Genomic DNA, 118198 nt, shown 5'->3' on the forward strand with positions numbered 1-118198 from the left:
GACACTGAGGAGCGTCAGCACGTGGCGGAGCGGGGACTGAGCGTGAGCTGGGAGTCCTGGGGGAACAGCTGCGCCTTTCTCCCTCCTTGGAAACTTTGTGGCAGCACAGGGGCAAGAAGAAACTTAGGCAGATAGTAGCATCGGCTAGAATCTCACATGAAAGCAGAAACAAGAGACGCAAGTAGAACTTCCGTGCGCGGGGTGCCTCTGTTCATGGAGAGGCTCTGCACTCTGGTTTGGTCCTTCCGACTGCTGTTACCACCACCTCCTGGGCAGCATCTTCATGGCTCCTGAGGCACCCAGCGTGAAAGGCACCTGAGTCAAGGACGTGACCTCTCTAGGCAATGGGGAGGCCATCTGCAGACACTACTGCCGAGCTCCCTTCTTTGGTGCAGTGCCGGGTTTGGCCAAATGTTCCTACTGTCCCTGCCATTCCCATCAGTGATCTAGAAACGTCGCCATAGTGACTCAGTAAGATCTAGAGCAGGGGTGGGGAGCGTCCAGCCCCTGGGCTATATAAGGCCCACGAAATCATTGGGTCTGGCTGTGCCCAGCCATTAGAAGTGAATTAATTAAATGTTTTACTACATATAGCAGGCTAATTCGTTATTGTTAATCCTCACCCAAGTATATTTTTCCATTGATTTTTAGAGTGTGGAAGGGATGGGGAGAGACAGAGAGAAACATCGATGTGAGAGAGACATGGATTGGTTGACTCTTCCACGCACCCCGAGCAGGGCCAGGGATCGAGCCTGCAACCAAGATACTTGCCCTTGAGAGGGATCGAACCCAGGACCCTTCAGTCTGAGGGCCGATGCTCTATCTACTGAGCTAAACCAGCTGGGGCTAGCAGACTAATTTTTAAGTTGATAATTTTGTATGACCCATGAATGATATAAATACCCAAGTGGCCCTTGGCAGAACAAAGGTTCCCCGCCCCTGCTCTAGAGGGTAAGGTAAATGAGAGGAATCAAAAAGAGCTTCCGATCCGAGGCGTCAGCAGTGGTAAGCTGGAGCATTCCTCGCTGGGTGTTAAATTGGCATAGAGACTTCATCCAGAGGTTGCCATCATGGCTCCCAGCTTCCCTGCCATCGCGTCACAAATCATGTAATCTCTTGAGTTCCTGGTGAGAAGCTCAGAACGGGAAGCTGCTGCGAATGGTGGCTTGTCTTTAGCCAGCTATTTATCCCCAAGAGAGATGATCTTAGTATCTCAAGGAGTCAGCCTTTCAATGGTGAAACTCCCTTTAATTCTCCCCCAGTTTCTGTTGGATGCCATTAGGCATGTCTCGGTTGCCTGGGTTGGGAATGGTCTTCTATGATGAGGTTGGAAATATTAACTGCTTATTTTGTGATGCCCCAGGATTCAGAAAATGATCATGGATCAGGAGAAGCAGGAAGGCGTGTCCACCAAGTGCTGTAAGAAGTCCATTGTCCGCCTGGTGCGGAACCTGTCTGAGGAAGGGCTCTTGAGACTGTATCGGACTACGGTTATCCAAGATGGCATCAAAAAGAAGGTAACCACGGGCTCTCCTGATGCCTGCAGAGCCAACTGCTGCAAGTTTCCTTGTCCAGCCTCTCATATCCTTGTTAGATCTCTGTCATTCCTCTGTTGTCAGTCACTCGGAATTTCCTGTTTGCCTCCTAATTTGGGGAACAGGGTTCATCCCATCTTTCTGTGGAAGCTGGAAACAGAAGAGAAAAATAATGTAATTGGATCGTAGAGCAGCATGTGCCGCCCACGGCAGGTGTCCAGCCGTGGAAGAGAGGAGGGAAACTGAGGCATATGGACGTTCAGCAGCATAGCATGGGGAGTAATTAAGCAACACTTAGGAGGTGGAAAATTTAGACTAAGCAGCAAGAACACTTTCCACAGAGATCGGAGGAAACATCTCCCAGAGGAGATGATGGCTGTGGCTCAGTTAGCTTGCACTGCTGTGCTTATCCGATGGGAACAACATCTCTCTTCTGTCTCAATTTATCTGTTTCTGTAAAATTTAAAGTTTGGGGGCATTCCCATAGCAACTGTAGCTCAGTGACTTTGCACATATTCTAAGGCATAAATTTTTCAGGGTCAGAATAATTTGAGAGCCCAGCTGGGCACTGGGACCAAAGGGAATGGTGCTGCGAGGACAGTCACTTGTAATTTCCTGACCTTTTTTTCTGACTGCACCTTAAATCTCTGCCTTAAGAGAGCTCTGCTTTGATGTTTTGTTTTCTTAATAAGCTGGCAAGGTCATTTCAGTTTTTTTACTTTAACTTATTTATTGAGACATTGAAGTTTGAAAAAGAGCAGTACAAAAAATGACTTCAGAAACACATTTTCTGCCATTCTGTGTTGACAGCACTCATCGATCTTTATGTCTGCTGTGAGTCCCCTTGACCGTGTTCCTCTCCCATCCCCAGCAGCCTGCCACTCAGCCCCTGAAGCAGTGGCAGGAGGCCTTCTGCTGCTGTCTCCCGTGGAAGGACAAAAGCCCATCAGTTGCGACACCTCTGATTTCTGTTGGCCTTCACAGAGCAGAGGTTTCAGAGGGGAAAGACCTGTCTGGGCAGAAATTGAGGGCAAGAAAGCCTTACCCCATCTAGTAATGGAGAGGGGCAGTCTGACAATGGTATCCCCTGTGTTTCCAATTCCTATTTGGCCCCATAACTACCAGGCAAAACTGGGGTGAGTGGGACAGGAGTTGGGGGTGGAAGCAAGTGCAATGAGGACTCAAAGATGAAGGTGCCCAGACCGGGGACCTCTTGCCACAAGTACACTCAGTTCTCGAACTCAGTTCGTTCCGGAAGGCTATTCAAAAGCATTTTGTTCGAAAACTGAATCATTTTTCCCTATTAGAAATAACGTAAATTGAATTAAATCATTCGACTCCCAAATGATTTCCTATTTTAACTTCTCTTACATACAGTAGGTCTAATGTCTATTTAATCTCTAACAAACATTACTTAAATTTATCGAACCACCCCCTACTGGCCTTCTACCCCTACTGGCCTTAACCGAACCCCTTTCAGCACTGGTGACAGGGGTGGATTTTAGGAGGTTACTGTGCAGCATCTTCACTTTTTCACTTATCGTTGCCTCACAGGGTAACTGCTTTTTGTTTATCCAAATCAACTGCCTCTTCAATTGCCTGTAATCATTGTTTTGTTAGCACTTTCACACTCAACGTCAGCACTCTTGATGGCCTCTTTGTTTTAAAACTGTGCAAATAAACACAAAAATATTCACAGCACAATTTCCTGAGATGTTAACAAGCGGAGGTGTAGTGGTAAACTGACTCGAATTCTCCTTTGTGGCCTGAGAAATGCTTTTTGTCATGCTAATGTACCAACAAGAAGGGGTTGTCAGGTTGAGAACAGAAGTTTTGTTCAACAACCGAAACATCCCCCACCCTCACCACACTCCCAACAACTTGGTAGAGAACCAAATTGTTTAAGACGGGAGACTTTCAGGAACCAAGGTTTGACTGTACCACGGTAGTGGTGCCACTACATGGTACCCCACTTTTCCCGCTGGAAAGGGTTGCGGTATTGTACATCTGCCTCCAGAATACGCTGGCACCCAGAGCCTGGGCTGCCACAGGCTGCCCCCTGGTCTCCTGGAGCATGCGGACCAGAGTTGCTCTGCCCCAGCACCAGCCTTGGCCCTGGCTTCCGCATCTGGCCACCTGCCCATTGGGCCTGTGGAAAGTTGGCTAGGCCATTTGGCTGTGGAAAGTGGGGAAATAGGAATGCTTTGGATTTGTGCCATGCTTTTAAATTCCCTGGGTGCTACCTAGCTGTCTCTCATTTGAGCCTCACAAAACCACAAAAAAGTTGGCAGGGCCTGAGGGAGGGGTTCCCATTTCACAAATGAGGAGCAGAGGAGACTGAGCCAAGGCAGCTTTTGGTGTTTTGTTTTCTAAAACATGAGGCGTTGCTGCCTATTCCCTGTGACCCTCTTTCCAGTCATTTTTGGCTCGCAGCCTGCTGATCAGAGTTAGCCATTTAGAAAACCTCACTTTGCTCTCCCCTGCCAGTGACAGAGACAGAAAGGAAGCCTGGCTGTCCAGGTGCCTGGCCATTGTGCCTGCCGTCTCCTGCACAACTGTCACCCCGCACCCTCTGCTCAGTTCCAGGTCACTTGCATTCATCCTCCAGTTATCCCTCCGGAGGTGGTAACCACCCTCACTGCTCAGCTGCAGCACCTCGGAAAAGCTAAAACAACAAAAGCAGCTCTAAATCCTCTGCCAGTTTGTTTAGAAGCGCACCTGGCAGGAGTCCCACAGCGGCACTCAGCGAGGGGAGATTAATGAAGGCGTTTACCTTTTCCAGATGGAAGCCCTCAGGATTCACAGGCACTTCTGGAACATTCTCAGATAGCAGGAGTGGGGCATAGGGAACAGCCCACCAGGTAGATGTGAGACCAGAGGGCCGTGACACCCAGCGAGGGCACTGCAGGGAAGACGGCTCTTTCTAGGCCAGAATTCCTCCCCTGAGCAGAGCAGCGCACTGCTGATGGCAGCACTTGATCGCTTGATGAGCGGAGGGATTGTGACAATGGGAAACGGTTCACGGCGCACTTTGCTTCAGTCTCATAGCTGTCTGTAGGAAAGGTTAATGAGCGGGTAACCGGCGCTCCACCAGGGAGCCAAGTTGTGGAGCTCAGTCTCCCTGAGCTCTCCCCCCCCCCCCCCCCCGGGGACACTGCCCTCTCTCTGCAGGTGGATCTGGTAGTGCACCCGTCCATGGACCAGAACGACCCTCTGGTGAGAAGTGCCATTGAGCAGGTTCGGTTCCGGATCTCCAATTCAAGCACAGCAAACAGGCGAGTAGCAGCACCCACAGGAGTGCATGGGAAGCCTCCCGGGGCTGTCTTCATTCTGCAGCCATTTTCACAAAAGCTTTGTTTAGTCTCGTGTGCTCTCAGTGAATTCACTGGGTTGGGCTTTGTGGTCATGACCCCCTAGTATGACAAGGATCAATATCTGGGTTCTTTAAGAAAAAGGAAAATCTTCGCATTTTTTATTCCATTCTAATTGTGGGCAGAGCACTCCAAGTCACAGGCCCTGTGATGTGTGAAACTTGCTCCACCTCATAATGGCTCAGAACGATTCTAGTTGCCTTCCTGACGTCCTCTCTAGCTCTGCCCATAAATCCTCTAATGGACTGAAAGAAACTTAGGGATGGGAGAGACTTCATAGCTGGGTCTAAACCACAGGTGATCTGTGCATGAGCAGTGGCCTGGCTTGTGCATCTTGCCATACATTGGCCACATGTACTTTGAATCAGGTGCCAATTAATTTCATATTAAATTCCTGATTCCTGGCATTTATGCAGTATCAGAGGACCTGGTCTGTCAGGCTCCCTTTCTCACAGCTGCCCCGTAGGTGGGGGTGCACTCTCCAGGTCACCACAGTCCTCATCGTTCCCAAGTGTAGTGACCTGGCACATCTTATCATTTAAAACACCTGCCAGGCCTGTAGGGCAGTTGAGTTTGAGGCCTCAGGACCAAATGGCCGCATCTGATTCCTGAGGACAAACTGCCCTTTCTCTCAGCCCTTGGTTTTCTCACCATAACATTGGCTCGCTCTCGGTCTGCAGGCTTAAAGTGCCCCAGTCTGCAGTGCCCAAAGGGGAGGCCAAAGAAGGTCAAGGAAAAGAGGACCCGAGTGGATCAGGAGACTCTCCGCCGAATGATTGCTCTAAACCAGAGAGTGGACGGGTGAAAAAAACTGATGAGAAAATGGGCATAACCCAGCTTAAAAATTACAACCCTGTAGTAGGTAAAAAGCAACTTCTTGTCAATGTCTAACTGTGTTTCCTTGGTGGTTTGCATGATGCCCTTTGAGTCACTTGGTGTACATGTAAGCACTGGACTGCAGTCAGGGAATAAGGTCTGAATTACTGGCTGGGTCATGTGGGCTGGCCACATGACTTCCCCCCGGCATCAGTTTCCCTATCTGCAAGATGGAAATGATTCTTGCCCAATATACCTCACAAGGCTGTTACAAGACTCAGATGAAACTATGCCAGATCCCGCCCCGGCTGGTGTGGCTCACTCGGATAGAGCATCATCGCATATACAGAAAGGTTGCAGGTTTGATTCCCAGTGAGGGCACATACTCAGGTTGCAGATTTGATACCCTGTGGGGGTGCATACAGGAGGCAGCCGATCGATGTTTCTTTCTCACATCAATCTCTCTCTCTCTCCTTCTCCCTTTCTCTCTAAAAAAAGAAACTATTCTAGATCCCAACATGAGGAATTATTTACAAAGATTAATTTCTTTTGCTAACTACCCTTGGGCTGGAATATTCTATTTCAGAAAATCTCTACCTCTGCTGACCCCACGAGCCTTCTGGTAGTTACAGCCATTGGCGAGTTTGAGCATTCAGATACTTTTCTCAGAGTCGGGTCTCTAACAGAGCTGGCTCCTCCCTCATCCCCCATAAGCGCTCTAACGTAAATGTGTGGGGTCAAGTGCAGTGGCAGGACTTTATAATCGAGTGCTTCGTTGTTCCTCTCCCAGTCACAAACGCGTGCTGGTGGTGAGGGCACAGGCTGTCAGACAGAAAGTGTCCTGATATGGGATGTGGCAGACTCGGGACTCCAGACAGGAGAGTCACCCGCGTGACTTCGCTTTCTGAAGGCTGCAGTCACACAGCGTGGCCTTCACTCCCCAGGTTTCATAGTCAGAGAGTGCAGGCGGAGAGGAAACACGGCACGGGTGTGCGCCGCTGCACAGCGCGCGCAGCTGAGTAGATGGGCTGGGCTTGCCGGGAGGAGGGGCCTCTGCTCACTGTCCTTACCGCCCTCTTGCTGGGGAAAGCTAAGGAACACTTTATTTGTACCAACAAAGAAATAAGATACTTTAAAAGAGCCTAGATTTGGGAATATTTTGCACAACCCCCATCAAGACAGTTCTAAATGGAGGTATGTCAGGCCCTTCATGGTGGCTCCCTCCTCCATTACACTCTGGCTCACCTCCTGTGCGCTCCTTCCTTGCTCCACCCTGTCATTCCAGCCTGTGGCCCTTCCTCGAATGTGTCAGGCACCTGCATTACCCTGGGTTGACAGCCCAGGTTCTCTGTATGGCCTGCCCAGTGAGGACTTGTGGCCGTCACTCAGGCCTCTCCCCATGAGGCCTCTCCTGGCCTCTATGTAGAACTACAGTCCCCCTCCCCGTCCCTTCCTCGCTTTATTTTCTGCGCCAGCTATTTCCATCTGATGTATTATTTTCTTTTAGGATTTTGGTATTGTCTGCCCATTCCCACTAGAAAGTAACTTCCACGAGAGTAAGAACATTTCTGTCTGCCTGGCACCTGAGACATAGTGGCACACAACAGTTTTCTAGGGAATTTAACTGATTTGAGTCTGGGGCTTTTCAAGCACTGCCTTCCCCCTTTCTTGCCTCAGTTCCTGGACTTGGGCGATCTATAGGATTTCTGCCCAAAATGGCTCGCCTGCGGGTGGTCCACAGGTTTCTGTGGTACCTGATCTACGGGCACCCTGCCAGCGACACAGAAGAGAAGCAGGGCCTCAGCAGTGAAAGAACAGGAAAGCAGGAGCCGGCCAGGACCGGGGCCCCGCCCTCCTCCGGAGGAGACTTGGAGGCCTCCTTTGATGCCCCATCGAAGGACAGCCAAGATGAAGAAGTCCGGGAGGCGGAAGTGGAGCTCCCCTCGGAGAAAGGTGAGATCACCCAGGGCAGGCCAGCAGCAGCGGACCCAAAGGGGGGGTCACGATGGTTTCTTGTTCTTGTGGGCTGAACTGGCAGAATATCTGCACTGCCCTGATCACAAACTTTCTGAACCTCTGGGCTTCCTGCCTGACAGGTAGGATTTTATCAAAGTTTGTGGTAAGAGAGAACCAAGACCTACTAGGAGGTGATACCACCATCATGACTTGGACCCTGTCTCTGGTTTTCTCATAGTGTATGTGGATGAAGCCTCATGGACACGCTACGTCCCTCCCATCCCAATCTACAGGGACTTCGGCTTCGGCTGGGCTCTTGTCAGCGACATTCTCCTCTGCCTGCCCCTCTCCATCTTTATCCAGGTTGTGCAAGTCAGCTACAAGGTACTGGCAACTCCCAAGCTATACAGGGGCTGGTCCCTCGGCTCCAGGCCAGAGGGCCCATACTCACCTGGTCAAGCAAAAATGCCTCAAGACTGCAGTTGCCTGGATGGATGGATGGATGGATGGATGGATGGATGGATGGATGGATGGATGGATGGGTGGGTGGATGGATGGATGGATGGATGGATGGATGGATGGATGGATGGGTGGTTGGTTGATTGGGTAGATGGATAGAGAGGAGATTGGATGGATGGTTGGTTGATAAGTCAAAGACTTGTTCTTTTAGATAGATCAACTGTAAGACAGACAAATAATCATGGTGTAACAATGCAATATTTATTTAGAAATTTGGTTTATACAGAAAAAGGAGGAAATAGAGATTACCCATAACTTTATCACTCAGACAGCTAGTGATTTTGGTACATTTTCTCCTAGTCTTTTTATCCTATGCCATGTTTGTGTGTACATGCATGTATATCTGTATATTAGATCTCCCATTTGTTTTTGTTTTTTTAACTGAATTGAGACTATACTATATTTACTCTTATGTGCTTTTTTTCCACTGAACAATATATTGTGTTTTCCACATCATTGAGTTTTGACTTGATATTAGGTAAATTCATAGTATTCCTTCTTATGCACATACCCTAATTTATTTAATGAGTTCTCTATTCTTAGACATTTAAGTTCTAGTTTCTTGTTATAATAAATGACAGGTGATAATACCTCTTGGTAGACATATTCTTGGGAAGTTCCGATGTTTTTTCTTTATGATAAGGACAGAAATGGAATCACTGACTTCCAGGGAAATCATCATTCTTCTTCTCTTTTTAATACAACTTATTAAGTGATCACCCCAATAAATCTAGTACCCACCCATCACCGTACATAGTTATTACAGTAGTATCGACTACATCGGCTATGCTGTACTTTACATCCCCTGACTTTTCTGTAACTGTCAATTTTCACTTCTTGATCCCTTCACCTTCTTTACCCAGCTCCCCAGCCTCCTCCCATCTGACAACTGTCAGAATGTTCTGTTCCTGTTCTGCTTGTTTGTTTATTTTATTTTTTAGATTCCACACATAAGTGAAATCATAAAGTATTTGTCTTCCACTGTTTGACTTAGTTCACTCAGCACAATACCCTCTGTGTCCATCCATGTTGTCATAGATGGCAAGATTTCATGCTTTTTTATGGCGGGGTATTACATTATATATGTGTACTTCTGTACCCATTCATCTATTTTTTTTTCTTTTTTTAAAATATATTTTATTGATTTTTTACAGAGAGGAAGGGAGAGAGATAGAGAGTCAAAAACATCAATGAGAGAGAAACATCAATTAGCTGCCTCCTGCACATCTCCTACTGGGGATGTGCCCGCAACCCAGGTACATGCCCTTGACCGGAATCGAACCTGGGACCCTTCAGTCCGCAGGCTGACGCTCTATCCACTGAGCCAAACCGGCTTCGGCCCCATTCATCTATTGATGGACACTTAGGTTGCTTTCATATTGGGCTAAATAATGCTGCAGTGACCATCTGGGTGCATATGTCTTTTTTATTTAGTGTTTTGGGTTCATTCAGATAAATATCCAGACGTGGAATTGCTGGGTCCTTCTTTTTCTCTTGTTATATAGCCTGTGTTTTGTTTTTTTACAAGTCAGTGGTTTATTAATTGAATTTATTGGAGTAATGAAATTCATTGGTTAATAAAATTATATGGATTTCAGGTATATAATTCTAGAATACATCATCTGTATTTTGTATTGCGTGTTTACCACCCCAAATCTAGTCTCATTCCATCACCATTTATCCCCTCTTTACCGTCTTGTACCTCCTCCCAACCCCTTTCCCTCTGGCAATCACCATACTATTGTCTGTGATAAAGTCTGTTTTGTCTGGTGTATTTATTGTTACCCCAGCTTTTTGTTTGTTTGTTTCTATTTTCATGAAATGCCTTTTTTCCATCCCTTTACTTTCTATCTGAATTGAGTCTCTAGTAGACAGCATATGTGAGGGTCTTGTGTTGTTACTTACCCATTCAGCCTCCATATGTCTTTTTATTGGAGCATTTAAAGTAATTATTGACTGCCCTTGTAAGTAACTGTTTTTCTCTTGCTGCTTTTAAGATTCTCTTTCTGTCTTTAACCTTTGGCATTTTAATAATGATGTCTTGGTGTGGCTGCTTTGGATTCATCTTGTATGGGACCCTCTTGTTCTTCCTGGACTTTCATGTCTGTTTCCTTCACCAGGTTAGGGAAGTTTTCCATCAGTTTCTTTAAAATATATTTTTATTGATTTTAGAGAGGAAGGGAGAGGGAGAGATAGAAACATCTATATATATAAAAGGCTAATATGCAAAGCATCCCCTTGGGAGTTTGACTGGGAGAACAGGAGTTCGATCACTCGCTATGACATGCATTGACTACCAGGGGTCGTCATGCAACATGGTGGGCAACCAGTGGCGGTGGCGGCAGGGCGCTGAGGGAGCAAGGGAAGGAGGAGGCGGGGAGGCAGGGGGAACCGCGTAGTGGCAGCGTGTGGGCAGCACGGGAAGGAGGAGGTGGGGAACCTGATTGGCCCTGATTGCTGGCCAGGCCTAGGGACCTTACCCATGCATGAATTTCATGCACTGGGCCTCTAGTCAGTGATAAGACAGAATCATTGATTAGCTGCCTCCTGCATGCCCCCTACTGGGGATTGAGCCCACAACCCAGGCATGTGCCCCTGACCAAAATAAAACTTGGGACCCTTCAGTCCGCAGGCCAACACTCTATCCACTGAGCCAAACTGGCTAGGGCTCCATCATTTTTTTACATAGGTTTTCAATTCCTTGCTCTCTCTCACTCTTCTCCTCCCGGCACTCCCATGATGCAAATGTTGATACGCTTGAAATTGCCCCAGAGGCTCCTTAAACTAGCCTCATTTTTGTGGATTCTCTTTTTCCTTTTTTTCTTTTTTTAATCTTTACCAGAGGATATTTTTCTATTGATTTTTAGAGAGAGGGAAAGACAGAGAGAAATATCGATGTGCTAGAAACTCATGGATCGGTTGCCTCCTGTACACGCCCCAACCAGGGCCAAGACCAGGGAGGAGCCTGCAACCGAGGTATGTGCCCTTGACCTGAATCTAACCCAGGACTGTCTGGTCCGCAGTCGGATGCTCTAACCACTGAGAAAAACCAGCTAGGGCTATGGATTCTTTTTCATTTTGCTGTTCTGATTGGGTGTTTTCTGCTTCCTTATCTTCAATATCTGTTTCATCTATTCCACTGTTGATTCTCTGTAATTATATTCTTGCTTTTAGTTAAAGTAGTCTTCATTTCTGGCTGGTTCCTTTTTATGTTTTCTGTCTTTGTTTTTATGTTTCCTGTCTTTTTGTTGATGTTCTCACTAAGTTCCTTATGCATCCTTATAACCAGTGTTTTGAACTCTGCGTCTAGTAGATTGCCTATCTCCATTAGTTTAGTTTTTTTTCTGGAGTTTAGTTCTCTTCTTTCATTTGGGATATGTTTTTTTGTTTCCTTATTTGGCTGCCTCCCTGTGTTTGTTTATCTGTATTAGGTAGAGCTGCTACGTCTCCCAGGCTTGGTAAAGTGGCCTTGTGTAGTAGGTATCCTGTAGAATCCAGTGGCACAGCCTCCCCCCAACCCCAATCACCCGAGCTGGGCACTTCACATGCCCCCCCCATGTGGGCTGTGTGCACCTTCCTGTGGAAGCTATGATTGCTGTTGGCACCCCAATAGGAGGGAATTGCCCCCAGGCCAATGGCTGTGAGGATGAGCTGTGACCACCCTGGAGGATCAGCTGTGCAGGAGCAAATCCCACAAAGCAGGACTTACTTCAGCAGGGCTCTGGTGCCTGCCAAGTCCGTCCCTTGAGTGTGTCTCTTGGGAAGGTAGTTGGGTGGTGTTTGGACATGGTCTGAAGCTGTCCATGGGATGCATTGGCTCTGGGTCCTCCTGGAAGATTCAGGCCAAGGTCAGCTGCTACCTGTGCCCTGCCCAGGATATACTGTCACCCCCCACCCCATGAGTTACAAAGCAATCTTCAGATGGCTGCTACTTGTGCTGGGCTTGGAGATGCCCAGGAGAGGCCAAGCTGCACACCAAGGCTGGCTGCCACTAGTGACAGGCCTGGGGCCACTTAGTGAGAGGTACAGGCATGCAGCATGCTGAGGCCAAATGCTACTTGTTTAGAGATTTTAAGAAAGTGTAGTGTGAGCCAAGATGGGCCATTCATATGGAAAAGCCACTGGAAACAGCTTGGGTGGGCCCACAAGTGGGATGAGGCTGGGTCTCAGGGAATCACCAGAGCAGGATGAACAGTGTTAGCCAGGTTGATGGAAACTCAAATATGGAGCCCAGCCTGCTGGCTCTGTGGGACAGAGAGCTCAGTGAAGGAACAATGGCCTCTGCCAGCGCTTCTGGCTGGCAGAAAGGTGCCCTCACAGTTCTCACCTTGATGCCAGTCAATTCAGTTCCTCCCTGTATATCCCTGGTGCCTTTCCACCTATTGCTCCAGTGCTGGAGCTTAGAGCACATGAGTCCAAGTAAGTCTGTGTGGGCCCTTTAAGAGGAACTGCCTGGGACTCCAGCAGCCCTCCGTCTTACTTAGCCACAGTCCCCGCTGGTTTTTACAGCCAGAAGTATGGGGACTTCTTTCCTGATACTGGAACCCTAGGCTGGGGGGGCATGAGTTGGGGCTGGGACCCTCGCTCCTCAAACCTCCACAGCTGAGATATCCCTCCCTGCCACACATGGGTGTGAGACCAGCTGTTCTACATCTCCGCCCTTCCTATCGGTCTCAGTGTGGCTTCTTCTGTATATCTTTAGTTATTGGGCTTCTTTTCAGCTAGATTTCAGGTGGTTCTGAATGGTGGTTATTTTTTTTTTGTAGTTTAGTTGTAATTTTGATGTGCTTGTGAGAGTTTCCAAGTACTGCATTTACCTGTGCTGCCATCTTCATATGTTTTTAAAATATAAATGAGTATATTCCCATGTCATCCCCTGGAAATATTTTAGCTATTTGAGTGCCCATTAGCAGTATATGAGGGCAGTGTGGCAGATGGGCTGGAAAGGAGGGGTAACATGATTGAAAGCAGACATGTGGGAGGTTTGGGGGAGGCAGGAAGGAGAAGGCACAATCACCATAGGGCTGATAGGCAGGTTGAGAGAGGCTGCAGACCAGAAAATAGCGGTGTGTTTTGCCCAGCTGGTGTTGCACAGTGTTTGAACATCGAGCCAAGCACCAAGAGATTGCTGGTTCGATTCCCAGTCAGGACACATGCCCGGGTTGCGGCTCAATCCCCAGTGAGGGGCATGCAGGAGGCAGCCAATCAATATTTTCTCTCATCCATGTTTCTGTCTTTCTCTCCCTTCCCCTTCCTTTCTCTCTAAAATTAATTTTTAAAAGATTAAAGAAAATAGTGGTAAATGTTTTTTCACAATTCTAGCAATTCACTCTGGTCTTGAGGTTGAACTGAACCCTAAATCACCTTGTAGGTGGACAACCTGGATGAATTTCTGAATGACCCTCTGAAACAGCACACGCTGATCCGCTTTCTCCCCAGGCCCATCCGGCAGCAGCTCCTGTACAAGAGGTGAGTCCCCAGAACTGACGTAGAGTGGCCGAGGGTCCCTTCACGCCCCTTGAAGCTACAGTCTGACTCCTCATTAACCAGGAAGAGGAAAGGTGTCTGCCTCGCTGGTTGTAAAGATTCGAGGTTTTCATTAATTCAGCCACCTGTGAGCCTTCTAAAGCCCGGGCAAATGAAATGTGGGTTGGTAAATTTCATACTTGATTTCAAGGTTCTTTTAAAGCAGCGGTTCTCAACCTGTGGGTCGCGACCCCTTTAGAGGTTGAACGACCCTTTCACAGGGTCACCTAAGACCATCAGAAAACACATATATAATTACATATTGTTTTTGTGATTAATCACTATGCTTTAATTATGTTCAGTTTGTAACAAAGAAAATACATCCTGCATATCAGATATTTACATTACGATTCATAACAGTAGCAAAATTACAGTTATGAAGTAGCAATGAAAATAATTTTATGGTTTGGGGTCACCACAACATGAGGAACTGTATGAAAGGGTCACGGCGTTAGGAAGGTTGAGAACCACTGTTTTAAAGTAAATTCTGATAAAGTCGGCAAGCCTTAATGTGGTTTTGTCCTTTTGTTACTTTTACTTTCTAACCCAAACCCCAGTTAGAATTGATGCTCCATTGCCCTTGTTGGGTGTCGGAAGGGCAGTTCTGGGCTCCAGTGCTGTGCAGGCCCAAGGCCAGTCCTCCAGGTCCCACCAGGTAGAAGAGGAGAGCAAGTGAGGTGCACTCCTCGCCCCAGAAGCAGACCCCCTGACCACAGTCAGCGTGTAGTGTGACTGGATCCTGCTCCTCCCCTCTGTTTTCCAGGCGATACATTTTTTCAGTGTTGGAGAACCTGCAGAGGCTGTGCTACATGGGGCTGCTGCAGTTCGGTCCCACAGAGAAGTTTCAGGATAAGGATCAGGTAATATCTGTCAAGCCCAAACTGAAGTGGTCCTGACCGTTAAGCACAGTTTCCAGGCGGCTAACCTGAGGCTGATTCTGAGGTCTCTCCCGCCCCATCCCTGCCTGCCTTGCAGATCTTCATTTTCCTGAAGAAGAAAGCGGCTATCGTTGACACCACCATCTGCGACCCACATTACCACCTCGCCCACAGCAGCCGGCCCTTTGAGAGGCGTCTTTATGTCCTGAATTCAATGCAGGATGTGGAGAACTACTGGTTTGACCTGCAGTGCGTCTGCCTCAACACCCCTCTAGGTACCATCTGTCTTTGCTGGTCCTCACTGTTTCCCCCCCTTTCTGTGGATCAACTGGAATTAGAGCTGGAGAGGACGAGATGATGCCTCGTGGTTTTCAGGCTCCCGGAGGCCTATCGTGTCCTTGGGGCTCCCTGAGAAAGAAAGCCCCAGCAGCTCCACTTGGTCTTCATTTATGTGTTCATTCAGCAGGTGTTTGTGAGCACCTCAGCGTGCATTTCCTGTGCCTGACCACAAGCAGTGAAAACACACCTCGTCCCTGCCTTCCTGCGAATTCATTCTTGGGGAGAAGGCACACACACACACACACACACACACACACACACACACACCCCGAGGAAATAAACAGGGCGATGAGCTGAGGGCATTTGAATGAAAGGTCAGAGGCAGCCTTTCTGAGGAGGAGACATTTGAGGCTGAGCCAGCCGTGTCCAGAACTGGGGAAGAACATTCCAGGCACGGGAGCAGCAAGTGCAAAGGCCCCAAGTGTGGTTGGAGAAACAGAAAAGGCCGGCATGGTGGGAAGGAGAGTGGCAGCTGAGATTGGGAAGTGGGCAGGAGGCAGACGCTGGGCGCCATGCGGGACACAGTGGTTTGGATGTGTTCTAAAAGCCCAGGAAGATGGTGGTGGCTGTAATCAAGGAGTAACAAGGTCACTGTGCCTTTCAGTGCTTGCCCTGGAGAACAGACGGGGACAGGAGTAGGAGAAAGGCCAGTTGGGGCTGACTCGTGCCCCAGAGAGATGCACACTGTGACGGTGACGGAGGGGCAAATGGGGAAGGCTGGGAGGAAGAACTGTCAGACTTGCCGGTTGGTGAGTCGGGCTTTGGGTGGGGCCTTTGCTCGCATTGTTTTCCTCTCCAGAATGTCCCCAAGCCCCTGCTCACCTTGCAGGAGGCCACTCCTATTTCACGTGTCTCCTCTTCGAGAAAGCCTTCCCAGCACCTTTACTGTCATCGTCTTATTTCATTCTGTGGCTGCTGTGAGCACAGGACATTGGCTTGCATCCCCATGGTGTCTCAAAGTGCCTGGCACACAGTGACTCCCGTAAATGTTTGTCGAGTGACTGAGGGTTTGTGGGAGCTATAGAGCCCCCCTCCAGCCCAGCGTGCTTTCCTCGAAGCCAGTTTTCAGCTGGTCTTCTCTTGCCAGTTCTGCCAGGAGGAAAAGGATGGGCATCGGATTTGCACCCGGGAGAGACGTCTGATCCTCCTCCTCCTGCCACAGAGCTGCAGATCAGTGTTACACGCTGGTTTTTGCACAGCAAGGATTACATACTTGTTCCGTGGGATTGTTCTGGGCCCATAGCGTAATGAGCACTTGTATTTAGAGCCTTTAATGGGTCCAGACAAATTTTAGGACAGTGTGTGTCACAGACTCCTCTGGCCTTCACTAGTGAGCTCGGCTTTTACCATTTCAGAATTGAGGTTATCTAATTCCCCTGCATTTTATCCCTGGATGAGAACTTGTGGGCCAGTGTGTTATTTGCACCAAAGATGTTCAGGCTTAATGGTTGGTGAATTTCCATCCCTCCCTTTTAGTGTTTGGGAGCAGACAGGTGGGGGGCTTATTGAATCTACTAATCAGACCTTGATTGTCCCGTCATTTAGCGAACATGTGAGGGGTTCCCCAAGGATGAGGGGAAAGCACCATCTAAAAGACGTGAGCATCCTTTAGAGCAGGGGCTCCGGACACAAGTGTGCGCACAGCACCTGGGAGCCTGAAGTGCAGCTTCCCGGGCCCCGTGCAGAGGTTTGGACTCGGCAGACCGGGGCTGGCCTACACCTGCATTCCTACCAGCAGCTGTGCTGCACAGAAGCATCACCTTAAGTCCCCTTAGGTTCAACTGTTCATTCAGATGCATGATCTTGGACAAGCTCTTTGTAACCTCCTGACTTTAGGGGACTGTTTCACAGTGTCTCCATTACTAAACTGGGAATACCACCACCACCTTATGGGCGGGGGCGAAGCTTCACCCAGAGGTCTCTGTAAACTTGGCTGAGGGGGGGGCGGGGGGGGGGGCGGACATGGCCTCTCCCCACAGCCCCTCCCCCACCCCATCAAGTCTCCAGATGAGCATGTTATGAGAGGGTCTTCGATAGTCTGCGAATTATCATCACCTTCCCTTGCCCTATTCAAGCAGCAGTTTTAGTAATAATTTATGTTTTCTTAGGAGAAATGCGATCTTTATTGTGGAATAACTGAACGTAATCGCTCCACTGAATGGGTGCCCCTCTTGGGCACTCGGGAAACAAGTGGCTGCTCCTGGCTGCTCTCGGGGAAACTGATGCCGCATCAGCTATCTGTCCCATCCCTGCAGCCACGGCCCCGTGCGGTCATTTCCATTTACTGCCTCCTCTGCCGGCACACAGCATGCCCACGGGCCCCCAGGAGGGAAGGCAATGGTTCCTCTGCTCATAACTCCCCGAGCCTACTGTGTTCTTTGGTTGCCTACTTGCCCACCCACCTTAATGGCGTTCAGTCAGAGTACAGGCCCTTTTCGCAGTCCCCCGTCATTATCTAACTCTTCCTCCAGCTCCCTCCGGCACCTGTTCCAAGGCATTTTGTGCAAAGAGGTTCTACCAGACTCATACCTTCTCCTCCGTTTGGGGGGCCCTGGTCACAGAAAGGGAATCCATTCTTCTCCAGCAGGCACGGTGGCCCCCCAACACCACAGCAGGAGGGCGCTCAGTAGGCTTGTTTGGTTTTCCAGGTGTGGTGCGCCACCCGCGTAACAGGAAGGACAGCACCCCAGAGGACAGCACCCCAGATCAGGGTGGTGATGACAAGGACAGTCTGCAGAAGGAGCAGAAGGAGCAGGAGAGCGCCATCCACAAGCACAACCTGGAGCGCAAGTGCGCCATGATGGAGTACTCCACGTAAGTCCCCGTCCCTGACACGCTGTCCCCATGTGCAGGGTCATGGCGATGCTCATCCCACAGGCTCTGGCTCCCTGTGGGCTTCAGCTGTCAGACCAGGAGTGCCTGAGTCGTCCGTGCGGCAGCTGCAGATTGGTGGCCACCAGCCATATCTGGTCCCGGCCATACTCTCATTAGCCCAGACATTGTTTAAAAAAACAAACAAAAATGAGTCAATAGCCAAAAATTCAAAATTTGGGAATTTTACCTAAAATTTGGGGGTTTTGACAAGTTCTTCAATTCTGTCAGGTGTTTTTCTGTCGGGGGAGGTGAAAACTAGTTGTGGGAAATGCCCTCACCTGCTCCTCGGACTCTCCAGTTCTGAGGAGCACTCTCTCTCTCTGTCTCCCGCCTCAGGGGCAGCCGTGAGGTGGTGGATGAAGGTTTGATCCCCGGGGATGGGCTGGGAGCCGCTGGCCTCGATTCCAGTTTCTATGGACACCTAAAGCGCAACTGGATCTGGACCAGCTATATCATCAACAAGGCCAAGAAGGTGGGCTTTTGAGGTGTGGGTGCGCACATCCCGGCCGCCCCCTCCCACCCCGGGGCTGCCAGCACCACACAGCCTCTTGTCCCTTTCCAAGCTCACAGTTCCTGAACTGGTAAAACCAAAAGCGACCAGAGACACAAATATTTACTTCCATGTGTATCGATAGCCTGGACTGTTTTCCTTCTCAGCTGATTCTAACTTATTCTGTGATGTGGACAGTGTTCCTTTTTAAAGGAGGAACAGAAAGTCTGTGAGACAAAACTCATACAAGAAGGGCGCGTGTGCAGTTAGAAAGTAGCTGGACAAGAGATCCGTGTCCTGCAGTAACCCTGCCAGCCTCCCGGCAGGCACTGTACAGCCGTCCTCAGCTTCTCTGTCACACTCACACTCCTTGTCTTTGTGGCTCTGGGCTCCTGGGGTTCATGAAACCGCATGCTTCATTCCGGTGCCGCACTTGCCTTGTAGGAGAACGCCGCTGCAGAGAATGGGCTCACGGTGAGGCTCCAGTCTTTTCTGACCAAGCGCACGTTGCCCCTTGGTGCTGGAGGTACGTGTGCGCCAGTTCCGCCCAGAACAGACATGGTACCAGCTCAGGGCCAGCATGGCCGCTGCACGTTTCATTTGGCTTCGGCTTTGCCGAGCTCATCTTGAAGTGCTCATCTCCTGTGATTACTTCTAGGCAATGGCAGGTTGGATATCTGGGGAGAAGCCAGAGCAGGGTCCGAGCTCTGTGTTGACCAGGACGAGCAGTTTGAGATTGACCAAGAGCCCACGCTGGACAGGAATCAGAGAGTGAGGGGTGGCAAGAACCAGAAGCGGAAACGGCTGAAGAAGGACCCTGGAAAGAAGATGAAGAGAAAGAAGAAAGGTTATACGATGATCATTTATGTTTGCCAGGCCTTGTCTTTGCACATTCAGGCTCAGAGACGTGCAGCGGGCTGGCGCCGCTGGGCCCGAGCTCTGCTCTCAGACTTGGGTTTCCGTTTGCCCTCCATTTACAGTGCTCACTCTGTGGTTGCCCTGTTTTCCAAATCCAGCTGCCAGACAGAGATCCTGGAGTTTCCTTCATGCTGCCCCTGCTTTCTCTGTGTTGTATGAGCCTTTTCACTAGTGACTGCCTCAGTAAAACTTCTGACTTCATCTCAACCGAAAAAACCTTAGCAAAAGTCCGTAGCAAAATCTTCATCATAACCAGCTAAAATCCTATTAATCTTTTGGTTTACTTTTAACATCTGCATTTCTGCTAATCAGGCCAAAGTTTAAGGCTTGTATATTTAAATTAGAGGAAAGATGGGTCCTGGAAGCCTGCAGTCTCTTCGGAGCTCCTGAAGCTCTGTGGTAACCCTGACTGCACGTTGGCTTCTTCATCTGGGCAGTGTTTACAGGGAAGGAGGGCAGTGAGGAGAAGGGTCTGTCGTTATGTCACCCAAGTGGCTGTGTGTTCTGGCGATGGTCTGATAGCTAGCAATTTCAGATGAAAACAGTGTTGAAACAGGAGCCTGCTTTCGGTGGCTTATTTGGCCGGTGTTTATAACAAACAGCCTGTATCAGTTGAAGTGGCTGCTCAGCATAGCCCATCCAGATATGTGTCAGATCAGCTTGACTCACAACGACCTGAATTCATTACAAGGCAAAATACAGTGCGGTATTGCTTTGAACCCAAATTTTCCCACCCTGCTTTTCTTCTGCCTTCATTTGGAAGATCACTAAACAGTCCTTTGGAATTGGCAGTAGCACATGGCAGATACTGTCATTAGTGTCTCCCCCAAGAGGAGGAGACCTTGGAAAACCCAGTGGGTACGAGTTCAAGTTCAAATCCTCGGTCTGCTACTTAGTTGTGTGACTTGGGGCAAGTCGCTATGTCAGATTCCTCCACTACAGACCCAGGATAATAACTATATCTTTCCATAGGGTTGTTGCAAAGTATTATAAGTTCATATATGTAAAAAGCTTAAATCAGTGTTTGGCACATAGTAAATAATCCATCCTGTTAGCACTGTTATCCTTTATTAGCTCCATTGTGCCAGGTGCAATGCTAGATGTTTCCGTCTTGTTCGGTCCTCAAGGCAGCCCTGTAGGGTGGGCCTTGTCCCCACGGTGCACCAGAGTTCGCACATCTCTGAGGTCACAGAGCAGCGGAATGGTGGGGTTCCACTCATTTGCCAGGCGTGCCCTGAGCGTGCTCCACAGGCTTCTGTGGAGGTGTCTTAAAGGGCTTAGCGCCACAGTAAGGCAGCTTGGAGATGGGCAGACAGCTTACAGGAGGCTGCATTCAGGCTGCCCAGCCCGTCCGTGAAATTCCACCAAAGAGAAATGGTGGAAAATCTGTCGGGAGGGGCTGCGTCTTTTGTGGTTAGTTATACAGCTTCCGGGCCCAGTGAGACTCTGATAACTGAAACCCTTGGTCAAGTCTTGCTAGCTGGGCAGAGACCGTCCCCTCTGCAGAGTGACAGCTCCCCACCAGTTGTTCTAGGCTCACTCCCTTCTCCGCTTGTGTTCTTAGAAGAAGTCCAGGAAGAAAAAAGCAAAAGCCTGCGTTACCATGACGAGGCTGACCAGAGCGCCCTGAGGAGGATGACCCGGCTGCGTGTCGTGTGGTCCATGCAGGAAGACGGGCTGCTCATGCTCTGCCGAATTGCCAGCAACATCCTCAACACCAAGGTGCTCGGCCACTGTCCCCACCGTCCCCCGCTCCTCCCAGCCTCCCGCCGGCTGATCTCTTGTCCCTTTCAGGGAGCTCTTTCCTGTCCGGCCCATGAGGCCGCTCATCTCATCTATCCCAACTGGTCTCTGGGAAAAGCATTTCCCAGAAGCCTACCAATTAAAACCACTCCCATTTTTGCACATTTCTTTCCAGCCTTAGGCTAATACATACGAATCTTTGCCTGGCTGCAGGCAAAGCAGACCAGAGCTGTTCTCTCTTCATCAGGAATCTAACTAACCCTTTCCTGTTCCCCTCCTCCCACCCTCATATGCCTGAGGAATCGTGGTTCCTCTTTCAGTAGCTGCTCCTCCTGTATGGAAAGGCTTCCCTGACCCCTCTGTGTTCTCCCTCCGTCCCTTGGACATACACTTTTTTTTAAAAGTTTTTTATTTATTGATTGATTTTCGAGAGGAAAGGAGAGAGAAACACCGATTTGTTGTTCCACCCACTTATGCATTTATTGGTTAGTTTTTTTTGTGTCTCCTGACTAGAGATTGAACCCGTAATCTTGGTGTATCGGGATGATGCTCTAACCAACCGAGCCACTAGCCAGGACATATATTGTGGACATATACTGCCTCTGTTGCCTCTGGCACTTCTTGGCCCACTAGAATGGCTGTTCCTTAAGGCAAAGAAACTTCTTATTTGTGTTCATCACTGTAACCCCCAGCGTGGTGCCTGCCTCACACTGCCCATTCAGTCGGTATTTGCTGAGTGGCGGCCTCGCCCGACTCCAACTTTCACATGGTTCACTCTGCCTTCTGCACCACAGTCCCCACACTCGTGTGTCCTCCCTGCCTGTGTCCCTGAATTCCCGATGGGTGTGGAGGGACTTGCTTCCTGTCTAGCAAACTCTCCCTCTTTCCTCTGATGTCACTGCCTCCAAGAAGGTTCCACAACCCAAACCAGAGTCCATCTCCTCGCCGTGTTCCCCAGAGCAGTCTCACCACTCGTGCTGTCTGGTCCCACTTTGCAGCAAGGCCCGGGAGAGCGACCCAGGTGGGCGAGTCCCATCGGCTGGGTCACAGAGCCACCAGGAGAGTGAGCTCTGCCATCGTCCAACCCAGGGCTTTGGCAGGTGGTAGCACTTCCAGGGAGATGGTGAGGCAGCGTTGTAAGAGCCCCATTGGCGCTTCCTGCTCTCAGCCGTGACAGCCAAGCGAGGTCTACTTCGAGGTCCGGTGCCACGATGCTCTGTCCGCAGGCTCGTCAGATCCCTTGACCACCTTCCCTGACTCTCACCCTCAGCCCCTCCTAAATTCCAACCAGTCCCTTCTCTCACAAAACACCTGCAGGGGCTGTTTCTGTTCTCTGCCTCTATACTGGCTTTTTCCATCACAACATAGGTGAGCGGTGTCTCCCTCCACCCACCCTGGATGCCACGGGAGGAGCCAGGAGAGGCTTGCGCCTGAGGGGAGGCGGACCTCCACTCACTCACTTGCACTTACACCATATTCGTAGGCTATTCAATCTGGGGCCGTGAGAAAATGCCTCGTCTTCAAGCTCCTTCCTCTTCTCAGCTCTGCCTTCCTGCTGAGGTCCTGAGTCTGCTGACCTAGTGCATTCTGGGTCTGCTAGTGTAACAGACAGAATGTTTGGAGCACGCAAACTCTGTAGCTAAGCCTGTGAAACCCTCTAACGAAGCACCTTTCACATATTCATAACCTCCCCTCGCGTATCGCCCTTCTCGTCAGTCCTACACCCAGCACCCTCTGAGCACCAGTCTTGTCCAAAGCACCTTCCCCACAGGACTCTGGGGCCTTATTTATTCCTCCCTGCCCAGCACCTCACTCTGCCAGGCGCGTTGTTAGTGCCAAGTTATGTGACGCGTAAACACAGGTGGCCGTGCGGAGGGCCCACTGACGAGGGAGGCTCCACAGAACACCTTCGTCCACTTGTGTGTGTCGGTGACCCAGGTGTGGGCTCCGAGGATCCTGATCTCCCGTCTGGCTCTGTGTCTGATCCAGGTGAAGGGCCCGTTTGTCCCCTGGCAGGTCGTGCGGGACATTCTGCACGCTACCTTTGAAGAGTCTCTGGATAAGACCTCTCATTCGGTTGGCCGAAGAGCTCGCTACATAGTCAGGAACCCACAAGCCTACATGAACTACAAGTAAGCCTTACTGAATGTCTTCCCTCCAGGACAGTGCTCCGAATGCTTCTGGCTCACTCTGCTCCTCCCTCGTCCGTTTGCGTCAGGGTCTGAGAGCACGCGGAGCTGCTCAATACCCGCCAGCGTCTGCCCGTGCTGCTGCTCATTAGGGAGATCGGCCTTGATTTGTTGAGGGCTGGGCCCAATTCTAGGCACTTTCTCACGCAAAGTATTGTTTAGATGTTAGGAAAGCCTAGGGAAGGAGGTTACAGATGGAGAAACGGGCCAAGCAGGCTGGTGGCTTACTTAGCACGTGGAGAAGGCGGGGCATCTGCCAGTGTCACCAATGTTTCAAGCACTCCGGGCAGCTCCTGATCTCCCTGTCGGTCACAGACCTCACTGCGGGAGCTAGCTAGGCAGGACTGGGGTCCTCAGATCACACGGACTCAGCCGGATAGCAGCAGAGCTGGGTGTTCCCTAAGGGTTTCCCAGCCAGGGCCTGGCTGTGTGGTGGTGTGAGCTGGCTGGCTGGGTCACATAGCACCCCCTTGTGGTTTGTCTTTTGCCAGTGAGGGGGCCCCCTCCCCACATCTCCTCACAGGGCCCAGGCAAAGAGCCAGTGCCAGCCTCCTCAGACTCCTCCACGGGCATGGGCTTGAGTGGGGGCACCAGAGAGCGTCCAGGTGTTGGAGGAGGTGCCCAGGCATAGCAGCCAGTGTGAGAGCGGGGCCAGGATGGGAAACCTGGAGGGGTGGGAAGTGCCGCCTCCACCCACTGGTAGAAGAGTTTGGCTCTGGGTTGATTCTGAGCCATGGGCTGTCTGCAGTCAGTTGGGCCCAGCCCTGAATTGTGGAGGAAACTCGACTCAGCCCAAGTTTCTCAGCCTTGGCACTGGGCCATCGGGGCCGGATCACTCTTTGCCAGTGGGCTGTCCTGTGCAGTGTTGGAGGCTGAGCAGCATCCCTGCCTCTGCCCACTAGATGTCAGCACCTCCTCCTGTGTCTCCAGGTGTCCCTGGGGGGCGTAGGGGGGCGTGGTGGTGGGAGTAAATCAGCCCAGTTTGGAGCCGCTGGGTTCCACATACAAGGGGCTTTCCCATGTGAAGCCACTGTTCCCTGTGCACAGAATCTTAAACTTTTCTATCTGAAAGTGTTCTGATCACCTGGTTCAAACTCTCGTTTTTCCAGAGTAGAAACAGGCCCAGAGAGAGTAGGTGAGTTGTCCATGGCCCAGGGAGTTGGCAGTGAAGTGAGACCTGGGCCCGGCAGGCTGCAGGGTGGCAGGCCTGGGTCTCCGTCTTCACTGCAGTCAGAACGGTGCGATCCAGGACGGGGTTCTCCACTCGGGCCGTTTCCTCACCCGGGAACAGGATCATAATTCCAATAGCAGCCACACCTGCCCGGGCTTGGCACATGTGTGACCCGGCGTCCCTCCGCGCTTACAGTGGAATGACAGCCTGTCTGCCAGCTCTTTATGCAGGTTGAAGTGCTTGGCTCATAAGAGGCCAGCAAACTCTTGTTGTCTCTTCCTCCATTTCCTCTGGGCAAGTCAGGCTCCCTACATCCTGGTGTCTGAAGGTTTGTGGAGTGGACAGACAGTGCTTGGGAGGAAGTTGGAGCTCTTGACAATAATGAGCACCAGTTCCTGTGTGAATATTTTTAAATTTACAGAACACTTTCACACAAGTCGTCTCACTTGGTCTTGGCCAAGTTCCTGGGAGGGCAGTTGGAGTCGCTGGTCTCAGCTTACACATGGAGGACGGAAGCTCAGAGAAGCCAAGGTGTAAAGACTGAGCAGTAATCAAGGTGTAACCTGATTCAGGCCTGGCTTGAATCAGGTTTGGCTAAGCCCAGATCCTTCGTTTTTACAAGCTATAACCACACAAGAGGTATATAAGAAAGTCACGCTTTATGGTTAGGCCAGTAGTCGGCAAACTCATTAGTCAACAGAGCCAAATATCAACAGTACAACGATTGAAATTTCTTTTGAGAGCTAGATTTTTTAAACTTAAAACTATATAGGTAGGTACATTGTTATTAACTTAATTAGGGTACTCCTAAGGCTTAGGAAGAGCCACACTCAAGGGGCCAAAGAGCCGCAGGTGGCTCTCGAGCCGCAGTTTGCCGACCACTGGGTTAGGCGAAGCCAGAAACGTTAGACCAGAGGTCTGAGCGTGGAAACTGCAGCACCAGCCTCATTGATCTTCCCTCTGCAGGGTGTGCCTGGCCGAGGTGTACCAAGATAAGGCCCTTGTTGGAGAGTTCATGAATCGAAAATGTGACTACGAAGACCCAAAGGTAGGCCCGGGCGGTGGCTGGCTCAGCCTGCTCTCGGGCAGGCTTCCTAGGTCCTGGTCTGTCCCCTGGGGCGCACGGCGCCTTGCCAGCCTCACCAACATGGGGGTTTCCTGCTCTTTGGGAAATGGGCTGGGCAGGTCTCTGACTTTGGACATCATTGGATCTGGGTCCAGGATCTGTTTTTAAAGATGATTAGAATTTGACGTGCAACTTTGCAGTACTGCTGTGCCTTGGGCCTATTTTGTTAAGGAAATAGGGCAGCTCTGCGGAAGTTATAAGCAGCTAGACTTCCTGGAACGCTTGCAGATGAGACTCTGAGTGGGGCTGGCACAGTGGCTGACAAGGAAGGGCCTGTCTTTACAGACCCAGATGTCTCTGCTCTTCAGCTCGGAGCCCACTGCATCCGCGCTCACTGAGCTAACACCAGTCTCTGCTGTGTGTGTCAGGCCTTGGCCAGGCGAGGCCAATCAGAACGGAGGGCCAGCCCTTCCCTCAGGAAGCCAGGGGTAGTGGGCTGTGCAGAACAGTGCAGTCCCTGAGGGAAGGCACGGGTCCGAAGGAGAACCAGGAGTGCTTACGATGCAAGGACAGAGACTGTCTCAGGGGCTTGAGGCTTTGTTTTCCCTACGCCAAGCCGTCTAGAGGAGGCAGTGTGGGCAGGTGCCGGCGGCGGAGGCAGGTCCGTTCTGTCACTGCACTTCCCGTCCATAGCAGTCAGCTCTCCATCCTCAGGCCAGTCCCCTCGTCGCTGCTGCGACTGGAGCTCAGCCCTTCACAGCAGAACCTGAGGTTGAGAGGAACTGGGGAGGGGCTGCACTGGGCCCACTGGGCCTTGTGTCATGGCGGGACAGCCTTTCCCAGAGACCCCGGAGGTTGCCGCCACTGGCTTAGACCTGTCCTGACTCATCCAGCTGGTGAGGGTGCATCCTCCCCAAAGCCGGTTGGAGCTGGGTCCGTTCCTGGGAAAGATTGGGACGAGGAAGTAGGCTGCCAACGGCATCTGCTGCAGAGAGCTTCCCGAAGGTGTCACACTGAGCCCAGACTCTGAGATGAGGGGCCAGCTGAGGCCATGGCCGTGAAGGAAGGGGTTGAGGTGGCCCGTGGGTGTAGTGCTGGGAGGGCCGCAGGGAGGGCAGGCGTTCATCCTGGTTGGACACATGGTCGGTTTGTTGGCCACACCATGGAGGATAAGGTGGAGGAGTGAGACTGGAGGTGGCAGGGCAGTGAGGGGGCTGTGTTGTGATTCAGTCTGGAATGGGAAGGTCACAGTGCAGGTGTACAGAGGGGACTGGTTTGGGTCCATGGTTGATTGGAGGCGGGGAGGAGAGGAAGGAGGTGGGCGCAAACAGAGTGAGGGAGGGAGGAGCAGACCTGGAAGGAGGCGGTGATGGGGTACAGGCCTGCTGCTGGGGGTTGGGGTGGGACACGGGGGGCATCCTGGGGACTGTGTGGACAGTTGGGGTCTTCCTGGGGCCAGGGCAGCGCTGCCAGTGCAGTTGTGAGGGCTGTCCGTGTGTCCTCCTTCCCAGGTGGACTCGGTGGGCGGGGAGCCGGAGGCGAGGCAGACAGCACTTCTCAGTTTGGGTTTCTGGGCAGCCGCTGCCAGGGGAGTTGGTTACAAGATTGTCCTTGACGTCTCTACTGAAGCCGCCCTTCAGGGAGGAAGTCCTAACATCTCATTCTCTCACGTTAAAAGGTGTGTGCCAACGAGTTTAAAGAATTCGTGGAGAAGCTTAAAAAGAAGTTTAGTTCCTCCTTAAAGAATCCTAACCTTGAAATCCCAGACACACTCCAGGAGCTGTTTGCCAGGTAAGGTTCTTCTGGGGGTTCAGTGTGGCCCTCGTGAGACAAGAGGAAATGTCACCAGCCCCTGGCCAGTGGTCGCACGTGGCCTTGCAGCTGAGCCTGCTGGCTGTCCTGACGCTGCGCCACCTCATCTCACGGTGAGCTGGGAGGCCCCTGCCCCACTCCCGGCACTCCATCCATCCTCCCTTCAGGGCTGCTGCTGACCTAATTCAGGTCGGTGTGCTTCTGCTAAGATTGCTCATGTTAGCCCTGCCCGTGTACTCAGTGGTTAGAGCGTCGGACCACACACCAAAGGGTCTCGGGTTCGATTCTCTGTCAAGGGCACATGCCTGGGTTGCAGGTTTGACCCCAAGCCCCAATCAGGGCGGGTGTGGAAGGCAACTAACTAATCAATGTGCCTCTCTCCCCCTCCCCTTCTACTCTCATAAAATAAAATAAGATAAAAAATAAATAAAATATAAACATGCAAATTGCTCATTTTACGTACAGGGGAACTCTGAGATGTAAGGAACTTGCCCAAGGTCACGGTGCCTGTGAGCAACAGGGCTGAGATTTAAACTTGGGTGGGTCTGACTTCAGAGCTCCGGCAGTTTCCAACTCAGCCACTCGGCGTATGGAGAAAACGTGCTTGGGTTTGAGCACAGAACCCCGTGCACGTGTAAAGCCCTGTGTCTGAACCACACCTGTTTCCTCTGCTTAATCCCAGTGGGAATCCCTTCGCCATCCTCATTAATAGTGTCTCTCTAGGAAAATTTATTTCTGAGTTTCTTCCGGTAAGGAGATGGCATTCATCGATTAGTTCCAATACCTGATTCTGTTGGAGATTTTATTCTTTCATGCGATCAGCAAATCATTTATATTGGGCTGCTATATGCCAGGTCCACGGATTCGTAGTCATTTCCAGGGTTGACACCCTTGAGCTATTTGGGAATTTTGTTTTTTTAATGGCAGTGAACTGTGCCCCCGATTCCCCAATAGCATGGTTTATATTCACATGTCCTGTTCACCTCTCTGTAGCTTTAAAAAAAACAGAAATAATCTGTAATTTCAACACCTCATACAGCCATTCCCTTTTTGGGTATTTTCTTCCAGTCTTCTTTCTTGTGCTTGTCTTTAATCCTAATGAGCCCACAAGTTTATATCCTCCCTGAACAATTAACAGTAGCTCCCTGCCTATTAACATTGTCTTGTATCGCTTCATAATTGTCCATAAGTGAACATTCCTCATTTTCTCAACCCTCATTTTTTTACATGCTCATTTGATAGCCAGAACATAGTATTTTCTCATTTTAACTTATAGGTACATATTTTCATTTTAGTAAGTTTAACATTTTTTCTTATTTTTTAAATTTATTTTTATCAAATTTATTGGGGTGACATTGGTTAATAAAATTATATAGGTTTCAAGTATACAAGTCTATGATACATCATCTGTATGTTGCCTGGGGTGCCCACCACCCAAAGTCAAATCAACCCCCTCTAGCCTTCACTACCCTTCCACCCCCCCCACCCCCACCCCCGCTTTCCCTCTGGTAACCACCATACTGTTGCTGTGTCTGTGAGTTTTTGTTGGTTTGTTTTTTCTTGTTTGCTCATTTGTTGCTTTCAGTTTTACATCTCACATATGATGAAATCATATGGTTCTTGCCTTTTTCTGTCTGACTTACTTTGCCTAGCATGATATTCTCAAGTTTAACATTTTTTAAACATTTCAGCCAATAAGTGGCCATCTTGAGCCAGCTGCTGCTCAGTTAGTGAAGGTCTGCTATGTTGCATGGACATGCTTTTTTGTTGTTGTTTCTTATGCAGATACCGAGTTTTGGTGATTGGAGACCAAAAAGATCAAGGAAGGAAGGAGGACAAACTTAATAGGCAAGTACTGACATACCGAGTGCCTTTCCTCAGCTGTCTGCCTGGGTTGCCTACAGCCTAACACAGGGATCATCTAGGGCCACTCCAGCCTGCCCCCTGTATATAAAGTTTTATTGGAACACAGCCATGCCAATTCTGTATTGTCTGTGCTGCTTTCATCAGCACATCAGAGTTGAGTGGTTGCAATGAGACCAGATAGCCCACAAAGACTAAATTATGTATCTGGCCCTTTACAGGAGACATTTGCTGACCCCTGACCTCCAGTGTCACTGGCCTGGGCTTAAGTGGGCTGGGGAAAGGGTCTGAACTCTCAGCCCATGAGCTTCCTGAGCGGAAGTGGCTAGAAAGCCCAGCTTTCTCCCTGTCTTGGATGAGCAATATTCAGTTTGATTTGAACTCTGTGTTTCCGTGAGAAGCCTATTCCCTTTAGAGAAAAACTTGTTTAAAATTGGATGAAAAGAACATATAAGAATTAACCACATTTGTTAATTGTCATGAAAACCTGTTTCCAGGTTATGTCACCCCCCTTACCCCCTAGGCCAGTGATGGCGAACCTTTTGAGCTCACCAGGTCAGCATTGTGAAAAACCCTAACTTAACTCTGGTGCCGTGTCACATAGAGAAATTTTTTGATATTTGCAACCATAGTAAAACAAAGACTTAAATTTTTTATATTTATTTTATATATTTAAATGCCATTTAACAAAGAAAAATCAACCAAAACAATGAGTTCGCGTTCACTTCTGACATGCGTGTCATAGGTTCGCCATCACTGCCCTAGGCTGTCACATTTTTCCTGCAAAAATTGACCAGTTAGTAAGGCTTAAAGCCCATCATGCGTTTTGTTTTGGTTTATAAGTAGTTTGGGTGTTCAGGTCACTTCTGTGAGATCGGCAATGTTTTTTCAATAAGAACTCTGTCTCCCGAGCTTGCCCGGTGCTCTGTGGCCTCACGTTCCTGTGCTGCCCCTTCTCTCTCAGCATGGATGACATCCACTACCTGGTGCTCCAGAACCTGATCCAGAGCACGCTGGCCCTCTCCGACAGCCAGATGAAGTCCTGCCAGTCATTCCAGGTGCGTAGCGAGACCCGGCAGCAGGCTCGGGGCCAGGGTCCCTGCAGAGGCCGGCGCCGTGCGAGGTTTTGCTCATTCTCTTCTCAGCCGTGTGGTGCAGGGCCCTGACTTCACCTGAGACTCTGGCCCTCACTTCTTCCATCTTTCAAGTGTGGGCAGAGGACCCAGTGACCTCCAAAATCCAGTGCTTTGATGAGAGGTGGACTTGTGAGGGGGTGCAGCTGGGGTGGGCAAGGTCCCGCTCGCAGGGGTCCTTGTCCAGCATAGAGAGGGAGGACATTCTACCTGCAGGGAGAGTCCCTGGGGTTTGAGGGACAGACGCATGTGTGACCTAGGCATCCAAGGGTCGCTTTGCTGTGGAGAATAATCAGGTTGGAGGAGGTAGCACATGCAGAAGCAGGGACAGCAGTTGGCTGGAGGCTGCAATGAGAAACGATGGCAGCGTGAACTAGGTGGTGGCAATGTAGGCGGCACGAACCAGATACACTTGGGAACATATTTTAGGAGTAGAGCCCCCAGACATAGGACGTATTGGGCGAGGAGTAAGAGAAAGAGCGGATCCCTGGTGATCCTGCGTTGATTCCTGGTGTCTTTGCATCTTAAGAAACAGGTGTGGGTGCAGAGCCCTCTTTTTTCTCCAGTCACCTGTCCTTCTCTGGTCTCGGGTGTGACATGATGGTAGGGATAGAAGTTGATAGGCTCACACCCCCAGGTATCAGCTCTGGCCTCCCCGCCCCTAGTCCCCATGCCAGTTGCTTCCCCTACAGACGATCGGCTCAGGCTCCTAAGCACCTGCCCGTCCTGCTGTGCCCCTGCCCGCTGCTCACCCCCGACTCGGTGTGTTGCAGACGTTCCGCCTGTACCAGGAGTATAAGGACCAGATCCTGTGCAAGGCCTTCGTGGAGTGCCAGAAGAGGAGCTTGGTCAACCGGCGCCGGGTCAACCACACGCTGGGCCCAAAGAAAAACCGGGCCTTGCCCTTCGTGCCAATGTCCTACCAGCTGTCCCAGAGCTACTACAAGTGAGCACAGCGCAGGAGCCCTGGGACTGGCCTGGGGAGGGCAGGGCCCATGTCAGATGCCGAGCTTGTGTGGGCGTACAGTTCACACTAGTGGTGTTTTGTGTTGGGGCATTTACCTCTTGCCGGTGGTCTCCCTTTGTCCTGTCAAATTGGATAAGACGAGTTTCTGATGTACTGCTTGGTCCGGTTAAAAGTGCACCCTCCTGATTGGTCTTAACCTCCGTCCCTGGTCCTCTCACTCAGGGCGCACAGCTGCCCGTCTCGCAGGCTCACAGGCTGTGAAGCCGTCAGGTGTTGCTCAGACAGCCGGCCGCAGCACAGCAGCGACCTGAGCGCTGGGGTGCACTGTTGAGGGTCTCCGCCCTGGGGCCCCTCCTGCCAGGAGCACCCCTCAGCTCACTCGTGGCCACAAGCCTGGCTGCTCTGGCATTCTGCACCCCCAGCCTCCTTAACCACCCCCTAACAGTCCCGGGAGTTCTCAGTGGCAGCTCTTCCTGGGCTGGCCCCCCCCTCCATGCTGGCCTCCTGACCAGTCCTCAGACCTGCAGTGGCTGCATTCGGAATCAGAACAACAAACAGGATTAACTTGTTCCTTCCCTAAATGCCATCCTGAGTGGCTCTCGGTCCCCTTTCCTTTCCAGAGAGTGGCCTGGGCGGCAGAAGACAAGTCTAACAAGGCCATTTGACCTTGAGCCCATTCTCATCTGTGAGCTGAGAAGCAGTGGTCACAGATCAGGAGGCCTGTGGGCCCCTCCCTCTGGCCTAGACCCGCTGTCTCTGGTATGACAGAGTCTTGGAAGGTTGACTTTGGGCAGAGGCGAGGGCTTGACTCTCCACAGTCGCCCTTGGAGACGGCGGGATTGAGCACACACATGTCCCTTCCTCTCTGATTATTACAAAAAGTACATCATCGCCCCAATTTGGCACCTTGTATAGTGAGTGCCTGGGAGGCACAGAGTTAGATGAAAAGACGTGGCCTGCCTTGAAGGTGCTCAGGTGAGTGGGGAGGAGGGACGCCGAGGGCTCAAGTGCGGTGCTGTCGTTTGAGGGGAAGGGAAGCGGCGTGTGTTTGGACCACAGTGGTCTGCAGTGCGCACAGCTTCCAGGTGAGGGCTCCCAGCCCGTCCTCAGCAAGGCCCTCCCTTCCCTTCTGTCTGTAGGATCTTTACATGGCGATTTCCGAGCACCATCTGCACCGAATCGTTCCAGTTCTTCAACAGAATCCGGGCTGCCGGCAAGTTGGACCAGCCTGATAATTTTTCCTTCAAAGACCAGGATAGTAACGACTCCCCAGATGACATGGTGGCATTTTCTTTGGACGGCCCTGGGGGACACTGTGTGGCCGCCCTGAGCCTCTTCTCTTTGGGCCTCATTTCCGTGGATGTCAGGATCCCCGAGCAGATCGTGGTGGTGGACAGCTCAATGGTGGAGAACGAGGTCATTAAGAGGTAAGGCTGCGCCTCAGCCGTCTGTTCCTCATCCCTGTGGCGTCTGCACTTTTATTTGCTCGGTCACCTGGTCTGCATTCATGCCACAAGCACGTGCTGGCTTTCCCGTGTTGTCAGCACTGGGCATTGGCCGGCAGAGTGTAAGTGATGCCTTCAGACTGGTAATTCCAGTTCCACATCAGTGCAGGCCCTTCTGCTGGGGCCTCTGGCGCCAGGGGAACCAGGGGCATGACGCCTGTGCCAAAGGGGGGAAGGACATAGTATAGTGGCAAGAAGGGTTGACAGAGAAGGAGGGAATGGCACAAGTTCCTTGATGGTGTAATAGCTGAACTGGGATTTAATGGGAAGTAGGCATTTTTGTGGACAGAGACTAAAAAGGTTTTTCCGGCAAAAGGAATAGCCTTGCAAAGGGCCAGGGTTGTCCACAGGGACCACGACTGTAGCTCAGGCCTGGTCACAGGCACTGTCTGCTGGGATTGTGTGCCCCGGGAGGGAAGCAGGGCAGCGGGTGGGCAGGGCCTGAGCTCGGTCATCGGGGCACTTTCTTCTCCCAGCCTGGGGAAGGACGGCGCCTTGGAAGAGGATGAGGACGAAGAGGAAGACTTGGACGAAGACCCGGGGGGCAAGCGCCGGAGCATTGAGGTGAAGGCCCCCCAGGCCTCCCACACCAACTACCTGCTGATGAAGGGCTACTGTGCCCCCGGCATCGTCAGCACCCGAAACCTCAACCCCAATGACAGCATCGTGGTGAACTCCTGCCACGTGAGGTTCCGGCTCCGCTGCAGCCCCAAGCCCACCCATCTCAGGTCCACTGGTAAGTGCTGCCCCACCCCACCCAGCTCAGGGGGCCTGGTGAGCACTGTCCCACACCCACCCAGCTCAGGGGGCCTGGTGAGCACTGCCCCACACCCACCCAGCTCAGGGGGCCTGGTGAGCGTTGCCCCATACCTACCCAGCTCAGGGGGCCTGGTGAGCACTGCCCCACACCCACCCAGCTCAGGGGGCCTGGTGAGCACTGTCCCACACCCACCCAGCTCAGGGGGCCTGGTGAGCACTGCCCCACACCCACCCAGCTCAGGGGGCCTGGTGAGCACTGCCCCACACCCACCCAGCTCAGGTCCACTGGTGAGCACTGCCCCACGCCCACCCAGCTCAGGTCCCCTGGTGAGCGCTGCCCCTGGCCCGGCCTGGCCCCAGGCCCTGACGCCCCCCCTCCCAGCTCTATAGGCCAAGCTGGTCAGGGCTACGCAGAAGAAAAGCGCCTCCCAGCCTGTTGGCCAGCTCGAGAAGCACGTTTCCCAGATGCCTTCCTGCTGCCAGTCAGGGGAGCCCCAGCTGCGCTGCCTTCTCTCGCCATCGCCCATGCACCTGCTCCCAGCCCTGCCCCCACGCCCCAGGCCTGGCCTGTTATGCGGGGCAGCTTTTTCTCTGTTTCTGTCTTTAGTTCTTCTGGTTCCCTTTGTAACTAAATGATGCATTTGTATGAAACTTCTAAGTATTTTGAGTTCTTGCTGTGAAAAATGAGTATTCCCCTTACATTTCATTATCTCTCACCTCCTTTACTCCTCATTTTTAGACTTCTTCTCAGTTCCATTGATTACCTTTGAAACTTCAAATAACTGACGTGGACCTGTTTCCTGAACCCTCAACTTTAGGCAGTCTCTCCCCTTGGCATAAAGCGAGGATGTTAGGGCCCTCCCTCCCCTGCGTGTCTCGTCGTCCTTCCCACCCCTTTCCTGCCTCTGTCTGACCTTCTTTATTTTTACGAATTGAGGTGGATGGTGTTACCTTTGGTTTCATAACCACAGTCAGCATCCTGTGCTGTCTGGAGCTGGATTCGGGCAGGGTAGAGCTGACCTAAGACTGTGGTCTTAGCAGAGGCACCTTCGCAGGAAGCAGCAGGAAGCAGCCCGGCTAGTGTAGGCAAAGCAGGGACTTACGGAAGGTCCGAGTCTCTCAGGCTGTGAGGGGCTGTGAGCACAGTGTTGGGAGGGTGGGGCCCAGGGCCAGCGAGTTGAGGACCTCCCTCCAGAAGGTTGGGGTCACAGTTTTCGGACCCCGCCTCGCCTGAGTCTTGAGCAGGAATCCAGCCCTGGTGGCTGCAGCCAAGGACCCAGGGGCATGTCGCAGGGACCTGACTGCCCGGGCCCACCATGCCCACCGTGGAGGTTTGGGAGCGGCGAGTTGCGGTGGAGCTGCCCTGACGCGGTACCACTGACGCGCTGGCCTGGGGCAGGCTGACCCTCGTCGTCCTGTCTCTGCAGCCCCTGCTCTGGAAGAGCTGGCCGTGGGAACCTCCTGCCTCCCTGGCACCTTCACCAGGCTGATCCACCGCCGGGAGGACACCTGCAGCTTGGAAGAGTTTGTGCACCAGGTGGCGCTGTCTGGCTATAAGCCCGCCGACGTGTCTGCTGCCTTGGAGGTCCAGGCGGCCATCGCGGCCACGGGATGCTTTGGGGTGGACAAGGCGGAGCTGAGGAGACGCTTCTCCGCCTTTGAGAGGGCGGATGGTGAGCGCACCAAGACCTTCACAGACTACGTGCAGGTGAGCTTGCTTGCAGGTAGCCTGGGGCAGCCGAAGCACTAGTTGGGCTCACAGGCCAGGGGCACACTGCGGGTGCGCTGGGTGTGAGGCATAGCGTGTAATGTTTTAAAAATTGAATTCATTGTCACCATTTAAAAAGAGGAGATTGGCCTATAAGCCAGCTTCTCCTGAATGTTAAGAGGTCTGTCCACACCGGGCCCTGCTCCTTCAGCCCACCTGGCTGGAGCCCTTTTCTCACCACTTTACCTGCCGGGACCCATTAGCTTCCGTGACCCTTAAACCCAAGACTGTCGCAACAGAAGGGCCTTTTCAATGGAGTGCCCTGGGGCCTGCTGCCCTCCTCGCACTGTCCGTAGTGGGAGGCAGTGGTGGTGTCTCGGAGACGCCTGCCTCGCAGTGTCCTGGGGGAGGGGGAGGGGGAAGGCCGTAGCATGTTATCAAACAAGTTCTTACGCGTGCGAGTGCCGAAGGGAGAGGTGGTGACAGCTGCTGTCCGTGGGGCTCGCTTATTCATGGGCATCTTGGTGCACCTGGGGCCGGGGGTGGGGGGGCGGGGGGTGGGGGCCGGGAGTGGGGGGCGCTCCCTGAGCTCCTGGTGCCTAGCCCAGAAGCCTGAGGGCAAGTGCCCACTGCTGACCTTCCCCAGACCCACTAGGCCTGATAGAGGCTGGTTCCAGGCAAATCCGTGAGCCCCAAATTGTGGGTTTTTAATAGAAAATGTAAAAGAAAGATGATGGTGACACCCTGTGCCACTCCAAGGGGTGCAGCTCCTGGGTAAGGACACGGACTTGGGAGGAGGGCACGGGAGACAATGAGGGGGCTGTCGTTCGTGTGGAACAAGAGTGGGTTTTGCAGAACTTGGTGACGCTCGGAGTGTTGACTTCTGTGGGAGGACACTGGCCGGCAGGAGACCTGTAATGTCACATCAGGTTCGAGGGTGCAGTTCACGCATCTGACCCGTTCTACAAACAGGCACACAGCCTAGAGAGGGAAGGGACTGCCCCAGGGCCGCACGGCCCGCTTGGTGGCTGCCTGGGGCTGGAAGCCCCGCCGCCTCCTCGCGTTGTCTGCCTGATAGCCCTGGGCACTGGATCAGGACACTGGACATCAGGCAGGGGACACAGACCCTGATGATCTGGGGTTCCGCCCAGACCCAGCGTGTCCCCTGCTTTTCCTAGGACCTCTTGGAGCGACATCAAGTGCTGGAAGTCGGCGGCAGCTCCGTTCGCCTGGTGACCATGGCCTCTGCCCAGCCCTGGCTCCTGCACTCGGTGCGGCTGAGAGGGAAAGACGAGGACACGGAAACTCAAAGAGAAGACCCCCAGGCCAGACCCCCGGAGGGGCCTTCCGGCGAGGACGACCCTGAGAGGCAGGCACCACCTTCTCAGGGCTCCCAGGGCAGCAAGAGGCGTGCCAGCTGGGCCAGCACCGACCCGGTCATTCCGTGTGGGGAGAGCGACCCCGAGAGTGCCCAGGGGCCCCCAGCCAAGAGGCCCACGCTCCAGGACGTGCGCTTGGGCCCGAGCCCCGGGGCAGAAACGCCGGCACCTGCTCTTCCTGTAGCTCCTGAAGACACAGGGGCAGGGGACCCCCTCCCAGGAGCATCAGAAGCCAGACAGGAGGACCAGGAAGGAGTCGGAGTACCGGGCTCCACAGGCCAAGAGCAGCTGAGCTGTCAGGCCCAGCTTCCAGAGGGTTCGGAAGACGCGAGAGGTACAGAACCTTGTTCGACTCCCCGGCCCCCAGCCCGTCCATTCTCTGTCCCTGGGCCTGCCCATCCTCCGAGACCGGGAACCTTTACTTCAGCTTCCATCGGCTCACCTGGAGGGAGAGGACTTGGTGCTTCCACTAGAGGGCAGGGGGCTCTGCAGCCCCTGAGCAGGCCTGGGTGTCCCGGCAGAGGCCGGTGGCCCTGGAGCAGGCTCTCCGCGTCCCGGTGGAAGGGGCAGTGGCAGAAATAGGAGGGTGCCCCCTTCCTTCAGGCCTGGCCTGGCTGGCCCTGCCGTTTCCCTGTCCGCATCGCAGCAGGGGCCTCCTAGGTGCTTCTCGGAATGTTTTGTTTGGGGCTGTTTCTCCGAGGGCTTTACACACCAGCTCTGTGGTCAGGGCTCTTGGTGGAGGGCGAGGCGGGACTCGCCTCCGCTGGGCTCTGGGAACAAACCCACACAGGTACCCGCGGTCCGTCCCAGTTTGGTTCTGGGTGTGCTGGCTGCGGCCTCCGTGGCCGCCACTGGAGGATGGGGCTCCGTGCGGAACGGGATTGTCCCTTCCTTCACAGCGACGCCCCACAGCCCGGGGGTACTTGTCGAGTGAATGGGGTGGGAGAGACAGGCTCCACCCTCTAAAGTCTCCCCTCCTTTCCCTCTGTCAGGCTCGGCAGAGAGTGGTGCGGCCGGCAGTGTCTCCCGGGCAGCACGGTGAGTGGCCCAGTCAGGAGGCCTGGGGCGGCAGTGACTGGGCAGCGTGTCCTTAGGGTCCCTGACAGGAGGCCACAGTAACGACAATATGATGGCCTGTCACAGTATCGGGTTTGTCCAGCATAGGGGTTCTCGGCCGGGGACATGGAAACGCGTGGGAGCGTTTGGTGGTCGGGTTCCCTGCGGGACGAGGCAGGTGCTCCCCGCCTGCAGCGACGGGGCCCGCCTGCTGGGCATGTGCAGTGTCCGGTTTGTCTCACAGTGAGGGGCGCCCCCACCTGTGGGCATGGCCTCAGCTTGACAGGATGCGTGTGCTCCTGGCTCCCGAGAGCTCAGCCTCCGTGCACCCAGGGCCCAGCCACAGCCAGTGTCCAGCCGGTCCAGAGCCTGTCCCACACCTGGGCCCGAGTGGCAGACCAGTCACTGGGTTAGGGTCAGCAGAACCTTTGCTCTAAGGATAGTGTGTCTGGAAGCCCCTACATGACACAGTAGAGCTGCAGTGAGACCTCTGTGAGCCTGGCCTGGGTGGAGGCAGCCGCTGGCCCGGGCCCAGCTGGAGAGGGAAACCCAGAAGTCAGTCCTTCTCCCTCCCTGCCAGTGGTTGCGGCTGAGTCTGAGCAGGTCCCACACTGTTTCTTTCCTCGGCCGGTGCTCATGGGCCCTGGGGTTGGGACCCCTCTGCCCAGGTGGGAGGGGAGAGGGGGGGAAGAGCAGAAGGTAGACCATCCTCAGCCTGTGACCTGGGCCAGACCCTGGACCTCTCTGAGCCTCAGTGTCCCGTCTGAACTGGGGGCCGCGTCTCCCCTTCCCGCCAAGCCTGATGCCCGCCTGCCCACCCTGCAGGGACTGTGAGAGCATCTGCTTCATCAGCCGCCCGTGGCGCATCGTGGACGGCCACCTGAACACGCCGGTGTGCAAGGGCATGATGGAGGCCGTGCTGTACCACATCATGAGCAGGCCCGGCATCCCGGAGAGCTGCCTGCTGCAGCACTACCAGGGCGTCCTGCAGCCCATCGCCGTGCTCGAGCTGCTCCAGGTGCGCCCCTCCCGGGGGTCTCCGAGGGATGGGGAGGTGGGTGCGGCGGCCACATAAAGCGCCACCCACCTGGGGCGACAGATGCAGAGATTGGCCCACCGTCCTCCTGGCAGAGCGCCAGGCTCCTTAGAAGAGCCTCTGCTCCGGTGTCCCCCTGTTACGTGCTTCACCTCCTCTCAGCCCTGCACCGAGAGGTCTGCCCTCCGGGGCAGCTCTGCCGGCAACAAGCCCCACACCTGTGTCCTGCCCTCTGACACCCTGGCACGAGCTCTGCTCAGCACTCTTCCCCCAGCCACCTGGGTCCCTGCCCCGGCTGGCACTCCCAGCGGCCTCCACCAGCCCCAGGCTGCTGCTCAGCTTAAACATGGAGTCCCGGCTCTTATTTCTGACCCTTTCTCTAGCGAGGGCCACAAGCTCACAGGCCCATAGGCAGCCTGGTGGACGAGTGGCGAGCCCTCATGGGTGGCAGGGAGAGCTGGAGACATGCCTCAGCCTCCTGGGGGAAGCTGTGTCCCCGCGGGCCCCATCGCCACCCCGTGCCCACGGCCATGTGTGCCCAGGGGCTCCAGCTCCTCACAAGTGGAAACTGGAATTTCCTGAGCCAAAGCATGTGCGGCCAAACACAACCCCATCTAGAAGCAGCTTGGCCCAGGGGAATGCTGGTCACACCGTTCTCTCTCTGGCCTCCTGATACGTCCCTACTTGTCACTCAAGGTCAATGCAGGTGTCCCCTGTCTGGGAAGGAGCGGACGTGTCCATAAGTGCGCCTCTCAACCTGTGTGTCTGGTTCCCCAGGGCCTGGAGCACCTTGGCTGCATTAAGAAGCGCTTGCTAAAGCCCACGGCCGTCTCGCTCTTCTCCAAACCCGTAGCGGAAGAGGCCGAGCCGCCCTCCAGCCTGAGCGAGAGCTGCTTGGCGTTCTATGAGCCCACGCTGGACTGCACCCTCCGGCTGGGCCGCGTGTTCCCCCACGAGGTCAACTGGAACAAGTGGATCCACCTGTGAGGCACCTGTGGCCACCGGGCCCCTCCCATCCAGGCGCTGCCTCCAGGGGTGGGGGCGAGCTCCCCTGGGGAGGGGCCTTCGGCCTTCCCCGAGCCGGCCTGGAACTCAGGAAGAGGCCACCCGCCTGCTCTCTGCCCGACTGGCCCGGGAACCCTGGAGTTGCAGGGAGCGGCTGCACGGAGACTTCGGCCCGGGCCCTTGCTCTCCCTCTTGTCGCTGCAGACACGTTTCCGCTGCCAGCGAGCTGCCTGCCGTTCTCTCTGAAGCCTCCTGGGTGGTGTGAGTCTGAGAGGCCCCAGCAAACTTCTCCACAGGCTCCCGAGGTGTCTGCCATTGAGGAACTGCGCTACTTGTTTGGGCCCCGAGCCTCCTGTATGGACCTGAGTTGTCAGCTGCTGGCCTGTGGGGGTCCTGAGCTCTGGGCTTGGGTTTGCCCTGTCCGTGCACACCTTGTGTCCCGGATCCCAGGAGCCCAAGTGCCCCTGAGCGCTGGGGCCTTGTGGGGACGTGTCACAGTATAGAGGCTGTGTGCCCTGCCGCCCCGGGCCCCGCAGAGACTGACTCCTGTCTAGGCAGGACGTCTGACCCCTGGGGCTGGGGCTGGCCTCCCAGAGAGGAGCCTGCAGGCCCCTTTTTAGCCTGGCAAGCCCCCTGGCAGGCCTCCAGCTGGGTGGGCACGCCCTCCTGCTGGCAAGAAACCCAGAGTTTCTGTAGGTTTGGGGTTTGTTTCATTTTTCAGCATCTTTCTTCATTTAAAAAAAGAAAGAAAAATCGTTTGGCATGTGTTTATTTATTGTTCAATTACAGTGAAGTAAAATACATTCAGTTTCGTGTGTTTCCTAAAGAGTCTGTTCCTGGGGGAGTCCTTGTCTTCAGCTGCTGCCCAGCTGGGAGTGGGTGTTCCCCGTGAAACCGGAGGAGAGGGAGCGGTGGCTGAGCACGGCCACCTGCACCGCCCGCCTCCCAGCTGGCCCGGCTGTTCCGCGGCAGCCGTGCAGGTGTGCGGCAGGCCCACCGGGCCATGGGGCCGAGCTCGCAGGCCTGGGCATGGGTTTGGTCCCTGGAAGCTCTTTTTGTTTTCGTTGCCAGCATTTTAAAATATTGGTTTCACATTTTTTAGGTCAGAAGTTGGGACATGGCCCCCACACCCCAGTCAGCACGGCCCCACCTGGGTCTGGCCTCACAGCCACTGAAGCGTCTGTTCCTTACACAACCAGCCCCCCTGCGCACGTCTGACCTGCGGCGCCGGCCTGGCCGGCCATGAGGCCTGTGCTGCTGTCCTCCCTCCACCGGGACCTGGCCACTCCAGGCCTGTCCTCCCTCCCCCGGGACCTGGCCACTCCAGGCCTGACTCCAAGGCCAGGGACAGGAACATGGGGTCTGGAGTCCTGAGGGTGAACCCAGCACAGCCAAAGCCTGGCCAAGTCTTAGCATTATGTTTTTCTTCCTTTGTCACTTTTATTCAAGTGTGAAAGGGCGGTGTGGGGGTGATTTTCCAGACCAGGTAGGACTGTGGATGTGTCTGCTTTATAGACATCACATACTTGCCAGTGCTGGTGATTTGGGAACGCCTCGTGTGCTAGAAGGAAGGAAGGCTGGGCCTCTTGACGTGAGCATTCCAGAACGTTCGTTACTCAGTGTCTCCCTCCCAGGAGGGCAGAGGGGCTGAAGAACACCGAGTGCCCGCACACAGCAGGGTTCAGCGGTTCACTGCCTGGCCCGTACCCCGGGTGGGGGGCACTTCAGGCGGCTGGTGGGGAGATTGGACATGGGGGTGAGGATGCACCTCAAGTGGAGAGATGGGGCTTTCCTATGGCGACCTCTGCGCATTCCACAGCCACCCCTCCCTCCTTCCCTCCCTCCCTCCATTCCTGCTGCTGCTGCCAGCCTCCGCGCCCTCTTCCTTTCGGGCTGCCCACGCCCCTGGCTGAGTGACCTCTGTCCACTCCCTTCCGCTGACCACCCATCCTTCCCTTAGGCCTTCGACCCACTCTGCCAGGGGTTTTCCAAATGTGCGTGTGCATGTGTATGTCTCCCTATATGTGTGTATCTGTGCATGGGGGTGTGTGCACCCGTGGGATCCCCCCACCCCCCCTTAGTGACCTCACCACCTGCACTGCCCAGGGCCCAGTGCGGGCCCACCCATCCAAGAAGTCAGCCCTTGTTGAATTCAAGAAAAGAACCTGCCAGTTCACCTTGGTCCTCATCACCATGTTCCCATCGCAGAGGATTGCTGTGGCAATGGCCTAGGGCCACCTCTGTAAGCCACCCGACAGCGCCGGCAGATGCAAGTGGAGTCCCCTGGACAGCAGAGCAGCAGCCCAGCATCTGTTCCTGCTGCTTCACCTTAGTCCAGGTTGTAGGCTGAGCTCAGTAAAAGCTGACAGGGGTGGTGTGATTTTCCCACAAAAAATCTTGACAAAGTGATAGATAACATTTTCTTACTTGAAATGTGCCAGACACTGTATCTGGCACTTGTCTCAACAGGCAGGCATACAAAAAGGTATGTCCAATCAGTGTACCCATTTCACGTCTGAGGAAACTGAGGCTCCAGGAGGCCCAATAATTTCTGCAAAGTTGAAAGCTGGGAAGTGGATCTGCTGGCTTTCCAGCTCAGACTTCCTGCCTCAAATGCCGCCTCCAGGACACCACTTTCCAGGGACAGGGTTCGCCCTGGGGTAGGCAGCCAGCATTATGCTGGGAGACCCTTAGGTAGCAGGATGCAAAGGGTTTTCCTCTGGGGCCGTCAGTTTTTGAAAGAAACCATTTGTTGCCAGTAGGGATGGGGAAGACTCACAGCTGCCCCAGAGGATGAGCAGTGCGGGAGGGGCTCGCTCCATTACAGACTCCCAAGGAGACCCGTCTTCATCTTTCTGTGGCATCCTAGGTCTGGGGCCTCCCAGCCCACTGCCTTTCAGTCACTGCCCTGCTATTGACTCACTCATTCAATATTTTTTAGTACCTGCTACGTGCCACACTATTCTAGACTCTGAAACAGCAGTGAATAAAGTAAAACCTGCACTAGCGGGACAGAGTGAAGATGGTACGTGTGGGGAAAACTAAAACCAGGGAAGTGGGTGCTGCCGTTTTGAGTAAGGGACCCGGTGCAGGTCCCACTGAGGTGACATGTGAGCAAAATCTCGACTCCTCGTTTCCTCTCCCATGTCCCTCTCTGCTGAGAACTTAGACTTCTGACTCCTGATGTGATGAATGGGCTCCTGGGACGGAAATGCATGTGCTCACCCTTTCACCTTCCCCGGGAAGGCCTCTTCCTGACTCCCATGGTGCGTCTGGGGCCAGTGTCGTTGGGATGGGCCGTGAAGGGCTGAGCACAGGGTGCCCGCAGCCAGACAGGGAACGGCGTCCCTGATGGGAGTAGGGAAGAGGCTTTCCCTCCAGCAGGAGGAGGCGGAAAGGAGCCCAGCACGCGGAGTGAGGCTCACAGCCCCGGGTGACTCTGGGCAGGTCACTGCCCTCTGGGCCCCTTAGTCAAGGGTAACATGAAGGGCCAGGCCTGATTCACCCCCCGCCCTGCCCCCACCCTCCCTCTCCCACAGCAGGCGTCCGGGGGACAGCCAGATGGCAGCCCCGGCTGAGAGCTCCCAGTGACTCGAGGGGGAAAGGGCGTGAAGCTGGAGTTCGGGGTTCTTCCAATCCTGGCAGAGGGCCGCGTCAGGTTCAGAGCATTCTGAGAACCGTCTGGGAAGAGCTTGGGGATGGCCTGGGGCCTTCCCTACTCATGTACCTCAAGGTCCAGGGCAGTGGTTCTCAACCTTCTGGCCCTTTAAATACAGTTCCCCATGTTGTGACCCAACCATAAAATTATTTTCGTTGCTACTTCATAACTGTAATGTTGCTACTGTTATGAATCGTAATGTAAATATCTGATATGCAGGATGGTCTTAGGCGACCCCTGTGATAGGGTCGTTCCACCGCCAAAGGGGTCGCGACCCACAGGTTGAGAACCGCTGGTCCAGGGGACTGTGGTTTCAGGCATGGCTGGCTCCAGGAGCTCAAGAGAGATTCCCAGGGCTATGTTGCCGTCTCCCAAGTCCGCTTTCCTGGGTGCTGGGAGGCCTGTTTCCTCCTGGTGCCCCAGCAGCTCAGCAATCCCAGGAGAAGGTGCATGGGCCAGCTTGGGCCACAAGTCTTTCCCTGACGGGGACTGTGGCCGCGGGGGATGGAATGCTCGGTTGCCAGGCCTGGGTCCGTAGCCACTCCACAGCTGGAGCCAGCCATCCCCATAAGAGTGCTGCACAGGGAGAAGCAACGGGCACCCACAGGTTTCCGCTGAGTTTCTTGCCTCTTCACCTAAGTCCCTATGAGCAGAGCACAGTGAGGAAGAGCTGGACTTGGGCTCAGGTTCTGGCTCAGCTTTACTCAGTGGGTGACCTCGGGCAGGTCGCCGGCCCATTCCACACCTTCCTTCGCTGCAGAGCCTGCGATGGAAAGGGGCTGGGCCCAGAGCAGAATGTGGCTTCTGTGCAAGGGGTGTTGCTCCAGTCCTCCCGCCTCTTAAGAGCAGGGCATTAGCAACTCTGGCCTGGACTTTGGGTGACAAAGACCACCTCCCCCACCTCCAGGTGCTCAGGGCTTGGTCACACCTCCAGGCCTTTGCTCAAGCTCCTCCAGCTGCCTGGAGGCTGGTGCATCTAACAATTCCTGTTTGGTTTTCAACAAACAGCGCATCCTCCCTGCAGCCCCCACCCTCCCCTCTGATGCCCCTCTTGGCTCCCCTCCCTGGCGTCCCAGGGCCGGCCGGCCCAGCTGGGAGAGTCAGTAGTGCACACCCCTTCCCAGCTCCATGTGTGGCCATGGCGTTGGGGCTTGAAGTTGGCCATGGCGGACGTATTTACACCGTGGAAATGAGCAAACGCTACAAATCGGGCTTTATTGAGGGCCTCCTATGTAGCAGACAGGAGAAAGCAGTGAATGAAATAGTCCTTCCCTCATGGAGCGTCCATTGGCTCCATCACCTTTGTCTCTAGCATGTTTATCTCCATCCACCCATCGAACAGTTCTTCCAGCTTTTGCATCTGTCTCTCCATCACTTACCCATATTCACCCACCAATGTGCCTGGAGGTCCAGCCACCATCCAGCCATCTGGCCTCCTCCTACACCTCCATGCTCCCAGGTGGGCCCGCTCCTGTCTTCGTTTTGCACCCGTGTGTATGATCTGAGCTCCGTCAAAGATGGAGTCAGTCAAGAGCTATGTCTGGCTCAGGCCAGAGCCCCGGTCGGACCCCGGGACCTGGCGTCAGTCAGCCCCAGGAGTTCCCCTCCCCCTCCCCCTCCCCCAGCACACAGCTGTGTGTGTGGAGAGCTGAGCAGCTGCACTAGGGGACCAGGTGGCTCCTAGAACCTGCTGCCCCCAAGAGGGTGAGAAAACCACAGCCCACCTTGGCTCAGGTGTCTCCAGGGTGATGGTGGGCTGTTCACACATATGCAGGAGCTGTGGTTTCACATTTGTGCTGCCATCGAGCCACAAACAGCCTAATCCAGGTTAATAATGTTCTAGAATTTTCCACACCACGGACTCGTGTATTCTCTCAATGACTTTTCCCAACCGCTCAGTTTTACAGATGAGTCACAGAGAAGCTTTCAGATGGACCAACGTGTAGCTCAGACTTGCCCAAAAGGAGAGACGAGCCAGAGCTGTCTGCTTCAGGCCTGGCCCTGCAGCCGGCCTGACCCGGGGAGGGTGACAGGCGGGGGTCCCAGTGGGGTTCCAGGCTGGGTGGGGATTCCCCTCAGGGCCCTGGAGTGGCCTCTGAGTCACCTCCCAGCTGCCTTCATCATCTGGATGGTCTTGAAAAGTCACCTCTAAAGGTCAAGGCTCTTAGGGGAAAACAGTCCATTTTCTTTTAAAAAATATGAGTAGAGTGCAATATGCAGCGTTTGTATCACCGCCTGTGCAAAATGATGTTCAGGACGTGCCTTCAAGACATGGCTGAGAACTGTTTTCTTGGCTTCTTAATTCACATTTCATCAGACTTACAAATCATCAGCAAGAACGTGACTCCCCTAACTCCCCAAGGAGCACATGAGAGTGCTGTGTCCTTCCTGCCAACTCCCGCTGCCCCGTCCCCACCCTGAGTGCCAGGGGGTCCCTGGGCCTGTGCTCCCACCCTGTACCGAGCACTCGGCACAAGGCCCAGCACGCACTGTGCTCAATAAATATTTCCTGGGCGCATAAAGGGAATTTAAATACGGGCAGAAGGAGCCAGAAAAACAATTTTTGGTGGGTGGGAGGCTGTCTGAAGAGACAAGGCTGACTGATTTTAAGCCCGGAAACACCTCTTACCCCCCCCCCCCCCCCCACCGCCCGCCCACGCAGTGCCCCTCTGCAGGGTGGGGATGGCCACAGGCCCAGGCGGTGGCTGCTTTCTTGCCCCCACCCACCTTCAGCACACGCCTCGGTCCTGCCTCAGAAGGAAGGAAGCTGACGTTTATTGAGGGTCTGCTCTGGGCTGCGCACTAGGTGGGTGACTGCACTGATTTCTCCCCGAGGGCAGCGTGCCATCCACATGTCCAGATAGGAAGTCCCAGCCCAGAGGGGGACCAGCACCCGAGGTGGCACAGCCAGGAGGCGTCAGAGTGAGGCTCAGACCTGGCTACAGGCCTCTCCCTGTCCCCAGGTCTTCCCACCTGATCAGGAACAGTGTGGCCGTCCTGCGGCTCCTGGAGGGGCAGGCCCCGGGGGCGGGGCTTGGTGTCTGTCACAGGCCGTGTCCTGGTCCCAGGAGGCCTGGGGGCAGCACTGGACCCGATTCTCAAAGGTGACCCAGGGGCCAGCCCATGTGCCCGGCAGGGAGGGAGGCCGCCGCCGTGTGCGCACCCGTGCGTGCTGCTCGCACACGCAGACACGCCGTGCGCCCTGAGCCACACACGCACAGCATCAACTCCCGGCTCAGGGCCCTGGGAGACCAAAGGCCGCAGGCCTCTTCCCACCACAGCCCAGGAGCCCATGCCTCGCCGCCCCCCGGGGGCACGGCCAGTTCTGAGCAGCCGGCAGCCTCACTAGCTGCCCTGGGGCCCCGGCCCGGCAGGCGGAGGGGCCATGACCACCCACTGGCGCAGGTAGCTCCTGGGGGGCCCTTCGTCCCTGGGGCTGGAGAAGTCGCACTCCACGGGGCTGCCGCAGTCAGAGCCTGCGAAGCCGCTGTCGAACGTGTCCATGTCCAGGCCGGCGGGGGGCGAGCCCGCCTCGCTGTCAGACACCCCTCCGGGTGGCCCACCCCCCCACGGCGGCCCTGGCGCCCAACCCGCCTCATGTTCAAGGGGCAGCATCAGTTTGTCGAGGAGCCCGCCCAAGGGGGCCCCCAGCCCGGCAGGGCCACCAGCTGCAACGCAGCCACAGGACAGGACTGTGGCCCCAGGGCCCAAGAGCGGGTCCTCGGTGCCCGGGCCAGGCTCCAGGCCAGCGTCCAGGTTCAGGGCTGGGTAGCCATCTTCCCCACAGGTACAGGGCCAGGCGCACGGCTCCTCTGCACCCACCACGGTCACCGTGTCGATGGACACCAGGCCATAGGGCCGGTCCCCCTCCTGGCTGTAAGCTGAGCTGCCCGCACTGCCAGTGCAGGGGGCAGGGCCCCAGTAGCCTGGCTCGGGCTCGGGCTCGGGCTCGGGCTCGGGCTCGGGCTTAGGGGTGCTGTCGGTTTCCACCAGATCCGCCGGCGCGGGCAGCAGCGTGGTCTCCAGCCCCTGGGCTGCGCTCAGCGGGGGGCAGCAGTTGTACATCTCCAAGGGCGAGGGCACCCCTGGGTTCCAGGGGCCCAGGTCCAGGCTGGAGGCAGTGAAGGGCGTGCCCACCCATTTCTGTGAGAGAGAACGGGAGGGAGAGTCACGCATGGGTCTGGGGCCAGGGAAGGTATAAACTCAGACCGTGGGCCACTCGGTGGCCTGCGGGGGCCAGAATACAGGAGACCCTGAGGTCTGAGTGACAGGGCCCCCACCTGTCCCTGTTTTATTTCTTAAAACCCGGCGTTCTCCTGTTTGTGTCCCCACTACAGCGGACACTCGGCCAGGGCACAATTCCCAGTTCTTCTGGTCACAGCTGCATCCCGAGGCTCACACAGTGCCTGGCACACAGTCAGTGGCCGAGAAATGTTTCACTGACTGAATGAGAGACCGCCAACTTGGAATGGCCTGTGTGTGCACGGTGGCTAAGGGCTGTGGGGCCGTGAGGGACTGGGGCAGCGGCCCCTAAGCGCTGAGAATCCCCCTCTGGACACAGGGTCCCCATCCAATCAGCAGAGAGAATCCCTGAGAACTGGAATCTCCTCGATTTGAGCCTCTTGCCCCTGGAAAGCTCATCTCAGGACCCTGACGTGGCTGCCACCACTGCTTTGAAGTCGCTTCTCAGCTGTGTGGCCTTGAGCCAGTTACTTACTCTCTCTGGGCCTCAGTGTTCCCATCTGTGAAGTGGGCCTGCGCATAGGACCCACTCCTCAGGGATGCTGTGAGCATTAAGTGAGTTAATATCTGCCCAGGACACAGCGAGTGCTATGAGTACTGGTAAAATTGATACAAAATAGAGGTGATATCGGAAGCTCTGGGAAGGAGCAGAGGGAAGAGGAAGGGTCCACCCACGTGGGCTGGAGTCCATGCTCCTCCCCTCCCCACAAAAGCCACTTCTGCGATCTGAGCAGGGTCTCCTCACAGGCCCCGGGGAGTGGAGCGCCCGCCCTGCAGGGGCTGCGGGGAAGGTGTGGGGTGGAGCCCAGAGGGCTCAGCGCAGCTCCAGGCAGCTGGCAGGAGCTCAATCAAGGCACCAGCCCGCATTTCCTGACTTCCAGGCTCCTCCCGCCTCACCACATCCTCTCTGGGGTAGGCCCCTCCCGCCACCGAGGGTGGGTGTTGAGCGGTAAATGGGCCCAGAGAACCGTGGGCGCGCGTGGTGGCTGTGGTGGTTGGAGCTTGGCAGGGGGTTTGTGCATTTTGCAGGCGGGTCCCTCCCTTTCCACCCTCACACCAGGACATCTAAGACCCAGAAAGCCAATTGGTGGCCCCAGGGTGCACCTGGCCCAGCCCACCCCCAGCTGGCTCCTGGGGCTGGGAAAGGCTGCATGATCTTGACGAACTCTGCCCCGGAATTACTTCCTGCACTTGGCAGATGCCAAGGCCGAGGTCTGGCTTCTGGCCTGGCTGGGCCTGCAGCTGGGGCTGGGTCTGGGGCTGGGGCTGGGGCTGGGGTTGGGGCTGGGGCTGGGGCTGGGGCTGGGGCTGGGGCTGGGGCTGGGCTGGGGCTGGGGTTGGGGCTGGGGCTGGGGCTGGGGCTGGGGCTGGGCTGCAGCTGGGGCTGGGGCTGGGGCTGGGGCTGGGGCTGGGGCTGGGGCTGGGGCTGGGGCTGGGCTGCAGCTGGGGCTGGGGCTGGGGCTGGGGCTGGGCTGCAACTGAGGCTGGGGCTGGGGCTGGAGAGGGTAAGAGGTGTCAAGGGCTGGTCGGGTGGGGCTCTCACCTTGAAGTTCCCGCTGTGGCTCACATACAGGTGCTGGAAGAACGGCTCTGGGCTGGGCACCTGCACCCACACCTTCCACAGCCTGGGAGGGCAGAGAGAAGGTAAGCCCCCGGTCTCACGGAGGGCAGCCCAGCCTCCCCCTCTGTGTCCTACAGGACACACCCAAGTGCCTCCTTTCCACCTCCCCTCCCCCCGCCCGCCCTGAGCCACAATGTCCACATCTGTAAACTGAGGCAGCGAGTCGCCCACGGCTCCTGAAGGCACGAGGGCTCCGCCGCCCTTTGTGTGCTGGGTGAGCGCTGCCCCTCTGAGCCCCGACTCCTCCTCTAGGGCCAGGTGGGCAAAGGGCCAGCTCCTCGGGGCTGTGGGGGATTCGGGGCGCACCCGGCACCAGGAGCCCCCTGAGCCACGGCGCCGCCTCCGGCTCTGGCTCGGTCTCTAGACCGAGAGGACCAGGACGCGCTGCCACCCGGCGAGGCCCCACCATAGCCGGCCGCGCTCGGAGGCCGGGGAGCCCATGCTGGACTCGCTGTCTGCAGCACCTTCTCTCGGGGACCATGCTCAGCAGAAACCAACACGTAACAAATAAAAGCAAAACCTCGGGTTGAGGCGGGGGGGGGGGGGGTCACCCCACCTGGCAGTCCCTCGTGCCCCCCAGGTCAAAGCTTAGAATTCCCTGACACAATCACAGCTGAGGCCACTGTTCAGAGCACAGGGTTCAGCCCGGCCGGTGGCTCAGTGGTTAGAGCGTCGGCCCACACATCAAAGGGGCAAGTCCCGGTCAAGGCCACACACCTGGGTTGCAGGTTCGATCCCCAGCCCCGGTTGGGGCATGTGTAGCAAGCAACCAATGGATGTGTCTCTCTCCAAGGATGTTTCTCTCTCTCTCCCTCCCTCCCAGCCTCCCTCCCTTCCACTCTCTAAAAATTCAATGGAAAAAGGATCCTCCAGCGAGGATTCACCACAAAACAAAGAAAAAGAGCACGGGCTCAAGGTCCTCCTTTGTTTCACAGCCGTGTGAATCGGGCGGCGTCCTTGCCGACTCCGTGCCTCAGTGCCCTGGGTTGTCCAATGGAGGTCGCTGTCTGCATCCAGCTCACAGGGCGGCTGTGAGGGCTGAGTGAGCGCCCAGCACGGAGGAAACCGGGAGCTGGTCATTGTCACCACCCCTGTCATGACCACCGTCTCCATGACGGGTGTGCCCCAGCCCGGGCGAGTCACAGAGGGGCTGTGGCCCAGGCTGACCCCATCCCCCCCCCCCCCGAGCCCCTGGCCTCACCTCCAAGGCAGGCGGATCTTCAGACCTAAGTAGACAAGGATGGGGAGCGTGAAGACCAGGAAGAGATAGAGCAGGTCCGTGTGCCAGCCTGCCTGGAGCTCTGGGAAGAAGCACATAGTGGGTCATGGAACCCACCTGTACAGAGGCACGCGGCGTGGGGTGGTGGGCAGGGGTCTGGGTGGCGGGGAAGGGGCTGGGAAGGCTTCGGTGCCTCGAAGTGAGATGGGTGGGGGTTCAAGTCCCCCTCCCACCCCCACCCTGGGTAAGTGACTTTATCGGCTGGGCCCCAGTTTTCTCATCTACGAAATGGGGCTAAGGATGCTTACTTCACAGACTGATAGGGAGACGCACAGCCTGGCAGGAGAGGCCCCTGGCACCCCACGCAGGGCCTGGCAAGCAAGGGCTCCCCACTGTCAAATGGCTACTCCTGGGATATGGCTCAGCTGCGTGGATACTTTGCACCACGCTGGACGTCTCGGGACTCAGGACAAGGCTTGGCACCAAAAGTGGGCGTCCACCCAGCTTCACACCTACCTTCTGGCTGGGTGCGAAAGAGGACCGGGTCGCTCCACTCACTCCAGGCCCCCTGGAAGGAGGAGCCGGGCTGGGGCCCCGCCCGCACCTGCAGCTCATAGCTGGCGCCTGGGTGGAACTCCAAGGGCAGGAGGGAGACGCTCCTGACGTCCACTGAGATCAGCTTCCGCCCCGGACTCTGCCAGCACAGGGGAAGGACGCGCTGTCAGGGCGAGCGGGCGGCCCTGCCTTCACGCCCCTGCCTTCAGCAGAACCTCCCCCACCCCCAGCCCTCTCCTGGGGTCTGCACTCCCTGCCCGAGAGCCAGGCCCCAGCTGGAGTTCTGGCCGCTCCAGTGTGGGCAGCGCAGAGCCATGGGCACGTCTCGGCCTTGCCCAGGTCACGATGCTTGGTTCATGGCTCTCTGACCCCACAGCAGGGGACCCTCCCTGCTGGGACTGGGGCTGCCCCAGGAGCAGCGACGGCCACTCCTGGCAGTGCTTAACGGGCAGCATTCCAGACAGTGGGCATTCCCCACAGTGGGCATTTGAAAGGCTCCCACCACAGGCTTCTCAGCCGTGGAAACCTCCGGAGTCTTCCACGGGAACAGACTAAACATGAAAACCTTCAACTGGGGCCATTCTAAAGGGTAGAGAACGCTGGAGCCCTCCTAACAGCGGCCATCTGGAACCCTCTGACACCTAGACAGAGGACACCGCTGGGCCTTCAGCTTGGAAACAATGTCCTTCTGACCCTGGACCTTTTGGTTATGGAAGCTTCCGGAACTCCTCAACTGTGGCCGGCCGTCCTAAGCGAAGTGGGACGGTTCCAAGCCCCCAATTCTGAAACAACTACTGTCGCTAGACGCGAGGCGGGACCTGCAGAGGTGCCAGCCCCTTCTCTGGCAGCTGGTAGACAGGACCCGGGAACGGGAAGGAAACAGGGGTAAGGGGTCTCCTACCCCAGGGAGAAGGGGAGAGGGCAGCATGAGAGCGTGTCAGGGGAGCTCCATCCTGGGTGTGTTCTGGGTTTGCATTCTTGGCTGTGAATGACCACCTCAGTGGTCTCCTGGGCACTACCCCCCGCCCACCCCACCAGCCTGCCCATTCTCTGCAGTCTCACCTGCGTCCAGGGGTCTCCCCGCTTCCTGTACCGCAGCTCATACTGCAGTCTGCCCTTGAGCGCGTACGAGTCGTAATCGGAGCTCCAGGAGATGTTATAATGTTCCGAGAAGGTCACGGTCACGTTGAAAGGAGGAGACAGCTTGACTTAAAGAAAAAAGCCAGAAAGATAAAATGGGTGAGATTTGTATCAGCTGGACATGCCCTGGTGGCCCGTCCTTTCTGTGACCAGGATGAGTGGCCCCGGGTGGCTGGGTGAAGCTTCCCCTGTCTCCGGGCCTCAGTTTACTCATCTGAAAAATGGACTGCTGTGGGGCTGCAAATTCAGAGGGGGCAGGTGACAGATACGGTGAAGCAGGTGTGGGCACTGGACTATAAAGAGCCCTCCGAGCGCACAGGGGCCGGGCAGGAGTGCAGACCAGGGTGGCCAGGAAGGAAAAACCCGGAAAGCCCAGATTATTGTAGGAAATCGCTCAAATGTTAAAGTTAGCCGCTGATCCAGGCCTTTCTAAGCTCCCTGATGGCCACGCCCACAGGTTCTCTAGTCCTGCTGTCAGTGAGGGCGTCAGTGAGCCCCATCGGCCCTGAGAAGGCAGAGGACTCTGATCAGCGAGGGGCTGATGACTCCGCTCTGCAGAACTCCGCTGCAATGAGTGTCCTGCTGTGGCGGGAAGCTACCCGCTGAGCAGCCGGACCCGCAGTGGCCGTGAGTGTGACCGCCCTCACCTCACAGGCACCTCCCGGAAAGTGTAAGCGCGGCGATCTGGACCACACACGCGGCCCCGGGGCCCCTCCCAAATCTGCTTTCAACCTGAGCAGGGCACCCACAGCGCGTGCCTTCATGTCCTCTCTTGGAAAAGGGAATCGGTTCCTATCACACAGAGTGAAAATTCATGGACCAAGCGAAGTAGAGAAGGAGGGCACGCCAGGGAAGCCAGTGGCAAGTTGCTCCTGTCAGAGGGAAGCGGGGCCTGTGCCCGTACCCGCCTTCTCCGGGCTGCTGGCCACCCCCTCTCTGGGATCTCAGCTCCTTGGGGCAGAGGGTTAGTTCTCCGGGGTCAGTGCTGTGCCTGCACCTCTGAGGACAGAGTCCGGCACACAGTAGGCCCTCACGAAATGCCTGTTAAATCCAGGTGTTCCAAAAGGAGCTCTGAAGCCGACTCCGTCCGCGGCCTGAGGTGCGAGAAGGCGCACATTCACGCCGTGCTGAGTGCTTTGTGGTGGTTGCTCTCTCAGCCACGGGCCCCTCTGAACTGGAATAGTCCTTAAGGCCTCCTCTCTCCTCCCAGGCTGGCGGGGACCTGGTTGTCAGCGTCCTTGGGGCCTGGCTGGCTGGTAAGGACCAATTCATGGGGGAACTCAGCTCGGGAGATGCTGGCGCAGCCCAGGGCCCAGGAGGACCAAGGGGCCGGGGCTGGCTGCCTCCTCCTCCGCTGAGCACAGGCCTGGCCTCAGACCCTGGCGGGGGGGGGGGAGGGAGGGCCGGAGAAATGCCAGGTGGAGGGGCAGCCCTGCCCTGTGCCCTCCTCTGCCTGCCCAGCTCTCAGGGAGATAGGAGGGCACCCCTGCTTGGTAAACCAACACACCTGGATCTAAATGGCTGAGTGAGTGTGCATGTGTGTAGGCATGTGCATGTGTGTGCGTGTGTGTGCATAAACATGAGAATGTGGGCATCTGTGTCCGTGCTGTCTAGGCCAGGGGTTGAGGGGGTTTATGAGTGTGAGTGTGTCCGTGTGTGTGTGTGTCTGTGTGCCTGTGTGTGTTCGTGTGTCTGTGTGTCTGTGTGTGCGCTCGCGCATGTGAAAGTCTGGGTGTGTCCGTGTGTGTGCATGTGTGTCTGCGTATGTGTGTGTCTGTCTGTGTGTATATGTGAAGGTCTGTGTGTGTCTGTGTGTGTGTGTCCCAGTGTGTATGTGTGTGTGTGTGTGTGTGTGAAAGTCTGGGTGTGCCTGGCTGTGTGTGTGTCCGTGTGTGTGTGTGTGTGTGTGTGTGTGAGAAAGTCTGGGTGTGCCTGGCTGTGTGTGTGTCCGTGTGTGTGTGTGTGTGTGTGTGTGTGTGTGTGTGTGTGAAAGTCTGGGTGTGCCTGGCTGTGTGTGAAGTTTGCTCACATGCTCTGTGGTGTGACATCCACTCAGCAAAGTGGTGCAGACCTGGACCCCAGAGTGCGAATGAGACACCTGCGTGTCCCCTGCCCCCCCACTGAGGCCCGGGAGGCAGACACTGCCAAACCGCAGGCCTGCGCCTTCCCGAGGGCGGGATTCTCTTGGCGGTTCGTTTCTGCATGCCTCTGGGGACAGGCCTCTCACTCCCTACCTGGACACCCCACTTTGCGCTCACATCACACTAAAAGCTGCCTCCGGCCCCTTCCCTGCCCCACCCGGGCTCTGGACCCACAAACACAACTGCTTCCACCAGCCAGGTCCCTCTGTCCCTGGGCCTCCTCCCTGCCTCCTGGAGCTAACGATGGGAGGAAACTTGGGGAGGTTTTCTCTTGTGACTCGGTGTCCCCCACTTGCCTCACACTGGGAGAGAGTCCCAGGGGTCAGAGTTAAAGGGCTCTCGTTCTATAGTGCAAGGTCACGGGCTGAACCAGAACGGCAGCCCCAGGTCCCGGTCCCAGATCTCCTTCACCCCCTGCTGCCTGTCTCTGGTTCAGGCCAGGCCCCGCTGCCACCCCACACCCGGCAGGGCCGACCTCCAACGAGAGGCAGGGCGTGGGACGGTCAGTTTGCGGGGGCGGGGGAGCCGGCCTGGGGAGCGTGGGGCCCAACCCCGCCTGGGTTCTCTTCCAAGGAGTACTCACGGCTCTCAGCCAGGACAAAGCTGCCACACTCCTGGGAGTGGTTGCCAGGCTGGTCTGTCATGTTGACACTGAAAATGTCGTCGGCCATGAAGCGGAACACATCCATGTGGCACGTGTATTTTGCGTGAGTGGCATTGTGCGCGGACCGGTGCAGGCTGCAAGAGGTGACCTCATCCTCCAGTTCTCCGTAGGGGTCTTGCCTTCGAGGACAGAGCAGCCAGTCACGGCTAGTGGCCGGCGGGGCTCAGTGCATGGGAGGGGCTGGCGGTGGGGCTGGAGCTCACCTAGTCCCACCAACCTTCCCAGCGAAGGTTTGCCCTCCCCTGGAGCAGCCCTGGTGGGTTGGTCCCGGCTCCGGGCTTGCACACCTTCAAGCAACCAGACTCACTCCGTCACTCAGAGCAGCAACTCTCAGCTGCAGTAATTGGGCCACTCTTGCCTGAATGCATTCTAACTCTGACCCTGTCCGCTCCATCTCCTGGATCACTGTCCCATGGGAAGGGTGCTAAGCATTTCCGGCCTCCTTCCCACTCTCCTTCCATCCAAAATCCACCGAACACCGAAGCAAGAGCCACATGAAGCTCCGTCCTGCTCTGGTGAACTTCCAGGGAGGTAGTTAATATGGGGTTGGGGGAAATGTGCCAGCTTTTTAACTCCCACTGGGCAGAAACAATGGGTTTTGAAGGATGCATAGAAGTTCACCAGCTATTTTCCCCCTGCCTACAAATTCAGGCTCGGAACATGACCACCCTCCAGGGCCAGTATGGACGTGTGGGTTCAGGTCTCTGCTAAATGTTGGCTGGAATAGAAACATCTCCTGAATCAATGCTCTCCAAGCCTCCAGCCTGGACACTGATGCCTGCCTGGTGGGGTCCTCGCCTTGCCCGCCCTCCCTGCGATCTCTTTCACTTGCACAGCAGCCAGGGGCCTTTAAGACTCCCTGTCCCTCCCCTGCCTAGCACTCCACAGTGGCTTCTTGCCGCCCACACCACAGAGCCCGGCCCTCCCACCCTCCCGCCTCCTGTACTTGCTGTTCCCCTCCACCTGGCTCCGCCCCCTCCGGCCACACCGACCTCCTCACCATGCCTCAGGCTCTCCAGCTCTCCCCGCCTGAGCCCTTTGCACATGCAGTGCCCTCTGCCTGGACTGCCCTTCCCCAGCTCACCCGCTGCCTCCTCCTCACCCACAGAGGCTGCCCCGACCCCTTGGCCCTCCCCCACATCTCTGCTCTCTACCAGGGGGTCCAGCTTCCTGTTCCTGACAGCGCTCATTGTACTCAGAAAGCATCCTGCTGGCTGCGTGTGTGTGTGTGTGCGTGTGTGCGTGCATGCGTGTGTGTGCGTGTGCGTGTGTGTGTCTCACCAGCCACTCCCGCTGCGTGTGTGTGTGTGTGTCACCAGCCACTCCGCTGCGTGTGTGTGTGTGTGTGTCTCACCAGCCACTCCGCTGCGTGTGTGTGTGCGTGTGTCTCACCAGCCACTCCCGCTGCGTGTGTGTGTGTGTGTCACCAGCCACTCCGCTGCGTGTGTGTGTGTGTGTGTGTCTCACCAGCCACTCCGCTGCGTGTGTGTGTGCGTGTGTCTCACCAGCCACTCGGCTGTGTGTGTGTGTGTGTGTGTCACCAGCCACTCCACTGCGTGTGTGTGTGTGTGTGTCACCAGCCACTCTGCTGCGTGTGTGTGTGTGTGCGCGTGCATGTGTGTGTATCACCAGCCACTCCGCTGCGTGTGTGTGTGTGTGTGTCTCACCAGCCACTCCGCTGCGTGTGTGTGTGTGTGTGTGTGTCTCACCAGCCACTCTGCTGCGTGTGTGTGTGTGTGTGTCTCACCAGCCACTCCGCTGCGTGTGTGTGTGTGTGTGTGTGTGTGTGTGATCAGCCACTCCGCTGCGTGTGTCAGCTCCAGGACACCTGGGACCACACGGCTGAGCCTCTGCTGAGTCACCAGTGCCTGCACGAGTCAGGCAGGAGCTTAATCAAAGTGCCCGTGTGAATGGATGAATGAGTGGGTGATGCCAAAGTCTCTCCTTGACCACACGCTACGCAGGCTCCTCTGAACTCTCCTCACCGTGGCCCTGACTTTCAGGTTCCCGTGCCTGTCTCTGCGTCGTCTACTTTGAGCAAGACTCCTGCTAAGTCGGTCCAGTCGGAAGCCCCACCCTCAATGCCAAAGTGGGCTCCTCCTCCTCCACCAGCCCCAGGTGGTGTCTGGGCCCCCTGAGCTGCCTCAGCAGGAGCCCTGTTAGGTCGGCTTAGCCCGGAGCCCTCGGACCCCTGGTGTTCCCTCCTCGTGGTTCCATGCGCTGACCCACCCTGCTCCTTGTCTATAAGCCCAGCTTTTCCTTGTTGTGTTCCGAGTTGAGCCCAATCAGCAAAACCCTGTGCAATGGCCCTAGCCTGCCACTATGGTCTTTAATAAAGTCCGCCCTACCGTTCTTGAACAAGTGTCATGCATGATTATTTTCTTTAACAATATGGACTTATAAGGACCCGAGGAGTTTGGAGTCAGGCTGCCTGTGTTTGAAACCAGGTCCGCCATTCGCTGGCTGTGTGACCTCGGGCAAGTTGCATAACCTCTCTGAACTTCAGTGCCCTCACTTGTAAAATCAGAGTCATAATTGTGAGGACCGGAGGTGGTCATTCATGTGAAGCACATGGCAGGCTGCCTGGCATGAACTAAGTGCTCAAAAACATCGTGTGGGAGTCCGGTCACCTCAGCATCTCAAAACCATAGTCAGGCCTGCGCGAGTGACAGAGAACTGCCTTAGAGCTGGACAGAGCTGCCCTACGCCTCTCAGTCATTCTCTGCACAAGTCCCATGAGCCCTGGGTAGTCGTCTGCAAGATGGGCACAGTGACTCCCATCTCACAGTCTTTCTTGGGGTGAAACCAAATGCTGTGGGTGAAGTTGCTGAGTGAGCCCCCAGGAAGCGGCAGCTCTTGTCTTTATTGCTAAACTACCTATCTGGCACACAGTAGGTCCAACTCAGCTCATGGTCTCCTGCGGTCCTGTGCTGGGACCAGGCTCCCCTGAGGAGCACTCCTAGGGCCGGTGAGGCCCAGCCACTTACCAGGTGAGGGTGAGCATGCTGGGGTCGGGGGTCCACGTCTCCAGGAAGCAGGTGACCGTCCGGAAGTAATCGGTGTAGCAGACAAGGTCTGAGCATCCCCAGGCTGCAGGGCGAGGAAGAGAGAGGCCTTGGTAGGGATTGGGAGGGGGCTGCAGAGCTCCCCGCTCCCTCAGCCCGTCCAGGGCTGGAGGATGAGTGGAGGCGGGTCCCAGGGCCAGGATGAATACGGCGAGTCAGGGGCCACCGAGATGTGGGACTGAGGCAAGGAGGTCCTGTCCCCTTGTCTGAGATTCCTTGTCTGAGCCCCCAAAGTTTCAAGGCCAGCCACGGGGACAAGACGCTCCTAATGAGACAGAATTAACTAAGTGGGTCATAATCTACATTTTGCTCCGTATTTAACAAAATAAACGTAGTTTTAGTTTTGTCTTATCAGATCAAGTGCCAGTGCTGCTCTCCCCTGTCCCTCCCACCACCATTTACCAGAAATGTGATCCCCTGTTTAAGTAGCTTCATCTTCAATGGCCTTCCCTTACTTTCCCGTGACTCATGGGGACCCGGGTCAGAAGCTGGGCTCAGAGCCCGGAGCACCGCTCTGGAAAGTCCGGGTGTCCGCCCTCCACACACGGGCAGGCCATGCTGGTGGACAGGACACTCCCTGGGCGCGGCCTCAGAGGCCTCCCGCGGCCGGGGCTGGGAAATGACTCCCGCTCTAGGCTCCCCTCTGGGAGGAGGCAGGCCTGCCCCGGGCACTCGTGGAGAATGGGCACTGCTTTGGGATGGAGGCGACATCAGGGACCAGAGGGAGTGAAAACCCGGCCACCTGGGCCGAGAGCCCCGGGGCTGTCCCTGGCCTGCGGTTACCAAAGCGTGGACACGTGCCCCAGGCCACTCGCGCCACTTCCTGTCACGGGGACCTGGTCCCTGGAGGGCGTGGAGGTGAGCATGTGCTGTCTGTCACACGTGCAGCCCGTGCTCGAGGAAAGCAGCCAAGCCAGGTGACCACGGGAATCAGCACACCTGTGGCCTGGCCCCAAGGCTGCCGCCGCCCGTCGTGTGGCCGTGACCTGTCCCTGACCCTCTCGGGGCCAGTTTTCTCAACTGAGGACCGGGCGGCGCTCGGCCTGGGCCTGGTGGGCTGTCAGGAGCATGGGCTGAGACGGCGCTCGGCACCATGCACAGCGGGCTCGCTACTGGTGCCCACAGGGGCGGTGCCGCGGCGGGTACCGAAGGCCTGTGAGAGCCAGGGCAGAGTGGGCCTTGCTCAGGGCGGGAGCCTGACACCTGTTTGTGGAAGGAGCTGTTCGAGGCTCTGGGTCTTTAAGGAAAAACCAGAGAGACATGCTGATGGTCAGCGAGTGGCTGAAGGGCCCCCTGCCCCCATCCAGCCCCATTAGAGCCTGCGTGCTGCATCGCCCCTCCTCTGGGAAGGCCTCCTGGATCTCAGCCCTGGCCGTGCCCCGTGTCTAACTCCTGGCCTTCCCCAGCTCCGTGTCTGACGTTCCCCCCGGCACCCCCACCAGCTTCAGCTTCTCCAGAACCTTTAAGGCTCTGCTACTTTGGTCCTCACCCCCTCTTCCTCACTGGGAGCATCAGTGCCTGAGGGCAGCCTGGTGATGGTTGGAGAACTTCCCCTAGGAGATGAGGTGGGACCAGAGGCAGACTTCCTCACGGGGGGGGGGGGGGGGGGGGGGCTGGGAGGTGGGGTTGAAGCCTACCACGGCAGGGCCATGGGAATGCAGGGTGCAGTCTCCCAGGGCCCCAGTGAGCCTCAAAGACCAAGCTAAGGCCGGGCTGCTTGGACCTGCCCGAACCTGGCTAATGAGGCACTCTGGGTGGGTGAATTCCGGTTCGTGGAGAGCTGGCGGCTCCCCCTGTGTCCGCCTCCAGTGGACACGTGCCATGGACTCTGACCCAGAGCCCACAGGCCCGCCCGCCCGCCCGCCCGCCCGCCCGCTGCAGAGGGGGCCAGCTACTCACCGCCCTGGAGCAGCAGCAGGAGCAGAGGGGCGGCCCAGCCACGCGGCATGCTGACTCCGGGCCTGCAAGAGACGCACAGCAGACGGTGGGCCCCGCCTGGGGACCAGGGGGCCCTGGACAGCCTCCCTCTGGTCCCTGTCCCTCCCTTGGAAGACTTGCCTCAGAGTCCCGAATGGGTCTCAGAAAAACAAGATTTTGAGGAGCCCGAGGACACCCCCAAGAATCCCTGCCCCTTGGAAACAGCTCCCCCGTGGGTCCCCCTCCCACTTCTCCCACCTTCTTCCTGTCCCCCTTACACAGCCACAAGTGACAGGTGAGTTCAAAGAGGGAGGGGCTCGCTGCTCTCCCCCACACACTCAGTCCACACTGCGTGGGGGGTTAAATGTGGGCATTTACGCAGCTGAGGAGGAAGGAGCGGGGAGGGGACGCTGGTTTGGAAAGTGATATTCAATGAGCAGCAATCTTGAGTGCCCCCTCCCATAAGACACTCGTGTTGACATGAGCCTTGTAAATTGTCTCCTCACTAAACAACGAATCTAAGATTCACCCACAAAGGGGACCCCGACTGGGTCCCGAAGATAAGGTTCGTCCCATGAGCCTTTACTCAATCCAAAGCCCAGGCTGCCCATGAGGCAGCGCCCTGGAAACGCAGACCCCGCCAACCAAAGGGGACCTGGGCGCCCGGTCTAGGTGAGATGGAGAAGAGGCCTTTGTGGAAAACAGCAAGCCCATCCAGCAGGAGTGGACTCTGGTGCCCTTGGCAGAGGAACAAGCCACCAGGCTGGCAGTGCCAGCCTTGCCCATTGCACCCCCAGTTCTGTGTCTGCTTGGGGAGGTGCCAGCCAGAGGCCAGTGGGCCCGCCTGCCAGGCCAGGATCCCCACCCAGACCTCCCCCACGGACAGGGGAATGACTGGACCTGGAGCCTACAGAATGATCCATGCAGGGAGCAAGTCACACACCTGGCTTCTTCCAGACCATCCCCGAGCCCACAGCGGGACCCTCCCCCCCCCACACACACACACACACCGGGGTTCCCAAGATCCTACTCCGGCCCCATCAGGAGCTCGCTCTGAGCTCCCTTCCAAGTCCCAAGTAGTCAGCCGCAAAGGGCACGGAGAGGGTCAGATTACCAGCTGTGTGGCTCTGGGCCAGTCACTTGCCCTCTCTGAGCCTTGCAGGAAACAGTAAAGCCCACTTCCAGGATTCTTGTGAGAATTCAGAGTGATTTGCATGCCCCCGACACCCAAACACTCAACAATAAAGAGCCCTGATTGATACAGAATTTAGAGCTTCAGAAATGAAGGAATTCCAGAAGGACCTAGCCAAGAGCTCCCCAAATGTCTCACTTTCAAAGTGTTGGCCATATTTGCAGATCATTTGTTTATTTAATGTTTTCTATAAATGAAGTTACTTACAAAATTAATTCCAACCTCATCCTAAGCAATAATCTCCATAGTCGTGCAATTTTCCCAACACACGGTAAAATGAATAACGTTGCTATTAAAATACGATAGCCCGGCGGTGTTGCTCAGTGGTTGAGTGCCGGCCCATGCACCAGGAGGTAGCTGGTTCAATTCCTGGTCAGGACACATGCCCAGGTTTCAGACTCGATCCCCAGTAGAGGGCGTGCAGGAGGCAGCTGATGGATGTTTCTATTTCTCTCTTTCTATCCCTTCCTCTCCGTGAAATCAATAAAAATATGTGGGTTGTTGTTTTTTAAAGATAATGTTGGGGGAAACCCCTCATAAAGCTGCTTTGAAGCACATTGACCTGGCCCCAAGCCCAGCAGCAGTCCTGTTACCACACTTGGAGGACTGGACCTCCCACCACAGGAGATGGAGCCAGACCTGCGCCTCACTAGCGTGTCCACACCTGGGCCCCAGCCCAGCACGAGGCCCTGCATTGCTCTGCCCCGTCCCTGCCCAGCAGCTCTGCCTTGCCTGCAGGATGAAGCACAAATTCCTTCACCCAGATCCAAGTTCCCCTCCGCCAACATGCCTCAGGTCTACACAAATGACACACAGGCCCTGGGGGTGATGGGGAGCTGCTGCTCTGTCCGCCTGGCCTCTCTGCCCCTCCAACAGGCTGGGACTCCCTCGGGTGGGCACCTGGCCCAGGCCGGGCCAGCAAAGCACCCACCCGCCCAGCCGCAGGGACCGGGTCAGAATGGGCAGCAGCCCGGGCATGCCCGTGAGAGCCGTCCTGGGAATTTTCTAGAGCTCTAATTGAGAGGGACTTTGGGGGTGCCCGCTGGACGCTGGTACCCATCTCTGTCACCTACCACAGAAAGGCTGCCTGGAAATGAGGCCAGTACGGAGCGATACACACTGGAGCCCTGGGGCTTCATTTAGGACCCGGATCCAGCCGTACATGAAGTCCATGCCTGGACTCCTCATTTACATAAGCCGGGGGTGGCGCGGGGAACCTGTTTTGCTCAACCGTGTGGAATTATGCTTCTGTTGCTTGCCACCAAAGAAAGCTGATACAGTGGGATAGAGGAAAGGGCCCAGGATTTGAAGCCAGAGGATCTTGGAGCTTTTCTGGGCCTTCACTCTCTGCCCTCAGTTCCCATCTCGAAAATGGGGACAATAATGCCCACGGCACCGGGCCGTGAAGGGGAGTCCGTGGGAAAGCAGACGGGGCAGTGCTCTGTGACTGCCAGCGACTACACGAGGGTGCTGGACTCCTGCTACGACTGTCCCACTGATCTGAATTACTCAGAATCCTCCTCGCACCCCAGGCCCATCATGCCTCTCCGCCTTTGCATGAGGCAAATTCTCATGCCGTCTTCTCCTTGAACACCCTTTTCCCTCCCATCACTCTAGCCTCTGCCTTCACGGCCCACCTGCTTTATCCCTGCACCCAGGAAGCCACCTTGAAACGCTCCAGAGCTCCTACCACTCACTGCAGTCAAGGTTTCCACCGTGCTGTTTTCTCTTTGCCATGTACCTTTATTTTACCTCCTGTTTCCACGCCAATAAACATGTCGTAAAGGAAGATGCGCTATCACTACCATTGACAGGTAATTAGCATGAAGCGGAGAGGCAGTGTGGACCACAGTCGTTAAAACAGACTTGGGGCCCGCGTGCCTCGGTTCAAATCCCCGCACTGCCGTTTGCATAGCTCTGTCCCCTCTCTCCCAGACCTTGAGAAGTTTACTTCCTGGGCCTCGGGGTCCTCAGGGTGAAATGGAAGTAGTGATAGCAGTACTTGCATCATAAGTTTTTCACATTAAATTAGTCAATATTTGTAAAGCTTTTGGAACAAGCCCTGGCATATAGTAGATGTTATCTAAGTGTTTCTTAAACGAAACAGTCAACTCACCATAAAACCAAATACAGCGAAATATGAAAACTAAATACAAGGAAAACAAAAGACAGTCATTGAATTTTAGGAAGATGCGACCCTGCTTAAGACTTAGGACCTGAGATTTTGTGTGCCTCTGTTTGAAGGGGGATGGAAGAGTGTCTGAGAGGCGTTTAAAACATCCTAGCACCAACCCGACATGCTCTCGCCTTCCACCATCAGTGGCCTGAGAGAAGGTTGAAAAGGGTCTAACTCTTTCAGAGGGGCCCGGGGATGTTTACCACCAGCGGAAACAGGCCGCTCGCTTCTGGGAAACACCAGCCATGACCGATGGATGACGTATTCTCCTCGTGTTCCCACCCAACCGAGTGGGAACTCCCCCGCATCCCACTGCACTCCCTGCCCCGGATCCTTCTATTTATGGGACTTCTCACCCGGGCTCCTGAGGGCGACAGCAACTTACCTGCCAGCTGCACACCAGACCCAGGTAGGTGTGCTTCCTCAGCGCAGGACAGAGGGTGCCCTGTGGGCTTCCTGCGAAGGGGCCCTGAGCAGCACCTCCCTGTGCAGCCTCCTGCAGAGGAGTGAAGAGCACCTGAAACCTGGCCTGCCAGGTCCCAACCGGGTGTCCTTGGGCAAGTTCCTGACCCTCTGTTCTCGGTTTTCTCATCTATAAAATGGGGCCCCGACTCTTGGCTACAAGTCTGTGGCAGCACTACCCGCCTCGTTGCAGGTGAGGCGCTCCAGCACAGCCCTGGATGGCAGGGAGCCCTGGACAGGTGCTTGCGCACCAGGCCCCAGTGCCGAGAAGTGGCTTCTGGGCTTGTGGTAATGCAGCTTAAAAGTTGGCCAGATTTCAGAAGATTCTGAGGAAGTAGACCAGCCTGGGGGCAGAAAACAAGAGTGCAGTAGCTGCTGTGGAGAATATAAAGTGGTTTCTTTCCCCGTCAACAGAGACATGCAAATAAAAAGCACAGCGGCACCCCATTTCAATTTTATCAATTGGCAAAACCTAGAGTCTGCCGGCACCCTGTGTGGCTGAAGACAGGGGGTAATGGGAACTCCCATTCACAGTTATCGGAAATGTAAATGGATACAATTGGTCTGGAAAATAGTTTGCATGAGCTCATCAGCATGAGCAAGCACTTGCCGTGAGACCAGCAATTCCCCCCCCATGTGGACACTACAAGAGAGACTCTGCCACATGTGTACCAGAAGCGTATGCAGCAATGTTTACAGCAGCGTTGGTTTTTAATAACGAAAAGCTGGAAACAACCTAAATATCCAACAGCAAGAGAATGGAAAAGTAAATAGTGGTAGAATTACTCAATGTGAAAATGAATCATAGCTCCACACCACAAAACAAAGGACTCTCACAAACAAAATGCGAAATGAAAACAAGTTAGGAGCGAACACCGTCCGTGGCACACTCTGTGTGTTGTTCAGGTGAACTTCCACGTGTCCTTACAAAGCAAAGAGGTGCCCCAGCGGATGATAAACATCAAACTTCAAATAGTGGAGAAAGGGAGGGGAGGTGATGAAAAGGGGTCTTCAGGGGTCTCAACAGTTTGGTACACCTGAGTGACGTTCCCATGGATGTTGATTCCTATATTATTCTTCATACCTTTTTGTATGTCCAAACTATTTCATAGCTTTTTAAATGTAAGTGAATCTTAAGTTTGGAAAGTAAAATGTGGAGGGGGACTTTCACTTCTGGCTACGATGGAGTAGCTGGTCTCAGACTAATTCCCCTACTGAGAACAACTACTAATCAGGGGAAATATTGTGAGAAAACACGAGAGAGCAACCAAGGTAGACAGTACTTGAGAGGACAGGGTGTCAGAGTGGAGGAAAATGCATTGAAATTCTGTGTGCAATTTCCTTTCAAATAACTTGCCAAGTCATTGCTAATGAGTTGCATACCAAGAAACCTAGCAGAGAGCATTTGGTAATAGGCTAAAAAGCTAAGAAGAGATTTTTTGGCAATTTCACAATGCTGAGGGAGGAATTGAAGTTCAAGGCCTAGAAAGAAAGATGGGCCCTGGTAAATACCCAGTTATTCAGGGAAGGTTATGCCTTAAGAGTAAGAAAAAAATGAGAAATAATTTAGCCTTGACAGCATCAAGGGGATCTGCCTATATGCTATATGTCTACTAGAAGGAAATGAAAACCTATCTGGAAAAAGTTAGATTTATCCAAAACCTTTATATTTTTCATGCAAAATGTTCAGCATTCCCTTAAGTTGACAGGAAAACCAAGAAACAATATCAAATGACCAAAAACCAAGAGGAAAAGAGACAATGGAAAAACACATAGGTGACTCAGAAAATGGCATTATCAGACACGATTTAAAATAGCTATGATTAATATGTTCAAGAATTCCAACAGAAATATGAAATTTATTTAAAATCTGAAACCCTAGAAATGAGAAATACAAAAATTGAAATTGATAAAAACTGAGTTGATGGATTTAGCCACAGATGAGAAACATTGGAAGAGAGGATTGGTGAACTAGAAGATCGGTCAATAAAAAATGCCAAGATTGAAATATGCAGAGAAAAAATATTTTTAAATACAGAAAAGAGCAAAATGGGCATATTAAACATTGTGAAAAGGTCTAAAATACATGTATTTGGAATTGAGAAAGAACTACTCAGAAGCAATCATAGAAAATGAGTTAAGTATTTTTCAAAACTAGAAAAAGACATTAAGCCACAGATTCAAGAAGTTCTACAAAATCCCAAAAGGAAAAATACAAAGAAAAACACATCTAGATACATCATAGAAAACTTTTTTAAAAAAATTAAAGATAAATACATACTTAAAAGCCAACTTAAATTTTATATCCAGCAAAAATATCCTTTTAAAAAAGTTAAGATCAAGGTGATAAAGAAATCAGTTAAAACTCCACAGTTAACATCATACTTAATGATGAAAAATTAAAAGTTTTTCCTCTAAGATAAACAAGACAAGAATATTCACTCTCATGACTTTTATTAAACATTGTACTGGAGTTTCTAGCCAAGATGATAAGTCAAATAAAAGAAGTAAAAGGCATCCATATTGGAAAAGAAATAAAGTGTTGCTATTTTAAGATTATATAATTTTGTATATAAAATCCTAAGGAATTCACACCAAAAAAACACCAAAAAAACAAAATGAAATAAAACAAATAAACAACCAAATACAATAGTTCCTTAGATATGACACCAAAAGCACAGCAACCTAAAAAAAAAAAAAAAAAAAAAAAAAAAAAAAAAAGATAGATTGGACTATTTCTTTCTTTATTTTTTTAAATAGGTTTTATTGATTTTTTACAGAGAGGAAGGGAGAGGAATAGAGACTTATAAACATCGATGAGAGAGAAACATCGATCAGCTGCCTCCTGCACACCCCTTACTGGGGATGTGCCTGCAACCAAGGTACATGCCCTTGATCAGAATCAAACCTGGGACCCTTCAGTCCGCAGGCCAACACTCTATCCACTGAGCCAAACCAGCTAGGGCTAGATTGGACTGTTTAAAATTTAAAACTTTTGTGCTTCAAAAGACACTATCAAGAAAATTACATGACAATCTACAGAATGAGAAAAATATTTGCAAATCATATCATTGTTAGGGGTTTTGTATTCAGAATTTATCAAAACTTAAAAGACCACCCAATCTTAAAATGTGTAAAAGATTTGAGTAGACATTTCTCTAAGGAAGTTATATTAGTGGTCAATAAACACATGAAAAGATAATCATTATTGTTAGTCATTAAGGAAATACAAATAAAGACCTCAATGTGATACTTCATACCAACTAGATGGCTATTTAAAAAAAAAAAAAAGGAAAATAAAAGTATGGGCAAAGATGTGGAGAAATTGGCAACATTGTACATTGATAATAGGAGTGTAAAATGGTGTATCTTCTGCGGAAAACAAATTTGCAGTTACTCAAAATGTTAATACAGTATAGTGTCATCACATGACCAAGCAATTTGACCTCTAGCATGTAGCAAAAAGAGTTGAAAACATATGTCCACAGAAAACACCTTGTACACAAATGTTCACAGCAGCATTATTCATAATAGCCCAAAACTAGAAGCAACTCAGATTTCCACCAATTGGTGAATGGACATACAATATGTAAGGTATCTATACAATGGAATATTGTTCAGCCATAAAAATGAATGAAGTAATGATATATGTTACAACATGCATGAGCCTTGAAAATATATGCGAAGATAAATAAACCAGAAGCAAGAGCCACATATTGTGTGATTCCGTTTACATGAAATGTCCAGATTAAGCAAATCCATAGAGACAGGAAGTAGGCCGTGGTTGCCAGGGGCTAGAGCTTTGAAGGGAGAGGAATGGGAGTGACCGCGAAGGGATGTAGGTTTGTGTGTTTTTTGAGAGATGAAAATGTGCAGCAGTTAGGTAGTGGAAATGGTTGCACAACTCTGTGAATATACTAAAAATCACTTAATTGTACACTTAAAAGAGTGATTTTTATATGTAAATTAGATCTTAATTTTTTTTAATTGAAAGCAAAATAAATATATCTTCTGACCAGGAAAAGCTGATAGAATTTGCCACTGGTATACCCGCATCAAAATATATACTAAAATGAGTTATTCAGGCGAAAGAAAAAGAATCCCAGATGGGAAGAAAGCTACCATAGGAAGAAATAAAGAGCAAGAGACAGTATTATAAATATAAATAAATATGAATTGCTTAAAATAGCAATAATGATAATATTGTGAAGTTTAAATCATATGTAGAATTAAAATACATGATAATGATACCCCAAAGGTCAATGAAGTGAAAGGTCACTGCATTGTCTGGGAAGTGTTAAAGGTACTAATTTAAGATAGTCTCTAAAAATGTCAAACATGCATGTTGGAATCTCTAATATACGCACTAACAGAATTAAAAAAGGAAGTATAACTAACAATAGGCTGAAAACATAGAATAACAATTTGTTTAAAACTTTATCCTTCTAAACCAGTGGTTCTCGACCTTCCTCATGCCACGACCCTTTCATACAGTTCCTCATGTTGTGGTTACCCCCAATTTCATTGTTACAAATGGAACATAATTAAAGCATAGTGATCAATCACAAAAACAATATGTGATTATATATGTGTTTTCCAATGGTCCTAGGCGACCCCTGTGAAAGGGTCGTTCGACCCCCAAAGGGGTCGCGACCCACAGGTTGAGAACCGCTGCTCTAAACAATGGGACAAAGAAGGGGAAAAAGGAAGAAAGAATAGATGAGGCAAAAGGAAATAAATAGCAAGATGATAGGCTTCACCTCAAACACATCAGCACCTTTATCAAATATAAGTAAACTAAACACTTGAATTAAACACATAACCTTATACCAAAACTTGACATTAAAAGAAATTTAAATTATAGGTCAAACGCTCTGATAAATATACATACAGAAATTCTATGGAAAATATTAACAAATCAAACCTAATGATATATGTGAAAGTAGGTAATACATCAGGATCACATGAGATATATGTCAGGAATGCAAGGTTAGTTCAACATCTGAAAATCAGTATAGTGGTTTCCTTTAATCCACGGTTCCATTTTATGCGGTTTTATTTATGCATGGTCAACTGCGGACTGAAAATATTAAGTAATTCCAGAAATAAATAATGCATAATTTTAAATTGGTGTGATAAAATCTCACACTGTCCCACCTGGGACATGAAGTATTCCTCTGCCCAGTGTAGCCACATTTTATATGCTCCCTGCCCACTGATCACTTAGCCTTCTCAGAAGTCGTCAGATCCACTGTCGTGGTATTGCACCGCTTGTGTTCAAATAACCCTTATTTTACTTACTGATGGCCCCAAAGCACAAGAGTAGTGATGCTGGCGATTCAGATATGCCGAAAAGAAGCCATAAAGTGCTTCCTTTAAGTGAAAAGGTGAAAGTTCTATACATAATAAGAATCAAAATCATATGCTGAGGTTGCTAAGATATGCAGTAAGAATAAATCTTCTATCCATGATATTGTGAAGAGGGAAAAAGAAATTTATGCTAGTTTTGCTGTCACACTTCAAACTACAAAAGAGCCACAGTGCATGATAAGTGCTTAGTTAAAATGGAAAAGGCGCCCTCACTAGTTTTGCTCAGTGGATAGAGCATTGGCCTGGGGACCAAAGGATCCGGGTTCGATTCCAGGCAAGGGCACATACCTTGGTTGCAGGCTCCTCCCTGGCCCGGGCCCTGGTCAGGGCACGTGCAGGAGGCAACCAATCGATGTGTTTCTCTCACATCGATGTTTCTCTCTGTCTTTCCCTCTCTCTTCCACACTCTCTAAGAAATCAATGGAAAAATATCCTCGGGTGAGGATTAACAAAAACAAATAAATAAATGAATGAATAAAACGAGAAAGGTGGAAGACATGAACAGAAAATGTGCTCTAATTGATGGCAACATGCTGGATCAGAAAGGACCCCTGAAGTGAGTGGACCAAGTCATTTACTGCAAGTAAGGGATGGTTACCCTGATTTAGGAATAGGTTTGGCATTTTATCATCTCACATCATCACAAAAATAAGGGTAACTACAGTACAATAAGGTATTTTGAGACCAACATGCATAAGGAATGTTGACACAAAAAATCCTCAACAAAATACTAGCAAACCACATTTAACACCACATTAAAAAGGGATATACACTATGAATAAATGGGACTTAACCTTGGGATGCAAGGATGGCTCAAAATACAAAAATACGCTACACCCACAGAAAAAGGACAAAAATGACATGATTATTTCAAATAATGCCGAAAAAGCATGCAACAAAATTCAACATCTTTTCATGATGAAGACATTCAACAAACTAATAATAGAATAAAATTACCTGAACATAATAAATGCCATAAATGAATACACTGTTCGCCTCAATGGTAAAAAGCTGAAAGCTTTTCCTCTAATATTAAAAAAACAAGGCAAGGCCTGGCTGGTGTTGCCCAGTGGTTAGAATGTTGGCCCACTCATCGAAGGGTTACAGGTTCGATTCCTGATCAAGAGCATGTACCTGGGTTACAGGCTTGATCCCTGGCCTCAGCTGAGACATGTGCAGAAGACAACCAATGGATGTGTCTCACATCAATGTCTCTCTCTCTCTCTCTCTCTCTCTCTCTCTCTCTCTCTCTCTCTCTCTCTCTCTCTCTCTCTCCTTTCCTCCCTCCCTTCCACTCTCTCCAAAAATCAATGGAAAAAACATATTCTCAGGTGAGGATTAACAACAAAACAAAAACACAGAAACAAGGCAAGAACGCTCACCCTTGCCACCACTACCATAATACTGGGTGTCTTAGCCAAAGCAATTAGTCAAATAAATAAATAAATAAAAAGATAAATAAATAAATGGCAGTCAAGTTGGAAAGGAAGAAGTAAAATTATCTCTGTTCACAGATGGAGCCCTGACCGGTTTGGCTCAGCGGATGGACCATCGGCCTGCGGACTGAAGGGTCCCAGGTTCGATTCTGGTCAAGGGCATGTACCTTGGTTGTGGGCACATCCCCAGGACGGGGTGTGCAGGAGGCAGCTGATCGATGTTTCTCATTGATGTTTCAAACTCTCTATCCCTCTCCCTTCCTCTCTGTAAAAAAATAATAAAATATATTTTAACACAGATGGCATGATCTTAAATATAAATAACCCCGAAGATTCCACATAATAAACCTGTTAGACTAATTAACCAATTCAGTAAAGTGGCAGAATACAAAACCACACTCAAAAATCAGCTGCATTTCTATACACAAACAAAGAACAATGCAGAAAGAACTTAAAAAGCAATGCCATTTACGATAGTATCAAAAAGAATAAAAGACTTAGGAGTAAACTTAATCAAGGAAGTGAAAGACTACACTTAAAACTACAAAAGAAACAGCTGAAAGAAATTAAAGAAGACACAAATAAATAGAAAAACATTCCATGCTCATGGATTGGAAGGCTTAATATATTTTAAGTGCCCAAAGCAATCTACAGATTCAATGCAATCTCTGTCAAAATCCCAATGACATTATTTGCAAACAGAGAAAAATCTTAAAATTTATATGGAATCTCAAAGGGCCCCAAAAAACCAAATCTTGAGAAAGAAGAATGAAGATGAAGGCCTCAGACCTCCTGGCTTCAAAATATATTACCAGGCTACAGTAATCAACCTAGGTATTGGCACAAAGGGAGACAAGTAGGTATTGAGACCAATGGAACAGAATAGAGAGCCAGAAATAACCCGTGTGGACATGGTCAAATGATCTTTGACAAGGAGGCGGGGCAGTGGGGGGGGGGCTCTCTTTAACAAATGGTGCTTGGAAATCGGGAAATCCACATGCACAAGAATGAAGATGGACTCTTATCTTACATCACATACAAAATTAATTCAAAATGGATTAAAGGCCTAAATGTAAGCCCAGAAACTATAAAACTCCTAGGAAAAAAATATAGGGAGAAACTTCATGACATTGGGCTTGGCAATTATTTATCGGATATGACACCTAAAGCACAAGCAGCAAAGCAAATATAGACAAACTAGGGGCCCGGTGCATGAAATTCGTGCACTGGGTGTGTGTGGGCGGGGGGGAGTGTCCCTCAGCCCAGCCTGCCCCCTCTCACATACTGGGAGCCCTCAGGCGTTGACCCCCATCACCCTCCAATCGCAGGATTGGCCCCTTGCCCAGGCCTGACACCTCTGACAGAGGCGTCAGGCCTGGGCAGGGGACCCTCATTTCCCCCATCACTGGTTCTGCCCCCAGCCCAGGCCTGATGTCTCGGCCAGAGGCGTAGACCCCCATCACCCTCTGATCACCTGATCGGCCCCTTGCCCAGGCCTGACGCCTCCGCCAGGGTGTCAGGCTTGGACAGGGGATCCCCATCTCCCCCCGATCACTGGCTCTGGCCCCCGCCCAGGCCTGAGGCCTCTGGCCCAGGAATCATGCCTGGGCAGGGGACCCCCATCTCCCTCTGATCGCTTGCTCCACCCCCCGCCCAAGCCTGACGCCTCTGACCCAGGCTTCAGGCCTGGGCAAGGGGACCATCATATCCCCCCAATCTCCGGCTCCGCCCCCCGCCCAGGCCTGATGCCTCGGCCAGAGGAGTTGACCCTCATCACACTCCGATCACCAATCACCGGATCGGCCCCTTGACCAGGCCTGAGGCCCCTGGCAGAGGTGTCAGGCCTGGGCAGGGGACCACCAGCTCCCCGCGGTTGCAGGCTCAGCCCCTGCCCAGGCCTAACGCCTCTGGCTGAGGCATCCAGCCCGGGCAGCGGGGACCCCCACAGCTGCAGCGGCCCCGCGATCGTGGGCTTCGCTTTAGGCCCAGGCAAGGGACCCCTAGCTCCCGGGACTGCCAGCTTCCACCGTGCCCAGCTCCCATCGCTGGCTCCACCCCTACTTCCTGCTATCACTGGCCAGGGCGGAAAAGGCACCTGATTCTCCGATCATGGCTGGGGGGCAGGGCAAAGGCGGCCCCAGGGCCGCCTTTGCCCTGCCCCCCAGCTCTTAGCTCCCCCCTGGGTTTCCCATCACTGTCAGTGGCAGGGGGCTTCTTCCTGCTTTCCCTTTCACCTCCCTGCATTGTGCCTACATATGCAAATTAACCGCCATCTTGTTGGCAGTTAACTGCCAATCTTAGTTGGCAGTTAATTTGCATATAGCCCTGATTAGCCAATGAAAAGGGTATCGTCGTATGCCAATTACCATTTTTCTCTTTTATTAGATAGGATAGGATGGCCTCAAGCATGGAAACTTTGGGGCAGCAGAGAAAGCAATCAACAGGGGACAGTGCAACCTACAGAATGATAAAAATATTTGCACACCCTATATTGAATATATTCAGAATTTATAAAGAACTCCTATATCTCAGAAACACAAAAACAAAAAAAATGGGCAAAGGACTTAAATAGATATTTCTCCAGCGAAGATAAGCAAATGGCCAACAGGTGTCTGACAAGATGTTCAGCACCACTAGTCATCAGGGAGACGAAGATCAAAACCACCTACTTCGCACCTGCTAAGATGACTGCTGTGTTGGGGAGGATGTGGGAAATCTGGATCCCTTGCACCCTGCTGGTGGAATTGTAAAACAATGCAAATGCTACAGAAAACAGTATGGCGTTTCCTTTAAGATACTGAAAATAGAACTACCATGTAATCCAGCAGTCTCATTTTTGGGTACATAGCCAAAAGAATTGAAAACAAGATCTCAAAGAGCAACTTGCACGCCCATGTTCATTGCAGCATGATTCATAACAGTCAAGGTTATGGAAGCAACCTAAATTCATCAGCCAATGAACTGATAAGAAAATGTGGTATGCATGCACTGAATATTATTTAGCCTTAAAAAAAAAAAAAGAAAATTCTGCCAGATGCTATAACATGAATCAATTTTGAGGACATTATGCTAAGCAAAATAAGCCCATCGTGAAAGACAAGTACAGCATGGTTCCAGTTATATGACATATCTAAAGTAATCAAACTCATAGAAATAGAAAGCAGAATGGGGGTCGCTAGGGGCCGGAGGGAGGGGATATAATAGGGAGCTGCTCCATGGGGATAGAGTGCATGATGAAGTTTTAGAGATCTGCTGTATAACGAAGTGCATGTAGTTAAACTGCACTGTCTGTGTTGTACAACTAGATATTGTTACGACGGTAAGAAAATATTTACTGGTTTATGAAGTTCGAGGCTAGGAATTCTGCTTTGCAGCACAGTACCCTTTCTCATGGGAGTAGCAATGGCGATGTCTACAACCATTACCAAAGCAAAGGTAGGAAGTCCCCAGCTGGTAGATAGATGAAGCAGGCTGGGGTTTTTCAGCTATTTCTTCCTACATCTGGACCTCCAGCTTGCAAAAGTATATTAACAAAGTTAATAAAGTGTAAAAAAAAAAACAACTACTGTATTTCTACACACTAAGAACAAACATGAAATTTTTGAAATTATATAACTTACATTACCATAAAAATCAAATTTCCAAGAATAAATCTAATGAAGGATGTACAAGACCTCCACACAGAAATCTACAAGATATTTGTAAGATAATTTTTTAAAAATATAAGTAAATGGAGGGACATACTTTGCTCATGGATTGGAAATTTTAATACAGTCAGCCTTCTGTATCTGTGTTTCACATCTGTGGATTCAACCAACTGAGAATCAAAATTATTTTTTAAAATCCCACCAAGTTTCAAAAAGCAAAACATGAATTTCAGCACGATGCTGAATCCATGTGAATGAAGTGGTGTGTGAGCATACCTTGCTGTCGCTTCTATGCAAATATAGGTTATATGCAAACACTGTACCATCCTATATAATCCTATATAATAAAAGGCTAATATGCAAACCAATCAAATTTTGGAACAACCAGTTGCTATGATGTACACTGACCACCAGGGGGCAGAAACTCAATGCAGGAGTTACCCCCTGGTGGTCAGTGCACTCCCACAGGGGGAGCACCGCTGAGCCAGAAACCAGGCTCACAGCTGGTGAGCACAGCAGCGGTGTTGGGAGCCTCTCCCACTTCACTGGCAGCACTAAGGGCGCTCCAACTGACGGCTCAGTCTAAGCCAGCCGTGGGCAAACTACAGCCCGCGGATCCGGCCCGTTTGAAATGAATAAAACTAAAAAAAAAAGACCGTACCCTTTTATGTAATGATGTTTACTTTGAATTTATATTAGTTCACACAAACACTCCATCCATGCTTTTGTTCCGGCCCTCCGGTCCAGTTTAAGAACCCATTGTGGCCCTCGAGTCAAAAAGTTTGCCCACCCCTGGTCTAAGCCATCAGTCAGACATCCCCCGAGGGCTCCTGGACTGCAAGAGAGCACAGGCCAGGCTGAGCCCCCGCCCCCAGTGCACAAATTTCATGCACCGGGCCTCTAGTTTTATATAAGGGACTGGAGCATCCCTGGATTTCAGTATCCACAGGAGATACTGGGACAGATTCCCTGTGGTTATTGAGGGATAACTGTATTCTAAAAATGTCAATTCTCCCCAAATTGAACTATAGTTTCCATGTAAACCCAAGGTTCAAAAAAATCCCCAGCAAGATTTTCTTTGGTGGAAATTGACCATCTAGTTCTACAATTTACATAGAAATGCAAAGATCCAAGAATAATTTAGACAATCTTGAAGAAAAATATGGCATTGTTGAAAGGAAAAACAAATGAGCCGATGAAAAAATAATAGAGTCCAGAAATAGATTCACAGATATAGCCACTCAACCTTCAACAAAGGTACCACTGCAAAGCCATGGAGAGCATGATCTTAAAAATGAGGGCAGATTAACTGGGTATCCATCTAGAAGAAAATAAACCTTGACCCTCTGCTTCACATCACCCATAAAAATAAGTTACAGACGGATTGTAGACCTGTGTGAAAGCTAAAACAATGAAGCATGTAGAGGTAGAAGAAAACTTGGGATATTATTTTCATGACCTTAGGGCAGGCAGCACCTCTTTAACAGCACATACCAAGCTCTAGCCATAAAGAAAAAGACTGACAAATTGAACTTCATTAAAATTAGGAGTTTTTGTCCATCTAAAGATTCCATCAAGAGAATGGGAAAAAAACAAAATGGGAGGATATTCCATCTATATCTATACTGACACACATATACATACATGTATAGCGTGTCCCAAGAATATATACACACACTTTGAATAATTATAAAGGCAGTGTTTATGAAAATGCATTTCATTTTCAAAATGAAGTTGTCAGCTGTTAAAGTGTGTATACACTTTAACATATATATATATATACACATATAGATAGATATAGACAATTTTTTATTTTTTAATGCTCACCCAAGGATATGCTTAGAGAGAGGTGGGGAGAGAGAAAAACATCTGTGTGAAAGAGAAACATTGATTGGTTGCCTTCTATATCTGTACCCAGAATATAGAAAGAACTCCTACAAAACAATAATAAATAACACAGAACTCCATTTTTAAAAGATAGACAGAAAGCTTAAACAGGCACTTTACAAAAGAAGATATCTAAGTGGCCAATAAGCATATTGAAAGGTGTTTAAAATCATTATTCATCAAGGAAATGCAACTTTACATCCCAATATGATACAGCTGCTCATCAACCAGAATGGCTAAAATGAAAAAGACAGACTATTCCAAGTGCATGAGAAGATCTGGAGTAACCAGCACTCTCCATCTTTTTTTTTTTTTTTAATATATTTTATTGATTTTTTACAGAGAGGAAGGGAGAGAGATAGAGAGTTAGAAACATCAATGAGAGAGAAACATCGATCAGCTGCCTCCTGTACATCTCCTACTGGGGATGTGCCCGCAACCAAGGCACATGCCCTTCACCAGAATCGAACCTGGGACCTTTCAGTCTGCAGGCCGATGCTCTATCCACTGAGCCAAACCGGTTTCGGCAGCACTCTCCATCTTGACCCAGTTTTCCGGTAAGAGTGCAAATTGGTGCAACCATGTCAGAAAGCGTCAGCTGAACAGGACACCCAACACTTCCATTTCTAGATCATGCACCAGTGAGAAATCCTATGTAATAAAAGGCTAATGTACAAATTGACCGAATTATAGAACTACTGGTTGCTATGATGCACACTGACCACCAGGGGGCAGATGCTCAGCGCAGGAGCTGCCCCCAGGTGGTCAGCACTCCCACAGGGAGAGCACCGCTCAGCAGGAAGCCAGGCTCACAGCTGGAGAGTGCAGCGGGGGTGGCAGGAGCCTCTCCTGCCTCTGCAGCAGCACAAAGGACCCCTTGGACATCCCTCTGGGGATGTCCACCTGCCAGATTAGGCCCACTCCCTGCGGGGTCCTGCGAGAGGGTGCAGGCAGGGCAGAGAGGCCCCCCGAGTTCACAGATGTCGTGCACCAGGCCTCTAGCGTATATGCATACACACATACACGCGGAATGTGCCGGGGGTCCACAGCAGCGTTATGTACCACCTCCCCAAGCTGGAAGGAACCCAAGCGCTGGGTTTCTCTGTGTCCTCTGTCCCTCACTGGTGGTTCGGGAATGGCATCCATTGCGTTCCTCACGTCAGTCCTCATCCCCACTGTGACTCAGGAGGGGACAGGGAGTGGAAAGTGAAAGGTGAGGAGCGAGATGAAGTAAATGACCCGTTTCCCATGGGGACCAAGAGGCAATGGAGTGGGTGAGGAGGGACTCCCCAGCGCGCCAGGAACAAGAGCCCGTGGGTCACCAGAAGGGGAAGTCTCAGACCGAGGGACTTCCCGAAAGGGAACACGGAAGAAAGGGCTCAAGGACTCTGCCCACCTTGCCCGCTACCGGCTTCCTCCCTCACGTCCCTGCCGCCAGCGGCGACCCCTCCGACCCCATCCTCCTTCCACTATGGCATCCGTGGCTCCTCATTGACCTTCAGAGAAAACCCCAAATTCCTGAGTCCAGAGCTCGCAGGATCCACTCCCCAACATCCCCTCCACCCGGTGTCCGTCCCGGACCCCGGACGCACCGACGTGCCATTCACCCGGCTGCGGTGCTGGCACGTGCGCCTCAGCCACCGGAGCGCTCTGCAGGCCGTGGCGACTGCCAGCCTCCTATTCAGTCTTCAAAATCCAGTTCAAATGTCACCTCCTGTCAATCTCCGACCTCCCCAGAGAGTGAGCCACTCCTTCCCCTGGGGCCCTGCCTCCACCAGACACACTGCTCGCGGTGCTTTCGGCGACATTCGAAGCAGCGTCCAGGTGGGGGCCACGTGTGTCTCGGTTACTGCCGAATCCCCAGTGCCTGACACGTAGGTGCTCGAAACAGTCATTGCAAGAGCGACTGAATGAAAGGGCCCGCTTTCTATACGAGTAATGATGGCTTTGAAGCTTAACCTCAATGTTGAAAGCGATCAGACTGTGGTCCCAAGTTAAATCTTACTCTTTTTTACTCCCTTTCTTAAATTCGGCGCCTTGGGGATCTTCATGCGCTCGATCAGGACAAAGCGCCAATGCTTCAGCGTTTTCCCCACCTCAGGGTCTCTGCACATGCCATTCCCTCTGCCTAGAACACTTTTCCTTGTGCTGTTTGCTTCCTCATTCTGGGATTTCAATCTGCACTCTCTGAAATGGGCCTCCCTGCAGCTCTCAGGGCCACATATCCCTTCGTTTGTCTCCTTGTTCACCATGTGATGGTAGGATCGGTTTAGTTCCTGGTTTTGTGTTCATGACCTACCTCCCGCCTCAGAGCATGCGCTCCCAGTGGCCGGGAGATTGACTGTGTTGTTCACCGCGGTGCCTAGAAGGGCCTGGAACAGAGTAGGTGCTCAGCAAGTAGCTGGAGAAGTGTGGGGAGTGAATGAACGAGGCTAAGAATTACTGTGTCCAGTCATACAAGGAGCAGGCCTGAGGCAGCCCCCAGAGAGGTCTCGGTTTCCCCATCAGCTTCCTCCGTCTCCAGGAACTGCCCCCACCCTGGGCAGCACCCTCCGTTCCCAGGGTCTGAGCCATCATGACTGCTGTCGTCAGGTTAGTAACAAGGCACTTCAGACAGGGACAGCGCGGCGCCCGGGGGCAGCAGCTGGTTCCCACCTAACGGAGCGCTCAGGCGGAGGAAGAGCCAGCCCCCCGGCCTTGGGTCCGAACGGAGGCTCTGCCACCCACTCACAGTGGGGCCTTGGGCACGTCTCCTCCTTTCTCTGGGCCTCAGTTTTCCTCATCTGTAGAATGGGGGCAGTGCCCGGTGCCCTGGCCTGGCTGAGGGGGTATGAGGCAGGTGCTGGGCACACTGTAGGTGTGTGGGTAATGTTAGTGGCTTTTTACTTTTATGCCAGTGACGAGGGGCGGGTTGTGGGTGTGTCAGGGCAGGTATGCCAGGACATCGGCATTATGGCTTAGCCAGTAGGAGCTGAACCTGAGAGGCAGCGTCTGTCCTTTCCGAGGATGTACAGATGTACAACCTCGGAGCCTGTGGAGCTCTCAGTCTCTCTCTCCCAGCCCAGCCTGGGTCCTTGCCCATGACGCCCTTTCTCGCCTGAACAACCTTTTCCTGCTGGCACTTCTCCCAGCCTGTGCAACCTCCCCTAGCTGAGAAGCTCTCCCACTCCCAGCAGCCTTCCCCTGCCTGTGCCATCTCTACCTGCCCTACCATCTCCACCCAGACTGTGCAACCTCTCAGCTCCTGCAGCCACAGCGCACTCCAGCCCCACTTTCCCCAGACCAGGAGGGGCTGGTTGTAAGGCAGAGAAAGAAAAAATGCTTTCAACCACAACTGCTGAGGCCACGAGGTGGGGGTGGGGGGATGCGGGGGGCAGGACTGGCAACCTGCTTTTATCCCTTTCTTGCCCAGCAGGCCCCCACCAGCCTGCCCTGGCCCCGGCGCCAGCCAAAGCAGCCTGCGTGTCACTGGCTTGTGCTGGGGAGAGTTGGCAGGTCCGAGTCTCAGTCTACATCATCAGGCAGATGAGGAGCTAGAGGCCCAGAGAGGTCCAGAGCCTCGCCCGTGGTTGCACAGCGAGGAGGGACCAGGGCCATGCGGGTACACTGGCCTCACCTCCTTGGGGACAATTTGCATAACCAGATCCTCCCTGGGGGCTCCGGGGACCAGCAGGCTGGGTTCCTGCTGCAGGTGTCCTGGCCATCCGCGGCCCTCAGTGGGCTCCCTGCCCACACCCGGGGAAGTGAATGTTCTCAGGTTGCTTCAGAATTTCCACGTTTACTCAGAGCTCTCATTTGAGCTGTCATAAAAAGTCCCCCTGGCTGGGTGCCAGGGCGAGGAGTGGGGAGTGGCACCTGTGAGTCCAGGGGGTGGGTGGGGGCTCCTCCCAGCTCCCCCTCCCCCACCCCTGGGCTTGGAGGCACTGGGGGGCAGGGAAGAAAGACACGTGAGGAGAGGGCTGTTAGGAAGTCCTTGTTCCCCTGTCTTCACAGCTTTCTTCCCTCTGCTTGTAAATGACTTCCTGGGTGACCCTAGAAAAACCCACCCTCGCTGAGCCTCAGTTTCCCCACCTGTGAACGCGGGGAGCAGAGTCATCGTGAGAGCTATCACTCATTGAGGCTTAGCCTAGGCCAGAAGCTGTGCCCAGTGTCCTAGCTAATAACAAGGGGATTATCGCCAATAATACTGAAAGCAAAACATCAGCTACCACTCCTTGTGAGCACTGCTGTGCGCTGTGGCCTCATCCTCCCGCTGGCTGGCTGGCTGTGACCACTGCATCCCGGGGGCGGGGCAGGGCAGGGCCTGGCGCACAGTGGGTGCTCCATAAATACCTGTGGAACAAACCTCACAGCAAGCTCAAGACGGGCGCTCTATGTCCGTCTAACAGATGAGGAAACAGGTTCAGAGAGGTTGGTGGCTTCCTCAAGGTCACACAGCTGGGACTCGCACCCAGGTCTGGCTGCTTCCCAAGCCCCACATCAGCCGACCGTGAAGGCGCTGCTCCCCTCCCGGCCGTGGGAAAGCTGCCTTCCTTCTCTTCATTTTCCCTCCAGCGCCAGCAGGCCCAGACGCTGCGGAGAAGCTGGTGCCTCCAAAACCTCCGGGGGCCGGGGGCCGGCGTTTCCACCTTCTCTTGAACTGGCCTCCCTCCAGCATCCCCCTCCTCCCCACCCCCAACCACATCCTTGAGGGGCTCCAACCCCCCTCTTCCTCTCTGGGGAGGGGCGAGCCTGCAGCACATCCGAGGGCTCGGCCTTCGCCTTGCTTGCCCCTCTCCCAGCCCTGGGTCTCGTCCCCCTCCTGGCGTCCTCCGCAGAGGGGCTGTGAGGACCCAGACACCCTGCCAGGGGCGGGGTGGGCAGCACCAGGGCTCTGCCTCTTCCAGTCACGGTCGACATGGGGCAAGGTTCTCCCCACGGAGCCGCAGTCTCATCTGTGATGGGGCTGAATGAGGCCGCAGCCTCACCTGTGTTGGGGGGATTATACGAGGCCCTCGAGTGCCTGCAGCATGCTGAGCGCCCAAGCCAGGAAGGCTGGACCTGGCGGACGAGGGAGGCAAGACTGTGGCTCCCGAGGGGCGCCCTGCACCTTCTACTGCCCGTGGAGAGTGGTCCTTCCCGCCCTGAGCTCCAGGCTCCTCAGGCTATAAGTTCCCCTCCTGGGAAGGCCTCCAGCCAGCAGCTTTCATATTTGTATGACTTCAAATCCTCACAACCAGCCCCACGAGGATGGAGCTGCCTTTGTTCCCATTTTACAGATGAAACCACCAAGGCTCCTGTAGCTAGAAGAGCCACAGAGACTTGGCCAGGCTTACCCAGTCCTGCATGGCTGGACTCTGAACCCGCCAGGTTTTCCCGGCTCCGCCACGTGCCTCTGAAAGCCCAGCTCTTCCCCCGGGGGAACGCAGGTGTTCTCCCCCAGCGGCCCCCGCTCCGTGATGCCTCCTGCCTGGGTCATGCAGATGCCTCCTCCTCCCCCCCACCCAGTGGCCCCGACTCTGATGCCTCCTGCCTGGGTCATGCAGATGCCTCCTCCTCCCCCCCACCCAGTGGCCCCGACTCTGATGCCTCCTGCCTGGGTCATGCAGTGCCCTCCCCACCCCCAGCAGCCCTGACTCCATGAGGCCCCCTGCCCTGGGTCCTCTGCTCTGGCTGAGCAGCACTTGCCATTCCTTCCATGAGTCCTAGGTTCCCACTCCAGGCGCTTGCTGTCCCCGCTCCCCTGCCAGGAATGTGCCTGTCCCTGCCTCCACCTCTATCTCACAGTCAGAAATGGACGCACCCTCCAAGGCTCAGCCTCAGCCCCCAGCCCCCGGCGCTGTCCTCGCCTCCATGCCGCGCACAGCACCAGTTTGCCCCTCATCACCTGGTCCCGTTCTTTTAGTTCTTTTACGCGAGGGATGAGGAGACAGCACGTGGAGGGCAGGACCAGCCCCCAAGTCACCTGCCTGAGTCACCTTGGGAAAATCTTTCTACCTCTCAGAGCTTCAGTCCTTTATCTGTGAGATGGGCACACCAACTCATTATGAAGGATTAGGTAAAACAGAGATACAACACAGAAGTTGGCACACAGTTGATGCCTCCCGCTCACCCCCAAGATGGGCCCCCTAGCCACGACACAGGGTCACACCCAGCCCACCCCTGCCCAGCTCAGCTGCCCAGAACCTCGGGGACTGTTGAGTCACATTGGATCTAGAACCGGCTTTCCCTCCCCAGCCCCTTGCCTTTGGGAGGCTGGGTTTACAGAGAGCCCCCGGGGCACCTGGCCATGCCCTGCCCCGGGCCGCAGGCCGCCAGCAGACCCACGCCAAGGCCCTGCAGCCCCCTGAGCCGGGCTGCACAGGAGACTCCAGCCAACCCTGCTGGCCTCACTCATGGCCCCAGCTGTGCTGAGGGCCCGGGACCCCTCTGGCCCTTCCACTTCAGGCGAGGACTGGGCCCTCCTGGGCAGAGAGGTGCCCCTGCCCCAGCGTCGAGGAGTTACCTGCTATTCCCGCTTCTTCCTCAGACGTCCATTCCGTGAGCTCAGGGCGCTCAGTGGGCTCCCAGGGGGGGCAGCTGGGCTCCGTGTGGTGGGAGGACAGGCAGGGCTCTTGGACGGGAATCCACAGCCGACACCGAGTCATCAACCAGACAGGATGCAACCTGCCCCCTGGACAGATGGGAGCTGGGCCCTGGGCAGGCAGGCCACGCAGTGGTCAGTCGCGTCCCAGAGAGGTCATACACGGACAGAAGAGGGTCATCTTGGGGCAGGGACCGATCGGCTGCACCAGGGATGGACCGACAGCAGGCAAGGGCCAGCCAGGCAGACAGGAGGCAGGCTGTCGGTTAGACTCAGGGAGAAGCAGTTGAACCCCAAGCCCATCAGTCACTCGGCAGAGGGCCCCCAGTGGGTCCCTCAGAAGCCGCTGCCGACATCGCTGCCCCAGCGTGTATGCGGGGTGGGGAGGAAGAGGAGGAAGAGGAGGATGTGGTGAGGGCTGCCCACTGCCCCGCCCACCGAGCAGCTGGCTCCTCCCCAGAGGGAGTGAGAAAGAGGTGGGAGGGTCCCAGCTCCCAGGGAGGGCAGGCAGGAGGGGTGTGTGGTGCCATGCTGGACGGGGAGGCCCCTGGTGGTCCTGAGAGCCCAATCTCAGCTCAGAGAGAGGAGCCCAGGTCCCCGGGTGCAGCCATGGCAGCGCGCGCCCCCCCCCCCCGCCCCCGCAGCCCCTCCTCCAGTCTGGTCTGCTGCCTGCGGGCTCAGTGAGGTCTGAGCTTGGGACCCCTCCCCCCAGATTCCTTGGCCCCTGTTTGAATCCAGCCTATGGCTGCAGCGCTGCAGGCAGCAGGACCCTGTCTCCACGCCCTTGAGGAGACAATCCCTCGAGCATGTCACATCACCTCTCTGAATGCCTCCCTTTGCCCATCTGTTAAATGGGCACACCTAGCCATGGGGGGGGGGGCGGGGGGGCAGCCATGACACATGGGAATTCAGGAGGAAAAGAGAGGAAAGGATTCTAAAGAGGGTTTCCGTCTTGCTGGCGAGCCAGGGGCCGATGAGAGGGTCAGATGTCTCTGGCAGACCTTTGAAAAGCCAGGGGGCAAAGTTCAGCAAGCTCGCCCGCAGCAGCTGGAGAAGGGCACGAGAATGGCGGCCGCTGTTGCCACGATGACTCTCTGACATGTTGTAGGCTCCTGGGCGGTCTCACTGTATCCCACAGACCCTGTGAGGCAGGCAAGGCTATTCCCATTTCACGGATGGAGAAACCAAGGCTCAGAGGGCTGAAATGTCACACAAACGAGGAAGTGTCACCGCCAGGGTTCGAACCTGGGTGGGTCGGCTTCCTAAGCCCGACCAGGCTGTGGAAATGGGCCCACACGAGGATGGCAGGTTCTCAGGGCGGATGGGCTATTTAATGATGTTTTGATGACACAGGTTCAAACTCGCATGTCATCTCTTCCCCGCTGACTCATTTTTGGGAAACAACTTGCAGCTAACCCACATGTCCGGTCCAAAGGGGGAAACAAAGAGCATCTTGCTATTTATTTCTTCTATTTTTTTTTTTCTTTTTCTGGCTGTTTTTGAGGAACTTGGCTGGTTGGAAGGATGTGCGCGTTCTCTGGAAGACAAATCTTGGAAGAAAGCCAGCTCTTCGTTTTCTTTCTCTCCATCTTCAGGGCGAGGTTCCCGACACCCGCGTCAGATGTTTGCAGCAGCGGGAAGACGCAGAGGAGCAGTGAAACAGAGCTAACCTTTGCTGAAACCTTCCTCTGCGCCGAGGACTGGAAGGATACAGTATGTCACTCAGAGCAAGTCAAGAAACTCGTTATTATTACCATCGTCGTCGTCATCACCCTTATTTCACAAATACAGAAACTGAGGCTCGGAGAAGTGAAGCGGCTTGCCCAGTGTGGCAGGCAGTTAGACAGGCAGGAGCAGGGAAGGGCGACGAGCAGGTGCGGAAGGTCACCAGGGTGGAAAGTCCCGGGAGCCTAGCAACGGGCAAACCTGGGAAAACAAGGACCTCACCCCCAGGGTGACCTTTCCTCCCTGAGCGCATGGCTGGCCGCGTGGTTTGGACACTCCCCTGAACTTTCCTTCCCTGGCTGTTGCTATCATGCAAGTTAGACCCCCTTTTTTTGGGGGGGGGGGGTGGGGGGTGGAGAGACAAACGATGGAGCCAGAGAATAGCCCTTAAGCATTAGCCCCAGGACAGTGAGGCTCTGAACCGCATCAAATGCATCCAGGCCTCAGTTGCCTTTCAGCTCCGGGCCCAGAGAAGCAGCAAAACCCGACCAGTGACACCCCGGCTGCCTCGGGACCAGCCGCATTGGCTAATGACCCCTGCCCTGGCAGCGACCAATCAGTGGAGACCACGACCCTGAAAGAGCACGGCTGGGAAGCTGGTGAAATCCTATTTAGATCCTCCCCTGGGACCTCCCCGAAAATCCCTGCCCTTAAAAGCCCTTCGGCCGTAACCGGGTTGGCTCAGTGGATAGAGCGTCGGCCTGCGGACTGAAGGGTCCCGGGTTCCATTCCGGTCAGGGGCATGTACCTTGGTTGTGGGCACATCCCCAGTAGGGGGTGAGCAGGAGGCGGCTGATCGATGTTTCTCTCTCATCGATGTTTCTAATTCCCTCTCCCTCTCCCTTCCTCTCTGTAAAAAAATCAATAAAATATATATTTTTTAAAAAGCCCTTCGGATGGAGGACCCACGGCCCCCTCTCCAGGAAGCGCACTGCGCCTTTCTCCCCTCCCCTCGTCTTCCCTCCAGGCGCTACCCTTACCTTTCTGTCTCCTGGGCTCCAAGGGGCCCTCCCTTTTGCCTCTGTAACTTGTTTCAGAGCCCATTTCTTCTACCGCGCACTTCGTCTGCCTCTATGACTTTCTACATAAACTTTCTCTTATAATTTGTCTTGGCCCTGAGCTCAAGAACCAAGGTTGCTGAACGGAGGTTCAGTCATCAGTAACACTTTGGTGCTGCTCTGCTGCCAACCCGAGGCCACACAGCTGGTGAGTACCAGAGGTGGGATTGAACTCTGTCATCTGGGCTCCTGAGTTTACAATATTCACTTATTTATTTTTATTTTTTAATGTATTTTTATTGATTTCAGAGAGGAAGGGAGCAGGGGAGAGAGATAGAAACATCAATGATGAGAGAGAATCATTGGTCAGCTGCCTGGGAGCCCGCAACCCAGGCTTGTGCCCTGACTGGGAATGGAACCGTGACCTCCTGGTTGCTCGTTAACCACTGAGCCACGCCAGCCAGGCTGATCTTACATTCTTGATCACTCATTTCGCTTCTGGATGTATGTTAACCCACCTGTCTCCCTCTCTCCCCGCTGCCTGCCTGTCTGTCTTCATCCCTTCCCTCCACCCACCCACTCACCTACCTACCCACTCATCATTCTTCTTTTTTTATTTAGAGAGAGAAACATCAATTTGTTGTTCCACTTATTTATGCATTCATTGGTTGATTCTTGTATGTGCGCTGACTGGGGATCGAACCCGAAACCTTGGCGTATCAGGATGATACTCTGACCAACTGAGCTACAACTTATCAAAAGATAGATTATCTTTTGGGTATATAGCCAGGGGCCTCACTCATTCATTCTTCTACCCACCCACCTGCCCAACTATCTAGTCTCTCTTTCCTGCCTTCTACCCACCAATACTGAGCAGGCCCTTGAGTATGCCCTGGGGATACTGTTAGGGTTTGGCTAGTGACGCAGGCTGTGAGAGAATTCACAACTAAGGGAAAAGATGCAGAGAGGAAGTTTATTTTACTTTCCAGAGAGGAAAGGGCTGAGTACTGCTAGTCAATGCAGGTAGGGAAGAAGGGGTGACCTGCTCTTTTAAGCAGTGGCTGTTGCTAAGTGACAAGGAAGGGACTGGGGATTACACTGAAGTTGAGCAGATATCAAGGGGTTGTCTTGAAAAGTTACAGTTTGTTTGCTTTCCCGGAGACAGTCCAGCAGATGTCCTAAGGAGGTGTCTTATCGGTATTTTTCCCAAGCCTGTAAAACATGCTTAGAGCAAAATTTATGAAGCGTTCAAGAGGCTTGTTTGAAGGGTTGTGGGGTGGGAGGGAGCTTTCTACTAACTAGAGATTCCTTGGTGCAAATTATCCCTGAGTTGTGAAAACAGCAGGGAGGAGGGGGATGCAAGAATGCAGCCTTGAGAGTAGCTTCTCTTGTCCGGCCGTTTTGACAGAGGAGTTGTTTGAATAGGAGGAGCCAACAATCTTGGAGTTTAATGACCAGGTGCTTCTCATAAACTGTGGGAAGCCATAGCAAAGAAAAGGAAAGGCCTTTTTCTGTTCTTACAGATACCCCGCAGAAATATATACAAGTGACGGCCCTCAGGGAGCCCGTATTCTAGTGGGAAGTAACAGACACAAAGAAATAATGGACAACCTAAACAAATTTTCATAGAAACTAAACCAAGTGTCATAGAAAGCCGATGAGAGGTCAAGGTAGTGACATTTAGGGGCACGCTGGGAGAGAAGAAAGACCCAGCCTAGGGGAAAGATTTTAGGCAGAAGGAACTGCAAGTGCAAAGGCACTGAGGTGGGAAGAAAGTGTGGCTTGCTCCAGAATCCTGAGAACAGAGTGGCAAATAGAGTGAGCAAGCAAAGGAATACTAGGGGATGGGGTCACAGAAGTCACTCATCTTGCATACCACATGGGACCGTTCAGGACGATGCAAGGAAGGTAGGTGTTAGGTTTGATGGAGCAATGGAGTTGATACCCTTCCCCCGGGAACTGGCTTTTCAGGTCATTTCACTATGGACATTCCCTTTGCTGAGACCACATTTCACTTGCGGTGACCACACTCCATTCCCTCCCCTCCGGGTCTGCATAAAGAAGTCTCCGCCCAGAAAAATCCCGCAAAAGGCCTTTAAAAGCCGCTGACTCCCAGCACTGGTGCTGGAGCCATCCAGGCTCAGCCACCTGGTGTGCGGATGACTGAGTGAATTCGGAATCCCGCACCACTCTGGCCTCATGCGTTCCTCCACGACCTAACAGTAGGTTTGGTTCCAAAAGAATTTGAGAGTCATCTGAGGTTTTCATCAGAGGAGTGGTTTAATTCAATTTACATTTTTAAAAGAGTGCTCAGGTCATACGTAATTCAGCAAGTGGAGAGGATGAAGCAGAGGCCACTTAACTCCTTGTGTTTGAAAAGTAGATGCTTTTGCTGTGGTACATTTACACAGTGGAATACTACGCAGCTGTGAAAAAGGAGGATCTCTTACCCTTTGCAACAGCATGGATCGGCCTGGAGATTATTATGCTAAGTGAAATAAGCCAGTCAGAGAAGACAAATATCATACATGGAATCTAAAGAACAAAATAAAACGATGAACAGAATAGGTCCAGAGGCATGGATGTACGGAACAGACTGACAGACCTCTGAGGGAAGGGGAGAGGGGAGGGCGGGAATAGATGAACCAGAGAACATATATGCATATACATGCATAGCCCTTGGATGCAGACAATGGTGTGGTGGTAAAGGCCTGGGGGGGGGGGAGGGGTGCAGGGGCTGGGGGAAGGGGGGCAAAGGAGGAAATGGGTGACGTCTGTGATACTGTCAACAATAAAAATAGATTTTTCTAAAAGAAAAAAAAAGTTGATGCTTTTGAAAGTTGAAATTTAACAGCTACCACGGCCATTGCAGGGTAGTCCCTTCATAAATAGATCTGGGCTGAGAGAAGGCTCCATTGGGGGCCCCTTCCAAGTCTGTTTATGTCTCATGTGTGTGGCCCCCAGGGTCTCAGAAGGAGGATGTAATAGGGCCTCTCAACACCCTCCCAGCACCTCTTAGTGCTCAGAGATGGTCACTGGGGAGGAAGTGGTAACATTTGCATTTCAGCCAAGGGGCCTGGGGGTGGGGGTGGGTATAATTGAGACAACCCCACCTTCAACCCATTTCCTCCTTTTTAGTTTGAGTTGTATTAGGGTATAATTTACATGGCACAAAATCCAGCCACTGAAGCACACCATTCAGTGATTTTTAGTAAGTGAACTGAGTGGTGCGCTCCCACTGAGTGGAGTTGCAGAGCATCTCCTAAAAGACAGACCCCTTGAGCCTGTTTGCAGCCAGTCTCACTCCCACTCCCAGCCCACTGGCCACCTTTCTGCCTCTACTGATTTTTCTTTCTCTCTGCTGGACTTTTCGTGCAAATTGAATCACCCAACATGTAGTCTTTCGTGCTGTTGTTTTTCAGTTGTTGTTTTTTGTTTGTTTTTGTTTGTATGTGTTTGAGGCTCGTCCATGCTGTGGCTTGAACTTCATTCATTTTTACCGCTGAATAGCGTTCCATTGCGTGGATGTGCCACACTCGGCGGACGGACACAGACTGTGCTCACGTTGTCTTTGCTGTAACACCGCCGTGCACCTTGCCAGGCAAGTCTTCGTGCGGATCTTTTGGGTATCTACCCAGACGTGGCTGGCTGAGTCATATAGTGATTCTATGTTTCACTTACTGAGGAGCTAACAAACTGTTTTCCACAACAGCTACACCGCCTGACACCCCTACCAGCAGCCTAGGCAAGTTCCAGTTTCTCCACATCCGTGTCCACAGTCGCTGTTCTCCTCTTACTGAGCCATTCTGGTGGGAGCCTTTGCTTTGCCCTAATGGCGAATGATGCTGAACGAACATCATTTTGCGTGTTGGTAGTCATTAGTGTAATTCTTCGGAGAAATGTCTATTCATAGCCTCTGCCTCTTTTTCAGTTAGGTTGTGCTACAGACAGAATGTTTGTGTCCCACCCCCACCCTGCACTTCATATGTGAAACCCTGACCCCCTATTAGAAGGTGGGGCTCTGAGAGGTGATTGGTGGGGCAGAGCCCCCAGGAATGGGGTGAGTGTCCTTATATCTGTAGTAAGCTTTGAAATTGGGAGTGAAGTCCTCCAACTTTGTTGTTGTTGTTTTTAAGATTGTTTTATCTATTCTGGATCCACACAAATTTTAGAATCAACTTTTCCATTTTGAAAAAAAAAAAAAAAGGCTATTGGGATTTTGATAGGGATTTCATTGAATTTGTAGGTGGCTTTGAGATGGGATATGGGATGTTTCTTCATTTATTTAGATCTTCTTTCACTTCTTTCAGCAATGTGTTTTGTAGTTTCCACTGCGTAAGTCTTTCACCTCCCTTGGCATGGCTATTCCTAAGTGTCTTATTCTTTTTTATGCTCTTGCGCATGAAAGCTCCTGCTAATTTCCTTTTTAGATTATTTGTTGCTAGTATAGAAACACAATTTTTGTATGTTGATCTTGTACCCTGCCATTTTGCTCAAGTTGTTTATCATCCTATATAATAAAAGGCTAATATGCAAATTGTCCCCTCCACCAGGAGTTCGACCAGTGGGTGGGCCAGCCAGCCAACCCCCTGCAGCCCCTGCCTGCGGCTGGCCCTACCCCCGTCACCACCACCCCCCGCTTTAAGCCCCCCTCCCCCGCCCGCCGCCAGCCCAGCCAGATGGGCTGATCAGGGCGGGCCGGCTGGACCCCACTGGGGATCGAGCCTGACACCCAGGCCTGTACCCTGACCGGGAATCAAACTGTGACCTCCTGGTTCATAGGTCGACGCTCAACACCAACAAGGCTGAACTGTTCTTTTATATTATGTGAAAGAGCTTGAGAAGGATTGTTATTAATTCTTCTTTAAATGTTTGGTAGAATTTACCAGTGAAGCCATCTGACTTCTTTATTATCTTCTTTGATTACTGATTCAATTCTTTACTTTTTGTACTTCTATTAATATTTTCTATTTGTTCTTGAGTCAATTTTGGGAATTTGTGTCTTTCTAGGAATTTGTCCAGTTCATCTAGGTCATCTAATTTGTTGGCATACAATTCGATATGGCATTCTCTCATAATCCTTTTTATTTATGTAAGATTACTAGTAATGTCCCCACTTCCATTTTTTTATTGTAGTAATTGGAATTTTATCTCTTTTTTCATTAGAAAGCCTAATGGTTTGTCCATTTTGTTGATTTTTTTGAATAAACAACTCTTGGTTTTGTTGAACCTCTCCATTGTTTTTTTATTTTTTATTTCATTTGTCTCTCTAGTCTTTATTACTTCCTTCCTTCTGCTGGCTTTGGGTTTAATTTGCTCTTCTTTTTCTAATTCCTTAAACTGTACAGTTGGGTTGCTGATTTTCAGTCCTCATTTGTTAATGAAGGCATTCACAGCTGTAAGTTCCTCTCTTGGCCCTGCTTCCGTTGCATCGTATACATTTTGGTATTTTCATTCTTCCCTAAGAATTTTCTAATTTCTCTTGTTACTTCTTCTTTTACTCATTGGTTGTTTAAAAATGTGTTATTTAATTTCTACATGCTTATAAATTTCCCAGTTTTCCTTCTGTTAATTGACAGTAAGCTTCCTTCATTGTGGCCAGAGAAGATAATTAGTATGATTTCCATTTTTTTTTAAATGTATTGAGTCTTACTAGACTTCAAGATTGATCACTTCCCAAGGTATATAAATGTCTAACACTATGTTGTACACATAAAACTGATACAGGGTGGGGCAAAAGCAGGTTTACAGTTGTAAGTAGGAAAAACAGAATGTATTCTCATATTATTATTTATTAATTACTAGAGGCCCGATGCATGAAATTCATGCAAGAGTAGGCCTTCACAGCCATGGGCAGCTGCCTGGATCCCTCCCTTGAAGCCATGGCAGCTGCAGCCCCAGCTTAGTCAGGAAGGACATCTGTTCTAATTAGCATATTACACTTTTATTATTATAGATTGTTATTCTTCATATGAACAATTTTAAACCTACTTTTGCCCACCCTGTATAATATTGCATGTCAATTGTAACTGAAAAATAAAAATCAATAAATAAAAATTTATCACCCTGGCCAGCGTGGTTCAATGGTTAGAGCATCCACCTGTGCACCAAAAGGGTTGCAGGTTTGCTTCCTGGTCAAGGGCATGTACCTGGGTTGCAGGTTCAAGCCCCAGCCCCAGTCTGGGCATGTGCAGGAGACAACCAATCAATGTGTCCCTCACTTTGTCTCACTCTCTCTCCCTCTGTCCTTCTCTCCCTCCCTTCTGCTTTCTCTAAAAATCAATGGAAAAAAATATCCTTGGGTGAGGATTAAAAAAAAAGAACAATGAGGAAGAGGGTGCCTGAGATCAAAATAAATGGAGATATAGTGTATGTTTCATGGATCAGAAGACTCAATATTTTTAAGATCGCAAATTAGTCAATAGATTCAATGCAATCCTTGTCAAAATCTCAGCAGGTATTTTTTGCAGAAACTAACAAGCTAATCCTAAAATTTATATGGAAATACAAAGGACCTAGAGTAACCTAAATTATTCTGAAAAAATAGAATAAAGTTGGATGACTTTCACTTCCCAATTTCAAAACTTACTATAAAACTATTGTACTCAAGGCAGTGTGGTACTGGTATATGGATAGACATATAAAGCAATGAGACAAAATAGGTCATCCAGAAATATACGAACATTTATAATCAATTTTCAAAATAAGTGCCAAGGTAATTGAGTGAAGGATACTCTTTTCAACATATCATACTGAGACAATTAGCTATCCATATACCAAAGGATAAAGCTAGGTAATTATTTCACATCACACACCAACATTAACTCAAAATGACTCATAGCTCTAAACGTAAGAACTAAAACAACACAACTTTTAGAAGGAAACATAAGAGAAAACTTTTGTTACCTCGGATTAGGCAAAACATTCTTAGATATGGCACCAAAAGTGTAATCCACAAAAGAAAAAATATAGTAAATTGAACTTCACAGAATTTCAACATGTTTTTTCTTCAAAAAAACACCATGAAACATCACCAAGAAAACATGGCCGAATAGCGAACTCTAGGAGCCAGTCCTCCCACTGAAGCAATCATTCAGTGACAAACACTGTCAAAATAAGCTTTTTTGGACGTCTGGAATCAAATCAAACCTTCTAGCGATAAAGAGAATAAAGAGACTGGTAATCTTTAGGTAAGAAGGTGTTGTAACATGTTTGTTTACATGATTGCCATCCCCCATTCCCCAGGTCAGTAGCCTTGGTGTGACTTGGGAGTATTAGAAGGGGCAATGGAGACCTAGCTCTCAAATAACCGTGGATGTGCAATTTGGTCTGTCTTCCTGGGGGGTTGGTTCAGGAACTTACCCTTGTTTTGCTGCCCTTGAAACTCTCAGGGCTGGAGCAACTGCCTGCACAGTGTCTGTGGAAAGAACTTAAAGACATGTATTATCCAACTGGGGAAGGGATGATGGAGAGGGTAAGCAGCAGACAGACCAAAAACCTGGGAAGGAGAAGGCTGAGGATGATAATTCATGTCTCTGAACGTCTCCCACATATACCAGGGAATCTGAGTGCAATGCCTGTTCCCAGGTCTGAGTGCAAAGAAAAAAATCTGAGAGACCCTCTAGCTGGCCTTTGGGCTCTGCACAACCGAGTGAAAGCTGACACAGAGCGGCGGTCAGTCTAGCTAAGCACTAAAGATGTATCTCAACTCAGAGACAGTCTACAAAGATGGAGAAAATATATTTTCTGTTGTGTATTGTTCTTCTTTTTGGCTCAAGGTGTTTAAGAACATGTCTGTCAGATCACTGACTGACTGCTGAGACCATGGAACAGAGACTTCAGTGAACATGCATGACAAGGAATATAGCATTTGCAAAAATAAGTTGAAAAAGTCACTAAACAAATGGATGACTGCAGCCCACAGCAAACAACAAAGCAAGCCCTGTTAAGGCGAAAGGGTGGGGAGAATCTTATTTTCAGAGCTCTCACATTACACTATTCAAAATGTTTAGTTTTCAACAAAAACTTATAAAGCTGGCAAAGAAATAGTAAAGCTTGGCCCATTCATGAGGGGAAAAATAAACAGAAACTACCCCTGGGGAAGTCTAGACATTAGAATTACTGAGCAAAGTTTTAAAATCAATTGTCTTAAGCATGCTCAAAGTGTTCAAGGAAACTGTAAATGACGAATTGGTGGAAACTAGAGTAATATATGAACAAGTGGAGACTATTAATAAAGAAATAGAAATTGTAAAAGAGAACCAAATATAAATTCTGGAGCTGAAGAGTGTAATACTGAAATGAGAAACTTTCAAAAGGGGTTCAATACCATATTTAAAGTAGACAGAAGAAATAATCAGTGACTTAAAGATAAGCAAATTGAAATTATGCAGTTTGTGGTGCATTAAAAAAAAAAGCAAAGAGAAATGAACAGATCCTAGGGGACGTAAGGGACACAATTAAGTATATCAACATTTTAAGAGTTTCAGAGGAGAGCAGAGAAAGGGCCAGAAAGAATATTTGAAGAAATAATGGCCAAAAATTTCCCAAATTTAATGTAAGCTATGAATCTAAATAACTTGTTCAGAAAACTTCAACTATGGCAAATGCAAATAAATCTACACCGAGACACATTATAATCAAACTGTTGCAAACAATCTTAAAAACAGAAAAGAGCGGTGACATGTCATGTACAAGGGATCCTTGTACATAATAAGATTAACTGCTGATTTTTCTTTGGAAGCCATAGAGGCCAGAAGGCAGTGGGATGAATGTTTCAAGTGCTGAAAGAAAAAACCGTCAACCAAGAATTCTATACCTGGCAAAAGTATCTGTCCAACATGAAGGGGAGACTAAGGCATCTAAGATAAACTGAGGGAGTTCATCACTAGTAGACAGAGTTTCTGTATGCTATGAAGCTAAGTTGGTATCCGTTCAAACTAGATTATTATAAATTTAGTATAATTGTAATTTCTACAATAATTAAAAATACACAAATAAGGAAATGAGGAGAGAATAAAAAATGGACCATTAGAGAAAGTCAATCAAACACAAAAGAAGGCAGTAATGGAGGAAATGAATAACAAAAATATATGACATATATAAAACAGACAGCAAAACGGCAGACATAAGTCTATTATAAGTCATAATTTTAAATGCAAATGTATTGAAATCACTGGTTAAAACACAGATGTTGACAGAATAAACAAAAAACATAACCCAGCTATACCAGGTATGCTGTCTACAAGAGAGTTATTTTTTTTTAATATATTTTTATTGACTTCAGAGAGGAAGGGAAAGGAAGAGAGAGAGAGAAACATCAATGATGAGAGAGAATCATTGATTGGCTGCCTCCTGCACTCCCCCTACTGGGGATCGAGCCTGCAACATGGGCATGTGCTCTTGAATGGGGTTGAACCTGGGACCCTTCAGTCCATAGGCCAACGCTCTATCCACTGAGCCAAACCAGCTAAGGCCAAGAGAATTATTTTAGACCCAAAGACACAACTAGGTTAACAATGAAAAAATGGGAAAAGCTATCCTATGCAAATAGTAACCAGAAAAGAGCTGGAATGGCTATCATAATATCAGTAAAATGGGCTTTATGTCAAAAAATTGTTAAAAGAGACAACAAAGAACATTATATGTTGATAAAAGTGTCAATTCATCAAGAAGACATAACAAATATATGCATTAAACAGCAGAGCCCCCAAATAAATAAAGCAAATATGGACAGAATTGAATGAGAAAATAGTCAGTTTTATATATTTGGAAACTTCAATATTCTTCTTTCAATATCTCAATAGAAGACTAATAAGGAAAGAGAGAACTTGAACAACTTCATAAAGCAACTAGACCTAACGGACTTATACAGAGCGTACAGCCGTCAGCAGCAGTTAACCCCAAGTGTACGGGTAACATTCTCTATGACAGGCCATATGTCAGGCCACAAACCAAGTCCAAGAAAAATTTTTTTAATCCTCACCTGAGGAGTGAGGATATTTTTTCCATTGATTCTAGAGAGAGTGGAAGGGAGTAGGAGGGAAGGGAGAGAGAGAGAGAGAGAGAGAGAGAGAGAGAGAGAGAGAGAGAGAGAGAGAGAACAATTGGCTGCCTCCTGCACTTGCCCCAACTGGGGGGTGGAGATCAGACCTGCAACCCAGGTACGTGCCCTTGACCTTACGGAGCACCGTTCAGCCTCAGACACCTCCCTCTACACTATGACATGGGAGAGGAACCTTCATGGGAGAGAAACCTTCCCTCTTTAAGCCACCGTCAGCCTGGGTTTCTGTTGTAGGCAACGGAACTAATACTCCTAGGTATAGACTTAGATGCGGCTGTGGATACGGACATGGAAGTAGATGGAGACAGAATCCTAACTGATGGACAGATGCTGCCAGGGCCTGTTACTGCGGAAGAAGGATAAAACTGATACAGGGTAGGCAACTAGCAATCTCTGTTATATCCAAAAAATAAAGCAAAACAAACTTTATTATTCAGGACCCATTATTATGTCAGTTGCTGTTGGAGAAAACCAAATCAAGCAAGCTTAGCAAAAGTGAGAACGCATGGTGTTGGGTAGCCGCGGCTCAGAAAAGACGGAGCTGTTTGGGGACACAGTCCGGGCTTGGAAGCTAGGAGGAGCCCTTTGCCCGCCTGCCCCTGGGCGCAGTGCACCCTCTCCGGCTGCGCTGGGGCTCTCTGAGCAGCAGCTAGCCAGCTCCTGGGAGCGGAGAGGAATGGCTCCCACGGACCCTCCAGAAAAATCCAGCACGTATTTGCAGTGGCTGGAAGGGAATCACAAGCCAGTCTGTGCACCGGTCTGTGGCCAACGATGGCTCAGCCTGAGCAACCCGGCCATCCTGGACCAGTCACCGTGGCCAGAGGGAGGCAAGCCCCTGAGGGGGTAACCGCCAAGCCATCGCTGTGGTCACCACAAAAAGAAGGGGGTGCGGGTCCGGGGTTGTGATGCACAAAGACAATCGCCACTACATATACTAATATTATTGCCATGGACTGAACTGTGGCCCCCAAAGTCATATGTTGAGTCCCTAACCCTCAATGTCAGTGCATCTGGTGATAGGGTATTTAGGAGGCAACTAAAGTTAAATGATGAAAAGTCATAATGGTGGGACCATAATCGGATAAAACTGTGGTCTTCTGAGAAGAGTAAGAGACCCCAGCGTGCTCTCTCTCTCTCTCTCTCTCTCTCTCTCTCTCTCTCTCCCTCCCTCCCTCCCTCTCCTCCACCCCTCCTTGCCATGCGAGGACACAGTGACTCGGTGGCTGTCTGCAAGCCAGCGGAGAGCCCGCACCAGACAGTGGCCACATGGCCTCGTTGATCTCAGACTTCCAGCCTCCAGGACTGTGAGAAAGTCAGTTTCTGTGGTTTCAGGCCCCCTCTATGGCATTCTGTTATGACAGCCTGAGCAGGGTGCGCCAGATTTCTCTGTATTAGTCAGGGTTCTCCAGAGAAATAGAACCCTGACTAATACAATCACTAATAACAAAAATAGCAAAATGGCTTGCATTTTTAGGGAACTTACCATCCAGCAGACACCGCTGAACTATAAGAACCTTTTACTATCCCCATTGGCGACGCGGGGAAAGGCAGCTGCCGGAGCTGAACAGCGTGCCCCGGTCCGAAAGCTGGCCAGGAGCCGAGGCAGGGTTTGAACCCGGGCAGGCCAGTCTAGGGCTACTTCTGGATCATGGGACTATTAAAGAAATACATTCTGTGCTTTTCTGTACTGATTTTTAAGTGACGTGTTACTTCTAGAATCCAGGGGGGACACAACCATTTCCATATGGGAAATATTTTTAAAAGGAGGTCACAGAGCATCAGCCCTGGGGAGAGGGCGCAGCGGGGAGGAAAGACACTATAATCTATAGACATGGTGGTCCTTCCAAAGGCCTCGCCCGGTGACCTTGACTGCAGGCCAAACAGCCAACGTCACATGGATGTGGGTTAGAACCGCTGAAGCAACATGTGCTTGGGGGCTTTTTCCAACGTCAGTGCGTTACAGCCACGAGAAACCCCAAGTCCCTGAGGCTGCGCCAGTGGGCGTGGTGCCCAGAGGGGGGAGGGTCGGCCTCGCTGCAGGGGCCACACCTGCGGTCCGTGTGCAGTTCTTGGCCTTCACTTCAGGAACATTGGCAAACCAGAGTACAATCAGAAGAGACAACCAAGAAGGGGGCGGGGGCGGGAGGAGGGGTGTGAAAAGGGCCTGAAAACCATGAGAAAGCAGCAGTATTTCGCTTGAAGAAAAGGCTCCGAGGGCGGGGAGGGCGTGAGAGCTGACCTTTGGGGGCAGGCCGGTGCGGCGTCGCCTCACTGGGGAAAATGATGAGCTTCCTGCCCCTGGCGTATGCAAACCAAGGCTTCGGCCACCTGTTGATGTGGGTGACTGGTTAGATTGGTTGAGCGTATGGTTGCACCACAGGGCCATGAAGTCTCCTTTTTTAAAAAAAAAAAAAAGTATCTTTTTATTGATTTTAGAGATAGAGGAAGGGAGAGAGACGCACTGATGTAAGAAACATCGGCTGGCTGCCTCCTGCATGCCCCCTGCTGGGGAAGGAGCCGGCAACCCGGGCATGTGCCCTGACCAGGAATCCAACTGGCGACCTTTTGGTGCATGGGGAACGCTCAACCAACGGAGCCGCAGCCGCCGGGGCGAAGCCTCCTTTTAGGCTGAGTGTCTGTGTGCCTCTGATTTTTGGAAAGATGTGGGAAGGCTCGCCCTGGAGGGAGACTGTGATGAGCTGAATATTCTTGTACCCCATATTTTGCATGTTGAAGCCCTAACCCCCGGTGTCTCTGTCTATGGAGATGGGGCCCGTAGGGAGTGATTAAGGACTGGGCTAGTGTCCTTACAAGAAGAGACACCAGAAGCTCCTTCTACCTCCCCTCCACACACACACACACACACACACACACACACACACACACACACACACACACGTGCACCGAGGAAAAGCCATGTGAAGGTGCACCGAGAACGCAGCCACCTGCGAGCAAAAGGCAGCACCATGTCCTGAGGCACTGCATCGGCCGGCACCTTGATCTTCTCAGCTTCCAAACTGTGAGACATGAATTCTGCTATTTAAGCGCCCCGGTCGCTGGTATTTTGTGTGGCAGCCCGAGCGGACTAGGACAGAGAGGGACGGCCAATCAGGCGCCTCTGCTGGCTTCCCCGGGGCATCTAGGGACTGGAGCCCGGCCGGCCTCCAGGGACCAGCCTCCAAGGTCCGGGGGTCGGCTGATGAGGGTCAAGGAGGAGTTGCTTGCCCCTCCCTCCCTGTGGCCTCTGATTTTTCTCAGTTACTATAACAGACATTCTCTTCAGTGTCGAAGGTCCCAAGTCCTGGGGGGACAGGACACACAGGAGTAAAAGTGAGGCGCCTGGGAGGGTGGCGTGTGGTGGGCGGGGGTGACTTTGGCTGGGAGGGGCTTGCCAGCACTGACTGACGCTGGTAACGGAATCCCGATTTTTTTCTGCTCTCAGCCTCTTTCCCAGGGGAGCCCATGACCCTGTCCTACGCCAACCCACGACCTACCCAGTCAGAGTATATGTCCCCGTTAGAAGCAGTGAGACCCCCTGAGGCTTCTGAGGGGACATCTGGGGCAAAGACCCCAGACTTGGACTGAGAATCTGTGCTCTCTGAGCTCCTGTGGGTATCTGGTGGCCACAGTGTGCAACTGGCCTCCGAATGGAGCCAGCCTACAGGAAGTGACTCGAGGGATGGATTGAGTCATCAGGACTCAGGACCCCTGGATCCAGCTGTGCCTGCAAGCCAGACATTTTAGTGGAATTAGAATCGTTCCCTTTTGGTTTCAGCTGGTTTGGCTCTGTTTTCTTTCCCTTGAAACTGAGCCTTGACGGAGACATTGCTCTGTGCCTAAAAGCTCTACGAGGGTCTGTACCCAGTCCTACAAGCAGAAAGGAGGCAGCTGCTGATTATATGCCCAGAGGGGTGTGGACGAGTGGCCAGGGAAGGCTGCACAAAGAGAGGCCAGGTAAACTGGACTTGGCAGGACGAGGAGGAAAGATAGGAGAGGCCATTCGAAAACTTTTCAAACCTCTGGATGGAGAAATGAAGAAATATACTTCTCCATAACCCGAGGGACAAGGAGAAAAGTCACAGTGGAAAACATGTTTAAATAATATAAAAAGTACATATTAAAACGTGTGGGTTGCAGCTAAAGCAATACTTAGAGTGAACGTTGTAGCCTTAAAACTCATAAATTAGAAAAGAAGAAAAGCTAACAATGAATGCTTCTGCCATCTGTCTCAAGAAATTCGAAAAAGAGTAGCAAGATAAACACAGATGAAAGTAAAGGAAGAAAAATAATCAAGATAAACAGACTGAAAGAGGAAGTAAGTGTGCCCTGGAGAGGATCAACAAGCCCCAGCCGGTGGTGGGTGAGCCACAGACACGAGGCGTGACCGCGCGCCTGCCCGGGAGGTCAGCGCGCTGGGCTGGGCGGCAGACTGGGCGCCGGAGGTCACAGAGCAAGGGCGCAGAGGGGAGACCGGTGCCTGCAGGGCACGGTGGTGCCCGAGCACAGGAGCTGTCCCCCGAGGCCTGGGCCCGGGACCCCACTCCATGAGTGTGGAAGCCATAGCAGTTTCTCCGCCGGGGACGGGGGCGGGGGGGGGGGGCACGCTGGCCTTTAGAGACAGACCCTCTTCAGATAAGGAGCCAGGCCCTCGATGCCTGGGCTGCTTGAAAAGGAAAAGAAAAGCCACAGGGAGGGCAAGTTCATTTTCCTGGGAAAATACCACCACAGCTGCCCGCTGCCCACTGCCACCCAGCGAGGCCCAGTTCCCTTTCGGGGCTGCAAGCACCAGGGCTGGCCTCAGAGAAAGTCCTGGAGGGTCGGAGCCGAGTCCTTCCACCCAGCACTGCCCACGTGTGGCGGGAGCATCCTTCGCGGGGGGCGGGGCGGGGGGGTGTCCCGTGCACAGTACATTATTGAATGTCAAGCAGCATCCCGGGCCTCTACCCATTAGATGCCACTGGCACCTCTTCCCAGACATGAGGGCCCCCAGTCTCCAGGCACTGCCAAGTGTCCTCTCGGGGGCGCCACCGAGTTGGCCTTGTGGTGGGAGGGGCACTAGGCCCACAGTCCTCCCGCGGACATCTCAGTGAGGACCCCAGCCCTTAGCGTGACCCTGGGCCAGGCTTTGCCTGTCTGAGCCTCTACGTCCCACCTGCTGAGGGCGGCAGGGAAGACCCACACGAACAGCATTACGAGAAGCGATGAGGCCATCGCGCCTGGCAGAGCGAGACTCAACAACAATAGAGGTTCTGACTATGATCCTCGGTGGCGATTATGCCCCCTGCCCCCTGGACCAGGCCAACAGGGTGGCCTGTGTGGGGCTGGGTCCTCCTCATGGCCACAGCGCAGGGTCATCCCCCTCCTCGCTCTCTCTCACCACCATCCGGAAGTCCTGCTGATTCTGCCTTCAAAAGGCACCCAGAACCCACGGCCTCAGCCAGCACCCTGCCCCAAGCCACCAGCCCCCCCCCCCCCCCTGCACAGTGACAGCAGCTGCGGTCTGGCTTTCCCACCTCTACCCTGGTGCTTCCAACAATGCCCGGTCTCCTCGCTGCACAGGGAACATTTTAATACAAAAATCAGAACATGTCACTTCGTTCTGAGAGCCCTCCAGCGCCTCCTATCATTTGTAGAATAAACCCAAAGTCCCTGCTGTGGTCAGCAGGCCCTGCACACTGCTCCCACCTCCTCCACCTTCTCACCCCCTTGCTCTCTGCCCCAGGCACAGCCTCCCTGCTGCTCCTGCTACCACAGGGCCTTTGCACTGGCTGCCCCCTCCACCAGAACATTCCCCTTTCCCTCACCTTCCTCTAGCTGCACAGCGCATTCGCTCACCCCATTCGAGCTGTGTTCACAGTGTCCCCCCCTCAGTGCGGCCTTCCCTGACCTCCTCCTACAGCAGCCCTCCCCCCTGTACTGTGCCCAGGGCCACCCAACCTTACACAGCGAGCTGCGCGCACATCTCTTGGCCGTGTGTCCCCCAGGCCGCAGCTTCAGTAAAGAAGGGATTTGTCTGTTCTGCCCATTGCAGAACCCCAGCCCCCAAGGCAGTGCCTGGCATGTAGTAGGTGCTCACTAAATATCTGTTGAAACATTGAATGAGGCCCGGCCGGTGTGGCTCAATGGTTGAGCATCGACATATGAACCAGGGGGTCAGGGTTCAATTCCCGGTCAGGGCACATGCCTGGGTTGTAGGCTTGATTGCCAGCTTGGGGCATGCAGGAGGCAGCCGATCAATGATTCTCTCTCATCATTTATGTTTCTATCTCTCTCTCCCTTCCTCTCTGAAATCAATGAAAATATATTTAAAAGAGAGAGTGAGAGTAAATAAATAAATTTTAAAAAGAGAGAGAGAGAGAGAGGGAAAGATTGAATGAGCATTTCAAGGCCCCCTCTCCATAGTCAGCTTCACTCCACCCCCTCCCAGCCGAGTCAGGCTGACCTACAGACGACAGGTGTGGCTCACATGGCTCTGCTTCTCCTCCCGCATCACCTCCCTGCTCACCCGTCTCACGTTACGTGCCCAGCCAGGCGGGGCTGTTTCCTTCGGGCTTCGCATGTGCTGGGCCCTCCACCTGGTGCCTTCCTGCCCCTGCCATTTCCTGGAGAACCAGCTCTGGTCCTTTCCAATTCAACAGAGATGTCGCCTCCTGCAGGGAGCTTTCCCTGATGCCCCAAATCTGGGTGAGTCCTTCCTCCTCTGGACCCGCAATTCCTCATCGCACCACGACCTCACTGCATTGCTGATGCCTGTACGCTTGACCTCAAGTTCCACGTGAACAGGGGTCTGTCTTGTCTCCGCCAGGGCCTAGAGCAGTGCAGAGACTCAGAAATGTGGTACAAGTGAGTCAGTGGATGGCCAAACACTCTGAGTTAGCGTGAGTGTCACTTCTTGTCCTCCGGGTCCTCCCAGGTCACTTCCTGTCCTCAGGGTCCTCCCAGGTCACCCCTGTCCTCCGGGTCCTCCCAGGTCACTTCCTGTCCTCCAGGTCCTCCCAGGTCACTTCCTGTACTCCGGGTCCTCCCAGGTCACCCCTGTCCTCCGGGTCCTCCCAGGTCACCCCTGTCCTCCGGGTCCTCCCAGGTCACTTCCTCTCCTCCGGGTCCTCCCAGGTCACCCCTGTCCTCCGGGTCCTCCCAGGTCACTTCCTGTCCTCCGGGTCCTCCCAGGTCACTTCCTGTCCTCCGGGTCCTCCCAGGTCACTTCCTGTCCTCCGGGTCCTCCCAGGTCACTTCCTGTCCTCCGGGTCCTCCCAGGTCACTTCCTGTCCTCCGGGTCCTCCCAGGTCACCCCTGTCCTCCGGGTCCTCCCAGGTCACCCCTGTCCTCTGGGTCCTCCCAGATCACCCCTGTCCTCCGGGTCCTCCCACGTCACTTCCTGTCCTCCGGGTCCTCCCAGGTCACCCCTGTCCTCTGGGTCCTCCCAGATCACCCCTGTCCTCCGGGTCCTCCCAGGTCACTTCCTGTCCACGGGTCCTCCCAGGTCACCCCTGTCCTCCGGGTCCTCCCAGGTCACTTCCTCTCCTCCGGGTCCTCCCAGGTCACCCCTGTCCTCCGGTCCTCCCAGGTCACTTCCTGTCCTCCGGGTCCTCCCAGGTCACTTCCTGTCCTCCGGGTTCTCCCAGGTCACTTCCTGTCCTCCGGGTCCTCCCAGGTCACTTCCTGTCCTCCGGGTCCTCCCAGGTCACTTCCTGTCCTCCAGGTCCTCCCAGGTCACCCCTGTCCTCCGGGTCCTCCCAGGTCACTTCCTGTCCTCCGGGTCCTCCCAGGTCACTTCCTGTACTCCGGGTCCTCCCAGGTCACCCCTGTCCTCCGGGTCCTCCGAGGTCACTTCCTGTACTCCGGGTCCTCCCAGGTCACCCCTGTCCTCCGGGTCCTCCCAGGTCACTTCCTGTCCTCTGGGTCCTCCCAGGTCACCCCTGTCCTCCGGGTCCTCCCAGGTCACTTCCTGTCCTCCAGGTCCTCCCAGGTCACTTCCTGTACTCCGGGTCCTCCCAGGTCACCCCTGTCCTCCGGGTCCTCCCAGGTCACCCCTGTCCTCCGGGTCCTCCCAGGTCACTTCCTCTCCTCCGGGTCCTCCCAGGTCACCCCTGTCCTCCGGGTCCTCCCAGGTCACTTCCTGTCCTCTGGGTCCTCCCAGGTCACTTCCTGTCCTCCGGGTCCTCCCAGGTCACTTCCTGTCCTCCGGGTCCTCCCAGGTCACCCCTGTCCTCCGGGTCCTCCCAGGTCACTTCCTGTCCTCCGGGTCCTCCCAGGTCACCCCTGTCCTCCGGGTCCTCCCAGGTCACCCCTGTCCTCCGGGTCCTCCCAGGTCACCCCTGTCCTCTGGGTCCTCCCAGATCACCCCTGTCCTCCGGGTTCTCCCAGGTCACTTCCTGTCCTCCGGGTCCTCCCAGGTCACCCCTGTCCTCCGGGTCCTCCCAGGTCACTTCCTGTCCTCCGGGTCCTTCCAGGTCACTTCCTGTCCTCCGGGTCCTCCCAGGTCACCCCTGTCCTCCGGGTCCTCCCAGGTCACTTCCTGTCCTCCGGGTCCTCCCAGGTCACTTCCTGTCCTCCGGGTCCTCCCAGGTCACCCCTGTCCTCCGGGTCCTCCCAGGTCACCCCTGTCCTCCGGGTCCTCCCAGGTCACTCCAGTTCTCCGGGTCCTCCCAGGTCACTCCAGTCCTCCGGGTCCTCCCACGTCACCCCTGTCCTCCGGGTCCTCCCAGGTCACCCCTGTCCTCCGGGTCCTCCCAGATCACCCCTGTCCTCCGGGTCCTCCCAGGTCACTCCTGTCCTCCGGGTCCTCCCAGGTCACTCCAGTTCTCCGGGTCCTCCCAGGTCACCCCTGTCCTACGGGTCCTCCCAGGTCACTCCTGTCCTCCAGGTCCTCCCAGGTCACCCCTGTCCTCCGGGTCCTCCCAGGTCACCCCTGTCCTCCGGGTCCTCCCAGGTCACCCCTGTCCTCCGGGTCCTCCCAGGTCACTCCTGTCCTCCAGATCCTCCCAGGTCACCCCTGTCCTCCGGGTCCTCCCAGGTCACCCCTGACCTCCGGGTCCTCCCATGTCACTTCCTGTCCTCCGGGTCCTCCCAGGTCACTTCCTGTCCTCCGGGTCCTCCCAGGTCACCCCTGTCCTCCGGGTCCTCCCAGGTCACTCCTCTCCTCCGGGTCCTCCCAGGTCACCCCTGTCCTCCGGGTCCTCCCAGGTCACTTCCTGTCCTCCGGGTCCTCCCAGGTCACTCCAGTCCTCCGGGTCCTCCCAGGTCACTTCCTGTCCTCCGGGTCCTCCCAGGTCACTCCTGTCCGTCGGGTCCTCCCAGGTCACCCCTGTCCTCCGGGTTCTCCCAGGTCACTCCTGTCCTCTGGGTCCCCAGGGGGGACGGGAGGCCTCCTAAATCACTCTGGTGGGGTCCAGCCTGCTCTTATGCCTTCCGGGCTCTGTTGTTTCCTTCCTGTGCATACAGCCCTTGTTAGACCTCGAAGGCACCCGGCTCTGTTCGTTTTACGGGCATTTGTGGGCTAATCTGGCCTAATGAGTCTCTGATGGGCACACCCAGGACCACCCCTGAATGGACTCACCGTGGACACATTCTGGGACCACCCACTCCTCGGAGTGAGTGCCACCCCCATCGTCTCAATCCTGCCTCCCAGAGCCCAGTGAGCTGGTCCAGAAAAGACTGATCTCTCCAGGCCGGGGGGATGGAGTCAGACGGCCGCGTCCCCTTGGTGAGTGGGGAGAAGGATGGCTTCACACACAGGCACGCACTCCGTGTCCAGAGTTTCCCACAGGCCCTGCCCCACCCCACCCGGCCCCAATCATCTTCGTCCGAAGCCTGACCATTCCCCTGGAACCGGCATTCATCTGGGTGCCCACCAGATAGGGTCCTGCTCTCTGTAGGCTGGGGTGGGGGGTATGTGGGGGGCGGGACACAGAGTTGCTTGTACGGGCAAATGTGATACACAAATAAAAGCAGCCACAGTGGTCCGGACATGCACTGTGCAGGTGCCAGTGTCTCATTCAGTCCCCCAGCCGGGAAGCAGGGCTGATATTGTCCCACCTCACAGGTGCAGAAACTGAGGCACAGAGATTTTAGTAACTTGTCCCTGGCTGCACAGGTAGGAAAGAATGAAACTGGAATTTGAATCTGGACCGTTTGGCTCCAGAGCCAAGCGGTTAGCCACTGCACCATCTTTCTCACCCATGTGCACATACAACCCAAGCCCAAGTGGTCACGTCGGGCATCGAGGATGTACCCCACACACTCACACACGCTTTAAGCACAGTCACACCCAGGCATGCATGTCCCTGTCCAAGCGCTTACATACAAAGCCTGTAACACCCCAGCCATTCAAGTTCACACATGTGCAAGTACTCACACATTGTCATATAAGCACACGTTCATATGAACAAGTATTTATTGAGCATCTACTATGTGCCAGGCACATAACAGTGAAGAAACAGAGCTCCTACCCTCCCAGCGTGTGCAATCTAGCAGGGGCACATGCGTGTATAGACATGCACATGTGGTGTTTAAATCTGACAGACATGCCTTGTTAGAGAGAGCTTACTGCATGTCAGATAGAGAGCTGGACTCTCCCGTGCACCAGGATCCCTGTGAGGACAGCCCACTTGTGAGTATACACCTCCCTCCCTCTCTGCAGGAGCTCAGGACACAACCTGGGTCTTGCAGGGGTGGGTGGGGTGCAGGTGAGAGAGATCGGTTTGTTTTCAGCTCTCCCTGTAGACTGACGATCCCCGAGTCCCTGTCAATCCCCCGGAGATCGGACCATGATCCAAGTAACAAATACCACATACATTTGCAGACATGTGCACAACCCACGTGTGCTCATGTGTATGTTCATGTGTGTGCTCGTGTGTGTGTGCACGCTCCTCCAGACCTGGCAGAGCCGCAGCCCCATCAGGAACCGCTGCCCTAACATCCCCCACCTCCTTCTGTCCCCCATCTGGCACATTAGGGAGCAGTGGCCCCGAGACACCTGGCTTCCAGGCGGCTGCGCGCGCTCAGGGAGGAAGGGCTGCAATGACTCGGCTTCCAGGCAGCTGTGTGAGTTCTGCAAAGACTCCCTTCCTCAAAGAGGCTCCTCTTTCCTGAAAGCTCAGGCAGCCGTCATTTCCCCGCATTCACACGGGGAAAGATCAAACTCTCAAAATATTTACCGAGAGCCGTCCGTCAGTCAATCGACAGGCATTTACTGACAGCGGCAGCTTTCACACCTGGCTGGGCACGGTGCGGGGAAAGAGGGGGAGGGCTACGCACAGGCCTTGCCCTGCAAAGGTCAGGGGCCGCGAGGAGCTGTGGTTAGCGGGAGGGGCCGGTGGGTGGGGATGTGAAGGGAGTGGAGAGTGGTCCCGGCACAAGGGGCCGCGTGCACAGAGCCATTCCTGTGGCCCCGCAGTCACATGGGCAGTGTGCTGCTAAGCCAACCATCAGAAAGAAAAAGCTGACATGGGGCGTCTGCTGCTTTCTGCGGGGTGAAGACCCCCCCAGGCCCGAGTCCAGGCCGCCAAGGCGATGTCACAGGACGCGGAGTGGAAAAAAGACATGTGCGACTGGCTCTCAGGAGCTGCTGCGAGTCGGCCTCCGCACCCCGCTGGTCCTCACCCCCTGTCCCCAGGGACACATGGAGGATGGAGCCAGAGCCTTGGTGCCCAGGGCGGGGCAAGAGCCCCAGGGACTCGAACAAAACCCCTGGTTCGCTTCACTGCAAGTTCTGATTTGTTCTTTCATGAACCCAGCGCCCGCCCTGTGCTGAGGTGGCGTCTGAGCTGAAATGCGATGGCATGAGGCAGTGAGTGAGGGTGGGAGTTACTCCCAGGCAGAGGAACTAGCGTGCGCAGTGGCTTAGTGCCCCCGTGGACTCCTTGGTTAACCCAGGAAAAGCATTCTGTTTGACAGGCTTCTTAAATGAGCCAGCACCGTCTAAGGCAGTGGTTCTCAACAGCCCTGACGCCGCGGCCCTTTCATACAGTGCCTCAGGTTGTGGTGACCCCCAACCATAAAATTATTTTCGTTGCTACTTCATCACTGTAATTTTGCTACTGTTATGAATCGTCATGTAAATATCTGATATGCAGGATGTATTTTCATTGTTACAAATTGAACATAATTCAAGCATAGCGATGAATCACAAAAACAATATGTAATTATCTATGTGTTTTCCAATGGTCTTAGGCGACCCCTGTGAAAGGGTCGTTCGACCCCCAAAGGGGTCGCGACCCACAGGTTGAGAACCGCTGGTCTAAGAGCTGTACACGTCTTCGCTGATTTAACCCTCTGGTGACCCTCTGAGGTATTCACTATCTTTAACCCCGTTGTACAGATGGGACAGCGGAGGAGTTAAGTCAGTGTGCCCAAGCCCGCTGGTTCGCTCCGCCTGCCCACTGCACTACCTTTATGCATCTGCAGCGGGTGAGGCTTGGGGAAATTTTAGGGGGTACCCAGACACGGCAACCAAGTGTAAGTTTAGTTTTGGGTTTAATTAAATGTCAGAGTGTGGGAAGTGATGGGTTCAGCTGCAGCACGCTCCCCACCCGCTTCGCACACACACACACGAGGCGAGCGTGCTATCCAGCGTGCAAGTGTTTACCGAAGATGTGGGTCAGCCCATCATCAACCAGCGGGCACTGGCGTCTTCGTGTCTTGGCCCTTATTCACTTTTTGCTCAGTGTTTTCTGTTATTTTGTTGTTTCACTGAACACTTCGTCTGGGCCAGGCTGGGAGAAGAAATAGATTATAGTTCCTACCCTCACGGAGTCTAGCAGGAGAGACACACAAATAGTGACTTGATATATGTTCAAATTATTCCATTATCAGAAACAAAAACCAAAATTAGATATTACAGTAAGTGCTAATAAAGGGACATGCACAGAGAGGGAGCAATTCTGTCCTGTGTGGGGGGAAGGTTCACAGAGAAATGTCTGCTGCACCTGGGTCTTGATGATGATATTTCACTAGTGGTTACCAGGGAACGGGGGGTGGGGGGGTGGGAGTTGGGGGTCACAGCTAACCGGTGAAGGGTCTTCTTGTGAAGGATGGTGGTGGGTGATGATGGAAACAGATAATGGTGATGGGTGTACAACATTTGGAATATACGAAAACCCACTAAATTGCATATTTTTAATGATTAAAATGGAAATTTTTATGTCATATGAATTTTATCTCCATTAAAGAAAAAAAGATATTTCAACCGGGAACCTTGTGGTTGCAAGTGACAAACTAGCTTTTTGTAATGGGTTTCCTGGCTCAAAAAAAAAAATGTTTTAAGTTCAAGAATATAGTTTCAGGCATGGATGAATGAAGGTGCACAAATGATTCTTTTCAGACCGGAAGGCTCCACCTCTGGGCTCTGCTTTCCTCTGTGTCGGTTTCATTCTCAGGCAGTCAGTCTGAGTGAGACTCAACGCTGGGGAAAGGGCTCCGAGAAGTTCAGGTGTATGACGTACCAGCGTCGAAGCACGGAGGGAAGAACAGATCTTTTCCCCAGGGGTCGCGATGATCATTCCATGAAAGGCTCTTATTGGTCAGTTTTGGTCACATGCCTGTCCCTAAACCAACTACAATATAAATGGGGGGAAATATTCCAAGCCTGAGTCCTGTGCCCTATTGAAAAGCGGGGAGTGAGTTAAGTTCCATGAAAACAACTTGAGCTAGAAGTAAGATGACCAGGTACCATTATCAGAAGAAGGAGGAGTGGATGGTGGGCAGGCATCACCAGAGTCCCTTTGCTGGCGACAGAGGTGCCTGATGGAGAAGTGGGGAGGGCATGCTTAGAGCCGGGAAGGGCATGAGTAAAGGCTTCAGGTTTACAAATGTGTAGGGTAGTCTGGCTACAGTGGCCAGGTCCTGGTGTCTAGGGGTGACTGGCCATGATGACTAGGGGAGACAGGTCATGGTGTCTAGGGGAGACTGGTCCTGGTGTCTAGGGGAGACAGGTCATGGTGTCTAGGGGAGACTGGTCATGGTGTCTAGGGGTGACTGGTCATGGTGACTAGGGGTGAGAGGTCATGGTGTCTAGGGGTGACTGGTCATGGTGACTAGGGGTGAGAGGTCATGGTGTCTAGGGGTGACTAGTCATGGTGACTAGGAGAGACTGGCCATGGTGTCTAGGGGTGACTGGTCATGGTGTCTAGGGGTGACAGGTCATGGTGTCTAGGGGTGACTGGTCATGGTGTCTAGGGGAGACCGGTCATGATGACTAGGGGAGACAGGTCATGACATCTAGAGAATGGCCAGGTCATGGTGTCTAAGGGTAACCAGGAACCATTCTGACACTGATTTCGATGTGTATACATGTGCATTTGTGTGTGTGTGTGTGTGTGTGTGTGTGTGTGTGTGTGTGCAAGAACTAGCTCAGTTCTGACACTATCTGTCTGGAGATAGGGTCAGATCCCACAGGTTGAGGGCTCAGTCCTTCAAGTCTCCTCCCCTACACTTCAGGCACCGGTTGCAAGTCCAGTGGCAATCCAGGCTGTCATCTGTGCTTCTGACCAACCGGCAATAGAAGGAAGCTTCCAACGACCCCCTCTGGAGGTTAAATTAATTCGCTGGAGCAGCTCACAGACTCAGAGCACATTCATTTACTAGCTCTCTGGCTGGTTATGAAAGGACATCTCAGGAGCCGCCTGATGAAGAGATGCACAGGACACACCGTGGGCAGAGGCTCAGGGTGCCCATGCCCTCACCAGACTTGCCAGTCTCCCAGCTTCTCCACCTGTTCACCACCCGGAAGTCCCCCAACCCTGTAGTTTTGGTTTCTATAGAAGCTCTGTTACGCAGGCATGGCTGATTAAATCATTGGCATTAAATCAATCTTCAGCCCCGCCCCCCCCCCCCCAGAGTTTGAGGGGTAAGATGGACCGTTTCCCTCTAATCACATGGTTGGTTCCCTCGGCAACCAGCCCTCATCCCTAGGTGACTTAGGGGCTTCCCAAAGGTCACCTCATTAAAATACCAAAGACACTGAAGGTTCTCATCACTTAGGAAATTCCAAGAGTTTTAGGAGCTCTGCCCCAGCAACAGGGGCAAAGACCAAATATATATTCCTCTTTTTTAAGAGGGGAGGCGGGGGACATCCATGTGAGAGAGAAACATCGATTGGTTGCCTCCCATACATACCCCGACCAGGGTGGGGATTGAACCTGTAACCCAGGTATGTGCCCTTGACTGGGAATCGAACCCTTAACCCTCCAATGCACAGGCTAATGCTCTAATCACTGAGCAACACCAGCCAGGGCTGGTGACAATATCACACCAGGTCATGGATTCTAGGGGTGTGCAGATCATGGGGTCTAGGAGTGCCTAGGTCATGTGTCTAGGAGTGACAGGTCACAGTGCCTAGGGGTGGCCAAGTCATGGTGCCTAGGGTACCTCGGTAATGGATTCTAGGGGTGCGAGTGTAATCACAGAATCCACTCAAAATGGCTCTATTCTAACAAAATAGTGTGTTGCTTTTCAGAAACAACAGACCAAAACTACAAGTCACACAGCTAAAGTGTGCACAGAGGAGAGAACTTTGACCTCCAGCTGCACATGGAACCAAAGTCTCACACACACACACACACACACACACACACCAGTACCAAAGGAGGCAGCCGATCAAAGTTTCTCTCTCATCGATGTTTCTATCTCTCTATCCCCCTCCCGTCCTCTCTTTAAAATCAATAAAAATATTTTTTAAAAAGAATAAAACTTGCTCCACTAGCACTTCTGCATACCTGTTCCCCCAGCCCCTGAAATACCCTTAACCCAGTCCAGCAAGATGAATTTGAGGACTAGTCTCTCATCTTCTCGATTGGGGCCTTCTTGATCAATAAGCCTTTCCTTACTTCAAGCTGACATTTTTTTCAGTGTTTTCATTGCATTGAGAGAGAGAGGAAGGGAAGAGAGAGAGAGAGAAACATTAATGTGAGAGAGTAACATCAATCAGTTGCCTCTTGTATGCACCCCAACCAGGGATCAAACTGGCAACCTGGGCATGTGCCCTGACCAGGAATCAACCAGCAACCTTTCGGTGCATGGGACAAGGCCCAACCAACTGAGCCACACCGGCCAAAGCCACTGACATTTTAAGTTCTGGCCTTTTGAAGAATTGGGCGCACGGACTCTGGGTCAGTAACAACAGGTCCTGGTGTGTAGGGGTGACAGGTCACAGTGACTAGAGGTAATAGGTCATGGGGTCAGGGAGTGATATGGGTTGAAGAATGAGAAGGGAGGGAGCCAGGAGCCAGGAAGCAAAGGGTGTGGACTCTGGTCTGTAGACGGTGTCTCCCAAACTTGCGTCCCTCGTGCGCACTGCCACGGTTATTTCTTCCATATTTACATTTTCCCCATCATTATTCCCTTCAACCTTTTCTTCATACTGACTGACTTGTTTTATTTCAATAACTGTATTTTAAAAGGCAACATTGCCATCGTCACGAATGGACAGCCAGTATTCATCATAAGTAGAAGGGAACTGTAAAACAACACAACAAAACCAAAAGTGAGTTATTACGCTCTGGCTCCATGTGGTGTGGCCTGGGGAAGGCTAGTCAGAAGGAGAAGGAGAATTGAAAAGGGAATCACTTTCTCGGTTTAATGCCTTAGACACCACACCCATATGCCACCTAAAGTGACCTCAGGGAGCCCAGGGGTGTGTCCCTCACCTGGGTCACCCCAGGGGCCTGTGCCCACACTAGGTTAACGGGAGCCAGGAGGCTGTGTGAGCCGGAAATAACACGATCGAAAAAATAGCTCTGGTCCTGGCGGGGGGAATGTTGAGAAGAAAGACGCTATTGGCAGAATCTAGGTGATAAGATGAGGAGGCTGACTTGTGCAAACAGAGTTGCTGGAGGGGAGAAAGACTCTGGCACCTGAATCCCCTTGGGGCGGGGAGGAGGCGGGCAGGCTGGGAGATGCCTGCTCTACAGCCTTAACAAGTGAGACCAGGGCCTGGAGGAGGAGGTGTGGGAGGACGTGGTGGGCTCCGTTCTGGGTATACTGGGGCTGAGATGTGGGCCATCCATGTGGAGATCCATTGAATTGCTCAGAAAGTATTTATTGAGCACCTACTGTGTGCCACACACCTTTCTAAGGCCCTGGGATACAGCACTGAGCCAACCAACCAAAGACCTCTGTGCCCAAGGAGTCTACCTTCTAGTGGGGGATGGGGGTTGGGGGGAGACCTGATAGGAAAGAAAGGACTTAATAAAATACACACTATCTCATCACATATGTCACATTGGACATGATGTGCACAGATAGGACATGAAATGTCTGGGTGGGAGATGTGGACACAGATGGATATATGAGTTCAGGCCAGAGATCTCGGCTGGCGGATCTATTTAGAAGACACCATTCATTCACTCAACAGTGATTATTGAGCACACTCTGTGCCAGCCGCCATGCTGGGAGCTGGGTGACGCAGTCCTGCCCCATGAAACTCCAATAGTTTCAGTAAAGGTTGTAGTTAACCTTATGGAAACAGATGAGATTGCCCATGGAGTGTGTGCGTGTGTGTGCATGTGTGTGTGCACGCACGTGTGTGTGCGTGTGCGTGCGTGTGCATGTGTGAGGCCCAAGATGAGCCCTGAGGCCCCTGATGTTTAGGGAAGGCCGAGGAGAGACCCAGGGAGGTGAGCCTGAGCAGGAGCAAGCCGCCAGCAGCAGCAGCAGCACGAGGGGCAGAGGTTCAGGGACGAGGGGGAGGTCGTGCTGCGGGAAGATAGGACTGAAGCAGACCTGCCTACACTGGCGGTGGCGGCAGTGACAGCGGTTTCGTGGCAGAAGTGACGGCAGCTTCTGCACAGAGGGCTGAGGAGTGGGTGTGCAGGGAGGAAGTGGGGACAGGGGGACAGCTTTCGAGAACTGTCTGGACAGAGAGAGAGGGAGCGGGAGGGAGAGGGAGAAGAAGGAAGTGTGGGGGAGGGAACCTTTGGTTGTTTGCAGACGGAAGGACTCGACAGATGATCACAGTGATGGGAAGAAGCCTGCAGAAGGATGAAGCCGAAACGCAGGGGTGATGGTGCTTGGGGTCCAGAGGGAGTGGCAGGTCAACTTTGCGGAGAAGGATGACCCTATGGGAGGAATGGCTATATAATCTGAGGGGCTCGATGCAAAATGAAAATGCAGGCCTTTTTGTTCAAAAGGTACTAAGAATCCAAGATGGTGACTCCCTTTGCCATATTGGGAGTGGGAAGCAGGTTTGACTTGCTGACTTGGCTGAACTGTGGCCTCTAGCCACCCAGCAGACACCCTGCGGCAGGATGGCACCCTCCCTGTGCCTGAGCCTGGACGCCCTCCCGGTCGACGGCAGTGTGGCTGCTGGACAGGGGTGGGCAGGGGCAGGTGGACTGGTGTCCAGAGTGCCAAGGGGTGGACGAGCAGGTGGCCAGGAGCCTGTCCGGGGAAGCAGGCGGATGGTGGAGGTGGGGCCACGTGGGAGCCGAGACTGCGAATCCTTGCTGCGTGCTCCGTGTCCAATGGGACTTTCCTTACAAACACAGATGCACAGGTAAGATCATTAAGAATTTCAAGTCAGAGGTCTGGGAGCTTCGGGGCCTGGGGGCTTCAGCGTCCACCCGCCACTGCGCTGCGCTGCTGCACTGGGGCCGCCCATGAAGCCGCGAGCCCCACGTTCACGCTAAGGGACGGTGGATGCCGAGGAGGTAGGAGTTGCAGACATTCAACAGAATCCTCTGGAAGTGGCGACTGAGGGCCAATCGTGAGGGAGCGGGAGAGGGTGTAGGGACAAGGCTGGAGGAAAAGCAGGCTGGAGTGTCTAGACTCCAAAGGCGGATGCACGGAGGAATGCTTTCCATTGCTGCTGTAACAGATTGCTGCGAATTCGGTGGCTTGAAACATGAAAATGTATTATCTTACAACCCTAGGGGTAAGAGGTCGGAACTTGGTCTCACTGAGCTAAAAACCAGGGTGTCCCCAGGACCGCATTCCTTCCGGAGACTCGAAGACAGAACCTGTCCCCTGACTTTTCCAGCTTCCATGGCTCGTGCTTGTCTCCCGCCTTCCCAGGCAGCAGTGTAGCATTTGCAGTCTCTCTCGGATGCAAACTCTCCTGCCTCCCTCTTTCTTATAAGCGCCCTCATGATTGCATGGGGCCCGTCCAGATAACCTCTCCAGGTCAGCCGATTAGCAATCTTGATTCCACGTGTTCACAGCTTCCGGGAATTGGGACGGGCATATCTTTGGAGGCCCCGTTAATCCACCGGCCATGATGTTTAAGGTTGCTTTATGGCTGCAAAAGCACCACCACAGTGGTTTCAACAAAACAAACCAAAAAAGCAGGTTCATGGTTTAAGAATCCCAAGGTTGGTTTGATCGCGTGATGAAGCGATCAGGGACGCAGGCTCTTTTCTGCCCCCCCTCCCCCCGCCTCCCCCCGTGCCGGGTTCAGAGCACTGTCTCTCATCCCCACACCCTTCCCCTCGTGGTCACAGGACGGCTGCCAAAGCACCAGACCTCACATCCTGGGCAGAAGGAAGTTTGCAGAGGGGCCTTCTAATGCTGCTCTCTTCGCTTAAAAAAGAGAACTGTCCGCTTGCCCTGTGGTCCCATGGTAGAGAGGCAGGACAGACAGACCAGATCTGCTGACCAACTCAAGCTGAGTTTACCAGCTGCAAATCAGGAAATGCCAGTTCCTGGATGGGGTGGGGTGTCAGTGAGGGCGCCGGTGGCCAGACTCTGAGAACGGTCTACGACTAGAGTCAAAGATTAGGCTGGGGCCAGGGGTCAGCCTGTGCCTGGGCCAAGCTACAGCCACGATCACAAATAAGCCCACAGTGTGGGTCCCGAGTCAGTCTATGGCTTGAGTCAGAGGCCACTCTGTGGCTGGAGTCGGGTGTCAGCCTGCAGCCAGGGTCAGAAGTCTGGCTTCAGTCTCTCTCTCTGGACCTCTCTTGTCTCTTTCTCCTCTGGAAAGACCTGTGGGGAGCTCGGCCACCTGTCTGTAAGGAGGACAGCAGAGTCCGGGCAAGATCCTATAGGTGGCGTATGGTAGAACCTGAGTGGCCAGAGGAAAACGGAGGCAGGGAGGGGTGTATGTAACGCATGTGGCCACGTGGTGAGAAGTGCAGGATAGAACCTCTGTGCACGCACGGTCACTGGCTCTGCACACGGATGAGGTCTGGGAGTCACGTGGACAGACGCAAACACGGGTTGGTGGGATGCTGCCTCGGGACCACTTGTCTGGGGTTTCCATCGCTCCAGTCTGTCCTTTCTGCAATAAAGTAACGTGAACTGTAGAATGTCACTTCCTTTATGTGTATGCCCTCGGCTCCACGACACCCACAGACCAACTCAGTAGAATGAAAAGGCCAGCAAACACTTGGACAGGCGCTATCGCGAGCCTTACATGTTTAATCTAACCATGTCGGCACTATTATTCCTTTTTTACAGATGAGGAAGCTAGCACAGAGAGGTTCCATGACGGCCCCCCCCCCCCCCTCACACAGCCGGTCCTTGGAGCACAGGGAGTTCCCAATGTATGTCAGCTAAGCCCTTTCACCGGGTGCTGGAAGGGGCGGGGGATCTTCCAGGCCTAGTTTTCTGAGCTTGGCACACGCCATGGGACTGGACTTGGACCTGGAGCTACTGGAACCTCTGGGGCCAGAGTGGGCCACTAGAGGGCAGCAGGGGCCAAGGAGCTGGCCTCCAGCCAAGCCCACCAAGCCCGCCTCTCTCCCGGGCCAGCTGCCTACAGATGCGGTGGGAAAGGGTGGGGTTCTGAGGGAGCCTGGCAGGTCCTGCTGCTGTCAGGTGCCTCGGCCCGTTCATCACAAGAGCACGGGCACCGCCTGGCCTTCGCCCCTCGTGGCATCTGTCCTCATCCCCCACTGTGGCTGCAGGGACGTCTCTTCTCTGCGTGTGATGGGGAGAAACTGAGGCCAGAGTGGTCACCCACCTGCCCATGGCCACACCTCTCCGCGGGCAAAGGCAGGTTCAAACGGAGGCAGGACGAGGCAGAGCCTTGCTTCTCTCAGTGTCTGTCCTCATCTAAAAAAAAGGGGGGGTGTAAGGCCATGGGGGGAGGGGCGGGTAGGAGTCAGGGTGCATCATGGGCAAGTCCCACCCGCCGCTGTGAGCGGCCGCTGAGGTCATGCCTCCCTTGCCGCGGAGGCTCAAAAAACCCTTGGTGTCTTTTTAAATTAATAACTTTTGTAGGAAAATGATATCAGAAAATGTATTCAACAGGATGCGAACAGAGATAGCTACGTCTCCAGAAACAGTCATTTGTGACGCCCACAAGCCGCCAGGTGCTGGGGCGGGGGCTGGGGTTTCCGGTGGCTTTCACTTTCCTATTTATACCTTCAGGTTTTCTCTGAATCGAGAAGGCTGGCACGTGCCACTTTAATAACCAGAAAGAAAGCAACAAGTAGGTTCTTTGTTTAAAGAAAAAAAAAAAAGCAGATGCACCCACCACCTAGCAAAAAGCTTGTAAAATTAAGTGTGCAGCGTGAAGGCGCGGGACCCCGAAATCAACGGCTCTGGAGGCCCCCTGGGGTCAGCTAAGGCCTTCCTCCGGTCCGCTCCCCACACCCCGGCCACGCCCAGCCCCCCTGGGCCGCGCCACCTCCGGTCCCGCCTCCAGGGGGCGCTGGGGAACTCCGCAGCCAGCATCGCTGGGGCCACACCCACCGCCTCCTTCCAGCTCCTGGGGGAAGGGGGAGGGGGAGGGGGAGGGGGTGGGGGGGAGGCCTGAGCTGGGCGCACCCCCTCCTCTGACCCCGCCCTCGTGACTCCCGAGTCCCATCTGGTGCAGTCGGCTGTCCCTCCGTCCCTCCGGGTCTGTGCCTCCCCTCCAGGCGGAGACCGCGGAGTTGTGCGCGGACTAAAATGACCTACCAGCCCTGCTTTGTCCAATACCGGTCCCGCCAGCCGCAGGTGGCCCTTTCAGTGTACAGGTTAATACAATACATTTAAAAATCCCTCCTCAGCCACACAGCCACGGTCCGAACGCCCCCTCGCCCGTGGCCAGCGGCCTCCGTGTTGGCCCTTTCCCACCGTAGAAAGGTCTGTTGGACAGCGCCGTCCACACACTCCGCTGTCTTCCTATAAAACCGCTTCCTGAGGTCGTTCATGGAACCCAAGTTCTCATTTTTTTCTGATTTCCTTCCTGTAACTTTAAAATAAAACTTTGATCCATGCTCATAACTTGAGACATGTATTTGGGGTTTAACAATTGCCTGCCAGGGAGTGACATTTGAATGAAGGAGTGAATCCCAGGCCTGGTGTGGGGCAGTCCTGACCCAGGAAGGGCAGGCATAAGCCGGGGGGGGGCAGAACCGGGGGGTCAGAAGCTAGGGCTCCCCTGTCAGGCTTAACCAACGGCAGCGGGAGCCCCAGGAGACTCACAGGGAAGTTCTGAAGAAACCTGAGCAGTGGCCAGGGCGGAGAATTCTAGATTTCTAAGCTCTTTGTACCTTTAATTCTTTTTTAAAAATATTTTTTATTGATGTTTTTACAGAGAGGAAGGGAGAGAGATAGAGAGTCAGAAACATTGATGAGAGAGAAACATCGATCAGCTGCCTCCTGCACACCCTCTACTAGGGATGTGCCCGCAACCAAGGTACATGCCCTTGACTGGAATTGAACTTGGGGCCCTTCAGTCCGCAGGCTGACGCTCTATCCACTGAGCCAAACCGGTCAGAGCATGTATGTACCTTTAATTCTTGTCACCTGTGCCCCAGCCAGGCTGGAGTAAATCCGAGACATGGTGAAGATGATTATGTGGAGACTATCTCCAGGAAAACTCCCAGGTTTTATTATTCTTTTGTATGTAACTGGACAACCAGTGGGTCCGGGCTGCCTGTCACCACCTGAGCCAATTCAGCAGAGACGGGGTGGAA

General features: G+C 53.0%; 2 protein-coding genes across 5 annotated transcripts in view; one reads left to right on the plus strand and one right to left on the minus strand.

Moving 5' to 3' along the window:
* The window catches only part of GTF3C1 (general transcription factor IIIC subunit 1), an 87968-nt gene extending 47528 nt beyond the window's left edge, over window positions 1-40440 (plus strand). Inside the window, exons 12-37 of the mRNA XM_059692471.1 lie at window positions 1364-1517; window positions 4707-4810; window positions 5587-5768; window positions 7400-7675; window positions 7917-8062; window positions 13569-13666; window positions 14487-14583; window positions 14699-14876; window positions 17589-17754; window positions 18151-18286; window positions 18749-18830; window positions 18963-19151; window positions 20787-20944; window positions 22955-23097; window positions 25292-25373; window positions 27070-27182; window positions 28989-29051; window positions 30031-30124; window positions 30973-31145; window positions 32306-32593; window positions 33148-33407; window positions 34858-35138; window positions 36317-36851; window positions 37510-37555; window positions 38399-38591; window positions 39387-40440. Coding sequence (XP_059548454.1) covers window positions 1364-1517; window positions 4707-4810; window positions 5587-5768; window positions 7400-7675; window positions 7917-8062; window positions 13569-13666; window positions 14487-14583; window positions 14699-14876; window positions 17589-17754; window positions 18151-18286; window positions 18749-18830; window positions 18963-19151; window positions 20787-20944; window positions 22955-23097; window positions 25292-25373; window positions 27070-27182; window positions 28989-29051; window positions 30031-30124; window positions 30973-31145; window positions 32306-32593; window positions 33148-33407; window positions 34858-35138; window positions 36317-36851; window positions 37510-37555; window positions 38399-38591; window positions 39387-39596 — 4447 coding nt within the window. The 3' untranslated portion in view covers window positions 39597-40440. The remainder of the gene's footprint in view (window positions 1-1363; window positions 1518-4706; window positions 4811-5586; window positions 5769-7399; window positions 7676-7916; window positions 8063-13568; window positions 13667-14486; window positions 14584-14698; window positions 14877-17588; window positions 17755-18150; window positions 18287-18748; window positions 18831-18962; window positions 19152-20786; window positions 20945-22954; window positions 23098-25291; window positions 25374-27069; window positions 27183-28988; window positions 29052-30030; window positions 30125-30972; window positions 31146-32305; window positions 32594-33147; window positions 33408-34857; window positions 35139-36316; window positions 36852-37509; window positions 37556-38398; window positions 38592-39386) is intronic.
* Window positions 40441-44084: 3644 nt separating this feature from the next.
* Window positions 44085-82940, minus strand: IL21R (interleukin 21 receptor). Of its 4 annotated transcripts, none has more exons than XM_059692475.1 (9): window positions 82491-82624; window positions 59819-59880; window positions 57842-57944; window positions 54774-55000; window positions 51972-52117; window positions 50871-51048; window positions 50337-50361; window positions 49058-49139; window positions 44085-47415 (listed from the first exon to the last, which is right to left on the minus strand). In XM_059692475.1, exons 2-9 carry the CDS (start codon window positions 59865-59867, stop codon window positions 46618-46620), a joined length of 1608 nt encoding a protein of 535 aa, XP_059548458.1. In that variant the 5' UTR covers window positions 59868-59880; window positions 82491-82624; the 3' UTR covers window positions 44085-46617. The 4 variants fall into 4 exon arrangements, with proteins under 4 accessions (XP_059548458.1, XP_059548456.1, XP_059548455.1 ...); XM_059692473.1 differs by having other exon boundaries at window positions 44086-47415; window positions 50337-50436; window positions 54774-54973; XM_059692472.1 differs by having other exon boundaries at window positions 44086-47415; window positions 50337-50436.
* Window positions 82941-118198: the final 35258 nt, after the last annotated feature.

The sequence above is a fragment of the Myotis daubentonii genome, chromosome 4, assembly GCF_963259705.1.
Source record: "Myotis daubentonii chromosome 4, mMyoDau2.1, whole genome shotgun sequence".
NCBI classification, from domain to species: domain Eukaryota; kingdom Metazoa; phylum Chordata; class Mammalia; order Chiroptera; family Vespertilionidae; genus Myotis; species Myotis daubentonii.

Bases quoted from the DNA above. Each gene is read 5' to 3' on its own strand.
- IL21R (XM_059692472.1), bottom strand. From the start codon at position 59,867: ATGCCGCGTGGCTGGGCCGCCCCTCTGCTCCTGCTGCTGCTCCAGGGC. The intron at 55,001-57,841 runs GTAAGTGGCTGG...GCCGGCCACTAG, and splicing joins AGCATGCTCACCCTCACCTG to CCGTGACTGGCTGCTCTGTC. The intron at 52,118-54,773 runs GTGAGTACTCCT...TTTTTCTTTAAG, and splicing joins CTTTGTCCTGGCTGAGAGCC to TCAAGCTGTCTCCTCCTTTC.